The following is a 144,179-nucleotide window of genomic DNA, read 5'->3' as shown; positions in this document are numbered from 1 at the left end:
CAGATTTTCAGTACATAGGGTGTGAATTAGTGCGCACCAAATGTTTGATAAAATGTTAGCTCAGTTAAATGCAACATAGGCATTTTTAATAGCTTAGATAAATGCAATAGGAGCATTTTATAGCATACTTAGCCTTGCTACAACTTATATGGGACTACGGTCCCATGAGTGGGCTCCCATAGTAGCCTCTAGGTTCAGATAACCTAGCTCTAGGTTCAGATAACCTAGTAAAAAGCAAGATATGATAAACTAGCTATAAACAGTATTTTACTTTATCAGTGGCACTGTACTGGACTTCAGTTGTCCTTGGGTTGGGCTCCCACAGTCGTCCCTAGGTTTAGATAACCTAGTAGTCCTACTAGAATTGGGATTTGCAACCCCGAGTCTAGTTAGGGATGCGCGCACAGTAAGTACAGTTGTCGGGGTCATCAGCAGCATGATTAGTATTTTCATCTATTTATGATAAATAGTTTTCAAAGCTTCACAATTTAGTTATGTGATTGCAGTTCAGAATTTGCATCAGTTTAGCATTAGTTTAGTTAGTTGTTGCATCAGTTTAGTTCTATCTTGTTGATACTAGAAGATATTGCCATGATCAGCTTTTGATTTCTATGTTTTGTATGATAGTATGGCATGCCATGCTCCAACATGTTCAGTATATATTTCAAATAGCATGTTTTAAAAGCATAAATTGCATCGTATGCATGTTTTGTGAGGTAGATGGTTTCTTACTAAGCTCCCAAGCTTATAGATACTTCTTTTCCTTATACTGCAGATAAATGTAAAGGAAAGATGGATTAGCAGAGGCTGGAGGACAATGCAATGAAGATGTGTGTGGATAGGAACTTGGAATAAAGATCTTTGGAGAAACTAGCAACTTAAGAACTTAGTATTTCTTGTAGATTACTTTTCTGCACTTTTAGTTAATTAAGTGTCTTGAATTGCGATAGTTATGCTTAGATTACTGATTGTCATGATCTTAATTAGCTAGCCATGAGTAATGATAGGTCTAGTAGCTTTGTCTTTGCTTATAGAGTTGATATATATGATTTGAGCACGAAACAGTGCTGAAATCAGACTTCTGATACAAAATCAGAAACCCCAATCGATCAGCCAATCGATTGGAGGCTCCTCAATCGATCAGCCGATCGATTGGGCAGCTTGTTCCGCGAACAGTAAGCTCCTAGATCGATCAGCCGATCGATCCGGTAACGTTCTGTCGCGAACAGAAAGATCTGGAATCGATCACTGGATCGATTGGCCAGACTGGATCGATCAGTCGATCAATCAAGAAATTGCTCTCACGAACAGAGAGCTTCTGAATCGATCATTGGATCGATTGGAATAGCTGGATCGATCAGCCGATCGATCCATAAGTTCTTCCGTGCACAGTAGCACGCTGAATCGACCAGTGGATCGATCAGATGACTCCAATCGATCAGCCGATCGATTGGAGTGTCTGATTTCAGCTGGAAGGGTCTCATTTCAGTCTTTTGAGCAAATAGAAGTGTGGGTTCCTTCCCTAGTATATGTATGTCAACGGAGAGGTCTTTGAACCTAATCTTACAGGTCGTAATAGTCATTAATAGAGTAAGAATTTAATCAGTACAGTTTTCCGCACATTAAGAATAGTTTAGCAACAGCATAATGTAATCCCCGACCTTACAGCTTAGCCAGTAGAAGGCGGGGTGTTACAATTTATAACTCTCAATACATTGTATCATAATGAGGTTTAAGGGCATTTACACATTCAAAAGACTAGCCCGAACACATAGGATCCTACCATAGATCGATCCGATATAGTTTGAGCCATCAACTGATTTTGATCAAAATTGGCTGATGGACTTCGACTATCTGAAAAATGGAAATTTTAACACTATCACATAAAGAGAAGCTCAAGGATCTCAAATATAGTATAAGTCAATGATTATCATATAATTTTCATTTACATTGAGCTTACAACATCATTTATTGTGTCTGAATCATGTTTAAAAATTTGTAACTCTCAATATGTTGTATCATAATGAGATTTGAGGGCAATTACACATTCAGGAGACCAGCCCGAATACATAGGATTCGACCACATGTTGATCCAATGTAGTTTGGGTCATTAGTCAATTTTGATCAAAATAGGCTGATGGACTTCGGCTATCCGAAAAATGGAAATTTTAATACCATGACATAGAGGGAAGCTCAAGGATCTCAAATATGGTATAGGTCAGTGATTATCATATAATTTTTATTTATATTGAGCTTACGACATCATTTATTATGCCCAAATCATATTTAAAAATTCGTAACTCTCAATACGTTCTATCATAATGAGGTTTGAGGGCATTTACACATTTAGGAGACCAACCCGAACATATAGGATCTGACCATATATCAATCCGATATAGTTTGGGTCATTAATCGATTTTGACTAAAATCAGTTGATGGACTTTGACTATCCAAAAATTAAAAATTTTAACGCCATCACATAGAGGGAAGCTCAAGGATCTCAAATATGGTATGAATAAGTGATTATTATATAATTTTCATTTACATTGAGCTTATGACATCATTTATTGTTCTTGAATTGTGTTCAAAATTTCATAACTCTTAATACATTGTATTGTAATGAGGTTCAAGGGCATTTACACATTTAGGAGACCAGTCCGAACACATAGGATCCGACCACATCTCAATCCGATGTAGTTTGAGCCATCAGCTGATTTTAACCAAAACCGGCTGATAGACTTCGGCTATCGAAAAAATAAAAATTTTAACACCATCATATAGAGGGAAGCTAGAGGATCTTAAATATGGTATGGATCAGTGATTATCATATAATTTTCATTTACGTTGAGCTTACGACATCATTTATTATGCCTGAATCATGTTCAAAACTTTATAACTCTCAATCTGTTGTATCATAATGAGGTTCGGGAGCATTTACACATTCAGGAGAATAGTTTGAACACATAGAATCTGACCACATGTCAATCCGATGTAGTTTAGGTGTAAAGTCTAGTTCTTTTTAAAAAAAAGAGAGAGAAAATTCAAAGAGGGAGTATAATAATAAATTTTCTTTAGGAATAAGTAGGAATTTAAGGGGCTAAATCATTATTAGCCAATTAATGGACTTATGGGCTCGGCCAATTGATAATGAATGGGTTTAACCCTAGGATTTGCTTATAAGAGGGGGGGGGGGGCTTGAAAGGGGACAGCAAAAAAAAAAAGAAAGGGGAAAGAAAAGAGGGAGAGGTCTCGGTGGTAAGCAAGAAGAGGAGAGGAGACTCCAAACTTGGAAGGAAGAATGAGGACAAAAGAGCTTCCCATCGTTGTTGCCTTTGTCATCGCCACGCTAACGTCAAGCTTTCGAGCACAAAGGCACCTCTTAAACCCTTTTCTTTCTGAGCCTTTAAATCTATGTAGGAAGCAAGTTTTCGAGGGAGAATTGAGGGTTGAAAGCAGTAGGTTTTGAGGGATATCTGGAGTATACGCAACAAGTTTTTGAGGGGAGAATTGAGGGCTGAAAGCAGCAGGTTTTGTGGGATTTCTAGAGTATACACAGTAAGTTTTCAAGGGGAGAGTTGAGCTCTGAAAGCAACAAGTTTTGAGGGATATCTGGAGTATACGCAGCAGATTTTCGAGGGGAGAATTGAGGACTATAAGCAACGGATTTTTTTGAGAGTTTTCTGGGGTATATGCAACAAGTTTTTGAGGGGGAAATGAGGGTTGAAGGTAGCAGGGTTTGAGGGATATTTGAGGCCTACGCAGCAAGATTCGAGGGGGAAATGAGGGCTACAAGCAGCGAAGGCTTGGAGAATTGCTTGGGCTATTTGCAGCAGGATTTGAGAGATGTGGAAGTGGGTGTGGGGGTGTAGCAGATTTTGACGAAGGTTTAGTCACCCGATGATCAAGGAGGTTTAGGTGTAGGGATGTTTATGTGACTAAATATATTCATGTTTATTTAGCTTCATGTAGTTAATATGCAAGTTTGTTTGAACTTATGCATATTAATGGTATGAATGCTTATTTAGGTTTATGTAGTTAAGGCTATCTATGCTTCAAGAGCTACACGTAGTTAATGATATGCATGTTGGTTGAGCTTAATGTAGATTAATGGTATGAATACTTATTTAAGTTCATGTAGTTAATAATGTAGGGGATCGGTGGCCGGTTAGAAGGGGAGTTGGATAACTAGTTCACCCCCAATTCCCTTTCTTCTCTACAAGACGTTAGTGTGCAAACGGAAATACAAAAATTAAAATAATGAAAGCAATAAGTAAAAACACAAACGCTAACTCGATTCCTTTACGTGGTTCGAAGATTGCTTGCTCCTACTCTACAGCGTGTCCTTAAGGTGGACAAACCCTTAATCCTTCGGTGGATCAGCCCCGGGCAATCTCCGGCTAGAGCTTACTCCTTCTCGGTGGAGTACAACCTCTCACAAAACACTCTTCTTCTTTTATAAGATGGAGATTAAGAGTAGGAAGAAGAGTATGGCTTGGAAGCTTTGGACAATGATAAGGAGTGATTCAACAATAATCAGTAACCTCCTTCATGCCCCAAAGCTACCTATAAATAAGAGAAGAGAGTTGATCAACAAATCAACTCATCTCGGCACCAGTCGACTGGCACTTCTATCAATCGACTGGTGTTACCGTTGGAGGTAGCCAACGACTACTTCGTAGTGCCAACGGTTTGCTAACGGCTACTTACCAGTCGACTGGTCGCTGCTGGCTGAGCGAAAAAAAATACTTCTGTTCACTTCCAGTCGACTGTATAGTTGACTGGACCAGTCGACTACCACTTCCAGTAGTCGACCATACCAGTTGATTGTCACTTCCAGTAGTCGACTGATCCCGGTTACACACTCACACTCATCCTCTCCAGAGTCACCCTTGAAGCTCTCTTTCTCAACCTTTGTCCCTCAGATGCACCCGAGCCCGCGGCTCCTCTCCGTACCATCCTTCACATTGCCTTGAAGTTCGCTTCCTTTGACTTTATTCCATTGCTCCTCGTCTGCGGTCCCTCGGATGCACCATCCTTCACCGATCTCATGGACTCGAGCCATAGGATGAGCTTCCCAAGCTTAGCCACACCAAGCTCATCATGTGTGTTTCACCAAGTCTTGCATGACTCAAACACATATCAAACCAATATGAAACCTAACTTAAACTCTTTGACACACATATCAAAACAAAGATCGAACCCCGATCAATCCTAGGTCGATTGCACCAACAAACAATACCCATGCTTCAAGAGCTACATGTAGTTAATGACATGTGTGTTTGTTTGAACTTAGTGTGGATTAACGGTAGGAATGCTTATTTAGGTTTATGTAGTTAATGATATCCATGCTTAAAGAGCTACACATAGTAATGATATGTATGTTTATTTGAGCCTCATGTAGGTTAATGATATGAATGTTTAATTGGGCTTTATGTGGTCTAACAGAATATGTTAAGGTCATGGTGCATGGTTGCCTTAACGAAAATTATGTAAAAAAAAATAGTAATGATTAGTGTAAATTCTGTGAGGGCAAGGCCCCAGAGGGATCCCAATACCATATTCTCATATTTGGCCACGGCTAAGTGACGAGAGTTGCTAACGCCCCTCCGCCTGGTACCATAGTTATACAGATTGATTAATCGAATAAAGGATAAAGGATATATGATGTACCTCCACCCATGAATGATATATGATAAATGCAAAAGGATATTGCTCAATAATAGGATGGATTTAAAGAACACATGAAATGTTGTATGATGCTCAAGGTTTAATGTTTATGGTAGATGCTTACTCTCATGTTTATTTGTTCTTTGATGATAAATTTCATGTAGAGGTAGATTTAATGATGCATGCGACTATTTATGTAATTCTTGATATGGTGGTTAGGAGGTGCTAAGTTAGACTCACTAGGTTAGGTTTATGGCAGGTGAATAAACTGATGACGTTGGAAGCTCGGATCTTTGACCAGACTAGGCTGGACAGTACACTCCCGAGGACCTTACAATTCCGTAAATAAATAGTATTTATGATTTAGAGAGAATAAAATAGGACTACGTTCAGACTTTTGAAATGTTTGACTAGTTTAAACTTGCCTTTCTTTCTTCTTCTTTTTTTTTTTTGTATCAGTGATGGGTTGAATGTAGAGGCATTGTTTATTATTTGCAGTCGACTTGATTTTATTTCATTGGAATGTTATATGGTGCGTAGGATGGAAACAAAACTTAGGGTTGTTTCATTAGGCCATCAGCCGATTTACATTGAGCTTACGATATCATTTATTGTGCCTGAATCGTGTTCAAAAATGAATAAGTCAACTAATACATAGTCTCAGTCGAATCGATTAGTCTCTATGAACTTTAGAAAAAGAATCAATCAACTGATACAAAGTGTTTGTAGAATCAATTAGTCTTTGTTCACTTTATAAAATAAATCAATCGACTGATACATAGTGTCAGTTGAGTCGATTAGTCTCTATGCACCAAAGAAATTGAAACAATTGAATCGATTCGTCTCTATGCACCTCATAAATTGAATTAGTCGAATCGATCCTTGATGTCAGTCGAATCAAATCGTCTCTATACATGTCATGTACTCAATCAGTCTAATTGATCCCTTAAATTAGTCGAATTGAATTGTCTTTGTGCATCGCAAAAATTGAATCAGTCAAATCAATCCCTAAAATTAGTCAAATCGATTATTCTCTATTAAAATCAGGATCTAAAACAATCGACTAACTAGAAATGTTAGTCGAATCGATTCATGTCATAATAATTTTTAAAGTCAACTTGTGTATTTAAGCATCCATTTGACTGCTTGCACTAACTCCCGATTTTTTTTCTCCCTCCAAACCCTAAATGCTTTAGACCTTCTCCAACGATGGGACAAGGGACAAGATTAACATCAAACCTTTGATTGAGTATGATGGGATTAGCCTGCTCAACTTTGCCTTGGCTAGGATGAAGGAGGCCTACAATGGGACTATGGTGTGGGAATCTAACCATGACTATCACGTCGATCAGCTTAGTGATGTGGCTAAGGAGCACGCAGCTCCGACGGCCATAGATGATCATGACTCCTTGGAGGATCCAAACGATCGCTTGTAGGCAAATTTTGAGTCCATCAATATATGATTTGAGGAATTACATATGAATCATGAACGTGATATGACTACAGTGCGTACAAAGCTTGGGGATATTAGATGCAGACAAATTGATATTCAGATGAGCATAGCTTCATTGCATGACCTAGTGTGCTCATGGATGGTGGGTCATCCTCCTCCATCACTTCCTCCTAGCGTGATGTAACCGATGCTTCTGAGCATCCACCTATGGTGGCAAAAGGTGAATACGCTCCCCCTAGTGCCCTCGCCAACCCGTCCCAGGGCCAACACGTAGGAGATAAATCACGAGCGACTACTAGACTTTGGAATAGTGACTAGCACATAAAGGAGGCATTTACCTCGGCTTTGCCAAGATTTGAACTCCAGACCTCATGGTAGCAACACCTCATGCGCTAGCTACTAGACCGTCCCGAGGGGACTTCTGAGCATCCACCTATGGACTTAGAATAGGCGTTTCATGTTATGATTAATGTATTGATATGGGTTCTTCGAGTACTTTGTATGTTAACTTGTTCTTATTATGCCTTGTGAGGCACGTTTTGTATAACTATTATACTTGATGTTGATCTTTTATTTTAGATCCTTGATTCATGCTCTTTCTTAATATGTAAAATTTTTAATTTTTAGGGTCTCTAAAGTCATCAGTCGGTTTTGACTAAAATTGACTGATAAATCAAACGACATCGGATTGACATGGGATTAGTTTCTATGTGTTCGGATTGGTGTCTTGAATGTGAAAATGCTCATTAATATCATTATGATACATCGTATTAAGCGCAGTGATTTTTAAACATGATTCGGGCATGAAAAATGAGATTTTTTGACTCAATATAAATGAAATGTAAATGATAGTTACTTAAACACACCATATTTGAGATCCTTGATCTATTCTATTTCTTAATATTTAATATTTTAAATTTTTAGAGTCTCTAAAGTCCATCAACCGATTTTGACTAAAATCAACTAATGGATCAAACAACATTGGATCGACATGGGACCATATCCTATGTGCTCGGGCAAGTGTCCTAAATGTGAAAGTGCCCATTAATATCATTACGATACATCGTATTAAGAGTAATGATTTTTTAAACATGATTCAAGCACAAAAAATGGGGCTTTTTTACTCAATATAAATGAAATGTAGATGGTAATCACTAAAACACGCCATATTTGAGATCCTTAATCCATGATCTTTCTTAATATTTAAATTTTTTTAATTTTTAGGGTGTTTAAAGTCCATAAGCCGATTTTGATCTAAATCGACTAATAGACCAAACAACATCGGATCGACATGGGATTAGTTCTTATGTGCTCGGGTTAGTGTCCTGAATGTGAAAATGCCCATTAATATCATTATGATACATCATATTGAGTGCAACGATTTTTGAAATATGATTCAGGCATGAAAAATAAGGTTTTTTTTACTCAATATAAATAAAATGTAGATGATAATCACTTAAACACACTATATTTGAGATTCTTGATCCATGCTCTTTCTTAATATATGAAACTTATAATTTAATATATGCTAATTTGACTCATATGTAAAATCAGTCGACTGGTTGAGATGCAAATCCATTAAACACACCCATTCGACTGCTTTTGACCAAATGACATCGGATTAACATGACACCAAAAATAAACGCACTCGTTCCTATGCACTAAGACTGGTCTCTTGAATGTACCCATGCCATCAAACAACGTTGTGATACATCATATCGAGACCAACGATTTTTTAACAAATTTCTATCACAATAAATAACACAGCAACACAACAATTTACAATACAACTTTTTTGTACAATACTTTACACAATACAATACAAAAATAATTTAGAACATAACACAACAATTTATATCTCTACATAAACGAACATATGAATATAGAAATATAATGTAGACAACATTACATTAAGATATTTAAATGTATTTAGCAAAACATACATCTGAATATATTTTGTAAAATACACTTATATGTTCATTCATCACAATGATAGGCTTGTGTGCTAAATGCATACAAAAGTTGAGCACTATCATAAAAGAACATCAATACAAGAACACCATTACATATATCAACTTGCTGGAGGCATTCTACACGATCTTTTATTGTGGCCCAATTGTTTGCACCTACTACACTTGTTTTTAACCTTTCTCGTGTGTTTAGATGGGATTCTTGCCGTCTTCCAGGTTGCACAAGGCTACTAAGTGGTAAAACAATACATTCTTTGTCCACCTATTGGCCAATATTGTTTACTTCTACATGGAAAAATATGATCTATATAAATACTTTTTCAAGTTTCAAATAGGAAATAATGCTGACAATACTTATACGAATCCATGTTCCTATATAAACACACTGCTAGGGTGTGGGCAAGAAAGTCCTGAAATCTGAAACTCATAACAATCACATTTACAACATTCCTTGTCAACTTTATAGGATGATGATTAAGTTTGTACCTCAATTTCTGTTCTGGTATGTGGATGAACAATATAGTAACTAATTTTCTGTCTCCTAGTCTCAATCTCCTTCAGAGTAAATGACGTCAATACTCTTGCACAATTATCCACTTGCTCCCTATGGTTATAAAATTGAGCAACCTTCTTCCTTATGTTGTTTATTAGTGTTGTAATTGGGAGTTTTCGAGTTTTCTTGAACAATGCATTCATACTTTTAGAGCAATTCATCGTCAACATTGAGTACCTTCTGCCAGGGAAATGTGCATTTGCCCATTTTGTAGATTCTAGATTTTAAAGACATTTATAAGCATCTACATGTGTCTCTGACATAATTTGCATGATTCGATCAAATTGTGGAATTGTATTTGCTCTAGTTGTAGTCCAAAACAATCCTAATGTAGCTCTATCATGAGTATCAATAATCATATTACATGATAAGTGATGGCAACATAATCCATGGTAAGTAGTAGGTTAAACTTTACTAATTACAAATAATATTCTACGATGTCCATCAGATATAATTGTCATATTTGATGGATCAACTGCAATAAATATCTTTAAATGATTTAAAAACCACTCATATGCAGAGCCACACTCGACCTCGGCAATTACAAAATCAACTGGTAGAAGATTTCCATTACCATCTATTGTTGTGACCATCAATAATTCACTAGGGAACTTGCCCCTCAGGTGTGTTGCATCAATTCCAATTAATTTTCCAAAATAGGTTTGAAAAACTCTTCCACATGCACCAAAAGCCCAAAAACAACAATGGAATTTATCACAATTTTTTTTCAATGCAACGTATGTATCTGGGTCTCTATATTTTAGTTCACGAAATAATCTAGGAACATTACCATAATCCATATCGAAATCACCTACCACCTTATTTATAACTTTTATACATTCATAGTATGCCTTTCGATATGATATATTCAGACCAAATCGTGATTTCATCTCATTCTAAATGTTTATGGGTCTATAATCTTTTGATGCCACAAAATAGCTTTCAATCTGAGAAGCTATAAATGAAGATACGCATACAAGATGATCAGTTGTTGTCATACAAAGATCACACTGATGATGATCTAAATATTTTGTAATCATGAACTCAATATCTCTCTTTGCAATTATTGTCCATGTGTAATTTTTTTCATCGCAAATTGCTTTAACTCTATTCTTCCTTCTGTCCTTTATTTTGTATGTTAAGCGTTTGATCATAGCATATTTAGCAAGTGCTTCTTTAAAATATTTTTACGTTGTGTATACCTACAATAGGAATTTATATATGTTTATGTAAGTAATACTGAAATTTATTTGAGTTAACATAATAAAAGTTTAAAAAAATACACAATTACTTGACCAATAAAAAATTCCTCAACAGAGTCATCTACTTGTTCAATTAGTAATGGAAAAGGTCTTGTATTCATTTCATATGCATCTCCAGCTAATGGAAATTGCTCTTCAAGGTCGTTATATTCATTAGTGTTGATTGACTCATCTAATGAATAGTGCATATCATTTGCTAATAATTCATCCTCAGATACTTTCATTTGAATTTCCGCTTCCATTCTATTCTCATTATATTCTTGTTCAGTCCACGTATCCTTAAAAAGATCTTCCAATCTTGTACTCGTAAATATTGGGTCATCCTCAAAACTTAGGAGCTTGTTCACTCAAATTGAACATGTAATTAATAGTGTCTCTAGTATTGGCCACAATACTAGATGAAGTTGAATATGTTATATTGTCGGTACCCAAATTTATATTTGGAGTAATAGATTTATTTTGATTCTTTATTTGTGAATCTATAGATTGTATCATAACTATGAGCATCTCATTAAAAATTTGATCTTCCCTGCATTGATACAATCATAAATTAACTATATTACAAACAAAAATTCTATTAAGATTCTGAATATTTTAAAAAAATACATTAACCGAGTAAAGAAAGTCAATATATCATTAAAAGTGTATCTTACTAAAATTATACTATAAATCTTTTAGGATATATCCTTTAAGAAATAATTATATGTAAGATAAATCTAAAATTAGGGCTTTGATTTAAAGAGCTAAATAAAGATATCTAAAAATTGAAAATGTTATTCTTCCTACCATTTCATAATACTAATATATAAAAAAAGGAAAAAAGATAACTAAAATACAGTAGAAGACAATATATATTTCTAGATTGGTCACAGTGAAAAGTTTCATTCTCGATAGGATTTTAAATGTTACCGGTGCTTTGGAGTTTTTCTTGAATGCTTTTAATTGCCGGAACAGTACTGTCAAAAGTTTTGGAGTTGCCAGAACATTGATTTACACCAAATCAAAGCACACACTTCATTTATAAGGATGATTTGCACTATAGAAAGTTTTAATTTGAGCGTTGACCCAAATAAATAACATACCTCGCTCGACCGTTGTAATCAGAGATGGCGAGGAGGAAGGTTGTGTTTCACCTGTTAGAACTTCGATGGTCCAGAGAGGAGGGTCATTTGTCTTCGTTAAGTTTCTGCATCGTGCTGCAACGAAGGGAACACATTGAGTTGTTGAACTGTGTTGCATCGTGGTATTTAGATTTAGGTTTGACAAAGAAGATGCACCGTTGTCAATCATCGATGTCAGTTCGAACGCACATCAGGAAGAGAAATCAACCGTGGCATAAAGTTGTAACGTCGGAAACACGTTGAGTTGTTGCACCGTGTGTTTGACGAAGAAGATGAACCGTGCTGCACCATGATATTTAAATTTAGGTTTGACAAAGAAGATACATCATCGTCGATCGTCGGTGCTGGATAAGATGCACTTCAAGAAGATAAATTATGCATGGCTTGCATGCACGTGACAACCACGCTAAACAAGATTGGCAGCCACGAGGGAGAGGTTGATATCTCATACGTTATTTGGTATTTTAGAAGTTATGTACACAAAATAGATATTTTATAAATTTTATATACACGGTTAAGAAAAAAAACCGTTCTCTGGAAGAGGAGAATATTTTATAATTTTGTTAGGAAAAAAATTAGGCTTACTTTATCATTTATTAGTGGGCTAATTGCGATGACTCGTGGCCCAAGTAAAATTAACAGCGAGCATTATTTAATTATTTAATTATTATTTTACTATAATAATATTAATAATATTGCTTTCACACACATATCCACACGTCCACGCATCCACGCACGATATGATCCGGCATCCACTGCCAGTGGGATGGTAGGTTTATGTTATTTATTTATTTATTTATTTTTAAACAAGGACGAAGGACTGTAGTACCAATAACAAAAAGGCTGACGGATGCGATAATGTAAGAAAGGGCTCGTAGTTCCTTTTGTCCAAATTAATTTATTAATTCTGGATTGGTGGAGCTCATCCACCCATGCAAGCAAATCTTTATGTATGGGAATGCTGAACCGAGGGGTCGAAATGGTAGCCAATCAACAGAAAGGCGTGGACCCCATTGGGGTACGGAGCTTGCACGCCACCATGGATCCCTATGGTATATTCCCAGAATATCTCGTGGCTGTTGCCAGGCCGTCGGTGTAAATTCTCGAAGAAGCCCCTTTGTCCGCTTGGTCAGCGGAGGGGCATCCGCGTGATTTTGCTGCAGGAACAAATCTATCGGTCACTGCCATTCCACCGCGCCATTGCCTTGCGTGTCTACAAATCCCCGCATCCCACGCCCACCTCCTCTGACCTTCAGCTTCAAGCAATCCAACCGCCCAGCGCCTTAATTCCAAGGAGCGTCACGGAGGTTGTTCTGCCTGCGTTATTTTCCCTAAAAGAAGGGTGTCTCGGGTAAAGACATCAACTTTCCACTCGGGAACTGATCCATTTTCATCCTCTCCTCTTCTAGGTGATGCTTCGTATTTCTTTCTCTTCTCGTGTGATTGATTCTCGATAGTGTGATGAGATTTTGATCCTCATGTTGTATATTTTAAAGGGGTTTGATTCTGAATTGTGTGATGAAAATCATGTCGAGGAACCATTAGCCATATGTTAATTGGCTGCCGTTGTTCTATTACCTACCGAGTAGTTGTCTGAGAGTCGATCGTTGATGCTGTAGTTTGTGCAAAGTTATTGACTTTTTTTTTGTTGTTGATTCATCTTTCTCATCCGTGTTCCAGCGCAAGACATACTGAAATCAGGTCATGGGCTCAGCGAACGAAGTGAGTGAAAGGAGAAGAGAGATGCAAAACCAAAGGCCAGCGGGCGTTCGATTCCTTGAGCACATCAGTGCCACATCCTTTTCCTTCAAAACCTACCAAGCAATTGTGCTAGTCTTGACCTTCGTGGCCTACACATCTTACCACGCCACCAGGAAGACGACGAGCATCGTCAAGAGCGTCCTGGATCCGGAGACAACCCAGCTGGGCTTCTCCCACTGGCTAAGGTTTTACTTTAGTGGAGCAGAGGACAGACCAGGGCTTAAGAAAGGCTGGGCTCCATTTGACGCTCCGGACGGCACCGCCTTGCTCGGCCAGATCGATGTTGCTTTCCTAGCGAGCTATTCAGTCGGAATGTACTTTGCTGGGCATTTAGGCGACCGGTTTGACTTGAGAATCATCCTTACTTTTGGGATGGTAGGGACTGGAATTTTCACGTCGTTGTTTGGGGTTGGTTACTGGCTCAATTTGCACAGTTTCTATTATTTCCTCGTGGTTCAGATGCTAGCTGGTCTGTTCCAGTCCACCGGTTGGCCGTCGGTGGTTGCGGTGGTAGGGAATTGGTTCGGGAAGAAGAAGAGAGGGCTAATCATGGGCATCTGGAATGCGCACACCTCAATAGGCAATATAACTGGATCATTGATTGCTGCTGCTATGCTCGAGTATGGCTGGGGTTACTCCTTCGTGGTTCCTGGATTTTTCATCGCCTCTATTGGGTTGATGGTCTTCTTCTTCTTGCCTGTTAGTCCTGACAAAATGGGAGTTGAGAACGAGGAAACCCAGGAACCAGAATTCGCTGAAAAAGATAATATTGTCGAGCCTCTCTTAGAAGGTCACTTGATAGAGAAGGAAAGAGCAGTAGGCTTTCTTGAGGCATGGAGGATTCCCGGTGTTGCGCCATTTGCTCTTTGTCTATTCTTCTCCAAGTTGGTGGCCTATACCTTCCTTTATTGGCTTCCCTTTTACATCAGCCACACAGGTAGAACTTCATCCATATTTCTGAATTAAGTTTGATACTGACAAACTCATGCAACAGATATAAGTTGTGTAATATTTGATTAACATGATGAATTCAGTTTTTTTTGTAAAAATTTAAACTAATTTAATAAGTTTCGATGAATTCCAGTCTATGAGATAAAATCCAAAGTATGCAAGCATTGGATTGTCTCATCTTAGTGATTTGGTTATCTGCTCTAACTTCTAAAGCCATGAGTTTATGTTCATATGCAGCTGTCGATGGGAGATACTTGTCTGACTCAACGGCTGGGACACTGTCAACGCTGTTTGACGTTGGAGGTGTAGTAGGCGGCATCCTTGCAGGCCACATCTCTGATCGCCTGGATGCCAGAGCAATAACAGCAGCTAGTTTCATCTACTGTGCCATTCCTGCTCTCTTCTTCTACCGCCTCTACGGAAGCATTTCCTTGTGGTGGAATATCATTCTTATGTTTGTCTCCGGTATTTTTGTCAACGGCCCCTATGCACTTATAACAACAGCAGTATCAGCCGATTTGGGTACTCATAGCTCCCTGAATGGCAACTCCCGAGCATTGGCCACTGTAACTGCTATCATTGATGGGACTGGCTCAGTCGGTGCTGCTATTGGTCCTTTGTTAACCGGTTACATATCGACTAGGAGCTGGAACGCAGTGTTCACAATGTTGATGATAGCAGCTCTGGTTGCTGGGTTGCTTTTGACCAAACTGGTGGTAGCCGAATTGTCTGCTAAGATTGAGTCGGCTAAATCACAAACTAGTGGTAGGTCATCAAGGTCATCTGTTCCGGAGATACTTGTGTGACATTATTTTTTTTAGTATGGATATGCTATTCACAGGGCGAGGGGTGGTAAGCAAGAACACTTGAAATTTTTTGACAGAGGTAGACTCATTGCTTGACCCGTACCAAGAATGCTGGTGGCAGTGGCATTTGGTTGTTGAAAAATGCTTCCTGTAAATTATTATGGGTTTTCCCTCTCCAGTCTACAAGGCTATTGCATTGCGGGCTCACGGATTGCTTCAAATTCCTATAAATGTTGAGGTTCACTTCGAGGTTATTCCATTGCGGGCTCATGATTGGCTCGTACCATGAACACTAGTGACTGAAACATTTGATTGCTGAAAAATGCTTCCTATAAATTTTAAGGGTTTTCAGTGGGAAGCTTAGGAAAACATGATATTTTGGTCAAAAGAGTTTTTTTTTATTTTTATTTTGATAATTCAGTATTTAATTTTTAAGATCCAATTAATTCTAAAGGTAATCTCACGAAAATTTTTTTTATAGGTCATCAAAGTAATTTGAAAAATAAAGATGGATATTTTAATCAACAATTTGAGAGTTAACGACATTAAAAGGTAATGACATAGGAGGAAGGTATTTATCTTGATTATATTGAGATTCGAATCTTAAATTTTATGATATTAGGTGGACGTTAGAAGAAGAGATGTTCTTGTAACTTCGTCTAAGCGCCACAAAATGTACAATCCTTCTCAGCAACCTACTTTAAGTGGTCACGCATGGGAAGTCTCCTATGTGCAAGAAGTCAAACATGGAATACATGACACGGCTAAATATATGACTTCCTCACAGTTCAAGCCTATAGTTTCTTGGGAGTTGGCTGCCTGAAGTGATCATAGGCTCTATCGAACTCTTTTTCCCCTTGCCCAAACCAGCTAGCCAACATCTGTGCAACTGCTTCTGAGGAACCGGCTAAAGAAGCTAATCATCCTGTATCTGATCTGTAATACCTTCTTAACTAATGGGGAATAAGTATACTTGACTTGCCAGACTCAAATGCCCACGTTGCTCAAGTATATGTATGGCGTATATACTTAATCCACATAGCATCCTATTTTTCCTGAATGTGCCGTAGAACCTTAGCAGCGTTTTGTTCCATGCCTTTAGATCCCGCAGCCCCTGCCCATCTTTCTTTTTAGGTATGCACATGTCAGTCCAGGAGATAGGTAGGTACTTGGTAGTCCACATGAAGGCCTGCATATACTGTAACGGATGTCCATAATGTCATAGAACAATGGAAAAACAGAGGGCCAGAAGCATTTCACTCCCTATAGGACAAAGCTGATGAGTTGAATCTTCCCTGCATAAGACAATGTCTTCTTTGGCCAAGCATTGATTCTTCTAATGAGGGAATCCACGAGTGGGTTGTAATATGAGGTTCCGAGCTTTGCTAAAGCTAAGGGAACTCCCAAGCATCTGAAAGGCATATATACCTTCCTGTAATCCAATGACCTCCATTAGACTGCTCTTTATCTAATCAGTAGCATTTGTCATGTAGATGTGTGACTTGAGAGTGTTGACTTGCTAACCTACCATGGCACCAAACATATCCAGAGAGCTTGCCAAAAGTGCAACCGAAGGTCTATCTCCTCTTGAAAACAAGAGCAAGTCATCTTCATAAGGCAAGTGAATGATTTTCTGGCCAACACACTAGGGTGGAAGTGGAAGTTTGAATCTATTGTGAGATGATCCAGCTATCAAGAGAAGGACTTAATACAAATGACGAATAGATATGATGAAAGCGAATCACCCTGTCACAGCCCTTGAGCCCCTTTGAAGTAACCAAAATACCACAGCCAAAGAGAAGGTGGTTGTACTTACACACTTCATGATCCAAGAGCCAAATGGCACAGGGAACCAAAGAGAAAGGAGTACGTTCTATAGAAACCGTAGTGTATCGAGTCGAAAGTGTTTTACAAATCAACTTTGAGGGTGCAACGTGGTGAAAGTCTCTTTCTTGTAGAGTTTTTCTGCAATTCTAGAGCAAGATGTATGTTGATGGATGATGCGTGCTAACCGCAAGTGTAGGGTCATTGTCAAGTAGTAATTGATGTGTGTTTCATGCATACGCTTCCGGTATTATTTTGCATGTATTTATTTCATTGCGAGTATATTTTGGATACTTTCATCTCTTTTTCATTGCTTTTACTTTTTAAAATTTGGATAATTGCTCTTTATGTATTTTTATTGGCAGGACACGAATTCAAAACTTAATTGAAGTCAAAGAAGCCTCAGAGCATGCATTCTAGCATGGTGCTTGATCTGGTCATGTCCTTAGACACGACAGTGCACCACCTTTAGAGTTAGCCGAGCAATAGAGCATTTGGACCACTAGCACTAAACAAGGGCATGTTGCATGTGCTAGGGGCACGATCATGCTTGTTGTTGCTTGACGAAGGGAGATTCAACGGTCAATAGGGGCAAGCTATGCTTCCCAACGCGGTCGTATTCTTGTGGCAACACTCCCTTATTTTTATGGAAATTTAATATTTTAGAAATGTGTCTCCAACAACAACAACAACATCCAAGCCTTTTCCCACTAGGTGGGGTCGGCTGTATGAATCCTTTTACGCCATTGAGCTCTATCTCCTATTATATCATCATCTATATTTAAATAAATTTTATCTTGTTTTATTGTTGCTAATCAAGTCTTTTTTGGTCTTCCTCTTCCTCGTTTGATATGCATATTTATCATAGTTTCACATCGCCTAACTGGAGCATTTATTGGTCGTCTAAGTACATGTCTGTACCATCTTAAACGTGTCTCTCGGAGTTTTCCCTCAATAGATGCAACTCCGACTTTCTCTCTAACGCTCTCATTTCTTATTTTGTCCATCTTCGTATGTCCACACATCCACCTTAACATCCTCATCTCTGCAACTCCCATCTTCTGCTCGTGTGCTCGAGTCGTAGCCCAACATTCAGCTCCATATAACATAGCAGGTCTAACTGCGGTTTTATAGAACTTACCTTTAAGTTTAAGAGGTACTTTACGGTCACATAAAACACTCGACGCTCCCCTCCATTTCACCCATCCTACTTGTATTCTATGTAAGACATCTCTCTCAATCCCTCCATCATTTTGTAAAAATGATCCTAAATATTTAAATTGCTGAGCAACTCGTCCTCTCCTATCTTAACAATTGTTTCATTACTTCTAATATTGCTAAACTTAAATTCCATATATTCTGTTTTTAATCTACTAAGCTTAAAACTTTTCCCTTCTAGTGTTTCCCTCCAAGATTCTAGCTTAGCATTTACTCCTTCACGTGTCTCATCTGCAAACAACATGCACCACGGTACTGTGTCTTGAATGTGTGCAGTGAGTTCATCCATAATTAGTGTAAAAAGATAGAGACTTAGAGCTGATCCTTGATGTAACCCTATCTTTATTGGAAATGCTTCAGTTACTCCGCCTGAAGTATTTACTCTGGTCGTTACATCCTCGTACATATCCTTAATTAGTTCAATATATGTTACGCTAACACCTCTCTTTTCTAAAATTCGCCATATAATTTCTCTTGGGACTCTATCATACGTTTTTTCTAAGTCAATGAATACCATGTGTAGATCTTATTTTTGCTCCCGATATTTTTCAATTAATTGTCTAAGAAGATGTATAGCTTCTATTGTCGACCTTCCAGGCATAAACCCAAATTGATTTTTTGTCACTGTGGTCTCCTTCCTTAATCTTTTTTCTATTACTTTTTCCCAAAGTTTTATAGTATGACTCATTAGTTTAATACCTTTATAGTTTGCACAATTTTGTACGTCTCCCTTATTCTTATATAAGGGAACTAGAGTACTTATCCTCCATTGATTAGGCATTTTTTTCGTTTTCAATATCATGTTAATTAAATAATTTTGTAAGTCATTCAATACCTTGTTTCCCTAAGCACTTCCATACCTCTATCGGAATATCATCTGGTCCAACGGCTTTTCCATTGTGCCTCCAACTTTTTAGAAAAATTTGTTAGTTTTGATATCCTTGGAGGATACAAAGGAACCAAGGGGGCACTTGTTTAAAAGTATCGAGGAGTTCTCGAAAGAGACCTATCAAGGGTTTACCTATTACAAGTTACCCTAGGAGAAAGCCGTTTTCAAGGAGCTGTCGGAATTCACTTGCATGCTCAATATTTTGGTTAAGTCCCTTGCATGTTTACATTATCTTGCTTCACTTGATTAAATATGTGCTAAGTTATTTTTATTTTCGTTGTGCTACTTTGATTATTTTATTTTTGTAGTTATTTTTAGCTCGTAAAATTCATAATGTAATTCACCCCCTCTAGAGTCAAGTTTGATCTTACAAACTCCAAGCAAAAGGTAAGTCCAGTAAGCCAAGTAGACTTATAGGATTAGGCTTGTCCCTAAGGAAGTGAACCTTAGGCGGTGAAAGTCTTGGAGGAGTGAACTTCAAACAAGAGATAAGGTTAGTAGGTCAGGAACTTATAGGATTAGGCTTGTATGCTTTGCTTGTGTTTTGTATGTTATTTTGCAGGAACCTAAAGGTGAAAGCAAAATAGAAAGTCTTAGTGGATCAAGAAAAGTCTAGGTTTAGGTTTACTATTGTTTTCTGTATTACTATTATTGTTGTTGGCTAATATTGTATTGCAGGAAAAGTCTTAGTGGATCAGGCGATCAGACACTGAGCAAACAAAAGACCAAACATGTCTGGAGGATCATGTTTGGCAGGTAAGTTGAGGTATGCAACTGGAAGAGCGACAGTGAGGTTGGGTTCCTAAAGGGAACAACCTAAGGTCGTTGATCCAACTAAAGAAATCGGGAAGGTTTCCAAGTTGAGATCAAGACAGTCTACTGTCTTACTCATGCATTATGATATTATTGTGCTAACCTTTATGTTACAGGATGTTTTTGTTCTAACACTGTTTTGCAGGTCAGGCTTGATTGGTCAACCGAACCAGAGGATCGGTCGACCGAAACAGAAGTTATCAAAGCAATGTTTCAGATCAGACCGAAACAGACTGAGGCCGATCAAAGCTTGATCGGTCGACCGAACAATAAGATCGGTCGACCGAATAATAAGATCAGTCGACCGAACCTTGGTGACTCAGCATAGCCAGTGCATCAGACACGATCAGCAAGCAAAGGAAAGAAGGGCTGATCGGTCGACTGAACAAGAGGATCGGTCGACCGATCCAATCAACATTAAACGCGCATTAATTCAAGAATCTGGCATACTTCGACGAACAAGGTAAAAGCTTGTTCGGTCGACCGATAAAAGGGTTCGGTCGACCGAACCATTAAAGGCCAGTTAATGCAGAATTTACGAGCCAACGTCAGACTCCAGCTGTGGGTGATCGGAGCTAGTTCGGTCGACCTAACAGAGGGATCGGTCGACCGAACCTCAGTGCACCTATAAATTAAGGCTCGAGGTCAGAGGCTAAAAATAACTTTTACTGATAAAAAATTGTTGTTCTGCAAGCTGCTCGAAGCAACAAGTCTCCATCAATTTCTGCATTCGCACCGACCACAAGCTTCGACTTTCAAATTCATTTGTCGGTAAATTTATTATTGTTGCACTTAAATTATATAAGATAGTAGAGCTGTTACTATCTTATATCTCTTGTACTTGTACGATCTGCTTCTCTCCGAGGAGTTCGGAGAGAAGAGTTTTAGTGCTTTGCCCATCGGTGCGGTCAAGGACTTCGAGTAGGAGTCGAGCTAGGCTCCGAACGAAGTAAATCAACATGTCTCTCTCTTTACTTTCCGCTGCACATTTCTGATTTGAATTTGAAAAGAAAAGTTTTTTAAAGGTGCGATATTCCCCCCCCCCCCCCCCCTCTATCACTTCCAACGATCTATCAAGGACTTCCAGACTGATTGGCGAAACTTTGTTAGTATTTTATACTATCCACTCATATTTCATTCTTATTTGTGTTTGCGTAAAATCTGTAAGAGATTTCTCTGCCTCTGGAAAGAAGATACACATAGCGGACTTAAGCTTGAGTGTGTAGGCCTTGGACGTACTTATAGGATTGTTGCGCGTCAATAAAGTGGGGGTGAATATCGATTGTTCTTTTTTGTGCACTTTCGTTCATTATATCAAAGTCATTAGTATACAACAGAATATAAAATAATAAACAGACAGAAAAAAAAGACACACGAGATTTTTACTTGGTTCCCAACTCCCTAGAGTCAGTTTATCCAAGGCCTATGCACTCAGTGTGAGTCCATTAATGGTCTCTTTTCTGAAAGATTTTTTGAAGGTGGAGAAACATATCTTATAGTTTAGAATGCAAGTACAAATAGAATAATAAACTAGTACAACTTGTAATATGCAAACCAAACAAATAATGACGACTGATCCGGAAGTCCTGATCACAGTGCACTCCTCTTAGAGCTTCCCTGGTCGCAGAGCATCGCGTCGTATCTTTTATTTCAATCACTCGGAGTATGAGTAAATAAAGAATCAATATCTTGAACATAGAGCTTTCGTCTCTTTTTAGAGAGTTAGATTATATCCTTATTTGGATCAACTCTTATCTGGATGAAGTCATATTTGAATGAAGTCATGTCTGGATCAAACCTTATCTTTATCCACATCATCTAACTTATCCTTATCCTCATCCAAATTACAAAGATGAACGAGATCGTTTGCCACATTATCTTCCTTGTTAACATTTTACAACTCAACAAGCGGGACTGAACCCAATCGATCTACCAAATCGTTCGTTTGGTCTATTGAACCGATTTGGGTCTGGTTCAACCCGAGTCAAGTTTAGTTCACCCATTTATGTTTGGTTGCTCTCTATTTTGCTTCCAGCTCTAAGTTCTTGCAAAATAACCATACAAAAAACAGACAAAACAACCTAGCCTATATTTGTAAGTCTACCTAACCTACTAAACTTACCTTTTATTTGGAGGTCCATCCTGTAGGGTAATCGGTGGCTGGCTTGATGGGGGGTTGGATAGTTAGGTCACCCCCAAATCAATTTCTTCTCTACAAGGTTAGTGCACAAGCGGAATATACTAAAACTAAAACAATGAAAGCAAAGCAAGAGTACAAACGCTAACACGTTCGTTTACGTGGTTCGGAGATTGCTTGTTTCTACTCCACGACATGTCCTTGAGGTGGACGAACCCTTGATCCTTCGGTGGATCAACCCCCGGCAATCTCCTGCTAGAGCTTACTCCTTCTCGGTGGAGTACAACCTCTCACAAATCACGCTTCTTCTTTTACAAGATGGAGATAAGGAATAAGAAGAAGAGGATGATTTGGAAGCTTTGGGCAATGACTTAGGAGTTATTCAACAAGCATGAGTAACCTCCTTCATGCCCCAAAGCCCCTCTTTTATAAGTGGAGAGAATTGATCAACAAACCAACTCAACCCGACATCAGTCGACTGGTCTATGCACCAGTCGACTGATGTAGATGTTAGACACAACCAATGACTCTCTGCAGAAGTCATCTTCTGCTAATGGCTATGTACCAGTCGACTGGTCCCCTTAGTCGATGAGCACAGAAGCATTCTATGCTTTCTGTGAATTTGGACCAGTCAACTAGTACCTTACATTCACTCTCACTCATCCTCTCCGGAGTTGCCTTTGAAGCCCTCTTCCTCGACCTTCATCCCTCAGATGCACCTGAGCCTGTGGCTGCTCTCCGTGCCATCCTTCACGTTGCCTTGAAGTCTGCTTCCCTCGGCTCCACTCCATTGCTCCTTGTCCAGTGGTCCCTCGGATGTCTTCCACACCATCCTTCATCGACTAAAGGATCTGAGCCCTTGGATGAGCTTTCCAATCTTTGCCGCGTCGAGTTCCTCATGTGTTTCACCAAGTCTTGCAAGACTCAAACACATATGAAAGTCTAACTTAAACTCTTTGACACACACATCAAAACCATGATCATACCGATCAAACTTGGGTCGATTACACCAACACATCCTACAAGTCTAGCACCTAAGGGTAAATTCCTTAAGATCAAGTCATACTCTTGTAAGTCTACCTGACCTATTAGGCTTACCTTTTGCTTGAAAGTCTCTCCTCCAAGTCTACCACCTAAGGGTCAATCCCTTAGGATCAAGTTGCACCCTTGTAAGTCTACCCGACTTATTAGGTTTCATACTTGGACTGCATTAAAAAAAAAGGTAGATTCGCTACCTTAGCAGCCTCCCTAGTGCTGACCCCATAGATATGGAGGGAGGTAAATATAGGTACACGGGATATATTTGCATGGTGGGGTAAACCCTAGGTCGTCAATTCCTAAGAATTGACCTGGTCATTACGCCAGAGATGTCATGCACCCATCGTCTGCGCTATGCCCTGGGGGCGCTTGGACTACATCCAAGACTTTACAATATAAGGCTTACTCCTTAGGATATCCACTATCTAGCTTCACTAACTAGAGCTTCCATGACCTGACATCACTCACCAGGACTTTTATCGCCTGACTTCACTTATTAAGACCTAACTTCACTCACTAAGGTTTTCACCTTCTGGCTTCACTCATCATAGCCTAGTTTCACTCACTAAGACTTTTACCTCCTGGCTTCACTCACTAGGACCTAGCTTCACTCACTAAGACTTTCCCTTACCTAACTAGACATGACCTTGGGCTGGGTCAACAAGTCAGTTGCCCATTAACCCGGGTCATCGGGCAAGCCCCCAGAATCGGTGGGTTGCCGATTAACCATCGATTTTTTTTTTGTTTTTGCTTTTTTAAGGACCATTGTAATCATTGGTTAACCTGTGGTTCATAGCCATTGAGGGTGGGTGGGGTATTTTTTTAGGTATTTTTTTATTAAGATTATTTGACCATTTTTTTGATCAATAGACATGATTTAGTATCTGTTACTATCCAAACTCTATAAATAGGGAGTTCATTTCATCATTTTCACATACATCTTCTCTATACTCTCATTTTTAATTTCGCATTCTCTACATGTTTTCGACTCGAAGTCTCCATTTCTACATACTTTCATTTCTAATTTTCAACTACAATGGAAGGAGGTTGTGGAGGTTCATCATCTCGATCTCGGAGGGGAAAGAAACTAGTGCATGTGTACGAGGACCCCAACATTCAATCCACCTACAATGAGACCGAGCACCTTCCAATTTTGACACCCGAAACATAAGGATGCACCGATGTAATTACTTCTAAGGTTTGAAAACTTCCTTCTTTAACATCTTCTATTTTCACTAAACATTTTGAGAATGTCACTCTTCCGTTGGGAGAATTGTGTGCAAAATATAAGCACTGCAATGTTTCCTACAAATTCTAAGCCGATGGCGGTTATGGGTCATTGAAACAACAAGTAGAAATGAAGCACCCGACGGAATATGGACTCAACTATTCTCAAATATAATTATCTAGATTTTTTCAACTAGCAGTAGTACTAATTCTAATTTATTTTTATATTCTGATAATAAATTAAGAGAATAATTAGCTAAATTTATTTCTGTAGAATATATTTCTTTTAGTTTTGGATCCAAACGCACATTTGAAGATTTTTTGTAAAGAATCTGTTAATCTATGTGCTAAACGTATTCCTAGGACTATACTTACTCGTATGATTAAAAAATTAGTAAAATAAGGAAAAAAGAATATATAATTGATAAATTAAATAAATTAAATAATAAATTTTCTTTATGTTCTAATATTTGGAGTGATCATTGGCAAACACATTCGTATATGGGTGTACTTGTCATTGGATCGATAACTCTTAAAATCTCTAAAAAATATTGTTAGCTTATAGAGTTTTTAATGAATTGTATACTGCTCATAACATCGTACAATTATTATGTTTAATTTTAGAAAAATATGGATTAACTCATAAATTTTTTTAATATCATTAGATAATGCTAGTTCCAATACCGCTTATATAGAAAAACTAAAATTTGTTTGTCAACCTGTTATTGTTGGTTTATTTTTCCTATTCATTGTGTATATCATGTTTTAAATTTATGTGTTCAAGATGAATTAAAAATGTTAGAAAATCATATTAAACTAATTAGAACTAGAATTTCTTATTTATGGTTGCATCTATATATGATAAAACAATGAGATAAATTTTGTAAAACTAATGAAATGAGACCTAAAAAGTTTTCACGTGATGTACTAACACGCTGGAATTCTTACATGATTCATTTCAATATAAAGAATTATTATGTTTATTTTTTTGCACAAAATACTAATACTAATATATATTTATTTCACGACAATGAAATATCTGTAGTAATATTTGTAAAATTTTATAAGTATTTAATAATGCAACCGAACAACTTTCTAGTGTTTATTATACCACTACTTATTTAATTTTAGAAATTTTTTCTAGTATAGTATTAGTTTTAAATGAACATATTAATAATGAATCTTTATCTTCTTACAAAATTTATTAATTGCATTTGCTTTAGATCTTTGATTTAAATTAGAAGTTTTACAAGAAATGTCAAATTTGTATTATGACTCTTTAATTCCAATTAAAGATTCTTCTTCTCCCATCAAGTTAATATTATATATAATGTTAGAATTTTTTTTATATGATTTTTATAATCAATATTATGTAAAATATGGAGTACAACTAATATTTCTGAAACATACTAAACTACTAGTAGTAATTTAAAACTTACAAAAGCATAACTTTTATTAAAAGAATAGACAAAATATCCATGAGGATCCTCAAGCGCCACACGGGAACTTGAGAATTATTTTACGACTTATTTTGATTGTAGTGAAGCAAATAATGAAAATTTTGATATCCTAAAGTGGTAGTCACATAAGGCTCAAAGTTTTCCCGTCCTCTCCATGATCGCCAAAGAAATTTTAGCTTGTCTAGTGTCAACTATTGTTATGGAGCAGATGTTCAATGTCGGAGGTGACACATTAGATGAACAACAATCAACTTTGTCTCCCGACTCATGGAAAGCTCAAGTATTACTCGACGATTAGACCAAAGCCAAGAAAAGAATTCAAGGAATGAAACTTTTTGATGACGAAGTCAAAGAATTTGATACCAAAGAAACCAATTCAATGGAAACAGGAAATGGAAGTGAATAATGTCACTTTCAAATGTAAAAGGGTAAAAATATAAAAGAATTACGTGAGCTTTGATTCCCCTATACACTAGGGGCATATGTAGGTAACTTAAATAAGTGCAAGCCGTTTTTAAAAATAAATTTTAAGTTTTAAAATTTTTAATATAATGATCTTAATTCGTAGCGAACCGTGGTGAACCATAAACTGATGGTTTCTGAACAGTGAACTGGCAGTTCCGAACCGTGAATCGTAATCATCTTGGATAGTTACGGTTAAGGATCTACCTGTCAAGAACAGTCAAACCGGTAGTTCTGAACCGTCGAACCGTCAATTCTAAATCATGATCAAGTCTACGCATAACCTTTAGTTAAGACTTTCTTTGATAGTCATCTGAGCCTGACTAGACTTCTCCTTGCTAGTCAAGACTAGACTTCACTCACTTCCAAATATCAAGTCATGTTTGGATCAACCTTTGGCCAATTTGACCATACTTTGTTATATTGTCAAATATCGAAATCTAGAGGTTGACTGCTATTATCTGGTGTTCCTTGCATTAATAATCTCACCCTTTTTGATATTTGACAATTCCTTAGGTTTTGCACAAACAATAAGTTTTGAAAACATTTTACAAATTGATCCTGTCTGGAAGCTGAGAAAACGAACTTGCCGGTGTGACGTGTCTGGAAGGTTGACCGCATCCCCATGACCCGGTTGATGATCTGTCCGCTGCGTTGACCAAGTCATCTGAAGTCCTCCTCCGGTCAACTGTACCTGTATCCAGCGACCGAGTTCCCCCGGTCTCTGGTACCTCGGTGCTCGAGGCGAATCCCACAAATGTATGAGTAACCAGATAATAACAGAATAGTAGTAAAATAAACAGATACCGAGTACGAGAACGTACCCTGGCCCAGGGGGCGCCCTCGGATGGATGGATGAGCTAGTCGTGTCGCAATCGAGTCGTAGCGGCCCGGAACAATACAGCGGCTCACAGGCCGGCACACGGCACATAGGCCGGATAACAACAATGGTACGAAGAATGAAGTACAACGGCACGATGGCCGGATCCACATCGGCTCACAAGCCGAACATAATCTTGGCGCGAAGGCCTAAATACGCAAACCTGAGCCCGTCGTATGACGGCTGCTTGTAGGGTGATGACCGCTGGCTGCCGAAGACGCGAGCTGCCAAAGGCGCTGCGAGGAGGTGTAGCAGCGGAGATGTTGCTGTCAGCAACAAGGTAGGCTACATCCAGAGCCCTTCGCCGGCAGCAGTGGCGCTGGCCCTCGCAACATCTCGGCAGAGGAAGGGACAGAGGCTAAGATCGGAGTGGCGAAACCCGTGATGTGGGCGGCGGCAAGGAAAGGCCACGTGTGGGGAGCTTCAACCGGTGGCAGCGGCGGCGACGGCATCCGGAGGGGAATGATGGCGACGGCACAGCGCCTACGTCGCGAGGAGGAGGAGAGCAACGGAAGCAGTTGCCGGCGAAGGCCAGCGATGACCCCGGCAAACAGTGCGAGATGGAGAGGAGAGCTCCCCCTCCGTTTCTCTCTCTGGCGGCGAAAACTCCCCCAAAAACCCCTCTTCTCGAACACCAGCCGCCGCCCTTTCAAGCCCAACAACCCTAAAGGCCAAATGACAAAAATGCCCTCCCTTCTCTCCTTATTTCCCCCTCCGTTTCTCCCTATATCCGGATCACAAATATTTCTAAAAGATTCTAAGTGTTTTCAAAAAGCTTTAAATTTTTTCAAGCTTTTTTTCAAAGAATTTTTGAACTTTTTCAAAGCATAATTTTCAAAATAATTTTCAAGATTTTCAAAAGGAGTTTTCACATATTTGCAAAAAAAAAAACATATTGAAATGATTTTAAAAAATATGTTTGTTCTTTTAATAAGAACTCCCTCAAATTGACACATCCTTATGAATCCTTGTTAACCACAAGAAAAACTATCTATGTGTGTTAGGAGTTGATCCAAATTAAAAAAGTAGTTAACGTATATTTTTCAAAATAGTTGTCAAAGTATAATTTTTCAAAGTAAGTTTTCAAAAATATTTGTGAAGATATTTCAAGGATTTTTTAACAATTTCAAAAAAGTTTTATAAATAATTTTCAAAGCCTTTTCATGAATTTTTGAAACAATTTTCAAAAAATATTTTTTAAAACATTTAAAAGATTTTTCAAAGGTTAAATACTTAAAAAAACAAATTCTTTATTTTAAAATCATTTTCATTTGTTTTCAAAATAAATATTTCAACAGTATCTCCGTTTAATCTAACACACTCTGATTATTCGTGTTAACTACAAATAAATCTACCTAAGTATCTAAAGGTCTAGATGTTGATGCATGAATTCTAACTCTAAGTGTGGGTCAACAATCAATGTTTTCAAAGTATAGAATTTTTGGAAAAAAAAATTGTATGTATAGGTACATTCAACCAAGCATGAATTTCATTAAAACATTAATATGTTGAATCACTATTTTAAAAATAACTTTCTAGAAAATAATCTATATATTTTGAAAATATTTACAAAGTATTTTTAATTTGTTGGTCCTTGTCATCTCAACCATTCTAAGTGTCTTAATACAATCAAGCATGATATCCTTATGAGTTCTGTGAGATGTTTAATCAATTTTACTTAATTTATTTAGAATTTTGTAGATTATTTGACCTTGTATTAGATTTAGATTTAACCATCAGTCAGTTAAATACATATTCCATAACTTAGCTTCTAGACTATGGCGAGGTACAGAGACATTCTTGGGTATTGGAATAATGACCACTTCTAGACAAAGTCTTTTTAAAAAATTATACATTTAACTTATCTATTAAAAAACCTTGATCTAACTAGTATAGGATATGACGAGGTAGCTTCGGTTAGTTTACTAAGTTATGTAGACCAAGTGGAGTATGACTTACCCTCCTTGACTTCCTACATCAAACTTCCTTAATGTACTATCATCTAACCCTAATACCATATTGTGCAAATGTCAAGCCATCCTTTTCCTATCTAACCATTCTAAACTAAGCATGAAAGTAACCTATCATGAAGACATGCCATAAATAAGCATAAAATAATCATTTAAATTATGCATGTGCATGGTAAATATGCATGTGTCAATCAAGTCAAACAATTATTAATTAATTTCAAATAATGTATTAATTTGATACATTTCATGTGAATCCGTAAATGTGTCAACCCACTTTGACACATTTTAATTTTTATTAATTTAGTTGTTTCATTTGGTAAAATTTTATTAATTAGTTCTATAATTTAAGGTACTTGATTATAACTTGGTTTATGATTTTTAATTTTTTAATTTTATTTTTCAAAGTATTAATTTGTTTTCTTAATTGTGTAATGCTTTTGATTTTTATTAAGTTGTAGATTTAATTTGTTAAATTTTGTAGATTTTCTTCCTTAAATTTTGGTATTTAAATTTGGATTTATTATTCATTGTTTCATAATTAAATGGTACTTTATTATAATTGATTAAGTTTGAATTTCTAGCATTTAAATTTGAATTATTATAATTAAAATTTGAACTTTTATTTTCTAAATTTTTAATATTAAATTTTAAATTATTTATTGTTTCATAATTAAATGGTACTTTAATATAATTAATTAAATTTAAAGTTTTGGTATTAAAATTTGAATTAGTATTCTTAAAATTTATAGATTTAATTTCTGAGTTTTTAAGATTTAAATTCGTAAGATTAGAAATTATCAAATTATTAGAATTGTTATGATTAATTAATTCATTATTTAATTCAGTGTTATTAAATTTTTTAAAATTAGAATTAGAATTGTTTGATTTATCGATATTATTATTTAATAATTAATTTTCTAAATTTTTTGGATTAGAATTTGATAAATTATTTTTATAATTATATTAATTAATTAATTTATTATTTAAATCAAAATTATCTAAATTTTTAGAATTGTTCAAGTTATTTTTAGAATTATCTTCATTAATTAATTTATTATTTAATTCTTAATTGTATAAATTTTTAGGATTAAAATTTCAGTTGTTAGAATTATCTTGATCATTACTTAATTTATTTATCTAACTTTTGTTTATCTTGATTAAATATTAGATCAAGTTTCTTATTGATTTCTTTGAAATTTGGATTATTCTAATTATTAATTAAAATTTTCTTTGTTGGTTGAATTATTAGTATTTATTAAGTTAGATTTATCTTAATTTTTAATTATTTTTTTTCTTGGATTGTTGATTTATTAGTATTTATTATATTAGATTTTATCTTGTTTGTAATTTTATCTTTTGACTTCATAAAATTTAGATAATTATTGTTTGAATTTTTTAAAATTGTTATTAAGATTATAATTTATTCGATTAAAATATGAAATTTTATCTTTTGAATTTTTAAGATTTAATTTAGATTGTCATACCTTTTTTTCTTCAAACGGTATTTCATTTTTATATGTTTTTATCAAAAAGACATCTCATCTCCTATGAAATAACATAATTACCATTTAGTACTAAGACATCTCTCGTCTAAATTCTGAATTTGTTGAGTGAGTTGTAGAAGTTATGAAACTATAATTGCTACACAGTTATAGCAACTACAATTCCATAACTACTACATAGTTGAACAACTATGATTTTGTAAGAGTTGTCACACAATAGTAATAACTATAGTTTCGCAGCTATTACACTTGTAACAGCTATGATTTATATAACATGCTTTTTTTAAGATTAAAATTATTTGGAACCTTCAAAAAATATTTAAATAATATTTTTTTAGCCTGAAATTAAGTCATTATGAGTTCTATCCCATAATTAATTGTAGATCTTTGAACGAGTTTTGATTTTGATATATTATATATCCTGTAGTTCAATCCGAGACAAAAGTTATATATTTTTTTAAATTTAGAGTTTAATATTCATGTTATAGCAGGTATGAAACTATAACTACTACAATTATGTAATAGTTATAGTTTCGTAGTTGTTATAGCTAAGCTATAACGCAATTATAGCAGCTTAGGTTTCGTAGCTATTATAACATGAATATTAAATTTCAAATTTTGAGAGATCATAACTTTTGACTGGGTTGAATCATGAGATACACGATATATCAAATCGAATCTCGTTCAGAGATCTAGAACTAATAATGGGATGAAACTCATAACGACTCAATTTCATACTAAAAAAATATTGTTTAAATTCTTTTCAGAAGCTTCAAATAAGTTTAGTCTTAAATTTTTTTTTTATGTTGTACTAGTTACGAAATTGTAACTGCTACGGTTTGATAGCTACTACAATACATCCAATTAGTTTAAGATTTAGATGAGAGATATAAAATAAGAACACTTTTAGAGGACAATTATGTCATTTTATACAGAGGTAGGACACCATTTTGATAAAAAAAATCAAATTAGGGGACACCCTCCTTTGACAATTCGTTAAAAAAGGAGCATCCTTTTAACTTTTACTCTTAAATATTAGTTTGATGTAGAAGAACACCCGCAAAGCATAAGTGATATCTCAATATTGAAACTTAGATACTCACAAAGATAGTATAAGTGATATAACTATTGGATATAAGTGATGTGAATGGAGAAGAGGTGGAAGAGGAAATATGCTCCATTGTGAATGAGACTTTAGTCCCACATTGAGAGTTTTATGGCATGTTGGTTGGTTTATATTGATTCACATGTATTGAGGATGTGAACAAATGCATGGGGAGAGACTCTCTCTCACGGGTGGATGCGCAGGGGGTGCAAATCCAGGGTTTGGATTGGAAGAACCAACATTTTGCCACGTAATGGCCGGATGCATGCAGAATCAAAACGGTCGAGTGATAATAAGTGAAACGGTTGGCGTTTCATTGCTCGACGAGTAATGGTCATTAATCGACCATTAACGCCAGAAAAGACACAGAGAAAGCAGATTAACGCCAGAAAAGACACAGAGAAAGCAGCAGCTCTCCGCCAGTGTTCAATTGGGTGCCACTTAGTTCGTCGTGCCCGCCAGTGCTTGGTGGAACCACGGTCAACCATTGTATCATAGGAAATAGACAACCCCGAAGGTGGGGTGAATCTGTTTCAAGAAAATTGCGTCAGTCGCAGGCCTCAGTCGGCCTCTCTACTCGCCCAACCTATCTGCTCACCCAGTCTATCTTTCGCCAGACCTGTCTATCCGCCCCGTCTGCCTTTCGCTAGACCTGTCGAAATAATTCCCTGCTGACAGTCTGAGATTATCCGTTCAGGTCATCTCTATTGTAAATTAAATTTAAATTTTGTATAATTTTAAATTCAACTAAATTTCTAAAATTTTCGATAACAGATTATTTTATCCAACAATAACATCATCAACATGATTATAATCCACTTCTATCTAATCCTTATAGAAGATAAGTAAAGCAAATAGATTCAAACTTGAGCCTCTAGATATCATATTTTTTATATGAAATATATATTATTTTTTTGTTGTGTTTGGTGAGAGTGAGAATGTAATATTAAACATATAATGGTCGAAATATTTACATTTTAATTAATAATATATATATTTTTTATTTTTTTGCCGCCGTCTTAGAGCCGCGCCAAATGCCGGCGTTTTTTTAATTATTATTCAAAATAGAAACAAAGCCAACATTAAAAAAAACAAAAGGCTACAGTGGAGAAGGAAAGTCGTAGTGCGGCGTAGATTGAATCACATCGGACGGTTCAATTCCAGATTTTATTGACTCAGCTTGGGACAAATCATTGGACCCGATCCAGGAATTGCTTTACTAACCGTCTAACCCTTCCTCTCCTCCTGGCATCTTCCGCGGAGTTCCCGTTCGGAATCCTCGCACTCGCCTACTCCGCTATAATTTAAAAGCTGCCTCGCCGGCATCCGAATCAGTTCCAGTTTCTTCTGCAGGGATGGCCGTCGACGGCAACCGGGATGGGCCTGCGGTTCCTTTTCTGGAGGAGGAGATCGGCTCGTGTTCTTTATCTCGCCAAGTCCGCCCACCCCCGAACCACGCCAGGGACGTTCACATCTTGAGTTTGGCCTTCTTGTTCATCTTCTCCGCCTACGGGGCCGCCCAGAATTTGCAGAGCACCGTTAACACGGTAATCATCCCTTTTTCCGCTTCTCAATCGTTTCAGTTGTCCCCCTTTCCTGTGATATTCTTCAACGGATTTGAATTCATTTGGTTAGGAGGAAGATTTGGGGACGACCTCGTTGGGGATTCTCTACCTCTCATTCACTTTTTTCTCTGTGGTTGCTTCTCCGGTGGTCCGGGTCTTGGGGTCAAAGTTCGCGCTTGTTCTGGGCTCCACTGGCTACTTTCTATTCATAGCTTCCAACTTGAAACCTTCATGGTTTGCATTTTGTTCAAGTTACATGCTATTATTTTTCTATTTTTCTCCATTTTTATCAGGGTTTAGATGTTAGGAAAGTAAATTGTATCCCATGATTCTTACTCTAAATATGTTAGGAAAGTAAATTGTATTGCTGTAAATATAGTAACTGTCATATTAGAATTACTGAATTACAGGAGTAGAAAATCTGTACACTTGTATATATACTATGTCTTTGTTAATGAGAAAATCAAGACAGATTATTATCATCTTCTTATTTTATTTTACATAGTATCAGAGTAGTGATGATCTGCTCTATTTCTTACATGGCCAATGGATCAGATTCCAACCACCTTTATTCTCTACATCATTCTGATCATCCCGGAATGATTCTTGTTTCTAAATCTCTTGATGACGACAACTATTCAACTTGGCATAGAGCCATGACCATCTCTTTAAATGCAAAATCCAAATTTTGCATTGTTGATGGAACCCTCGAGGCACCATCTGCCAAAGACAAACCAGAGGATTACACAACATGGGAAAAAAAATGCAATGATATGATATTATCATGGATTCTTAATTATTTGATACCTGATATTGCAGATAGTGTTATTTTTTATGATACTGCTCATGAAGTTTGGGAAGATCTTCATAATCGCTTTTCTCAAAGCAATGCACCATGAATTTTCCAGATCGAGAAAGAGATTACTTGTGTTGCTCAAGATCAAATGACAGTTGCGTCTTATTATACGAAGTTAAAAAAATTGTGGGATGAGTTAGGATCCTACAATGATGCTATTTGCACCCGTGGAGTAAACAATAAAAGACGTAAGTTGATGCAATTCCTCATGGGATTGAATGAGTCTTATAGTGCTATTCGTGGTCAACTTCTTCTCATGAATCCATTACCTGATGTTTCACAAGCTTATTCTTCCATTAGTCAAGAAGAAAAACAACGAAATTTGGGTGCAAGACGGGAGACAATAGCTTCTGCCATGGTCGTTCAACCAGTAGCCCTTGTTGTTCCAGACAAATCTAGTCCTTCTCATCGCAATTTCAATAACTGCAAGCCCCTGCATTGTCCGTATTGTGATAGAGATCATCATACTAGAGAGACATGTTGGAAACTACATCGTTAACCACCTGAACATTCCAAGCATACAATGACCAAAAACAATCATTTCAAGCCCAATGACCAAAATAAATCTTCATTTAATAATATCAGAGAGACTCCAGTGACGCAACAACGTCAACCCATGATGACGGGTCTACAACAACTTTTGTCCATTTATAGAGCAATGGGGCATCTTAAATAGCTACTCCCAAGGCAAACAATGCCACTACTTCATGTTTGTCCTCACCTGAACTGATAATCCATAGTAGTGCCACATATCACATTCTTCTTCTCCAACTTCGCTTGTCAACAGTAAGGAGAACACTTCTTTACCACTGGTTGTTATGCCGCTCCAATTATCTCTATTGGAAATTTATCTTTGAGTCCTATTATTTATTTGAAGAATGTGCTTGGGGTGCCATCTTGTAAGGTGGATTTGATGTCGGTGAGTCGGGTCACAAGAGATTTAAATTGCTCAGTAACATTCTTTCCTTATTGGTGTATTTTGCAGGATTTGATGACGGGGAAGATAATTAGTTTTGGTAAACAACGAGATGGACTATATTACTTGATTGCAATGGCAACATATAAGTCACACCATCTTGTCTAATCTGCCCATACCATCAAAGCTTTCTCTTCAAAACACTACTATCTTGTGGCATTGACATCTAGGACACTTATCCTCTTTTAGATTAGACTTTATGGCCAAGACCTTGCTAAATTTCCCTTTGGAACCACATAATAATTGTGATGTTTGTGCTTCTACAGAACAAACAAGGCTTCTTTTTTCAACTAGTTCGATTTCTTCCATTAAACCGTTTGAATTAATCCATTGTGATATTTGGGGCTAGTTCAAAGTTCCTTCTCTTGCTGGTGCTATATATATATATATATATATATATATATATATATATAACACTATTGTGGATGATTTTTCTTGTTTTACTTGGGCCAAATTTATGCATCATAAAAATGAGACGAAAAAATCTCCTAACCAATTTTTTTCTCTTTTGTGAAAACCCAATTCAATACTCCTATAGCAAATATTCAGGTTGACAATTGAGGGGAGTTCTTTTCTATGCGAATTTTTTAAACAACAAGGAACCACTTACCAACATACTTGCGTTTACACACCTCAACCAAAATGGGGTGGTCGAGCGCAAACATAGACATATCCTTGCATCAACTTGAGCTTTTCGTTTTCAAGCTCTTCTCCTTTAGATTTTTGGCAGCATGTGTCTCCATATAATTAATAGGCTACCCACACCTATACTTTCTCACCAAACTCCATTTGAGAAACTCTATGGAAAAATTGCTACTTATTCCCACCTTAGAGTGTTTGGTTGTCTAACTTATGCAACTAATGTTCATGTTTCCCATAAGTTTGCTTCTCATGCCACCAAATGTGTTTTTCTTGGTTATCTTGTTGGTTAGAAAGCTTACAAATTATATGATATTGAAACTCATCAAGTCTTCACTAGTCGTGATGTTATTTTCCATGAGGATATTTTTCCCTATGAATTCATATCCTCAATCAGATGTTGTCATACCTGCTGCAATCCTAGATTCCTCTTTCGTTCAACCAACACTTGCAAAATACATCTCTGTTGATTCTGCTACTTCACCAATAGCCTCCTTATGTCGTTCTCAACAATCGCATGTTCCCCCTCGCGTGGCTATTTTTGTAATCAAGTAAGTTCTCCTGAATCAATGTCATCCTCTTCATCTTTTCCAAGTAAAGGTACAAGTTATCCTCTGTAATTTTATCTCTTATGATCGTTACTCATCACAACAAAGGTTTTTTTTGCTACTATTACTAATGATGTTGAGCCTACGTGTTATGACCAAGCTGCCTCCCAATCTCATTGCAAATAGCAATGCAATCTAAATTGGTTGCTTTAGAGGCCAACAATACATGGTCTCTCACACAATTTCATTCTAGAAACAGGTTATTGGTTGTCGTTGGGTATACAAAATCAAGCGTAAATCAGATGATTCCCTTGAACGCTATAAAACACGACTCGTAGCAAAAGGTTACACACAACTTGAAGGTGTTGATTATCATAATACTTTTCACCTATTGCTAAAATGGTTATAGTATGTTATTTATTAGCTTTGGCAGCAGTTCAAAATTGGTCTCTTTCTCAACTTGATATCCATAATACATTTCTTCATGGCGACCTTTTAGAAGAAATTTATATGGTTTTTCCTCTTGGTTTTCAACAACAAAGGGAGAATCTTGCGTGTCGCCTCAAGAAGTCCTTATATGGATTAAAACAAGCCTCTCGTCAATGGTTTGCCAAGTTTTCTACCGCTATTCAAGGCGCTGGTTTTGTTCAATCTAAAGCATATTACTCTTTGTTTACATTCAAACAAGGCAAATCATTTATTGTCTTATTGATCTATGTTGATGATATCTTCATAACTGGTAATGATCCAATTACCATAACTGTTCTTAAATCAAATGCATCATCTAGTTCACCTCTTATTAAGTTTACTATATACCAAATACTGAAGGAAGAATTGTTATAATCGAGCTCCCCTTGCCTCCCATTTTATAACCCTCCAAATGGTCATAGATAAACTCTAACAACTGCTCTGCATGTAGCCATAGATTAGCTTCAACAGCTGCTTTGCATTAATGTTTGATTGCTTTAAACCATCAGTTGTCTGCACAAAACTAGTCTTCGCTGGCTATTGTCTCTAGTTGACTTAAAACTTCCAGTTGACTCAGACACCATAGTCAACTCTTCTGGATAAGCCAGCAGGCTTAACTCTCATGCTATCTTGATGCAATTGAGCAATTCATCCTCATTAGTTCACTCAACCATTTCTCAATCGATTTTAATCCAAATAGTCAACTCACTCTATATAACTTACTGTTCCTCTTCAACAATATAATATTTAAATTCAAAATTAGTTCTAGTCGATTGACTTGGCTTATGTTGACTGTCCCGTTGATTCTGCTACTTTGTTTATTCAGAACAGAGCCTTAGTTGGCTACTCTGCCATTAATTGACTGACTTGGGTTTAGTTGACTTAACTTGGGATAAAAACTTTCTGGTTGTGAGCAATTTGCCTTCAGTTGACTTCCTAGTCAATTAACCATATTAGTTAAAGGTATGAGGCCACTAGTAGATTGAGTTATCAACCTCGTCCGCTAATACTTGTTGGACTTCCTTATTTACCAACACCTATTGCACTTCTCCTCTGCTAAATGTTCGCTAAACCTTGATCTACTCTGTCTTCATCCATCTGCCAAGACTGGTTGAACTTTCCTTTTCCACCATTTGGACTTTGTTCATTGCATCTGCAATGTCAATGTTAAGTAACCTCCACACTTAAGATACAACATCAGTAACAACAACAACAGACTAAGCCTAACTTAAATTCTTTGTCAAACACATCAAAATTATATGGGCGACTCGATCACTTAGCGCATGATTGCATTAATATGATCTTGTTCAATTTAACATAATGAATATTAGAAAAGAAGATGAATAAAGCTTATAATGGAATTCAAAGGGAAATATTGTGATAATATTACAAACATACTATTTTTTTTACATATGTTGGTGTGATGTTGTTATTAGTAAACTTGTTAGAGTACACCAAATGATTTTTTTCTTTATTATTGTCATTATTATTACAATTGTATATTTATATTAATGTCATCTCGAATTCCATAGTCTATATCTTTCTTACACTAACGTTAGATGAATTTATGTCACATTCAAGTTAAACTGCTTTAGTGATTTTTATTTGCAATCGATTTTGTTAATTAATTGGAGAACTTAAAGTTTGAATTGTGGAGAGAAGAAGTATAAGTTTGAATTGTGGAGAGAAAGAATTATAGACTTTACAACTAAGATTGAAATGTAAAACGTGGCTTCAACATCATGAAAGAAGTCTAACTATGATAGATAGATATGAAATTATTATAAAAGTTTATAATATATAATCTATTATTTAATAAAAAGTATATTAATGAAGATAACCATAATTCAATCAATGGAGTGTGCCATTGAAATAAAGAGAAACATCTACGGTGTTGTATCTTCAATATTTGTTCTTTGGGTTGAAAGAAAATTCATGAAAGAAGTCTAACTATGATAGATAGATATGAATTTATTATAAAACTTTATAATATAAAATCTATTATTTAATAACAAGTATATTAATGAAGATAACCATAATTCAATCAATGAAGTGTGCCATTGAAATAAAGAGAAACATCTACAGTGCTGTATCTTCAACATTTGTTCTTGGGGTTGTAAGAAAATTTAATACTACAATAAGTCATATTATGTGGGTCTTATGGTGTTGGGCATTTATGCAACTAAATATACAGGATGTAAATCTAACAAAGATGAGAATGCTATGGAGTAAAATAAAAAAAGTAATACTATCTAAGCAATTAGGCGTTGCTTAAATAGATTATGATAGAAACAAATTTTTTAAGATATCATGAACATATTTAAAGACGAACAATAAATTTTGTAGTTATATAAATTTAAGTTAATTAGAGTTGATGATGTTAGGTGTACAAGGAGACAAACAAAATTATAGTTAATTTAATTAAAATTGATTTAAGGGATTTGAATGTTGCAATGATATGTAGCCTTCTATAGGTCAATAAAGGTATAAATTTCATGTAGTTGACCCTTGACTAATTGTGACAAACATATGCATATTAACTATATAATGACATACAATTTAAAAGCTTATTTTGTGTTATCTTCTAAGAGTTGTTGTTGACCTTTGTAATGTTTTATATGTTAGTGCAATCGTGCCCTATGTGGTTGTGTTTGACCAAGGTGTCTAGTGTATTGGGCAAAGGGATTAAGTTAGGTTTGTTTGTGATTCTAATTTGTGTATGATGTCGTGTAGGGACTTAGTAGAGTGCACACTAAGCTCATAGAGCTTGACTTCGCATTAGCAAGTTACAATGGTTCGAAGGTTTATTAGAGATCGGAGAAGGATGTTATGAAACATTTGAGGAACCATAGGATGAGGAGCGTCTTGGCAGTTTGATGGAGTTGGAAGAGGTTGATGAGCTGAGGGCTTAGTGTATCTAAGGGACTAAGGATCTGAATAGCAATTCCCTTGTGGGTGAAGAAAAGTTGCAACAGATAAATTCTTGAGTGAGTTGTGAGAGCGAGTGACATTATTTGGATTTAGGTACTTGATTTGGATTTGAGTGACATATAATTTCATCGTAATCGATGGCCCAATCTACTAGAGGTTGATCCCAGTTGACTGGTATCTTGAGTCAATTAGGAATTCCACTTAGAATGGTCTACTCATGAATAAAATGTTATTGTTTGAAGTGGAATCGATTGTGTAGTCGTCTTACCAGGTTGAGTTGAGTTAACTGGACAATTGGCTGAATCCCTGGCACTAGTAGAAACAAGCCAGTTGATTAGGCAGAGAAAAGCTGCAAACATCAGATGATTTATGCGATAAGGTGGCTTATGCGAATAGCTGACTTAACACACCTATCAAGTCAACATAAGTTAATTTGAAGATCTGTTGCTAGATAAAAAGGCTGACGTGATTTGGAAAACAATTAACTGAAATGGTTGAATTGACTGGTCTGCTATAAACAGAAAAGTGAAGTTTGTTTGAACTTTGAAGACAATTTGGAGACTATAAATAGAGGAGGACCAAGGAGAGCTTGTAAGGTTGTTGACTAATGCTCAACTCCAACATTCTTGTGCCCTCATTGTTATAATTCTAGCCTCAATTATTGTTTGTTTGTTTTACTTGTTTTAGCTACTTTTCCTCATTGTGAGAAGACTCTTGTCAAGGGCTTCTTTACTTCTAGGAAGGAGAAAGTGGAACTCAGAAGAGACTCATCTCAAGAGTTATAGGCCATAGAGTAAAAACGGGGGTTTTGAACCACGTAAATCTCGCATATTAGCATTTCACTTTTATGGTTTGTATTTCTGCTGCAATTATTGTTATTTGATTGACCTTGCTAAGCACTAGTAAGAGTAAAGAGAGGTCAAATGCTTCACCCCCTTTGGCTATTCAACACGTCACAGATTGATCCTAACATTACATGCATCTCAGACAAAGTCCACACGTTTCAAATTTGATAACTAGTTTAATGAAAATTTTAAAATGTAATAATCCTATGTGACAGACCTAGAATTGCTGGTTATTCAAGCCATAATGGATGTGGCCCAAGGCAACCTATCCCATGCTCAGCACTAGCCTATGCTCAGCTATTGCTTGTTGTGTTAGGCTTGTTCACTAGGCTGAGTTATTTGTAATTAAAGAACTTAAAAAACACCTGTATGGAATTAAAAAATATCCCACAATGTTAATCTTTTATCTTGGTTGAAACTTAATGATGTATAATTTCTTATATGTATGACACCTCTTATCTTTTTGATTTGATCCCAATTGAATTCACTAAACTTTCATGGATTAATTCCAAAAGAAGGGAAGTATAGCTGGATCTGGCTCATTTCCAGTTATTTTTCTAGTGAATGTGAAGGAAAAGAATTTGTTGAAAAAAATAAAATAAAATACAATATTTTGATATGCTTAAATACAAAAGGATAACAATTATACCTTTCACTATTGAAGATATTGGAATGAGATATACTAGTAAAAATTTGAAATTGGATGAGGAATATGCAATGAGATTAGGGAAATGGAAATTTGTACTTGAAGAGGAACTAAGGATGAAGATGGATGATGAGAATTGGAAGTCGGAATCGGATGAGATGAGAAATCGAAGGGTGGGAAATTATAAGCAAATTCAATAATTTGTAAGGGTAAATTGGTCACTTGAGTAATCTTACGCTCAATGGCCATCGTACCTTTTGTGTTTTTAAATTTAAATTATTGTTAGTGTACATAGGTAATTTGTCATTGTTTAAAGTACTTGGACCCATGCTTGGGTCATACCTGACATGTGGATTGGGCTAAGCATGGTCCACATTTTGTCGTTGGGTCCCATGCACAATAGAGTTGGTTTGGCATGACATGTGGGCCAAGAGGCTTACACTTGGCACTGATCCACAAGCCTCATGGTACACCCCTAACTCAGATCAAGTAATGATGTTCATGTGCGGTGGTACTTTTGTATCAAGAATCAAACTTTAAAAAATTGTTTTAGCTCATGTTTCTTGAACCACAGAAAAAGTAAACAATTTTAGTTGATCCATTGGAAAATATTCTACCAAAAACTAACAGACCCGTTAAATCTCTAGTTCCTATGACCTTTTCTGATCTTTTTGCATAAAATAGGTACACAATGGTCCCAGCATCACTGTATCTAGGCTTTACTGCATCCATTATATGGGTTGGTCAGGTAGCTAGTTGTAGACTTTTAAGTTTTTTCTTCTTTATTCTGAAATGGAACCAACAGTCAGTCATGCTGTCAGGGAACATATCTTACATCAGCTGCTTTTAGCCATGCAGAAGACTGCCACTTGCATGAAGGAACTGTAATTGGTAACTTCAATGGAGAATTTTGGGGAGTGTTTGCTAGTCACCAGGTATTGTTAAGTTATTGGTTCCACCACTGAATGTGAGTACCTTCATTCTTAAAATGCTTCAAGGAATAGTTGTTTGCCTGCCGCCTATCATCAAAAGAAATTTGGTTCTTTTTTCCCAGCTTTTATCCTTTGTTTTTCTGAGATTCAATTTTAATATTTCTAAATAAAATACAGGTAATTGGAAACTTGTTTTCACTTGTACTGTTGCATGGTGGAAAGGTGAGTTACTGATATCAAACTCTTCAACCTCACATTTGTTGATGCCATCCAACTCATTTGGACATGTTTGTTTAGCAATGTTTCTTATTGGTATATGGCATTTGTACATGTATTTTTGATATATATTTGATATCTTGCCAACTAGTGGCTATTGATGCGATTGGTTACCGAGTTATGCAGTCTCCCAGATTTCCCATATTTGTATAATGAGACCAATAAGGCTGAACATATCTCCAAAGTTTGTAGTTCTTTTTGTGGGTATCAATAACTCAATATCATGTTATGATAATATCTATTATCATAGTCATCAAGACTGCTATTAAATGTCTTGACAGATATGCAATTATGAGATTGCTACAAAGATTTCGGTGGGGGTCACTCAACACTATTTGACCAATTAAGACATCAATTGGGAAATATCAATGGATGTTATTTATGATGTGTGCCTAAAAGTTTCATGCCTTGACCAAGGTTTAAAATTTTGAGCCGTGCTGGAGTTTCAGTTTATGGTTAAAACGATACCGTATTGTGCTGTGCCGATATAGTTTTAGTATTTTTTTTAAATATAAAATATATTAATTAAAAAATATTTTTATTAATATTTGATTATTATAAATGCTTACTATTAGGTTATATTTGAAATGTTGATTGTTGCGTTCAAGTTTTGATATTATCTCGTGAGATGTTGGATGCTAATTGAATGTTTTTCAATAAATGTTAAATGTAAAAATTTAAAATCTATATTTTTATTATTATTGTACATAATTAAATAGTCTTAATTACAATTTTATTGCAAAGATATCATGTACAAGAACTTGCATTTACAATGCTACTAAAGATTGATCTTCACTTTCAAGTTATTGTAGAGGCATCAAGTCTAAGAACTTGCATTTACAATGGTAATGAAGATTGATCATCAATTTCAAGTTTTATTGCGGAGACATCAAGTTTGAGACCTTGCATTTATAATGGTTAGGGTTTCGACATCTTTAAATATATTTTGATAATTTTAAGGTTTGATTATGTTATATTTATTTGTAAACTTTAAATTATTCATGGATAAATATAATTTTTATATTTTGAGAATATGTAAAAGTTGGCTAAATTTTCTATTGTATAATAAAATGATAAAGACAGACATATTGAATGTATTATATAATATATAATATATAATATACTGGTCATTATCCTTTTATATATATAATATACTAAATATGCCAGTCGTTATCCCTTTATCCTTTTATCATACAATAGAAAATTTAGCCAACTTTTACATATTCTCAAAATAAAAAATACATTAATCCATGAATATTTTAAAGTTTACAAATAAATATAACATAATTAATTATTAAAATTATCGATCCATGAATAATGACTTTAATCTTAATCTCTATTCACAAAAGTTAGAACATACAAAATCTTTTAAATACTACAATTTTTTTTATCTTATTTACAAAGTTTATATTTTAAATATTTTTTTTAAAAAATAATTAAGTTAAATTAAATTAATATTTTAAAATTAATATTGAGTAAAAGTTGATTTAGGGTTAATAGAGAAAAAGAAACTCTATTCTTAATCTTTTTGTCCATGTGTTTAAGGAGGAAAGGAACAAGAAAAGAAATTAATAGAGAGGAAAGGAAAAAAGAATTAAGGGGGAATAAAATTAACGGTTTAAAAAATTGCAATGGCCTTAAGTGTGGTAGCGTTGCCTCGCAGAGGCCTCGCAATCGAGCGAGCCTCATGCTGGTATGGGTGTTGTACCAGTCGGCTGGCGGAACAGTAAATTCTGCTTATATCGATTGGTACGGTATGATATTTTAAACACTTCCTTGGGCATCTTCACAACTTATGCTTAGATGAGAGATTGCTATATGGTTTTATCTAAATTCTATCTGCACTAGTGAAATTAAATGATTAAATCCATGTCAAGTTAATAACAGACATACAATTGAGCTTGTTGTAATGGGAAAATATATTAAGGTTATTCCTTTAAGTGCTCACCTTTACCTTATTATCATTTTACATTTACATCCCTGTTATTTGTATAATTACAAATAGGAGCAATTAGGTTCCTAAAACATCACCTCAAGCTGATTTAAAATTATTATAAAATGTATTTAGTTCTAGGATGGCAGGACCTCTTATAGGCTTATCAACGAAACTGTTAATTTATCGTTAGAGCTAAATAAACGAAGCACTTTTTCTTCTTGGACTACCTTTTGTCATTGATAAAATGGCAATCAATCTTTATATCTTTAATTCTCTCAAGAAATACTTGATTTCAAGAAATTTGTATGGTAGCTTGGTTCTATAATGCAACTTTATTGATGCATGAGACTAGGAGTATTACTCAACTAAATTGTCCATTGTTTTGCTACATGATTACTTTCTCGAAGATGTGTGCATGGTGTCTAGTCTTCATAAAGTGTTATAGTTAGCAATAAGATTAATTCAAAGTGTTTGATTATTTTAACCAAGCCTTATATTCTAAATCATCACTTCCAAAACTCTTAGAACAAATCACGATCAATTTAATTGGAAAATATACCTCAACATAGTTGTTAGGATCATAATACTCATTATTTATTTTAACAAATATGATATGATTTGGATATAAAATAAGGTATATCACTTATGTGAATTAACATTTTCTAAAGATCATAGGGATACAATTTGAGTAAATACATTTCAATCTGGATAATATTTAGATGTTTTTAGAAAAAGGAAAAAATACTTTATGGTAATTTAAGCCAAAATGAACTAAATGCAACCATTACGTTGATCCTAATTAATTGTTAATTAAATGCAAACCTTTATAAAATGAAGGAAAATGAATTTTTGCTGCACTATAAAAGTGGAGAGGTTAAGATGGTCAAATCTCAAAGTTGACAATATCATTATGGAGAGTGAAGCCCTAAAGTTTGTAAGAAGGGAGAAGTTGACTCCAATGATGATTGAGAATAATAATTATTGTCATATAAAAGCCATCTTCCCTTTTCTCTCTCATCTTCCTCTTATTCTCTTTAGATTTGTTTACATTGTCAAGATTCAAAATCAATAGAGAGGATGCAATCAACAATCACAACTAATACAAGTACTATTGGACAACACATTGCTTAAAAGAATTTGCCATTTTGTAATTTTGTGCATTAGCTTTCTTTGCAATATTAAATAGAACTAAGATAGATTTAAGGAATAATGAAATTAGAAGCTTATTGGTGTCATTCAATTTTCACCAATCCGGCTTGATCTCCTCTGTAGCTTATCTTCTTTATTCTCTTTCTAAATATGGTGAAGAATAGGGGGAGGGGGCGGAAGGGAGAAGGGTTGCTGCGCCCAACCACTAGAGGAACCAAGGCCACCAGCCGCAAACCAAAACTCGGGGCACTAGGCAGAAAAGAAATGGTCTGATCTATTCTCCTTGAACAGATTATTTGAGCAGGAGAATGCACTACAATTTATGTAGCAAACTACTAAATGAGTCACCCTTGAGATAGATGATGTGGACAACATTAAGCAGGTGGTGGGAGATAGCTTGATTGGACGGTTTGTTGGTTGCTTTCTGAGCTAGCGGGGCATTCATGCCATGGCAAAGCGGTGGAATGTAGAGTATGATGTTCAGGCTCATAAGACGATGTGGCTCATATTCAAATTCAAAAGTGCAGATGACTACGAGAAAGTTCTACATGGTGGTCCATACATTGCACTTGGATGCTTCCTATATCTGAAGCACTCACTGAAAGAATTCTTCTTTCAAAGGGAGGAGCTTCATTGTCTTATGGTTTGGGCGTAAATTTCAAATGTTTCACTAGAGTACTGGACGATTTGTGCGTTGAGCAAGCTTGCCTCATTGATTGGTCGATCATTATACACCGGCTAATTAACAAGAAAACAGGAGCATATAATTATGCCAAAGTTCTTATGGAAGTGGACATAACAAGCTGTCACCCCTACAACACTCCCTGGAGGCATGGAGGTAGATCTTCCCATCCACTATGAATCTAAATTCAAATTTTGTCTAACTTGTCAATGTATGGGGCACTATCACTCGCAATGTGACATCACAGGTGGTTAACAATCGGGGAAATGGTCTCAACAATTGATACCACAACCAGTGCCAACAGAGAATCCTATTCAGAACTTGGTGATATCGGATGGGGTTGACTTAGTCACTTCAAATGATCAGACATATGACGAAGAGACAAGTGCTGTAGAATCTCTACCCCCATGTGATGGGCATCAAGTCATTGAGGAGGGGGGTGGCGTTGATACACACCTTAGTGTCGAGCAGTGGTTCTAACCTTAATGATGATGGTGGGACGGGGATGTGGACTATTCAATTTCGAAGAAAGGGATCCCGTAAGCACAAGGTAGAGGGCATATAAATAGAGATTGATCAATCGCAACCTATGCAGATCACCATGGCTTTGCCAGTACAGGATGGGACACAACAAGCATACCCACGCATGACCAGAACAAAGGTACAACTGAACAAGAGGAGGGTGTCCAACATGATGAGGGTAACATGCAAGTACATCCAGGGATATCTACTAGGTGAGATGAGGTTATTACATTAGTGCACGGGGGGAAGAAGCAAGTCAATTCTCTACGGCCTAAGCTGTCTCAGGCTTGATGAAGATTGGCTCATGGAACATTCGAGGCCTTAACAAAGGCCTCAAGTAGAAAGGGGTAGAAGACCTCTTTCAGAACCATAAGCTGGGAGTGTTAGGTGTGTTAGAGACGAAACTTTGGTCTCAGGATTTCAAAAATTAAAGATGCAAAGGTTTCAACATCTCCAAGTGGCACAGAGGGACAACCCTAGAGGTAGAAGCCGGATTATCTTAGTTTGGGACGATCAAAAGGTCAATCTTGAGGTGTACGAATGACATGATCAATATGCATATTGCTTGGTGACTTACAAGATCTCTGGTGACTTACAAGGTCTCTCACTGGGTATTTGCAATCTCGTTTGTTTATGAGCAATTATCTTTAGTTGAACAGAAGACATTGTGGGAAGCGTTTCAAAACATAGCTATTGATATGGAATGCCCTTGTCTTGTATTGGGAGATTTTAACACGTTCCTCTCAATTGAAGACGTTGTGGTATTCTAGTGATGCAGTATAGCATAGCTGATTTTTAGACTTGTGTGTCCTCTGTGGGTTTGGAAGATCTAGCCTACACATGATTTAGGTATACATGGACAAATGGGCATATCAAGTTAGATAGGGCTTTGATCAATAATCCTTGGTTGGAGACCGAGCTAAGTAGTTTTGCAAATTTCATTCCACCAGGCTACCTATCTGATCACTTGGCTTGCATAGTGTCCCGTCCTAGATAGTGACAATCATTTTCCTAAGCTGCTCAAGTTTTTTATCATGCGGGCAAAGCATGATACTTTTCCACAACTCGTTGGAAGTAAATAGGAAGTGTACAATCAACGGATCTAGGACATTACTCAATTTCCTCTCGAGCGGATCTTAAAGATTTTGAAGGATGATCTTGGAGACAACTGAATGTAGAGCACTTTCAGCACATTACAGCAAGGGTGACTGCTGCACAACAGAGGCTAATTGAGGTTCAAGAGGTTGGTTTGTCCCTTGGTGCACTGCCCGACAATTACATAGAGCTACATCACTCGACAACTCATTTGAATGCTGTGGAACATAGCTTTTGTATGCAGCATGCAAAGTTGGGGCATTTCAAGCAGGTGGACCTTAATTCCTCTTATTTTCATGTGCTTGTAAAACAAACTAACAAGAGGAATGAGGTTACGGTTGTGAAGGTAGATGACAGTCTTATAGAGTCATTTTTGAGGTTGTTTAGGTCTTCAACGAGCATTTTCAAGATTTGCTAGGCATGCCCAGCAAACGATTGGTTTTCCCTTATGCATGTGTGCAGTTTGGACGGAAACTTGGGTCTGATTAGCAAGATCTGATGGTTCGCCTCCCAAAAGCCGGAGAAATTAAGGCTACCTCTTTGATATAGTGGACGCATCGGGCTTGGAAGACCGTATCGAAATTTTTCAAGCAGTCTTGGGACACTTTTGGGGTGGATTTTACTGCTGCAGTTCTAGAATTTTTCAATAGTAGTAAGCTACTTAAAAGATGGAACCATACTTTGATATCTCTTGTCCCGAAGTCAGCACATGCAACCAAAGTAATGAACTATAGGCCAATCTCCTGTCTACAAGGTTATTTCTAAGATCTTAGCGAGTAGAATGTCTGGTGTTATAGATCATCTCCTTCACCAATCTCAGGCTGCATTTGTGGAAGGTTGATTCATCACGGACAATATTCATTTGGCCTAGAAGTTACTTTGAAGATACAACAAGAAGCGGATTTCTCTGAGGTGCATCATGAAGATTGATTTTAAAAGACTTTTAACTCAATGCATTGGGATTTCCTATGTGAGGCCTTTATCGGGTTACACTTCCCGGATAGATGTATTGTGTGGATTATGGAATGTGTGACTACCATATCTTTCTCGGTAAACCATTAATGGGGGACATTTGAGCTTTTTTGAGGTTCTATAGGATTGAGATAGGGAGACCCTCTATTGCCATATCTTTTTGGTATTTGTGTGGAAATATTTGGGAGACAGATACAACAAAATACTAGCTATCATCGTTTTCACTACCACCCTCAGCGTGCCTGTCTCAAACTAGCTCACTTGGTAGATGATCTACTTCTTTTCACAGAGGTGATGTAGATTCAGTGGGTATATTAACTACATCTTTACAAGAGTTTAGTGCGCCATAAGGTCTTCAAATAAATAAACATAAGTCATGTATCTATCTGACAGGGGTTGATGATAGGATACGTATGTGGTTGCTTACTATTTCAGGGGAGGGTTCCATGTCGTTTAGGTATCTTGGGATTCCTATGGCTGCAGTGAGACTTCAAATTTCTGATTACATCCCCCTATTGGATTCGCTAGGTAGATGGATTGATGCTTGGCCTTGAAAAACTTTATCGTATGTGGGAAAGGCATAACTTATTACCTCTGTATTACAAGGAGTGGAGTGCTTCTAGCTATCTATCTTACCACTTCCTATAGGTATTATTGATCGTATCTACAACATATGCAAGTCTTTAGGGTTTAGTGGCTTGGGGTTTTGTGATCTGTGTGCTTGGAACTTAGCCCTCTTAGCTAGGTATCATGGCCGGTGCAAGCCAAGCAGGACACACTTTGGATAAAGTGGGTACATCACACTTACCTGAAGCACATTGATGCTTTCCTAGAAGGTTGCTCACACGAACTCCCCGCTGATCTAGTGGTTGCTCCAGATACGAGATCTTCTCCTTTCAACGGCTAGGGCACTATAGGCTGCTTGAAAGATGTTGGCATACTGGTTTTCTCAGGATGATGGTGTGACCTAGGCTTATGAATTCTTTAGGCACCCTAGTCCTAAGAAAGCATGGGCCCGTATAGTGTGGAAGACCTATGTTCAGCTGAGTCATGTAGCCACATTTTGGATGTTGGTACAACAACATTTTCCCACTAAAGATAGGCAGGAGTACTTGGAGGATCGACAATGCACCTTATGCTATGAGTAGTATCTGTTCTTTGGATACCCCCCTATTGCGGACCTTTGGAGGAGGATCAAAGATTGACTTCATATGCGATAGGTGATGTCCATATACAGGATACTACCTAGGAAGTCCGTTGTTGACAAAGGCTCACTTTGTCTTCTATGATTCACTATATTTGATGAGCGAGAAATAGTAGTTTCTTTGGGGAGGGATAGTTAGATATTGAGTAGATATTCAGGAGTGTACAAACACATGCATACCGATCACTAAGGGTAAACTCTGATATGATGCTGTATCTGACATAAGTAGCCCCAGAGATGAGGGACAATTGATTATGGCGATTGGGCTTGCCCAATCCTGGTTGTACATCTTTTTCTTTGGATTTAATATATTTTTATTTATCCAAAAAAGGAATAATGAAATTACTTTGTCTTATCTTGTGGCGACATGCTGAGCAAAATATCATCTACTTTGTTCATGCAATGTCATCTTTTGATATGGTGAGGAGATGCTAATGTTTAACAATGGGAAGGAGTAGATGGTTGTCATTGGAGCTTGAAGCATCAGCAATGGCACCAAAACGAGAGAAAGAAAAGGGCGACCAAGTTCTATCATCTTCTAACAAAAGTTTAACCACTTAAATGTGTTGTGTCAATCTCTTTTGGACTTCTTATTTATAATTTATGAGATATAATTATATATCTAATTAATTATCAACAGAATAATTCTTAACTAATTAATTTGGTTACACATTTTAATTAGGATCTTATCCAAATATTATCAACTAATTTACTTTTTGAATATTATCAAAAGTTTATAAACCTCATTAATAATTTTACAGCCTTATAAAATTATTCTAAAATTCTAAAATTGATTTATTTTTGACTCCAAATTAATTTATAAAACACTTGTAAAATTAATTTAAGTTGCAATTAAATTAAAATTAATTATTCTTAATTAATTTTTTAATTTGATTCCTCAAATTACATTTATTAACCATTAATTTCACAATTAATCTCTCTTGATATAATTGAACAAATCAACTCTTATTTATCCTACTTAAATTTTAATTAATCAACATAATTAACTTTTAATTACTTGATTAATTGATAAGAGTAAGTAATGCTTAATTATTTATTGCTCTTCCTTATGCTATATGCATTATGTGATAAAATAACACAGGCTCTTAAAGATAATGATAGTGTTCAATCATACTCTTTGATCTCACATGAAGATTCTCCTTATTCATTTAGATACATAAGACTTATTCACCTCTAGTAAGCCATCCAATCTATCCACTATTTGAAAAGTAGTGATTTCCATAAAGCTTTTTTGTAGCGTGGTTATTATACAATACAGTGCTCTTATCATTGTATCATACTCCTAAGACTTAAATCAGTGTGTGCCTAAGACACGTTGAAGTGTTTATATGATGCAATCATGACCCACTAAAAGGAATATCGACTTGAGAATCATTCTCAATTGAACTTCACTAAGTGTATACTTAATCCAAATGGTGATCGATCAAATTGATCGTATGATATAATTTTCCTTTTGTAGGGGTGATAAGTCTTGTGTTGATTACTTTCTCATCTTTATAGGATTTGCAATATACTTAATAGCAAATGTACATGCAACTTCTCAAGGGGTGAAACAAGCATCAATTATATTGGGCCTCTTATGAGATGACTAATAACTTGAAGTCTAAGAGGAGACCCCTGGTTCATGAAGATCAAATGGGTTTTCATGACAAGTCACATTCAATTAATTGTTCTTAACATAGCCACCCACATGCTTGTTACACATTACAATGTCTACAAATGTTATTTCGCTTGTGGTATCCAATAACTCTAACATAAGATGTCTTGATTATATAGTGAAGTCAATATTTATTAGTTGTGTTCTCAAGATCACTATGACCATAGATGATTTTTGACAATATCGTTGTATGCTTTAGGATTGTTCACATCTCTCTTTATTTATCACTAAAATAACTAAAACAATGACATGATGTTATGATCTTTTATTACAACCTATCAACTACACAAACTCAATGAGATTGACAAAATAAAGTGAATAATTTTATTGATAATGATACATTAGGGTGTGATCTAACCTATTTACATGGTGGAAATATTGGCTTAACCAAATTGAGAATAAAATAGCATTTATTGAAATGTTGAATTGATCAACGTATTTCTTTTCTTTTCTTTTATTGTTTTATACTTAATTGTTATTTTATAGTAGTTTAAAGACTTGAAAGTGTGCTTGATTGCAAGCACAATTGAGATTGATTGCGTCTTAGCATAAAGTTTGAAGGCAAGCTTCAATCTTGTTTCCAGTCCAAAGATACTCTAGTAAGAAATCTAGTGCTTAAGTAATTTAGGTGTAGCTAGAAATCATGAAGGATAGATTGCTCACTTTGGTACAGACCTACGAGTGAGCTAAGGAACATAATAAGGTGTTGCCTAATATTGGACGAGAGGTTGACCATCTCAAGCTTTAGGTCATTGGTTGGATTAATTGATGACTCAATATGACCTTGAAAATGACTTGGCTAAGCTCACTAGTCAGCGGCTAGGATTAATCTATCTAATTGCATATTACTTAAATATTTAGAAAATTAGAAAATTTAATTATATGAACTTTTTTAACATTTCATAAATATTAGATAGTCAAATGTTTTGGATAATAATGTGAACAATAAGCTAAAAGTTTAATTAGTTTGGAGCAAATATGTGAATTCAATTTCTTTGGATTAATAATAAAAATTATAAAATTAATGAGGGTAATTAGTCCTATAGTAAATGCACACACTTTGATTTTTAATGAGGGTATTAGTTTATAATATATAGTTAATTCTCAATACTAAATATTAGTTTAATTTTGAAGAAGTTAAATTGATCATGCATTATTTTCAACAATCTTAAAAATAATTACAACAATACTATAATATAATTACGTATTTCGAGAAATATAGATATCATTTGATATCTATGTTTTTTTTATAAATGTGAAATATTATATATACTTATTTTCAATAACTATCAATTGAAGTTTTACTTATCTATATTAAAATACCATATTTACAAATTTTAGAACTTTCTAAAAAAAATAAAAATGAAATTTGAATGCACAAATATGAAATCATTAATTTTGTATAGGTTTTATGTATATATATACAATGCAATTATCTCTATTAAAATACTTTTTAAGAAAAAATTAATAGGGAAAATAAATTGTTTTTTTATTGTTGGTTGTGATATCACAACAATTTTTTTTGGTGCTTCTATCCCTTCTGCTCTGCGATGGTATTCACCACCATTCAAGCAATCTAGATTTTGCGTCTAGTGAAAAAGGGCAAGGTCCTTGTCTACTCCTTTTATCATATTGTGTGGGCACGTTGCTGGAACAATATCTTTATGGTCAAAGACTGAAACTACAACACAACTCGAGATTTTGAACGTTGGTGTTGAGTGATATCAAGTTTTGGTGATTTATCAAAATGATACATTTCGACCATGGGTTTAAGTCAAATTGTGATTTCTATTTCCAAAGGCTTTAGTTCACTACCAATCTAAGTCATTTTTTATAACTATGGCTTAGACATAAGGGCTTAGGCATTAGGGGCATGGTTTAAAGTGCCGTACTGAGACGGTCAAAATGGGTGAAACATTTTGTTCCGCTTGGTGACTGGCACCTGCACGACCTCGGTACCATACCCGCAATGGCTGCGACGTGTTGCGCGACCATGTGGCCTTAGCGGAGAGGTCGCTCGACCTCACAACAGCAACAAAGGGGTCGCATAACCCTTCCATTACTGTTGCGGAGGCGTCGCGCTACCCTGCAGTCGCTGTAAAGGGGTCGCACGACCACCACAGTCATGCCGAAGGAGTCACGCAATCCCCGTAGCCATGGTTGAGGGGTCGCGCAACTTCGCGACAGCGTCAAAGTCGCACAAGCTCGCAAGTAGTGTTGGATTTCAGATTTTTTTAAAATTAAACTTAGGTTAATTATTTTAATCAACTTCTAGCTATGATAAATCTAATCTAAAGAAGCTTTATTAAACCCTAATAAAATTATCTAATTAATTTTATATTTCATTTATTTTAATATAAAATTATTTATTTATTTATCTATTTTCATATCTTTTCCTTTTTTAAAGATTATTTTTTTATATTGTTTATTTTTTAAAAAATATTAATGTTAAATATTTTATTTTTAATTAATATATTTTATATTTAAAAAATACCAAAATTATATCGGCACGACACGATATGGTACCGAAATCGTATCGTTCCGGTCCAGGACCGAAATCTCGGCACGGGTAATTTTAAACCTTGATTAGGGGTCAGTTTCCTTCAAAGGAAGGAAAAATGGAGGCATAGAAAAATTGAAAATTGAGTGGAGGTTAATAAAAAGAATCATCTTCCTTTTATTTGCATTCACTCATTTTTTAACTTTTTCATTCTTTGAAGGAAACTGACCCTAGATCTTAGTTAAATTGTAAGACAAACAAAGTTTCGTTATGTATACTCTTATATATAAGTATTTTTATTTGTCAACAAATAGAAGCATTTGATTTAATTATTGGAACTTCATATTGTTGTTTTAGATTCCATTGTACTTCGCAAATATTATAACTGAAACAAGTATACATTCTAGTTAAAGTGAACATGCATATTACATTAGCTTGTCGATTCACTTGCCATAGCATCTATCAAGTCGTGTCATATATGAATGTTAATGCTTTATTGAGCTCTATGCAAGACACACTAGTAATGATTACAAGTTTTTTTTTTTAATTCTAGTCACTAATATTCTTTAAGTTCTTGGCCATCTTTGAATATATTGATACCATTTCAACCTATGCTCTCTCATTTTATTATTAATTCCAGATACATCTAATTGTCCGTATATATTTGTATTTTTATTGTCCTTCAGGTACTCTGCAGATCTTTCTTACTATGCTCATCATTGCTATTTTAATTTTATATGTTGCTTCCTAACCATTAAACGTTTTGTTATCTAATATATACAAATTTTACCACATTCTTATAAAATTTTTCTTTTTAGTCTAAGGGCACACAGCAATTAAATAAGACTCCAAGAGCTCTCTCCATTTCAACCTTCATCAACATATCATAAATTCTTACTGGAGTTTCCTGCTTATATTAAATAGTCCTTTGGTCCTTTCTTATTATGTAAATTACATTTTATATACTTAGTTACAACCTCTATTAAACCTTTAGTTTCTAAAATTTCCTCCACTTCAGATTCTAAATTTAAGCTATTTATGTTCTCATCAATTATTAGTTATAGTTACTAGTATTTAGTAAAATGATTTACATCAACTGTAATTTCTATAACCAACACAATTCACCCACTTGTGCTAATACACCCATTTAGACTTGCAAAGCAACCTTTCTTATCTCTGCTTTTTTTGTCCAGTTTTTGGAACAAATTTTTTCATCTATTTTCTCTCCTTGTAAACCATCAAACTATTTTTCAAAAATTCTCTTCTATCTTTCTTTTTTTCTTCCAAGAAAATAGTGCTTAAGAAAAAAATATAAGGTGGTGTATCATTGGTATTTTATGAAAATATTGCTGATAAACTTATGCAATTTCAGATGAATCAACAAATCATAATGGATTATATTCATATGGTGGTGATCCACTTTGTGAATAAGTTGGCGCTAGATGGATTTGATATTTAAACGAATGTATCTCATTGGAAATGCTTTTTGTTTTTGTTTTACATGTACTTTGTTATCAGTCTTAGTAGTTTTTGTGTGCAAAAGTTATTAATCTGAAAATGTTATACGATTGATACTTTCACCTCTTCCTTAATTGGACATTGGTTGTTGGTTTTGGGTATATTCACTTTTGGTTATTTTTGGTGCAGGAAGGAGACAATCTCAGTCGCAAAAACTTATTATTCACTATCTTCCTTTGTTGCACAGTGCTAGGCATTGCACTTATGTGCTTTCTGTCGAAAAGAAATGACAAAGAAAGCAATTCTTCAGCATATTCATCCTTTGGATCTGTCTTGAAATATGTTATTTCCCCTCTACTTGACAAGCAAATGCTTCTGATCATTCCTCTTATTGTTTATTCTGGCTTACAACAAGCATTTGTGTGGTAATTAGTACACTTCCCTGTTATTATCATCAAACACACTATAATCTATTGTCGAAGCTACTAATACTGAACTTATTCATACTTTTTTCAGGGCTGAATTTACAAACAAAGTTGTGACGCCAGCATTAGGCATCTCTGGTGTTGGTGGCGCTATGGCTATCTATGGGGCTGCTGATGCCATAGTAAGTGCTTGGTTTTCAAGGCATAATTTTCTTTAAATTTATGGGGAATCAATTTATTATAACTAACAAATAGTTCTATTAAGTTTAGTCAATTTAAGTTACATGCGTGAGGATGAAGGGAGATGAAATTCAATTCTAGTTAACTTAATTAAAAGTGATCTAAAATATCTAAAATATTGTTAATGATATAGACTTGCACAGCTGTCAAGAAAGACAGAAAGACACAGACCTCAAGAAAGATACAAGACTAATGTAGTTGATACCATATAGTTGGGACGTTGGGACTAAGTACTACATGATGACTTTCTCTAGCCACCTACTGATGATTCCTTCCTTCACCTATAAGATGCACAATTCTCTAGAATTTGTCTTTCCACCTACCCTCAAGGCTTCAATTTATTGTTTAGAAAGAGTGTACTTATCTTCTCGGTTAATTAGGATCACTACTATCATTTGTTTGGGGGTAAAAAAAACATTCTTTGAGGCCTAAAGCCATGTAGTTTTTCTAGAATTGATCCCACTACCTACAAAGCTCTCTAGAATTTAGGCCAATTCTGGAAAACTACATTGCTTGTCAACACTGCAGTAATTGCCACCTTCCCCTTGCAAGAAGTGGAACCACCACCTCCCTTTAATCAAAGATTCACCAAGTCCTCCCCTTCAACTTTTGTATTATCAGCTTGTAGATCTTCATTACGTATACTTTCTCTTTTGCTCTCCTTTGAGATTTGCTCGGTTCCATCTATGCTGATTGAGACACGATGATACTTATTCAGTACCACACAATGGTACCTCTCCATGTCCTGTAGCACTACAAGACCATGCTGCCAATACAGTATCAGTTTCAGTCTGCTACGGAGAATATGTTTTGACCTTGCCGATAATTCTTGATCTACACAATAAACCATGGATAGCAGTAATTCTTTTTTTTTTCTAATAATTATACTCATCCATGTTAACATTCTTATCTTTTCTATCTTAAAATTTTGTACATATTTCCTTACAATCTAGCAATCTGATTAGTTGTTCGCCTAGAAGTGACGTATCATTTTGTTAATGGGTAACTGGGAATACTGCCTAGACAAAACATCTAACATTGTGTTATGACGATCATCTATGTGCTAAATTGTCATACTTATTTGTACTCTATCTTATCCCCTCTACTCTCTCTCCTCTTTCTATTTTTGCCTGATTTTGTCATCTCCTTTTCTATCTCCTCTTTTTTCACCTCATTCTATATCACTGATCCCCTGAACACTATTAAGCCCCATGGTCCATCTAGTGTGTCCAAATCGAACCCAGGATCCCATGTGATGTAGTTTCTTTTATGTGGTTAATGGATAAATTAACTTTTGGAATACAAATTGAGTTTCCTGAAAGTCTCCTCAGTACCCTCTTCCACTGTTTCTATAGGGTGTTTTTTGCTTGTCAGATATAATAAAAATATCCACATCATAGGCACAAAGATCCAATGGGATATTCCTTGCTCACCAAGATGCCCTTGTGGGAGGCCAAACACCATGTAAATGATGCCTACATAGCACATGAAGGCGATGCACAAACAGCTTATGAATATATTGATTTTATCTAAACTTGGTTCAAGATTTTGGCTATAGAAAATGGATCTCTTTATTTGTGATGTAGAAATATATATTCAGGTAAAGAAGCAACCTTGTGCAACATTTACAAGAAACAATGTGCAACCTTTATGTAGATCTACACCACTAGCTTTTAGGTGAAGAAAATAAGTGTCTAGTGTAACATTTTTTTACAACTTTGAAATACTATGCATGTGTAATACATTTGTTATTTTGCATAAAACCAAATGGTTCTCTTAGTTTTTTTATTTGGATTTTTTTAGTGTTCACTTGTCGCTGGAAAACTTACATCTGGTTTCTATTCTATCACTTTGCTTATGTATGGAGGAGCTTCTCTTCATATCATTGTCATCCTGTGGCTTCTTTTGGGATACAGGTTTATTTTCTGTACTAATTAGGTCATTTTTTTGTGTATCTAATTGTGGCTAGATATTGTGTTTTGTATGTCTGAATATTGATAATTTTCTGCTTATAACAGTCTAACAAGTGGAGTAGTTGGCTACATATATCCACTTTTAATGTCTATTTTTTGGGGCGTTGGAAATGGAGTGTTTAACACACAGCTAAGTGCTTTACTGGGTATACTCTATAAGCATGAGAAGGTATGATATGTTCTCTTAGCATATGTTTGGCTTGCCAAAATATATTTGTTTTTCTATATTATTTTTACATCGACTGCCAGAAAGCATTTTATTCTAAGCATCCTTTTGAGTCGAAATTTCTTTCTCACTAGTTACTTAGATATCCTCTTCGCTATGTTCTTGTTTGAGTGATATATTTTGAATTATATCAGCATTTTTGATGTTCCTTATAATACTCAGTAATCTTCATTCTACATACCAGTTATCTGTTAGCTATATACAAAAGACTACCTTCCTCTTCCTGAAAAATTCAAGGGAATGCAAATTTTCAATTCAAATGCTATGCTTCATATTTGGTTGTTTGACAATTTATATTTCGCAAACTATGCTGACTAAAGATGACAGAACCAGAAACAAAATCACACTTTGTGAAGAGTACAGAATTTCATTTAAAAGGAATACCTTACCTTTATGTTGTTGTATGGTTATGATTCATGATACCATTTCAACCCAAGCTTGACCAAGCACTATTCTCGAAATCATCACTTTAACGTCCTGTAAAGATTTGTGATATTCACTCAATATACTAAACTATTCTAACTTGCATGAAATTGACCAAAGAATCCAGATAAACTCACATGCATCTGGCCAAAAAATATCAAGATTTTGATGCTGCTGGAATGTTTGTGGGGTAAAATAATAGGCTAGGAAGTAGAACAGAAAACAAGCAATAAAAAAGTGTGCAGGGACAAGGCGGGGGAGGGGAAGAGGTGGATGAGGCTTCAGTTGGTTGTCGGTCGCTTTGAGGAGGTGGAGGAAGAGTACATGGTAGAGGAGGAGGTGGAGTCGGCAGAGGAGGAAGAGACAAATGAAGAAGTTTATATGGAGGTTGTAGACATCACCAATTCTAAAGAAGCCTACATATTTGTCCATCTTTGTAGGGTCTCAAAGGTTAACACAACACCAAGGAGATTGAAAGATTGTGTGGAAGATGGACCGAGAGGAGTCATGTTGGTGTCGATGTTGCAGCGTCTCAATACGGAAGTAGAATGACAAATTCTGGCCATGCTGATGTGCAAACCTTATAGAGGACATTATCATAAGTAGATAATTCATTTGCGGAAAATATTTGTAGACTAGGAGGACGATGACTCGTGTAAAATGCACAGTGGAGGGTGTCATTAGTGATCTCCTCGTACAGCTCAGACAAGGGGTCCCTAAAATAACACACAAAACTGGTGCGGGATGAGAGACAACCTAAGAACTGTTTGAGGATCCAAGGTGTAAATTCAATTCCGACATGAGTTTTATAAATGTAGGCATCTCTGGTCTACCTTGGATTGTTGTAAAACTTGGCATAGAGGTCCAAGTTCATGGTATGTGTGCAATAGACAATCCTATCTAAATGATAATGGTCGATGATGTGAACTACATCTTCAGCATACATGTGAAAGAAACTCACGAGAAGGAAATGTGAACTAATGATCTAGAAGACGTGAGTGTAAAAGAAATCGAGTTGAGAATGCACGAGAAGTCGAAGAAGAAATCCGATTTTGGGGGAATGATTCTAGGATTTTGGTTTCGCCTATTTAAACAAAATTACTACATTGATGTAAATTATTTAAAATTGTAAAATAAAGACATTGTTCGAGTTCATAGCCTCCATAGTTCATGATAGGGTTCGTATAAGAGACTCAGGTTAGGTCAATATAACAATTTTGAACAAAATTATTATATGTACCTAAATTATTAAAATTGCAAAACAAAGACATTGTATGAGCTTAGAGAGTTCAAGAGCAGAATAGGGTATAGTTTGATTTGAACAAAATTGCTATATAATCTAAATTGTTTAAAATTACAAAACAAAAGCATTAAACTGTGTCCAAAGGCTCGAAGGAGTACAACAGGAGTTTATATTATTGCTTGATTAGAATTGCATGATCACATAGCAAAACTAGGAATAACTTATTTACATCTCACATAAAATTTATGTTTGAACTTGATAATTGTATTGAGACACTTAGATATCAAGTGAGGGGTTATAGTGCTACTATTCATTCACAATGTTAGTTATAATGCATTATGTTGGATCATAAGTATCTATACACTAAGCATTAAATACTTTAGGGAACACGAATGTATATAGTGTATACTTGGCTCAAAGATCATAATTGATTTTTTTTTTTGAAATTACAATTTTCTATTTGAATGCATAGGCTTGCTGATTTCTAATCTAAGTTTTAAGTGGTGCACTTGAAAGTTGAACTTATTGAAACTTTTAACCCGTTTTCAATTTTGTATCAAGTTTGAAAATAAAATGATATTTTTTTTTATGAAAATCTATTTTTCAATGGTAAACATACTTGAAACTTTTTTTCAAAATTTTAAATTTTTAGAGATTTATATAATTTTTTGTGCATTTTTAAAACTTGATACTTTTGAGTAGTTAAGACCTAAGTCAAGTGAGATAGTTATTAATCAATTAGATCTTTGTTCAATTGACTGGGAGTCAACTGAAGTTCAGCATAAGCAGAAAGTTTAAAAATAGGACTATTAGAATTTTTTATCATTTCAACTTATGTTGTTCATTTAGATCCATATAAAGGATAAGAAAACATGTCTATTATCAATTTCATATGATGTATTATCATTTTGTACATCTTTTTAATGTGTATCAAAGGAGGAGAAAGGGAAGAGGCTTAAGTTAGAAACCTCATCTCGTGAGAAATCCCAACTCTAGAGGGGTGTTAAGTTTAGGTATAGGAGGAGCCTGGATTAGGTTTTATATTATTTGTAGATTTTTCTAACTTAAATGAATTGTTAAACATTAATACGGGGAAATTTTTAGTGCAATCATATCCTAAGTGGTCATGTTTGACCGTTGGCTTTAATGTCTTGGGCATAGGATATAAATTAGATTTACCTGTGTATCTAACATGTATATGAAGTTGTGCAGGGACTTAATAGAGTACACATGAAGCTTGCAGAGCTTGACTTGGTGCAACTAAGTTAGTTGAGGAGCATCGGTATGGCAACATTGATGTAGTTGGAATGAGGTGAATTATGCAGGTGAAAAGTGAAGGATGACACGTAGAATGAGCTGAGGATTTAATGCGTCTGAGGGACTTAAGTCCTAACAGGAGATGACTTCAATGGCAAAGTTAGACTACAAAGGTAAATTGTTAAGCAAGTTGTGTAAGTTGGGGGACTTGTAACTTGTGTTAAGGTTGCTCTTGATATAGGCGAAGACTCTACCATTAGAATGATCATAGTTGACAATCTAAAAGGTGTTCTCAGTTGATTGGCGTGTTGAGTCAACTAAGCAATCAACTTAGAATGAATAAAATATTTTTGTTCATGGTTGAGTTGACTAGATAATTGATTGGGTTGGATTCAATCAGCTTGGCAGTCGACTCGTTTCTTGGATCGTTGATCTGACACATAGGTTGCAACGATTAAATTGTTAGTGATTTCCATAAAATAGAAAAGAATGGAAGGGATAAGGAACCAGAACATTTGTGTCCGTTCAATTGTGTACCTTCTTGTATTGGTGTCTTTTGACGTTTAAACAAAAGGTTGTGATCCAAAAGAGATGTCAACACTATAAAACTCCATTATGCACAAGCACTCCATCAACTTCATAACAAAAACATTTCCTCTCAATGTTACTTGTTTTTTCAAAGTGAAGGGGAGCCTTGGCGCAACGGTAAAGTTGTTGTCATGTGACCAAAAGGTCACGGGTTTGAATCCTGGAAATAGCCTCTTGCAAAAAGCAGGGTAAGGCTGCGTACAATGGATCCTTCCCGGGGACCCCGCATGGCGGGAGCTTCGTGCACCGGGTCGTTTTTTTTTTGTTACTTGTTTTTCAAAGTGTTGTGTGTATGTTGTTATACTGCAATAACAATATACAAACATTGAATTGTCGAATTTGAATAAATCCAAGGTACTTAGGGTTGTTTTCAAGCTTGCACTTTGGAAACAAGGAACCCATTGTATCCTTGAGGAATATTTGCTTAGTTCGAGTTCATCACCGTAGTGAGAGCAAATAGTTTATTAAGGAAAGCGAGTATATGTGCCTTGGATTTGTTCTCTAATTTATTTAAGGATTTATGGAGTTCCTCGACGGCAATAGTTCCTTAAAAAGAGCAGAATTGAAGAAGTAAAATTCTGCAACAATTGACAGCAGCAACAAAATTCTTTGTAACTTTGTTGTGGATTTTGTCAAGTTGGAAAGGTTCGATGGAGAACTTTCGGCATTGGCTAAAGAAATTGCATCTTACTCATTCTCTAAATGTAGTATATATTCTTACCACACCGAAATTGGCAGAAAAAGAAAATGAAACTGTGGCACAAACAAGGGCTAAACAAAAAATGGAATCAAGACGATTATTTGTGCAAGGGGCATATTTGCAATGCAATGAACGATGTTTTGTTTGACTAATACTACAACAAGGAAACAACAAAAGAAATATGAGACTCACCTGAAGCTAAGTATCAATCTGAAGATGCTATAAGTAAGAAATTTCTAGTTTCTAAATTTTTTCAATATTGCATGGTCGACACTAGAAAAATTATTGAGCAATTTCTTGAAGTCAGACACATTTATAATCAATTTGCATAACATGGAATGCGTGTGGATGAATCTATTGTTGTGTCTTCGATGATTGATAAACTTCTTAATTCATGGAAAGATTATAAAAATAATCTCAAGCATAAAAGGAGGACTTGTCTGTAGAAGAATTGGTTAGCCATCTTTGTATTGAGCAAAATTTTCATGCTAATAATCCGGAGGAACAGTCCTCTAAGGTGCTTATGGTGGAGTAAGTCAAAAATCCAAGGAGCAATAATAATGGCAACTCCTCTATAAATAAAAAGAGGAAAGTTGATGACAACAAACAGAACTCCAGAAACCAAAAGAGAGAAGGCAATTGCCATCATTGTGGTAAACCAGGGCACTACAAAAGAAAATATCGTTGTTGGATCCCGTGGTTGTTTTGATGTGATCAACCAAGTTTAAGTTAGATCCTGTTTGTTTTTGATCCCTGTGTCTAAGTGTGCAGGAGCTTAGGAGCGCAGGAAGTCGAGCGGAAGACGCAGCTAGCGAGAAGGACGGCATGGGAAGGGAGCCGACGAGCTCGGTCCGTTCGAAGGACGAGAGAACTGCGGAAGAGTACACCGGTGGGCGAGAAGAACGTGCACGACGTTCGAGGGACGTAAAGCCGGGACGGAAGACTGCTCGAGGAGAAGGCCGGAAATTGGATTCGGGTGAGCCCTATTTCGGTTGGCTGGAATCACCCAAACGCGTGAAGCTTCAGAAGTCAAAACAAAGGAGAAAGCAAGCTGGAAATGAAGCTCAAGGCGCCTTCATCAAGTATTGGAGGCGCCTCCACCTGGGAGGCGCCTTCATGCTTGTTTGAGGCGCCTAAGCCCTAGTCAAAACGACCGTTGTCGACTGGATAGAGTTCTATCCATTCACCCGAGCTGAGGCGCCTTGGACCTCAGTTGGAGGCGCCTTCGACCTACGAGATAGACTTTCCAGGGGCTATAAAAGGACCCCTGGATCTAGGAATGAAACATCAATCAAGCATTCAATTCTGTATTCATTTCTAGCAATAGTTCTGAGCTTCTAGTGTGTAAAAGGCTTCTCCGCCTTCAGAGAATGGAATCTTTCAGAGTTTTTTCTACTGCCTTGGATTAACAACTTTCTTGGTTGTAACCAAGTAAATTGCTGAGTCTTTTTCTTTTAGTTTACTTTATTATTGTTGCATTTTTTGAGTTGAAAGTCTTGAGGAGGGTATACACTTTTATTATGCAGGCAATTCACCCCCCTCTTGCCGGCCCCGCTACACCAACAAGTGATATCAGAGCCCGACAATCTCAGAAGGACTAACTGTTGACTGAAGCACAAAGATCAAGACAATGGCTGGTGCGAACATTCATCCCCCGAAGTTCGACGGAGACTTCTCTACATGGAAACACAAAATGGAGGTATTTTTCAAAACAGAGTTTGATATTCTTCTTATTATGAAATATGATTTTGCAGCACCTAAAGACAAGGAAGAATACAACTGGATGAAGGAGCAAACAGATTTTGTGGCCAACGGAAAGACGGAATTCCACCTATTCAGCGTTCTGCCGTCCCAGGAGGTAAGTCGGATCGGAAACTACGACTCCGCCAAAGACCTCTGGGAAAAATTCCTGGAGCTTCATGAAGGTACCTCAAAAGCAAAATTGGCAAGACGGGACATCCTCCGGACTCAGCTAACGAACCTCCAGATGAATACTGGTGAGAAGGTAGCGCAACTTCAAGCGAGGATCAAGGAGCTAATAACTCAACTCAACAACCTCGGAGAATCGGTAACGAACCAAGACTCGATCCGATACGCGCTCAATGCCTTCCCCAGAACTCCTGAATGAGCGTCCTTAGTAGATGCTTACTACATGTCTAAGGACTTTGAGGTAAGTAGTTTAGTAAGTTTATTTTCTACTTTCGAACTTCACGAGTCTCGACTTGCAGAGCCTAAACAAGTAGAGAAGTCGAACCTCAACATTGCCCTACAAACCGAAAAGGACGATCCCGACTCCGAACCTTCGATCGACGAAACCGAAGCGGCGCTATTGGTAAGATGTTTCAATAAATTTCTTAAAACTAATAAATTTCCATCACAGCCGAGAAAGAATCAGCGCAACAGAAGAACGGTCCGGTGTTACAACTGTAATGAAGAAGGGCACATCAAGGATGACTGCCCAAGAAAAAGGACAAGGAAAAGTCTCGAAGACCGACACCCTCTAAACACAAGAGTTTGAAGGTTACATGGGATGAATCTTCATCCTCGGAATCTGAAGTCGAAACCTTCTCGGGAGTAGCACTGATGGCCAACCATCTTTTTGAAGAAACCAGCTCGGAGATGAGCATAGATGAAGGGGGAGGATCATCAGAAGAAGAAAGCTGCGATGAAGGGGGAGCATCACCAAGTGAGGTAAGTAAGGTACATGCTCTCAACCCTTCTCAGTCATTTGAATTTATCAAAGTGCTTACAAAAGATCTAGCGAAATTAGAAAAAGAAAATGTTGAATTGAAATTAAAATTAGCGAAGACATGTCCACTATAAATGTATGATATTTTAAAATTAGAAAATGAGAAATTGAAAAATTTTAAAATAATCATGCATGCTTAATTAAATTTCCAAAATCAGGACTTAGAGTTTATGGAGAATTAAATTGGTATATTAGAAAGCATTAGGGACAACTTAGAAAAGTTCCTAGAAACTATGTACCCCTAAGTTCTTAATTAATCTAGTAGGAAGGAACCTTTACTGGTTCCAAAATCTTTTCTAGACTAAATTTTTTAAAGCTTTCAACAAGAAAAATTAAACATTAAACTTTCTTTATGAGACTTTGTCTAAGGAAGTGGTTGTTGCTCTAATAACCAAGAAGGCCTAGTGCCTCGCCACGACCTGGAAGTCAAAATATTGGAATAAAAATGTTTAATTAACTTTCTGATAAAGCATTACAATTAGGATTAAATAATGATTTAAAAAGTTTTTTTTTAAAAAAATATTTTTTCTTTTTGGAAATTCATTAAAAAATATTTTTTTTTAAACTTAGAAAATTCTTAAAAGAGTTTCTTTGTTAAACTTAGAAATTTTCTACTTTAAATTGTTTTTAGCTGGAAATGTTTTGTACCTCGTTTTTTTTTACTGTGATCAAAGGGGGAGAAATAGGTATAAGTTAAGTTTAGAGGGAATTAAAACAACCTTTGGTTAATTTTTTTTTTAGTGCTTTTAGAACTAAATTTTATGTTGCAATTTAGTTTAATTGCAAATTTAGACTTTAAATGTTAGTTTTGTAATTTCTTTAAATTACTATTTGTCTGTTTTTACCTTAACTTAAACTTGGGTTGATGCACATAAAAAAGGAGGAGATTGTTGGACCCTGTGGTTGTTTTGATGTGATCAACCAAGTTTAAGTTAGGTCATGTTTGTTTTTGATCCCTGTGTCTAAGTGTGCAGGAGCTTAGGAGTGTAGGAAATCGAGCGGAAGACGCAGCTTGCGAGAAGGACGGCACGGGAAGGAAGCCCAACGGGCTCGGTGCGTCCGAAGGACGAGAGAGTTGCGGAAAAGTACACCAGTGGGTGAGAAGAACGTGCGCGACGTTCGAGGGACGTAAAGCCGAGACGGAAGACTGCTCGAGGAGAAGGTCGGAAATTGGGTTCGGGTGAGCCCTATTTCGGTTGGCCGGAATCACCCAAACACGTGAAGCTTCAGAAGTCAAAACAAAGGAGAAAGCAAGCTGGAAATGAAGCTCAAGGTGCCTTCATCAAGTATTGGAGGCGCCTCCACCCAAATCAAATCCTCTGTCCCCAATATCACCTGTCCCCGTGTCCCACTCATCGCCCCAGCCCACCGTCGGCGACTTCCGGTCGCCTCCCCGATCAACACTATAACCTTTAGGGAAGGTGAACCCAAGGGGGTCGCCATCGATACGATTGGCGTCGGAATCCGACCGGATCTGAGCAAACTTTCCTCTACCGTCGATCTAAGCCCCTGCTTAGATCCGGTCGGATTCCGACGCCGATCGTGCCGATGGTGACCTCCTTGGGTTCACCTTCCCTAAGGTTATAGTGTTGATCGGGGCGACGACCGGAGGTTGCTGGCGGTGGGCTGGGACGATATGTGGGACACGGGGACAGAGAGATTTGGGGACAGAGGATTTGAACTCGCCTCCACCTTGGAGGCGCCTTCATGCTTGTTTGAGGCGCCTCAGCCTTGGTCAAAATGACCGTTGTCGACCGGATAGAGTTCTATCCATTCACCCAAGTTGAGGCGCCTTGGATCTCAGTTGGAGGCGCCTTCGACCTACGAGATAGACTTTCCAGGGGCTATTAAAGGACTCCTGGACCTAGGAATGAAACATCAATCAAACATTCAACTCTGTATTCATTTCTAGCAATAGTTCTGAGCTTCTAGTGTGTAAAAGGCTTCTCCGTCTTCAGAGAAGGAGATCTTTCAGAGCTTTTTCTACTGCCTTGGATTAACAACCTTCTTGGTTGTAACCAAGTAAATTGCTAAGTCTTTTTCTTTTAGTTTACTTTATTACTGTTGCATTTTTTGAGTTGAAAGTCTTGAGGAGGGTATACTCTTTTATTGTGCAGGCAATTCACCCCCCTCTTGCCGGCTCCGCTGCACCAACAATCGTATCCTGAAGAAACAAAATCAGGCGGGAAGGCCTGAATATGTGACAATGATCATAGAAGCATGTTTGGTTGAGGATTCCCAAGATTGGTGGTTTGCGGTGCTACAATGCACATTTGTATCAATCGAAACCAATTCTCTACCTATTCACCAATAGAAGAAGAGATAATTATTTATATGGGGAACCACTCTAAGACAACTGTTAAAGGAATTCATATTGTCAAATTGGAGTTCACTTTAGGGAAGACACTTATGTTGACTAATGTGTATCATGTTCTTGAAGTTGGGAGGAGCCTTGTTTCTGGAAGCATACTTAGCAAGTGTGGCTTCAAAATTCTCATTGAATCTGTTTTAGTAATTATTCTTATATTTGTTGGCAAAAGATTTGTGTATGATGGAATGTTCAACATGAATATAAATAAAACTATAATTTCTGCTTATATATGACTCATTTAATTTGAGGCATTTTAGTCTAGGACATGTTAATTCTAGAAAAATACATGACATGAGTAATCTGGGTTTAATACCAAAATATAAGGATGATATGCTAGAAAAATGCAAAGTGTGCATGCAAAAATAAAATAACTAAAACTCCATTTCCTAGTATAAAAAGAACTAGTTTTATATTGGAATTAATACATACTGATGTATGTGATTTACATACTACGCCTATTATGGGAGGACAATGTTATTTTGTTACATGTTATGTTTATTTAATGAGGACTAAGGATGAAGTATTGGATAAACTTAAAATTTATAAGGCTGAAGTAGTAAATCTATGTAATTCTAAGATTAAATGTCTTAGAAGTGATAGAGGAGGTGAATATCACTTTCCTAAATATTATGAAGATATGGGCATTGTGCATAAAATATCTTCTACTTATACTCTTCAACAAAATCGAATGGTAGAAAGGAATAACAGAAATCTATCTTATTGAAATGGTGAATACTATATTGAGTAATTCACAACTAAGTAAGGATTAGTGGGGTGAAGCGATAATGACTGCATGTCACATTCTAATTGTGTTCCTTCTAAAGGAAACAAAGTTATCCCATAAGAATTATGGAAGAAACGCAAGCCTAATCTATCTTACTTACAAGTTTGGGTTTGTCGATCTATTGTCAGACTTCCTAAACCAAAAGTGAGGAACTGAGGAGAGAAGGGCATTGAGTGTATCTTTTTGGGTTATACTGAGCATAGTAAGACGTATAGGTTCTTTGTTATTGAATCCAATAATTCTATTATGTCAATGTGAATCACGTGATGCTATATTTTATGAGAACATATTTTCTACTATACCTATAGCCTTAGATTCTGAAGTTCCTCATGATTTTACTACTAGTGTACCAATAGTCGGTAATGATACCATTGTTCATGCAAATGTTGATGTTGATCCTCTTGAATTAAGGAAAAGTAAAAGAGCTCGAAGGGATAAATTCTTTGGACCTGACTTCGTTATGCATCTTTAGGAGGGCACTAGGGATTCAAATGTAAAACAAATAACCATATATGATTCAATGGAATCTGATCCCAAAACATCTGAAGAAGCAATGAAGTCTAGGGATGTTGCATTATGGAAAAAAGCAATTAATGATGAGATGAAGTCTATTAGGAGCAATAAAACGTGGAAATTGGTTGATCTTTCACATGACTTAAAACAGATCGGTTGTAAATGGATCTCTAAAAAGAAGATGAAGATTGATGGAACTATAGACAAGTTCAAGACAAGGTTAGTAGCAAAGAGCTTTAAACAAAAGGAAGGCCTAGACTATTTTAATACCTATGCATCCGTTCCTAGGTTTGCTACTATTAGAGCCCTGATTGCATTAGCATCAATTTATCATTTTGAGTTACATCAAATGGATGTAAAAACAACTTTTCTTAATGGAAAACTAGATAGGAGATCTATATGGAACAACCGTAAGTGTTCATTATGCCTATACAAGAGCACAAAGTGTGTAAATTGGTTAACTTATTATATGAACTTAAACACGCTCCTAAACAATGACATGAAAATTTTAATCAAGTGATAGTTACTAATGGATTTAAAATCCATGAATGCGAGAAATGTGTATAGTAAGTTTAACAATAAAAAAGGTGTTATTATTTGTCTTCATGTGGATGACATGTTGATTTTTAGAACTGATATGATTAGTGTAAATGACACTAAATCATTATTATCATCCTGTTTCAATATGAAAGATTTGGGTCAAGCAAACATGATCTTGGGCATAAAGATCTTGAGGAACTTGTTCTTTCACAATCTCACTACATTGAAAAAGTATTGAGAAAGCCATTTTGATTGTAAGATAGTTACAATACTTTTTGATTCTAGTATTAAACTATTTCCTAAAATGGGAAGGGCAGTTAACCAATTTGAATGTACTAGGGTTATCAGTTCCCTGATGTATGCAATGATATTGACTAGATGCGATATTGCATTTGCAGTTGGAAAATTGAGTAGGTATACTCGTAATCCTAGTCAATTGCATTGGAATGCAATTTATTGATTATTGAAGTACTTAAGACACACTATGGATTATGGTATACGTTATCTTGGATATCCTCAAGTTTTAGAAGGATATCTTGGATATCCTCTAGATGTTGGTTGGATATCTGATTTAGAAGATCATTCATCTACAAGTGGATGTTTATTTAGAATTGGAGGAGCCATATTTTGGGGTTTCAAAAAGCAAACTTGTATTATTGATTCCACAATGACATTCGCGCTTATAGCTCTTGCTTCGTGTGCTAAGGAAACAAAATGGTTGAGAAACCTGTTAATGAAAGTTCCTTTTTGGCCGAAACCAATGCCTCTAGTTGCTATACATTGTGACAGTGAGGCTACACTATCAAAGACATATAACAATATTTACAATGGAAAGTCGAGGCATATCGAATTGAGACATAGTTTATTTAGACAATGGATATATGAATATGTCATAATTATAAACTATCTGAAGTTAAGTCTTAACTTGGATGACCCTTTGACAAAAGGTCTTGCAAGGGATCTAGTTTTGAGAACATCAAAGGAGATAAGACTAAAGCAACTTACTGATTATCAATAGTAGAAACTCGATCCAACTTTGGATGATTTTCAAATCTTGGGTTCAATGAGCAAAGTATACTATTTTGATGGTTAAAGCACTTAATTTGTCTCAAGGGAATTGCTTGGTTCACGTAATGAAATGGTTAGGAAAAACTTATAAGCTTTGAATGGAGTTATAAAGGGCAATCCTTTGGAATACTTAGTTACGTGAGTATTCTTTATAACATCCACCTATGTGAATATTGGAAATGGTGCTGTCTCTAGTGTGTTCTGGCTAACTGCATAAATATTCATGAAAAATCAGGATAGCAAGACATAAGGCCAATCTACGTGTTGCTAATTTGAATACCGAGGATAAGGAAAGTCTATGTGTAATGTGTGAGATCGCTCCGGTTGATTGGATATGATCGTTGGTTCAAAGCTAGACTACCGGTCACCTTGGTTAGCATTTGAGAGGTCTTCATTATGTAAAGGTTTAAATCCATTGGATACCGTTATTTATGCATAAGACTTGTCACTTGATAATTGCAAGTTTTCAAAAATTCAGTTTTATGGAAATGGTGGAAGCTTGTTGGTGATTTCCATAAAATGGAAAAGAATGGAAGGCATAAAGAACCAGAACAATTGTGTCAGTTCAATTGTGTCCCTTTATGTATTAGTGTCTTTTGATGTTTGAACGAAAGGTTGTGATCCAAAAGACGTGTCTTATCATAGAGAATGATTTGAATAGTATAAAACTCTATTATGCACAAACACTCCATCATCTTTATAACAAAAATCTATCCTCTCAAAGTTGCTTCTCAAAGTGTTGTTTGTATATTGTTATATTGCAGTAACAAAATACAAACATTCAATCATTGAGTTTGAATAAATCCAAGGTATTCGGGGTTGTTTTGAAGCATGCACTTTGGAAATAACATTATTAAGAAATCCATGTATCCTGGAGGGATATTTGCTTAGTCCGAGCATATCATCGTGGTGGGAGCAAATAGTTTCTTAAGGAAAGTGAGTGTATGCGCCTTGGATATGTTCTCTAATTTATTGATAAGATTTATAGAGTTTCTCGACGGCGGCAATTCCTTGACAAGAGCATAATTGAAGAAGCAAAATCATGTAACAATCGACAGTAACAACAATAGTATCCTGACATAAGCAGAGGCAACCTAGGAGCTATAATGGTTCAATTAACTAAAGCTAGATCGTCGACTGAAGTAGTTGTTGGCTTGGAGAGCATTCGATTGATGACAAGCAAAGTCTACTTAGAGATTTGTTAGCTGATTGAAGTGTATAGCAATCACAAAAACACTCAAGTAGAAATGTAGTCACTCAACTATTTGGTGACAAAACAAAAAAGTGAAGCTAAAGACAACTTGGAGGCTATAAAAGGAGGACTAAGAAGAGTCTGCAAAAGCTGGCAAATTCATGCTTATTTCTTAATCTCTTGTACTCTTTTGTTGTATTCATAGTTTTAGTCTTTGAAGTTGTCATTTATTCTCATTTTATTAGAAGTCTCTTGTAAAACTTTGTTCATCTCTGGAAGGATCCGAGAAGGAGAAACCTAGTGGGCATTTAGGAGTGGTTCATCAAAACATCATAGGATATATAGTAGGAACCAGGGATTCCAAATTACATAACCGATTATTATGTTGGCATTTGTGTTTTTCATGTTTTTTACTTTCCTCTACACTAGCCATGATTAACTGACCTTGCTAAAGCATTAGCAAGAGTAAAAATCATAAATTGCAGTTCAAACACTATTTAACCTCTAGCCAAGTGGACCATCATCCTACAGGAACAACATAACCCCTTAAAATCCTAAACCATAAAATGCATCAAACTTGCCACTAACATTTGATTTACTAGTCACGGTGCTCCTTGTAGCTTAGTTTTGTTGAGAGCTTGAGTGAATCTCATTGGGTGATATCTCATGGTCGGTGGCAGGAATTGGCATAATGTTACATACAGGCAACAAGAACACAACAGTTTGAGTGGAAGTGGTTTTTGATGATAGACAATGATGACCAGGTTACGCAATCTGCCAGTAGGGCTTTTGTTCCATTTTTTTTAGTAGAATGGGTGAGAGTGCAGCAGTTTAGTAGGTTATGGATGAAAATCTTCCAATATTTGTATCAATATCTGTGCTGCTGATGATAGAAATGCTGTAGGGAACATCTTTTGCACATAGTTCATGGAGCATAAGTTGATTTACGTTTCTTTCCGTGACTTGTGGGTCGCAGACTACATCATGATGGATTGTGTGTTGGGTATCTTGTTATTTTAATTTTCTTCCAAATTTGTGTGTTTGGTATTCTGGTTATTTTAATTTTCTTCCAGATTTGAATACAACATTCTTGAATATTACTGTTGCCTACCAAATACTGAAACTTTGTGGGAAACTATCAACAGGAAGCGGCATTTGCACAACTGAAGCTGTGGCAAAGTGCTGCAATTGCTCTCATCTTTTTCTTGAGTCCATACTTGACGTTAGAGGCGATGCTGATAGGTTTGCTAGTTACCCTCTCTATAGCGCTGCTTGCATTCTTTTATACCACTCTACGTACAGATGGAAGCTAGCTTCGTTCTTGTTTCATGATGTGGCCCAATGGATTTGTTCAAAACTACGTCATTATCAAGTTTCTACTCAGTTTTCATGATAAATTGTTGATTGTAAAAGATACACTACCTGTAATTGTATATGATTATGTTGGTACTAAGGGATCAATTTCTGATGGGTGCATGTTTTAGGAAAAATTATCTCTTTCACCTCTTATAGTTAATTTGACATTGATTATAAATTGATCTTATGATTTATCTCTTTTTATAAAATCTGAAAGAATGAAGTTTGAAATGAACGTAATCATTTTAATTGCAATAATGATTCTATTGGTACTGATTTATTTATTGTTGGGGTGCATTTTGACTTTCAGAGACTCCTGCTGATGGAAGACTTAGGAATTTATACGGTACTTATCGGAATCTTAATCTTATGCCAAATAAGTTTTACTGGATCTCATAACTTACAAAATATATAAAAGTTTAAATAAGTCGAACATTTTAAATTGCATAAATAGAGTGAATGTTTGTAAATAAATTATGCTAAAAGTTAAAAATATATCTCCCAACTGAAATATCTCTAACTATGCGAACCATGTAAGTTTATATAAATTTAGGAAAAATAAAATGTATTAAATAAAAAAACTTAATTATTATTATAATTAAATAGTATCCCACATAAAAAATAATAATAAAATACTACATTTATAATTTTTTTTTGTTCAAAATATTCTTTTGTTCTTCTTCTTTTTTTTTTATTTCAAATACTAGGTATTTAGATATAACAACCTAATTATTTGTGGGATAGATAATTTGATTATATATTTTGCCCACCAAATAAATTGGGAAGTATTGGGAAGTGTTCGTGATTGTCCGTTTAGAGAAGTCGGTGTCTTCAGGCTTGTCATTTTATTGGAGGAAAAATGTCCTCTGATACTATGCTATGTAGTTGATATTTAAGTCTTAGATGTTTAGTTAACTATTGGAGTGCTTGATCGCTACACGAATTTCTCGGAGGCCTCTTTTGTTCTTAGTTGATCTAATGGTTGGAATAATTTTGGTCAAAGTAGCTCTAAAGTTAAGAATAATTTTTGTCAAAATTATTCTAAAATGAAACAATTTGGATCAAAGTAAACTTCAACGTAGAGTGCCTTCGAAAGTACTACATGGTTATTAAAATCATTAATTGATAAGCTAAATTATCACACCCTTAGTTATCATTATCATCAAAAACACCCTATTTTTTTAAAACATATACATATATATAGGGTGTTTTTGATGATAATGACAACTAAGGGCGTGACAATTTAACTTAATTAATGATTTTAATAACCATGTAGTACTTCGTTAAACTTAATGGACATACAATATAAAGAAATAACTAATCATTAAGCTCGGCTCAAGGCATAGGCCATTAAGATCTATACCTAGGGCCCTCAAAAAATTAAGGTCCATTATTAATTAAAAATAAATAAATATATTTAATATCTAATATTTGCATTTAAAAGATATACTGTGCAATCCCAAGCTGCATTATGCACGCATGCATGCATATTTTATTTTAATTTGACTTACTTCGATTTCCGTTCTAGTTGCATATTTTACTTTATTTTACTTTAATTTGACTTGCTTCGATTTCCGTTCTAGTGTTCTTTAGATTTTGCTTCAGATTCTGTATTGATTTCAATGCAACGATTTTACTTGATTTTATTTTATTTCAATTTTCACTGTGCTCTTCAATTAATTCCACAACTGTATTTAAATACATATTAATTATAATTATTATATTCTCTAATCCTAAAGTTATAATATAACTATATAAGATCTTAAATATAATTTCTTTTCTTTCGTCTCATTTTATAATTAGTTGAACATTTACTCGTTCTCTCATTAATGTTATATGTATTTTTTCCTTTTTCATCATTGGTTCTCTAAGAAGACATCCTTCTTCTATTTTACTCGATAATATATATGTTTTTAAAAATTATGGAAGGAATGGACTATGAACTCAAACCTAAATTATTAACAATTGCATCAGAATTTTTTTTTATATATTTGTGTCGATAATAGTCAAACTTTGAAATATCATGAAATTAAAATTACATGACATGAATTTTTAAATCTAGTTTATTTTTAAAAATAAATCCGGGCCCCAAGTTTGAATAAAAAATTAAGAATAAAGAAAAATTTAATGTTTAAAAAAATATTATTAAAGATTAATTTTTTTTTTGCCTAGGGCTTCGTGGAACTTTGAGACGGCCCTGCTAATCATTTACTAGAAATCATAAAGACATACCGGAATAGAATTTCATTAGTCAACCGATGAATATAATTTACTAGGAGAACATACATACACACACAAAATACCCCTCAGGGTAATGGTGCAGCGGGAGATGCATTCTTCGATAAATTAACGAACGGGAGACATATTCTTCGATGAATTAACGATTTTTTTAATAAACAGTTGTAATATTAGGTTGATGGGTTGTTCGTTGAGAACTCTTTTTGATTTTTCTTAATAGTCGATGGAAAAATTTCGTAGGTCAGGCCAATTATCCCAGATTAGTCAATAGAAGTTGAATATATGATGCTAACTAAAAAAATATGCATATGCATAATCATAAATAAATTAAGAGATAAAAGCACTTAAGATTTCCCAGTCTTCTCCTTGAATAAAAAATTTCTAATGGCTATATGCCTTTAAAATGATAGACAATCACAATTGCAACTCCACCTAATGGTAAACATTTTAATTCTTAATTCTTTTTCATCGAAGTATGTCCGTTATATATATATATATATATATATATATATATATATACATAGAGCTTATGCTACGGTGCTTCTCTTGCGGTTCCGTGCGATGAAGGCGTCGTGGCGATTCCACGTCACCCGCGTGAGAGGTAAGTTGCGTAAAAGGTGAGAGAAAAAAAAATCGCGCAACCCTCATTCCTCTCCTCTTCCTCTCCCAAGCCCTAGCAGAAGCGCCGCTCAACCATTCACACATTGCCTCTCTCGCCCCGAGCCCCTCTCCTCTCGCTCTCCACGAGCCCTAATGGAAGTGCTGCTCAACCCTTCGCACATCGCCTCTCTTGCCGCTAGCTCTCACTCGCCTGCCGCGGGCTCTCCCTTCGCACATCGCCTTTCTCGTCGCGAGCTCTCCCTCACCAGTTGAGAGCTCTCCTTTCACACATCGCCTCTCTCCCCTGCGTCGAGCCCTCTCCTGCTGCGACCTCTCCCTTGCCACCTGCGAGCTCTCCCTTCGTACATCGCCTCTCTCGCCGTAAGCATAAACACTCTGTCGTGATTAGCCACTGATCTCTATTCTCGCCTATGCGAGCTCTCCCTACGCTGCGATCAACCCTCAACACCAAACATCACAGCTGGCAGTCTCTTGCCCGAAATTTTTTTTAGGGTTTTCGCCGGTAAAAGCTCCCTTTTTCTATTTAATGTTGATTTTTGAACTGTTCCCAACAAATAATGAAGTCGTTAATGATGTGAATGGATATTCTGACCAATGCCGCATATTTACTCCTATACTTCATCGCATTTCTCAGCAAATGAAGTCATTAATGATGTGAATGGGTATTCTGACCAATGTAGTGTCTTTGATTGAGAATGGGAAACCGGAGCTTTACTTATAGCTGATATAAGGACCTTTACCTTCTAATGCCTAAGTAAAATCCCAAGCAACCATGCATTGTCCTAATTAATAATTAGCCACCATGATCTAAGAAATTTGAGTAGTTATAGCCTACCTGAGTAATTCTAACATGGTGCATATTTACTACATTATACTGGAATTTATTAACTTTCAGATGTTTGAACATAGCCTTATGCACTACTTTAGTATTTCTTTCATAAGAATTTGTTTCTGTATATTAAAATCATTTCTGTTTTATTCTGTTATTATACTTTAGATAACTGTTAGAGTTTAGTGTCTTTGTCAAGTTAATTGGAACAAATTTTATTTATTTTTCTATTGTTAAATATAATACGAGGGCGCCCAGAAATGGAAGAAAATAGAGTTGATGATCAAGAATTCATTCCCCAAGTTACAGATGATCGAAAGCTAAAAATTGGAATGGAATTGCAAGTCTTCTACAATAATGCCAACTGTATATCTTAGTTTGAAAAATCAATTTAGGAGTCTTGTGTTGTAACTCTTATTTGCATTTTGGTTTTGGTTTTATTGCAAGGATGATAACCTTTGTAAAGTAATTCGATAAAAAGATAAAAAGAAATGAGCGACTCTTCCTCTAGTCGCTCCTGTTAACATAGTGAATGACCAATTAGTTTGCCCATATTGCTTTCTCTCTCTTTATCTTTAAAATTGTCTTCTTCTCTGATCCATTGCAGTATGTTTGCCGACTCTTGTAGGAGGCTGAGAATTATGAAGGGTTCAAATGCAATTGGAATCGGTAAAGGTAGTCAAGATTTCTTTGAAGAATATCCTGATTTATTATTTGTATGCTAATGTGTTTAATGGTGTTTGTAAATGTGTTGCAGCTCCAAAGGCCATGGAGAAGTCCAGGACCAAGAACTAAGAGCAAGATGTTGTTGAATCCCTGAAAGAAGAAGAAGAAGAAGAAGAGAAATCAAAGCCAGAATTTGTAATGTTCTTCTAGTTTCTATCTTGACTATGAATGAAATAGTTGTAATATACTACTAGTCTGTTCATCGTATTCCTAATGTTATTGATCCATTAGAGTTCACTTTTGAATGGAAATAGTGGTTTTACACTTGAGGACCAAAGTTCGAAATCCAGTACAAGGGGATGTATATATAGATCATGGTTGCAACACTCGTCTGAATGTCCAGTATCTCACCTTCTCTTTGTGAGCAAATCCTAGTTCATATGCATGCTTGATTTCTTAGCATCACTCACACCTTTGCGAACCTTCCACGTACTCGAGGCTGGTTCTCCGCAAGAACCTTCCTACAAGCGTACTGGGAAGCACCAAAATATATATATTACAACGTTTTCAGTTGTAGCTTACAAGAGAATGAACTCGATCTATCCATTGTTCTTTGAACATAAACGTGGTAAATGTGTGTTATCTTTCTGACTCGAGTCAATCTCATAAAGTGATGATTGAATTTCCTTCAAGAAGGCTTTACAACACCCGCCGGAAGTTAGTTAGCAGTGGACATTTTGAAGGCAGCTGAAGACAGATAATTTGTCTTCAATTTTTTTAAAAAAAATATTTACGGTGCTATTTCTTGTAATTTTGAACTCAATTTTGGTTGTCCGTTAAGGCCTAAATCCCATATTTATTTGTACAAGCAAATAATTGTACAACAAATGGTAGTATCAACATATAATTATTCCATTAGTTAATTATTGTTCTAAATTTCCAAATATTAGCAAAGGTTTATAAAGAAGATTTATCTTTCATCTATCCATTATTATTATTATTATTATTTATTTATTTATTTAGTTATGTGAAACATTGTGTACATTTATCATTTCAAACGTTACAAAATTTTATTATGAAGTTTGACATCGTGCATAAATGCTATTAGAACCTATGCAGATTCATCATTTTGGAACAAGCCATCAACAACATTATTAAGCCATCAACAACATTATTGCTTGGTTTAGGTTCAGCAATGGATCATCATTCTGTTCTATGTACAAGGATATCAGTTAATAATTTACAGAGAATAAATGAAAAGGTAAAAATAGAGGGGAATACAATTAAAACACTTGAGAATAAATTAGATGGATCTGTGAAACCTAGCTCATTAGAAGCTGGGTGGAATACAATACAAAGGTGTTCCACTTGACTTGTCTGCAAGCTGGACGGAATGCGAACAGAATCTTCGAAATCATATGCGTAATGTTGAAATTCAGCAAACAAAAATGAATCTAAGTTTTTATTGAAGGAATGTCTTATAACCACTGCATCAACCAACCCTTGTCTTTGCAGTAGAACCCAATGGCCAATGATGGATCGATCGCACGATTTATGCCTCAAGTGAGCTACTTGAGAGGGAAAAGGTACGTGTTCAAAAATGCAAGTGGATGAAACAAAATACCTGCAGTGGTATGAAGAGCAATCAGCTTCCTGGTCATCCATCTTGATATCAACAGCCTAGTTTAACAGCAGTTATTTAGTGTCTTTGACAAGATAGATCGAACACAAGCAACTTTCCGATTTCAAGAAAGAGAACAAGATATCATATTTCTGTTCAAGATGACAAAAATTTGAAAAAAAAGTATATGTTTTTAAGCTATCAAGGAACCATAGTGGCTTAATTAGCGACTTGTATGTTTCTAAGAATCATATTTCTGAGTTAATGAAGAGACTGTAAGTAAGAAGTGTAAGAAATCATTTCTTCCATTCAACATCTTGTATACAATGACACATGACAGATTCCTCAGAACAGTATGAAAGCAAATTAGTAGGGCAATTGGTTTTTAGTAAACATGATAATTGCTCATGAACTGAGAACGATTGAAAAGAAAAGAAAATATGCATTGATAAATTTTATACCGAAAATATGCATTGATAAATTTTATACCGACTGAACTTCATGAGGGTCCAAGTAGAGTGCCTTCTCATCTTGCACACCAACAGTATAGGTTGAGGCACCAGGTTTACCACCTAAGATGCCGAGGCATTGTGGAAATGCAAACGTTTCCCACAGCAAAGGAATATACCTGCAAAAATATGGCACATACTAAGAGCAGCTGGGAAGATACTCAAGGAGATAAACACCCCAAATATCAAACAAAAAACAATTATAGAAGATTTGAAAAACAAATGCAAACATGATCTAAGAAAGTAACACTGCCACCGTGCCGCCTAGAAGCCAGACTAAAACCATGATAAATGGATCTTAACTGTATTTGAAGTAAGACTAAGTATACGCAAAACTGACCCAAGCTACATTCACCATCCAGGTGCCCTGATTTGCAAAGGGAAAATATATGATTCCTCAGAAGTCACTCGTCATATTTGAAGTCCAGATATGGCGCATATAATATCATGGACGCAAAGAGTCCATAGCCATATAGTTAGACTAATATTTTGAATAAAGGAGCATAACCAAAAACTATACATAATATCATTAATATCTAGAACATATGAAAATGTTTTATTGTATCATTAATTTTTTTTTTCTGGACAAGTTCAAATCTTCACAGTGGGAAAAGATAAATCAAAAGTATCACCCTTGATACACTAGAGAAATGCTATATTCAAATTTACCTGGGGTTGATTTTTTCTAAACCAAGAACCAAAGGCACCAGAAGTAGTATAGGTGCCCAATCTTGTTGCCCTTTGTTAAAATCATGACAAAGTCTAGCAGCAACCTCAATGCAAACAACTGGAGCTCCACCTTGTTCCCCATCTTTATCACCTGAAACAATATATAGAACCATGGGAAACCTTTGTTTGCGTTTTTCATGATCATATTCTTCTTTGCTAGTGTTGATAATCATTTCCCATGTTCGACACATAGCATAAGGAGCCAACCAGGACCCAGCAACCAAACCATAAGCCTTCCCAGCTTCAAGAAGATTGTGTATTGAAAAAGCGCACGAGCTAGAATCACCAAAAAGATGTAGAATTTCAAGATACCAAAGATCGTATGGCTGCAAATCAACATTAAATCATTATAAACGTTCAGCCAGAAAATTTTGAAGTTTCCTCACTAGATTGGAAAATACATTTGTTCAGGACAAAAGAATAGATTTTACAAGAGGCAACACAGATTTTACCCTAGTTCGGCGGAGAGAAATGCCCTAGTGTCGAGGAAGATCAGCTGCGAGAGAACGCGACGAGGGGTCTCGCGGCGAGAGAGGAACGCGACGAGGAGAGGAGGGCGGCTCTGCTTCGCGACGAGCTTCGGCGAGAGAGGGAGGTGCCTCTGCGTCGCGAGGAGGAGAGGAGGGCGGCTCTGTTTCGCGACAAGCTTCGACGAGAGAGGGAGGCGGCTCTGCTTCGCGACGAGGAGAGGAGGGCGCTCTGTTTCGCGACGAGCTTCGGCGAGAGAGGGAGGCGGCTCTGCTTCACGACGAGGAGAGGAGGGCGGCTCTGCTTGCGACGAGCTTCGGCGAGAGAGGAGGGGATTCGTAGAGGGAGGAGAGGCGCGACACAAGGAGAGGGAGGAAGCAGAAAAATCGCGGCGCCTCTTGTGCTAGGGTTAGCGTAGAGGAAGGAAGGAGAAACAGGCGCCACGATTTTTTTTTTTTTTTTTTGAAGGCTTTGACATGCTAGGGTTATTCTCGCGATGATGTGGAATTTGCCATGTCAGCTCTGCGCAGGTTATCTTGCCAGCTCGGATGAAGCGAATGGGCTGCGCCGCAGCAAAACCGCACAGGAGCACCGCAGCATACGATCTCTGTATATATATATATATATATATATATATATATCAAAACATGTCCGTTAATATGCAATATAATTGGATTTTAGTAAATATACTAACTTGGATGATGAATAAGAGATTATCCGGTTGCTTCAAATGAATCCCAAACGAATAGGATAGAGATGAAGTTCCAATTTCTTAGATGGGCGGAGTGGGGTGTGGTTAATTGATAAATTCTCAGATGATTCAGTTAGACTTAGAACTACACCTATTCAATTATCTTCCAACCCAACTGCCGATTCATTGTTTGTAGTTGTGATCTGCTGACATCTCTAAATTTAAGTCGTAGCAAACCAATCAAATATTTTAGAAGAATAATAATTTTAAACTCTGAAGCCTCAACTCAAACCCCTTTGGCGATGAGCCTGTATCATCACATTTGTTGAAATTTTTGCCTACAAATTTGAAATGTGTGTGAAGTTGTCCAGATCTACCTAATATATATATATATATATATATATATATATATATATATATATATATATATATATATATATATATATATATATATATATATATATATGTATCAATTAACTTGGCATGTCCAAGGTGACTGATGATTTGATGACTCAAAATGTATAGAGATCGAAGATGGATGACATAGTCATCCAAGAGACCATAGGAGGAGCATTGGAGTACAATCAAGGCAAGGAGGTAAACTACATTAGAGTACAACCAAGGCAAGGAGGTAAACTATCTGATCCTGTCTGAAAATGTGAAATTGAAAAGTTAGGAGGTGGTGGCTTCACTAACCGGAAGTGGGCTTCGCTCCTCTTTGTAAAACAAACGGTGTTAGTGCCGGGCCAGAGAAGGGGTCTCTAGCGTTGACCCTCCGACGCTCAAGTCAGTCACTGGAATGTGAAGAAAAGTGGAGCAATAGTAGTAACAGTAAAACTCAAGAATAACGCGTACCTCTGCTGGTGATGAACCTCATTTATATAGAGCTCTGGTGGGTAGCGTGTGCGCTTCTCGAGACATGGACGCGCTCTCCCATATGTCCCATGAAAGGGCCTTGTCAAGAAAGTACCTTTGATACCATACTTTAACAGGGCATGCATATCCCTAATGTGACAGTAGAAGCTTCAGCCGTATGACTAGCTTCTGGGCCCGCTGCTGGGCCGAGCGAGGTAGTCGTTCGGCCGGGACTCCTTCTCTTTGTCAGCTTCCCCCGTTCAGACTAGCTACACGGTCTTCGTCGACGTCTTGCTACTCCGTTTTGAGCATCAACTATCTTGCGTATCATCCCAAGCCAGAATGGGGGGTTAGCTTGAAACCATCACCTGCTAGTCGGGGCCTGACATCCCGACCGACCATGGCAATTGTCCTCCGTTCAGCCCTTTGACACCTGGATGTTGACCACCTTGACTTTGACCTCCACCCTGCAGTTGACCTTATGCCAGGTAGGCCTCCCTCCATCGCCACATCACTACCTAAGTGAAGATGTGAAAGATAACATCAAGAGCGAGCTAAGGGCTCGGTGCAATTCAAGGAATTTGAAAGGCAATATCAAACAATATGAGATTCATTTTGTTGCTAAAGGATTCACTGAAGGAGAATATTGACTATAAGGAGATTTTCTCTTCTATTTTAATGAAAGACACTTCTAGAGTAATTATGGTACTCATAGCTCATTATGATTTAGAATTTCACCAAATGAATGTAAAGACTATATTTTCAATGAAGAAATAGATGAGACTATATACATAATGCAATCGGAGAACATTGAGTCTAAAAACTATGAGTACCTAATATGTAGATTAAATAACTCTATTTATGGTTTAAAGCAAAAATCCTATCGGTGATACTGGGAATTTGATTAGGTGATTACTTCATTTAGTTTCAAGAAGAATTTCGTTGATCAATGTATAAATCTCAAGTTCAGTGGGAGCAAATTCATTATAATTGTTCTATATATGAATGATATTTTATTGGCAAACAATAGCTTTGTTTCATGAAACCAAGCTATTTTTATTTGGTTATTTTGAAATAAAGAATCTTAGTGATGCATCTTTTGTATTGAGCATACAGATTTATCATAATTGTTCAAGTAGTATATTTGAACTATCAAAAAAGACCTATATTGAAAATATGTTCAATAGGTATTGATCCGGCGATAAGAACAGGGGACCCTCGTTGTAAGAGGTCAACGCCACGTGGAAGTCAAAGAGCCGGGCGGCCCATCGGAGAAGGTCGGACCAGCTAGGCCGACCGGAGAAAGGGGGCTGACCGACCGGGCGGCCGACCGGTGCTTAGCCGATGGCACAAGGCACCCCTATGGAAGTCGAGGTTCCGACGCTCATTGAACAAGATCGTGGGCCGAGCGGACGGCACGCTCGGCCAAAGGCATGAAACATACTGCTAACGGTCACTACAAAACACATTACCAAAAACTTTCCAAGTGAACCATCAGATGTGGCCGGTCGGATGGAAGTCGGACGTGGGCCGGTCGGGTTCCCGGCAGGAGTTCGGAGAAACAGACAAAGGACATCTTCTGACAACTGACATGCTTCGTGATATGGTTATACTCCAAATCACGCGACAGGGGGTTCCGCTGTCCCATCGAGGACATGCTTGGATGGGTCAGGTAAGCTCATTGACAAGCCCTTACTGGGGTATGGGCCACGGACACGTGTACACCTCGGTGTGTGTGCACTTGCTTCTCCGCTGCCCTATATAAAGGCCTCCATCCTTCACCGGAGGTACGCATTCTGATTTTTCGAGAGCCAATTGGCACTGCTTGCTTGTCTGACTTGAGCGTCGGAGGGTCGTCGCCGGGAACCCCTTCCCGGCCCGACTTCTGTGCAGGTTCGCCGGAGCTTCGAGCCACCAGTCGAAGATCCACGTCAGCAGTCGGAAAGCGCCCCGTGCCCAGCGTCCGCTGATTCAGCATTCGGACAGGATCAAATTGGCGCCGTATGTGGGAACGCTCCTGCATCCGAACGGAAACAATGGACGAGGTTGGACGACAACACACGGTGACGCTTTCGACGGAGGAACTCGACGCTCTGATCGAGATAAGGGCCGCCACGCTTGTGGAGCAAAAACAGAAAGCAACAGCCGAGCGGCCGGAGAAGCAAGCAACGTCAGCAGTTGGAAAGCGCCCCGTGCCCAGCGTCCGCTGATTCAGCAAGATCAAATCCGAATGCTGAATCAGCGGACGCTGGGCACGGGGCGCTTTCCGACTGCTGACGTGGATCTTCGACTGGTGGCTCGAAGCTCCGGCGAACCTGCACAGAAGTCGGGCCGGGAAGGGGTTCCCGGCGACGACCCTCCGACGCTCAAGTCAGGCAAGTGATCCGGCGATAAGAACAGGGGACCCTCGTTATAAGGGGTCAATGCCACGTGGAAGTCAAAGAGCCGGGCGACCCATCGGAGAAGGTCGGACCAGCTAGGCTGACCGGAGAAAGGGGGCTGACCGACCGGGCGGCCGACCGGTGCTTAGCCGATGGCACAAGGCACCCCTATGGAAGTCGAGGTTCCGACGCTCATTGAACAAGATCGTGGGCCGAGCGGACGACACGCTCGGCCGAAGGCATGAAACATACTGCTAACGGTTGCCACAAAACACATTACCAAAAACTTTCCAAGTGAACCATCAGATGTGGCCGGTCGGATGGAAGTCAGACGTGGGTCGGTCGGGTTCCCGGCAGGAGTTCGGAGAAACAGACAAAGGACATCTTCTGACAACTGACATGCTTCGTGATATGGTTATACTCCAAATCACGCGACAGGGGGTTTCGCTGTCCCATCGAGGACATGCTGGGACTGTAGCAGTATGGGTCAGGTAAGCTCATTGACAAGCCCTTACTGGGGTATGGGCCACGGACACGTGTACACCTCGGTGTGTGTGCACTTGCTTCTCCGCTGCCCTATTTAAAGGCCTTCATCCTTCACCGGAGGTACGCATTCTGATTTTTCGAGAGCCACTTGCCACTGCTTGCTTGCCTGACTTGAACGTCGGAGGGTCGTCGCCGGGAACCCCTTCCCGGCCCGACTTCTGTGCAGGTTCGCCGGAGCTTCGAGCCACCAGTCGAAGATCCACGTCAGCAGTCGGAAAGCGCCCCGTGCCCAGCGTCCGCTGATTCAGCATTCGGACAGGATCAGGTATAATATACAAACTTGTGCACTTAGTGATACACTTGGTGTAAAAGGTAACAAATATAGTTGGTAGCAATGCCCACAATTTGAACTTGAAATAAAAGAGATGAAGAAATTCCCTTGTGCTTCAACGGTAAGGAGTCTTCTGTATACTCAAATGTATGCATCCGGATATAGAGTATATAATAGGAATGTTGGACAAATAGTTAAGTAACCCAAGACTAGATTATGAGAAAGCTGTAAAAAGGGTCATGTGATATTAATAAAGAACAAAGACTTTCATGTTCACGTATCAAAGATCTAGTCATTTGGAAGTGATTGGATATTTAGACTTCAACTTTGCTAGATGATTGGAGAGTAGCAATTCCACTTCAAGCTATGTCTTTATGATACTTGAAGGAGCTATATCATGGAAGAGTATGAAAGAGTTACTCATAGCTACTTTCACCATGAAGCAAAATTCATAGCATGCTATGGTCATCCAATCAAGGGATATGACTTAGAATTTTATTATAGGATTGTAGATTGTTGATGGTATTAAGAGACAATTGAGAATCAATTATGATAATAAAGTTGTTGAGTTATATTCCAAGAACAACCACAGCTTATCGAAGTCTAAATATATCGACATCAAGTTTTTGGTAGTGAAAGAAAGAATTCAGAATGATTAACTATCAATTGAGCATATTAATACAGATTTTATGATAGTAGATCTACTCACAAAGGGCTTGCAGCCAAAAGTGTGGCATAAGCATGTGGATAGTATGGGGTTCTTCTTTTGAACGAAGTACCCATTTAGTGGGAGTCAATATTGGTATTTTATGCTTCAAATTGATTGACACATGTATATTTTGGTTTATTGTACATAAGTTCAAAGATTTATGTGTATATTTTGTTTTATTGGTGCAATCAATCTCTAGTCAAAATTGACCAAACTTAAGTTGAGTTTTGATATCTGAGCAATATAAATTGATGACTGATCAAAATTCTCTAGGTAGAGATTCTTGGTCAAGGGTGACCAAGGTTGGTTTGATCTTTGAGCGAGACAAGTGAAAGGGGAGATTGTTAGAGAGGGTGATTGTTGATGCAATCAACCTCCATGGTTGAGAGAGAAGTCCAAGTGGATCATGGTTGACTGAACACTTAGCAGTCAAAAGTTCAACAAGAAGTTGACAAGTGGAGAAGTCCAAGTGGATTATGGTTGATTGGACTCTCGGCGATTGGATCTCCAATACGGACTTGGTAAGGACAAGTTCGAGTGGATTTTAGAGGATCAGACACTTAACACAAGATGAGTGAAGTCCAAGTGTATCATGGAGGATCAGACACTTGGCATGTAGTGGAAGTTCTAATATGTTATAGAGGATCGGTGTCACGCCCCAGAGGAGTCCCTGTCCGAGAAACTTTCAACAGCATCTCCCCTGTACGGTGGACAATCTGAAACTTTTCTACATCTCACAAATACCTCAGCCACAGGCGGCTGGAATAATAACAACAAAATAAAACATCACCACGCAGTTATATATAATCTATTCAGTCTCTGGCTGTCACAACCACGCAGTTAAGATAATTAAACAGTAAAATACTACTCTGACTCGAAATCCACCCTACTCCACTACACTCGTAAAGCTCAAATCCGACGAACTCACCTATTCTGCCATCCAAGCAGGCATGTAGTAGAATAAAAACCAAATCCAAATCCATCGATATAATAAAATTTATACCATATCCATAAGTAAATAAATCCAGAACATAACAAGTTCAAACAGTCTAGAACAGAAAAGGGAACCAAACGAAAAACCAATCACATCCTCGAGGTCTGCAGGGACCAGCAACTGGAACTCTCTCCTGACAGCATCAACCTGAAAATATCAACAATGGAGGCGGGGTGAGTCCAACACTCAGCAGGTACAATTGATATGCAAAGTAAAGAAACAACACCTAGCACTAATCATGCGTACAGTCTCCTGATAAGAAAGATAAAAATGCATCTGAAGTAAACAGGAGAATGCTGTACTAACCAGGTCCTGAGTATAAGGTCAAACAGTCCGAGTGGTATAGGAATCCTGTATGCATGTCAAATATAGGTATCCAAACAATATGCAGCATATAAATGCAGCAAGCACAAACACAAGCAATAAATGCATCATGCATATGATGCCAATGATGCGTCCTGGTCACCCCTGACGCCAGTCGATCATCTCACACACAATAGTGAGGCCGAGTGGGTAGGGTTGTGACAATCTCTGTCGTCACTACTCCTGATGAGTGACCGAGTGGACGGGATGCTGTCGGAGTACACCTATCCTCCTACCCCAAATCATAAATGGGGGAGCGCAATGCTCTCAACCGGTGTACACGATGACGTGGAGGAATCCCTGCCGGATAACACGTTGTGTCACACTACCCATGAGCGGACCAACGGTGCCTAACAGAATCCCTGCTGCAACACACTCTGCCTGAATCGACCACTAACCCATGAGTGGTGGTGTGTGCAGATCCATGTAACTGGCGATGTGCTCAACAATAATGGAGCGGACTATCGCACAGCATGCAATCATGCAAATGATGCATGGCAATAACCATATAAACATCCTGACCTAATCCATATATATAGAAAAGTGCACCCTAGGTCAACGAATCATATCAAATCAAAGGTACACAGAAGGTATAAAAACCTAGGTCCTGAACATGGTGAAGCATGGTATATCACTACCCCCTATAAGCATGTATAAACAGGTAAAATATACATGAGATGCAAAACAATCAATCAATCAAGCACGTACCAAGATTTGGGTAGTGATTAACCGAAACAGATAAGAAACACAATTGATGCAATATGTTAATTTCATTACTAAGCATATCAAAGACAAAAAGTCAAAAGTACCCGCCTCCAATAGGAAATGTCAAATCTGGTCCGAACACGACGTCGAGATACTCGTCTCGCGTCAAGGTCCTGTGATACCAACAGAGATATATTTTATTTAGCTAAAATTCCAATGAATTGCTAAATAAAATTCCCAACACAACTTAGGACAAAACCCTAAGTCATAATCATTAACCTACCTAATTAAACACATATAATTTAGTTACTCAACCTGTATCAAATAACTAAATCAAACTCTTAATTCAATTAGGAAAAACCCTAATTATCGATTAACCTTAATTAATCATCAATTAACTTGTCCACATCAAAACCTAAATTCATAAACATTAAACAAGAACCTTACCTTTCATGCTCTCTAGGTTCTGTCTGTATCGCCAACACCTGTAATTATTCCAGCCAACATAAGGATTCTAGTGAAGTTAAAATGATCACACAAGAGATCGAATCCACACTTACCCCTAAGTGTCTACTGACGACTCAACAACCCAAAATTTCCGGTAGCCAGAACCAATAAACAGCAACACTCAGCTAATGCTCACGGCAACCGGTGCTAGGGCTGAGGCTTAGTCGACAAGGGCAGAAATCACTAAGCAGTGGCGTCGGCACTGAACAGAGGTGCGGAGGGTCGTGAGCACAGGGAGAAGAGGAAGTCGGGTGTCGGCCTGACCTAGAGCGGAGGAATTCGCGGCGGTGCAGGCTGTGGCTAGGGCACGAACATCAGAAGGGAACTCGGACTGCCGGCGGTGGAAGGAATTCGGCTAGGGCAAAGTGGCGGCGGCTGTGGCCCAAATCTAGGGCAGAGGGCGTCAGGAAGGAGTTTGCTAGGGCACCGGGGTGTGAGGCAGTGCTCCGTGCGTCGCCGGCGGTAGTGCTCCGTGCGTCGACGACGGCTAGGGCACCAAGGAGATCACTCGGCTACGGAGAGGGAGAAAGGAAGTGCCGACTTCCCTTAGTCCGGGCCTTATGCACGCGAGGGAGAGGAGGAAGGAACCGCCAAAGGGTGGTTAGGGCGTGGGAGCGGCGTCGGGCGCTCGGGGAGAGGGAAAAGAATCGGCGAGGAAGAAATAAGAGAAAATAAAGAAAAATAAAAGAGAATAAAAGAAAAGGAAATGTAAATATAAACATTTCCTTGCTTAAACGGGGTAACCTAAACAGGCTTTTCCGGAACCCCATTTTATCCCCGTAAACTCGTCCTTACGAACTCCGAAAAATTCCTGAAAAATGTCCAAAAATTTCGAAAAATTCCCTTATTCATATTCGCCTATTTTCGGTATTTTATATTCTCCCCCACTTATAAAAATTTGGTCCCCAAATTTCGTTATCTACCATCAGCAAGTACTAACAACAGATATAGAGTATAAATGCTGAACGGTAAATAAATCACATACCTCAAGTGAAAAGATGGGGATATCGAACTCTGATCGTATCCTCGAGCTCCCAAGTAGCCTCCTCGTCCGAATGATGCTGCCATCCGACTTTAACCAGCCGGATAGTCTTGTTCCGCAACTGACGCTCTTTCCGGTCGAGAATCCGTACCGAAACCTCCTCATACGTAATGTCAGGCTGAACTGGAACTGGAATATCTGCCAGCACATGTGTCGGATCAGGCACGTATCTACTCAGCATCGATACATGAAATACATCGTGCACGCCTGACAGGGACGGTGGTAGTGTCAGTCGGTAAGCTACTGCTCCGATCCTCTCCAAGATCTCGAAAGGACCAATGTACCGCGGAGCTAGCTTACCTCTGAGGCCAAATCTCTTCACCCCTTTCGTGGGTGAAACTCGTAGAAATACATGGTCGCCAACAGAGAACTCTAGTGGTCTGCGTCTCCGATCAGCATAACTCTTCTGACGATCCTGCGCCTCTGACATCCTCCGTCTGATAGTACGGACCAACTCTGCATCCTGCTGAACTCTATGAGGTCCCAACAACTGAGCCTCTCCAACCTCATCCCAAAGGACAGGTGTCCGACAAGGTCTACCATACAACACCTCAAACGGTGTCATCTGGATAGCCGAATGGAAGCTGTTGTTGTAGGCAAACTCTACCAACGACAGATGGTCCTCCCAACTGCCTCCGAAATCCATAACATATGACCTCAGCAGGTCCTCTAAAGTCTGAATGGTCCGCTCTGACTGTCCATCTATCTGTGGATGGAAAGCTGTACTGAAACGGAGCTGTGTGCCCAAGGCCTGCTGCAGACTCTGCCAGAAACGAGACGTGAACCGTGGATCTCTATCCGAAATGATACTCAAAGGAACACCATGTAGTCTGATAATCTCTCGGCAATACAGATCTGCCAATCGATCCAGGGAATCAATCTTCCGAATCGCTAAGAAATGCGCGGATTTGGTTAATCGATCTACGATTACCCAAATCGCGTCATGGCCTCGTCATGTCCTCGGCAGCCCTACCACAAAGTCCATGGTAATGTGATCCCACTTCCACTCAGGAATAGGAATCCGCTGAAGTAATCCTGCAGGTCTCTGGTGCTCAGCCTTCACCTGCTGACAAACAAGACATCTAGCTACGAAATCCGCGATGTCTTTCTTCATACCGTTCCACCAATAGGAACGTCTCAAGTCTCGATACATACGGGTCCCGCCTGGATGGATCGCAAATCGAGAACGGTGTGCCTCCTGAAGTAGCTCCTGTAAGACCGGATGAGACTGAGGTACGCATAATCTGCCTCGGAAGTATATGATACCCTCCTCGTCTCGTGTAAACTCGGTCTGCTGCCCGGAAGCTATCTGACTGCCAATGAACTGCAAATGCTGATCACCAGCCTGGGCCTCTCGGATCCTCGTCCTGATCGACGACTGAGCAACCATGGTAACAAGAATACCCTGCTCTGTCGGTCCCTGCTCCTCAAGGTCTAACTCAGAAAAACTCTGAATCAAATCCGTAACCACATTAGCTTTCCCCGGGTGGTAGCTAATGGTACAATCGTAGTCCTTCAGGAACTCCATCCATCTCCTCTGTCGGAGATTAAGCTCCTTCTGAGTGAAAATGTATTTGAGACTCTTATGATCAGTGAGAATCTCAAATGTGATACCGTATAAATGATGACGCCAAAGCTTCAGAGCAAAGATGATGGCAGCTAACTCCAAGTCATGAACTGGGTAGTTCTTCTCATGCTCCTTCAGCTGACGAGAAGCATAAGAGACTACTCTGTCGTGCTGCATCAGAACAGTGCCCAAACCCTGTAGAGACGCGTCGGTGTAAAGTACAAATCCATCCTCTCCAAAAGGTAAAACCAAACCGGAGCCGACACTAATCTCCGCTTCAGAAAGTCGATCTCGCAATCCTCGGACCATATGAACTTCACGCCTTTCCGGTAAGACGTCAGCGGCATAGCAATACGCGAGAAGCCCTCGACAAAACGTCGGTAATATCCGCCAATCCTGCGGATCTCTCGAATCGACTTTACGCTCCCAACCGGTGACCTCGATCTTCGAGGATCAATGAAATACCTCTGCTAGAAACCACGTGTCCCGAAACCCAGCGAGGATAGCGAATGCACTTGCTGAACTTCGTCAGGTGATGTCGTCAAGAATCTCCAAGATCGCATGCGAAGATGTGCATGCTCCTCCTCGGAGCGAGTAGACCAATATGTCATCAATGAAAACGATAACAAACCGATCCAGATACTCCGAAATATGCGGTTCATCAAGTCCATAAACACTGAGCATTGGTAAGCCCAAATGGCATTACCAAAAACTCATAATGACCGTATCTGGTACGGAAAGCTGTCTTCTGGATATCAAAATCTCTGACTCTCAACTGATGATATCCGGATCGCAGATCAATCTTAGAATACACTGATGTACCTCTGAGCTGATCAAACAAATCCTCGATCCGCGGTAATGGATATTTATTTTTGATGGTAACTGCATTCAGCTGCCTGTAGTCAATACACAACCTCATAGTACCATCCTTTTTCTTGACAAACAGAACTGGAGAACCCCATGGTGAAACACTAGGGCGAATAAATCCCCTGTCTAAAAGCTCCTGGAGTTGAACCTTCAGCTCATTCAACTCTTTCGGTGCCATATGATACGGAGCTTTCGATGTCGGCACGGTTCCCGGAATCAGCTCAATAGCGAACTCCACTGGCCTTCTGGGAGGCAAACCTGGCAGCTCCTCTGGAAATACATCTGGGTACTCCCGGACAACAGGAACGTCGGAGAGCCGCGAACTACTACTGTCCTCAGTACTGATCAACGATAACAGAAAACCATGACATCCGTGAGACAGCAGCTTCTGCGCCTGAATCGCCGAAATAATCGAGATACCGTCGTCTCTGATGCCAGTGAAACTCCACGAGGGTTGGTTCGGAGGTTGGAAGGTGACCACCCTCGTCTGGCAATCAACAGTAGCATGATATATTGACAGCCAATCCATGCCAAGTATGACATCAAACTCGACCATCTCCAATACTAGAAGATCTACCGTAAGTATCATGTTGCCAAAGTCTAATGGGCAACCTCTGATCTCCTGGGTGACATCTAAAGTATCACCGGATGGTAGGGAGACAGTCAATCGCCGCAACCTAATAGTAGGTAATCTACCAATCTCTCGCATAAAGGTACGGGATATAAAAGAGTGCGAACTACCAGTATCAATCAAAATATCAGCAGTAAATGCATAAATGGAAATCGTACCGCGGAAAACGGATCCGTCGGCCCGCTGAGCATCCTCTCTGGTAATCGCATGAACACGACCAGTCTCTGGCGGAGGAGGAGGTGGTAATGCTGCCACTGAGGCGCTGCTGGACTATGTGCCAGATAAGACTGAGAGGATGGTGACTGATACTGTGCAGCTGGCTGGGACTGAGTCTGATACTGCCCCTGAGTCGGATAATAAGGTCCTGGAGCAAAACTCTGGGGTGCTACAGAAGCACTGGAGTACTCCTGTCCAAGCATGCCAAATGCTGCTGCGGAGGGAGCTGCTCCCTGCTGACGCTGTGAAGATTGGGCTTTCTGCCCTCCTCGATATGCCCCTGACTGACTAGACTGTCCCCTCTGACCTGACCCTCCGGAAGCCGTGTGCTGAGCCTTCAGCTGACAATCTCGGCTCTGGTGCCTCGGCAGTTTGCAATAAAAGCAAACTGACTGTCCCAGAGAGCAAGCTGGGGTGAGGTGATCTCTGGATCCACATCTGAAACAATAAGTATCATCGGAAGGTGGTTGCCGGTTCTGCTGAGAAAACCGGGAACGTCCTGAAGAAGATTTCTGAGGCCTACGAGACGCCCCAGAAGTACCCTGACCTGACTGTCTGCGACTACTCTGAGGCTGTCCTGTCGCCTGAGTCTGCTGGACCTGCCCTGATGTCTGACCCGTATGCTTTCTTTTCCTGTCCGGATATGCTGTCTGCCGAGCTAACTCTATCATCAAAGCTCGATTCAATGCATCAGAGTAAGATGAAATCCCTAATCCGGCAAGCTGTACATGCAGATAACCATCCAATCCCTGTATAAACTGCATCATGCGAGTTCTGTCCTCCGCAACTAACTCTGGACAAAACTGAGCCAACCGGAGGAATTCAGTATTATACTCGGTCACTGAGCGATTATTCTGCCTCAGACTCATAAAATCCTGTCGGCGAGCCATCTGATAGGACAGTGGAAAGAAACGGCTCTCAAAAGCCTCTCTGAACCTGGTCCATGTGACGTTGCGCTCACCAATAATAGAACGCTGAGTAACCCACCAGGCATTAGCTTCATCCCGTAAATGGTAAGCAGCCAGCTCTGCTTTCTCCCACTCGGAGCAAGCCATATAGAAGAAAGTCTGCTCCATAGTCTCTATCCATGACAGAGCCATACTCGGATCGAGATCTCCGCGGAAAAGAGTGAAACGAGTCTTCATCGACTCAGCCAGTGCTGGAATCCTAGCTCGTGCAGCGACAATATCAGTGAGCTGTGTCGGGACGGCTGCAGGAACTGGCGGAAACACTGGAGCTGATACTACAGGTGGTACCGCGGAATAAACCGGAGGAGGAACTCCCGGTGCTGCTGTATATACCGGAGCATAAGCCGTCGGTGGTACTGCCTGGGGAACAAAAGTGGTGGCAGCTGGAGGTACGGTAGGTAATGGTACCGGATATGGTGCAGCTGCTGCTACTGTAGGCACTGGGGGCACAGGTGCCACTGGTGTCGGGTACACTGTAGGTCCAAGTGGTGGTGGTGCCAAGTATGTCGTAGGCTGCTCTGGAGCAAATGTCGGGTACGCCAATGGTACACCTGATGATACCGTAAATACGGTAGGAGTGGATACCGTCGGTGTGGCCAAAGTAGGTATCTCTACAGGAGCTATCGGGATTTGAGAGCCCGATGCTCCCGTTGCATCCTGAGTCTGTCCCTGACTGACAGGCTCACTAACAGTGGGCATCTCTGGCATATCCAGAGATCCCGTGGTCCTCGCACGTGGTCGTCCAGCACCACGTCTCGCAGCAATACGAGTAGATCGTCTCATATCTGTTAAATTAAATTACAGCTATCAATACCAATATAACAAACATAAAATAACAACATACCTATTTGCCGTCTGGAGATGTTCCGTCGCAGTCCAGTCCCCAATTTGACCTCAAAATTCCGAACGTACATATCGCCGGAAATCCAAATAAATCCGAAACGGAAATCTGAAACATAACCATATCGAAAATCCGAAAATGCCCAGTTTGACTCGCAAACCTGGCTAACCCAAATATCCAGAATACCAACAACAGGTATCCGAAAATCTCCAGAACACCAAAAGCAGGTATCATAACCCGCTCTGATACCAAATAAATTGGTATCAGATAAATCCCGAAAATCCAAAATACGAAACAAAAGATCGTAAAACTGTGCTCTGATACCACTAAATTGTCACGCCCCAGAGGAGTCCCTGTCCGAGAAAATTTCGGCAGCATCTCCCTTGTACGGTGGACAATCTGAAACTTTTCTACATCTCACAAATACCTCAGCCACAGGCGGCTGGAATAATAACAACAAAATAAAACATCACCACGCAGTTATATATAATCTATTCAGTCTCTGGCTGTCACAACCACGCAGTTAAGATAATTAAACAGTAAAATACTACTCTGACTCGAAATCCACCCTACTCCACTACACTCGTAAAGCTCAAATCCGACAAACTCACCTCTTCTGCCATCCAGGCAGGCATGTAGTAGAATAAAAACCAAATCCAAATCCATCGATATAATAAAATCTATACCATGTCCATAAGTAAATAAATCCAGAACATAACAAGTTCAAACAGTCTAGAACAGAAAAGGGAACCAAACGAAAAACCAATCACATCCTCGAGGTCTGCAGGGACCAGCAACTGGAACTCTCTCCTGACAGCATCAACCTGAAAATATCAACAATGGAGGCGGGGTGAGTCCAACACTCAGCAGGTACAATTGATATGCAAAGTAAAGAAACAACACCTATCACTAATCATGCGTACAGTCTCCTGATAAGAAAGATAAAAATGCATCTGAAGTAAACAAGAGAATGCTGTACTAACTAGGTCCTGAGTATAAGGTCAAACAGTCCGAGTGGTATAGGAATCCTGTATGCATGTCAAATATAGGTATCCAAACAATATGCAGCATATAAATGCAGCAAGCACAAACACAAGCAATAAATGCATCATGCATATGATGCCAATGATGCGTCCTGGTCACCCCTGACGCCAGTCGATCATCTCACACACAATAGTGAGGCCGAGTGGGTAGGGCTGTGACAACCGTGCACTCTGTCGTCACTACTCCTGATGAGTGACCGAGTGGACGGGATGTTGTCGGAGTACACCTATCCTCCTACCCCAAATCATAAATGGGGGAGCGCAATGCTCTCAACCGGTATACACGATGACGGGGAGGAATCCCTGCCGGATAACACATTGTGTCACACTACCCATGAGCGGACCAACGGTGCCTAACAGAGTCCCTGCTGCAACACACTCTGCCTGAATCGACCACTAACCCATGAGTGGTGGTGTGTGCAGATCCATGTAACTGGCGATGTGCTCAACAATAATGGAGCGGACTATCGCACAGCATGCAATCATGCAAATGATGCATGGCAATAACCATATAAACATCCTGACCTAATCCATATATATAGAAAAGTGCACCATAGGTCAACGAATCATATCAAATCAAAGGTACACAGAAGGTATAAAAACCTAGGTCCTGAACATGGTGAAGCATGGTATATCACTACCCCCTATAAGCATGTATAAACAGGTAAAATATACATGAGATGCAAAACAATCAATCAATCAAGCACGTACTAAGATTTGGGTAGTGATTAACCGAAACAGATAAGAAACACAATTGATGCAATATGTTAATTTCATTACTAAACATATCAAAGACAAAAAGTCAAAAGTACCCGCCTCCAATAGGAAATGTCAAATTTGGTCCGAACACGACGTCGAGATACTCGTCTCGCGTCAAGGTCCTGTGATACCAACAGAGATATATTTTATTTAGCTAAAATTCCAATGAATTGCTAAATAAAATTCCCAACACAACTTAGGACAAAACCCTAAGTCATAATCATTAACCTACCTAATTAAACACATATAATTTAGTTACTCAACCTGTATCAAATAACTAAATCAAACTCTTAATTCAATTAGGAAAAACCCTAATTATCGATTAACCTTAATTAATCATCAATTAACTTGTCCACATCAAAACCTAAATCCATAAACATTAAACAAGAACCTTACCTTTCATGCTCTCTAGGTTTTGTCTGTATCGCCAACACCTGCAATTATTCCAGCCAACATAAGGATTCTAGTGAAGTTAAAATGATCACACAAGAGATCGAATCCACACTTACCCCTAAGTGTCTACTGACGACTCTCAACAACCCAAAATTTCCGGCAGCCAGAACCAATAAACAGCAACACTCAGCTAATGCTCACGGCAACCGGTGCTAGGGCTGAGGCTTAGTCGGCAAGGGCAGAAATCACTAAGCAATGGCGTCGGCACTGAACAGAGGTGCGGCGGGTCGTGAGCACAGGGAGAAGAGGAAGTCGGGTGTCGGCCTGACCTAGAGCGGAGGAATTCGCGGCAGTGCAGGCTGTGGCTAGGGCACGAACATCAGAAGGGAACTCGGACTGCCGGCGGTGGAAGGAATTCGGCTAGGGCAAAGTGGCGGCGGCTGTGGCCCAAATCTAGGGCAGAGGGCGTCAGGAAGGAGTTTGCTAGGGCACCGGGGTGTGAGGCAGTGCTCCGTGCGTCGCCGGCGGTAGTGCTCCGTGCGTCGACGACGGCTAGGGCACGAAGGAGATCACTCGGCTACGGAGAGGGAGAAAGGAAGTGCCGGCTTCCCTTAGTCCGGGCCTTATGCACGCGAGGGAGAGGAGGAAGGAACCGCCGAAGGGTGGTTAGGGCGTGGGAGCGGCGTCGGGCGCTCGGGGAGAGGGAAAAGAATCGGCGAGGAAGAAATAAGAGAAAATAAAGAAAAATAAAAGAGAATAAAAGAAAAGGAAATGTAAATATAAACATTTCCTCGCTTAAACGGGGTAACCTAAACAGGCTTTTCCGGAACCCCATTTTATCCCCGTAAACTCGTCCGTACGAACTCCGAAAAATTCTCGAAAAATGTCCAAAAATTCCGAAAAATTCCCTTATTCATATTCGCCTATTTTCGGTATTTTACAATAGGATGTTAGGAAAGTGTGGGAAGTCCTAATAGGTTATAGAAGACCAAATGTTCGACATATGTACGGAAGTTCTAATAGGTCACGGAGAATCGGATGTTAGACATGAGATGAGAAGTCCAAAGACATCAATGAGGACCAAACGCTTGACAATGATAAAGTCCCAAGAGGTCAAGGTTGATTGGGTGCTTGGTATGGGACGGAAAGTCCAAACAAGTCAAGGAGTATCAAATCTTGAGAAGGAAAATCCTGATAGGTTAATGTTGACCAAATGTTAAGTGGGTTAAGTCTTACAGGTCAAAGATGATTGAATGTTCAGAGGGAGAAATCTTTGTAGGTTAAGGTTAATCAAATATTAAGAAAAGTAAGGTTTCAACCTTACGAAGGCTGAAACATAGGTATTAGTAAACTGTTATAGAATAACAATTGACTGATGGAGTTTAAGGGGGGAGGGGTTATGGGAGTTTAGTGTGTGAGTAATTGACTGTTGGGTGCGAGTTGAGAGGTGCACTAGATTGATGACACTATGGAGCGAATATAAAGTTTAGAACTTGATTGATCATCATTAGTAGATTGATGGAGAAGAGAAATCAATTGATATCATTGTTCGAGCAAATAGAAAGTTTAGAACTTGATTGTTTGGGCATTAGTCGATTGATGGTAATAAGCAATCGACTATTATGATCAAAGTTGAACTAGAAAGAGTCGTTCTACAGGTAAAATGATTGAATTCAACAGAGTAATCAATTGATGGATGCTATCAATCGACTATTTGGCGGAAATCAGTCCCGACCTAAAGATTATAAAGGAAGGTTTTGTGGAGGATTTCATAGCCAATTCTTGAAGATTTTGAAGAGTAAGTGTTGCTGCATTCTAGACCTTTAAGAAGCAATCCGAAGCAATCAAACAATGAGCAAAGATTACTTGTGTAAATTGTTGTTTACATTGTATTTCATTTTTCTTTCTATCTTTGTATTTTGTTTGTATTCCTTGTGTATGAATAGGTTTGTAAGAGATTGATCCACCTTCGAAAGGTGTCTAGCAAGGAGAAAGATAGTGGTGATACCGCTAGGACTATAGTTCATGGAGAAAGTATTGAGGGTTCGAAACCACATAAAATCGAGGTGTCTCTATGCTGATATTTTCTCTTATGTTTTATGTTATGTTTTTCATTGTGTATTTACCTTCATAGACAAGAACACAATTGAACAAATCAATCATATAAAAATCATGAATCGCTATTCACCCTCTCTAGTAATGTCAACAGTCTCAATAGTTTTGACAACTCTGAAATAATGATATCATGATTTACTATTGTTGTTTAATATATGATACTTGTAAATATGATTTCGAACCTTTTTAGGACATATATAGTAATTATGGTTTACTATTATTGTTTAACATATAGTGCTTGTAAATATGATATTAAACTTTTGGGTCATAAAATGAACCAGTTGAAAATTGACATGTACAAATCACATTTCACTTAATTTTCATGATACACTTATAGTATTGTGATTACTATTAAGCCTTATTGAAAGTATGATAACAAAGACCTCTTTAGTTATGTACTAATGAAATTAATAGATTAGATTTTTATAAGGGATGTTTTTACCATTCAATGGCATTATTAAGATTAACTAAAGAATTTGGCTGAGTGTTATGTGTAGAATCAAATTGACGAATACACCCAATAAAGTGATCCCCGTGTGTTATGTGTTAAGGTTATAATAAAAGGGGTTTGTGATTACTAATAATCTTAATAAAGTGATCTAATTGATGTTTAATCGTGGGCATAATTGACAGATATAGATTTTGTGGGTAGAAACCTGGTATCATTATCAATGATGGTTCAATAATGAAAATGAGTCTAAAGGTATATATTGGTTGTGGTCCCCTATGGCTAAGGGGTTGGAACTTCTTCTCATCCCATCGAAAATAAGATTATTGCAGTCATCGCTCTAATTCCTTCAAAAGATCATTCTGCCCCGAAGGTGATTGTTCTTGATCTTCAAATTGCTCCAGCAATAACAAACAATTGCAATGCCTCTCGATTTAGGTTAGGTTTTTATAGTAGTTCATTACTTTCATTTTTTTTTTTTCATTAGATTGTTTTGCATATTAATGATAAAATCTAGTTTTTGAATTGTATGAATTTTTACAAATTCATGTACGTTGTACAATTCCTATTATAGAAATACTTTTAGTAGCATGATCGGAAAATACCTCAAAGGATGGACCCCACAAGAGAGATGTGAGTTGAGTGACCTATATAAAGGAACATGGGTAGATGCCAACTTAGGTAGACTTGACTCTAAATGTGGTCGCTATTAGGGTGTCAGTTGATTGGTGATTGAGAAACTTAATGCCCCAAGTGTTTCAGGGCTTATTGATTGATGAGTCAATTGGTTTAGGAGACCAGTGGACTAGTGGCTGACGAATTCAATACTTTTTTAACGTAATCGTTAATTTTAAGATTCAATCAACTTATGATTTAAGCTAAATTGTCAACAAGTAGAATCTTTGCTAGTCGACTACCCAATCTAGTGACCTAAGAACAAAATATTATATAATTGACTGAGTAATTAACACAAGATTGATCAATTGATTGATATTAGGTCTAGTCAACTAATGCTATAGAGATCGATTCAAATAAAGCAAATATGGAAGGAGCAATGATAGGATTCATATAAGATACCACAGATTAGAAACATCATAAAAAATTGGTATTCACCCCACTATCTTACCAATCATCAATCAAACATACTACAACAAATGGTATCAGAGCGAAGTCATACTCAAAGAACTAGCAACTAACAAAGCAAATGACTAGAGATAGATTCTAGATTTTAATGCTAGAGGGCAACTTCAGTTCATGGGAATGCAAGATGACATTATTCTTGTCACCGAACATCAACATGGTGATAGCTATAGTAGAAGGGTATGCTCTTCTTGTTGATGAAAATAATAATATATTATTTTTATCTAAGTTTATGGTGGCAAAAGGCGAATATATGACATGTACATCAACTTGGATGAAATTTTTATCCAAATTAATGAAGAAATAAAAAGATGTGGTGAATGACACAAAAGCTTAATTACACTAGAACAAGCCTTATTTAAGCAAGTGACAAACACGATCAAGAAATACACGACTACTAGGGAGCTATGGAGAAAGTCAGTCATACATGAAGGTTCATTGGAGGTGAAGCTTGCATGAAGGTATCTCCTAGAAACAAAAATGAACTCATTTATCATGCACCCAAGGTATAAAGAAATTTGTCATGAATTGACAGTATCGACAAGCAAATATTGGACAAGGACCTCATCTGGAATGTCCTAAACGCTTTTTTGAAGACACAATATCGGAGTTTAGTTGTGAACAACTACTACATCGCTCAAGACCTAAATGTAAGTAATCTAGATGAGTTTGTTTTGGAATTAAAATTACATGATTCTAGGGACCCCAATGAGGAGAAGGGGAAAGCCTACGTTTATCATCACCTAACACTTGTCTGTAAAGAAAAGGAGAAAAAGGAAAGAGCGTTGTCCTAAGATTTCAAAGAGTACACCTTGGAGGAGGACAGCAAGGCAAATCTTACATGATTAGGTAAGAAAAAAAATTAAAAAATAAATTAAAGATTGAATAAGAATGACCTAAAAGAGTGCCAGCTGAAGCAAAAGAAGAAGAAGAATAAAAAAAAAGAAGAGTCCACCACTAAAATTGTCAAAAGGAAAAGAACAAATGTCCAAAATTGAAAAGGAAAAAAGAAAAGGAGGCAACCACATCCAAAAGGTCAAAGAAGGAACACCCAGACATGAACATGAAGGACACTTGGGATGATCCTAACTTTTTTCATAAGTCAACCATAAGATGTTTTTTGTGCTCCAAACAAAATCTACAATTTTTTTCCATCCAAAGACAAAGCGGAGGCCATTTACACAACAAGCTAAGGATTTATGGTGATTGAGGATGGAGCTTCTTCCTCATTCAAAAGAAGAAAAGGAGACATCACATCAAGGGGGAGCCTATTATGAATTAGCCGATATAATAAGTGAGGTAAACTTCTCAACCTATATGAAGTTGAATTAAAAGATATGGTAAGTTTGCTAAATAGGTCATTAGATAAGTATGTAAATACAAATAAAATTTTTGAAAAAGGAAATTACTTCTTTAGAAGGAAAAATTAGTTCCATCACCCCTTGTAATGATTTGCATAAAGTTAAGATAAAAGAACTAGAATTAGAGTAGATAACTTAGCAGTAGTTTTGGAGAAATTTACCATAGTTTCGAAGTATTTGAATATGATGATTTAAACTCAAAAAATAAACTTTAACAAAAATAGTTTTATAAGGGATTAAAGAAAGAAAAATCATATCATTGTCTTATAGCTAGAGGACAAACTAAGACTATGATCATTGCTAGGAAATGGGTGCCTAAAGGATATTTAGTTAATATCTGGTTGGACCCAACTTGTTTTAGGTGCCAAAATAACTTCTTAACCATTAGAAGACCTTTTTAGGGCCTGCCATACTAGAATCAACTCATAAAAGTTTAAAAGGCTCACTTACCATGTTGGTTTCCACTATTTTCGAAACCATTTCTTAATTTTTGAATTTTTTTGGTTCCTATTGCAAAGTTTTTAAAACATACTTTGGGAAATTGATATAAATATTTTTAGTCATTTCCATGTTTGTACCAAAACTACATTTTGAAAAGGATTATCATGAAAAATGATTTTTCATAAATTTATATGCATAAACTTTTCTATAAAATTTAAAAAAAAAATAATCTAATTTTTAAAGTTTGGTATAGAATTAGACTTCTAGACAACAATTGATTGTTGTGAGACCAAAAAATTAGTTGACGTTTATTAGTAAACTGATCAACTGACAGAATTTAAAATTATTTTTAAATTCGTGGTGTTGTTTATACTTATGTTTGGAACCAAAGTCTAGTGACTATTCTTAGATTGTTCATCTAATATTCTTTTGAAGAATGGCAAAGGGGGAGAAATGTAAGGGGTTAAATTAACCTTTATTCTCCAATTGCATATCTTTTAAAAGAAAATTATATTTCAAGGGGGAGCTTAGGTGAAGAGGGATTTTGATCATGTTTCTTAAACTCTCCTTATATTCTATTTTTATATGCTCAACCTAAACATATTATCAATCATCAAAAGGGAGAGATCATTAGAACTTTCATCAGTTTTTGCAATTGTGCAAATAATCATTTTGATGAATATGACAAAGAGTTTAAGTTTAGCTTGCTACTATATCTAATATGCGTGTGAAGTTTGTAGGATTGTGTTTATACTAAAGGGGAATGAATAATGTAAACAATTTTTACGAGTTGATAGTTTAACAAATAAATAAACAATTAGAACATGTAGTGGAAATAAGATTAACAAGAACAACTTAACTAAGCAAAATAAGTTTTATAACCAAATATAAACATGTAAGATCAAACTAACACTTGACCTAATAATATGCCAAGACTCAAGTTAATAAAATATATAGATTATAAACAATCTCCTTTCCAGAAAGTTTTTGGAGGTGAAGAAAGTCTTCAACAAGAATCTAGATTTAAGCACAAATAATAATAAAAGTATGACAACACAAAACTAATAGAAATTACAAGCCTAGGTTGTCAGTTGATCTTTAAAGAGCATGAGCACAATGCGTCAACACACAAATGAAAAAACAAAAGCACTTAAAAGAAGTATTCAAAGCAGTGAATGATGGAAAACAAATGCCTCGAGCATCCTTTTGTAGAACCCAGTCAAACGTGGACCAAACACTCTTCCAGTCGATTGGAAGCCTTTCCGATCACTAGGAGTATACTGATTTGGCTATAAAATTTATCCACTTTGACATTGGATCAGCATAGCTCCACAGACTTTGATTGCTTGGACTCTCGTGGGGCATCTAGAGCATGGTCAAACTGTAAGACCAGATTTGAGAATAAAAAGGAGGTGGGGAGGGGGGTGTGGGGGAGGTTGAATATCACACACTAAAAATTTTCTTTTCTTTTTTAAAATCTAAGACATAGATACACAGTGGAAAAACTAAAGAAAGAAGACTAGGGCGGTTACTTGGTTAATAGTTCAGTGATTATTACACCAAGGCTCACAATCCCTTGGACCATTTTCGAATGGAAAAATCACTAATATTCTCCTCTCCAAAAAACTTTCGGAGGAGGAAAGCGCACAAAATATGATGGAGATAGTAACAAGCTATTATTCCTTTTAATGGAAATGCAAGTAAAAAAAATTCGAACAACTTAAAAATAGAGCTTCGTCGTAGGCTGTCAGAGAGTCTCTCGGCGTAGAAATAGCAATACTTGCATGAATAGAATAACGGAGAAAGAGGGCGTTGCGCCACTTAGATTGAAGTATTGAGCCTAAGATCTTGAGTCTTCTTTTATAAGCTTCATTCGGTCGAATGGATACTAATCAACTGAAACTTTCAAGTCGACTGAATCTCTTATTAGTCGATTGGTCCCTCTTCTTTCCTTGCTTTCTCTAATCTGATCGATCGCACTAAATTCTCTTGTTCGACCAACTGACACTTGTCCAGGCGACTTGATCCGATCTGTACTTTCCAAAGTTGTTCAGTCGACTGATCCTCCTACTCAGATGAATGTACCTTGTTTCCATTTTAGACTTGATCGTAATCTAGTTGTGCTTATCTTCTTAGGATTAGCCAACTAAACCTCCCTGTTCGTTCGATTGAACCCTTCGTTCAATCCAAACTTTATTTTTCTATAAAACAAAGTTAGGACAATAATAATAATAATAATAATAATAATAATAATAATAATAATAATAATAATAATAGACATACAAAATAGAGTTATAGATATATAATTATGCATGAATCGACCTTGACAGTTAAGACTATTTGATCTCGACCTAGAAACCTCCATTGGTTTCTTCAGTCGGATCAACGCCTAAGATTGTCTCAACTAGGACGCGTCCTCACTACCTTTCGGAATGTAAGACCTCTCTAAGACTTACCTTACCTGCCAATATTTAGTCTAATTGACCTATTTGAATTTTTTGCTTAGTGTCTGATAGACCGCTAGAACTTTCCTTACTTGACGTCTAACTCATATGAGACCTATGCACCTGGTAGGGTTTTTCAAATGGATGTGAAGATGGATTTCCTAATCAATGTTTTCATTAGGTAAGAAGTATTTATTGAGCAACCATCTAGATTTAAAAATTTTGAATTTTCAAACCATGTTTACAAGCTTAAGAAAGCTTTGTATAGGTGGAAATAAACACCTCAAACATAGTATAAAAGGCTCCCACCCTTTATAATATTCAAAGGTTTTAGGAGAGGACAAATAAATCTTACTTTGTTCCTAAAGTCAAATGATAAAAATATTTTTAGTCCCCAAGTGTATGTTAATGAAATCATTTTTGGGTTAACAAATTAAAATATCTTTAATTAGTTCATCAATAATATGAAAGGTAATTTTGAGATGAGTCTAGTAGAAGAATTAACCTTCTTTGTAGGACTTCAAATCAAACAAAAACTAAAGAAGGAACTCATGTCCATCAAATAAAGTATGTCAAAGAACTTTTAAAGAAATTTGGAATGGAAAGCATGGAAGAATTATTTACTCTAGTGGCTACTATATAAAAATGGATAATGGCCATGAAAGTAAGCTAATAGACCTTGAACATTTTAGAAGCGTCATTGGGAGTTTGATTTACCTAACCACGATTGGATATTTTATTTATAAAGTATGTGTGTGAGATATCAATCCCGCGTTATAAAATCTCATTTGGTTGTTATTAAAGGAATTTTGAGATATCTTAGATGTCATCTTACTGTAGGTTTTGATATCCAATGATTAAGACATTTGATTTATTTGGATATTCGATTTATGATTATGCGGCAAATTAAATTAGAAGAACATTGGTAGTGGATGTTAATTTCTTAGATCCTTCCTAGTGAATTGGAGTACTTGCAAACAACATTGTTTTGCTTAATCCTCAATCAAGGTTGAATATGTGGCCATGGGAGTGGACCAGACCCGGACCTTTAATGTAAATTATGAGACAAGTGCTTAGGGCCCATAAATTTTAGGGGCACCATATATATATATATATATATATATATATATATTACTGTGCACGTTGCGCAGCATATCACAACTCTCATATATATATATATATATATGAGAGTTGTGATATGCTGCGTAACGCTACTGTGCACGTTGCGCAGATATCAACTTGCTCTTTTTTTTAATTATTTTATTTTAAAGATTTTGATTTCTTTATATAAAATCTTAATACATAAATATATCCCCTAAACACATTACAATACTATGTACATACTTAAATTTATTTTATTTTTAATTTTTCTTTAAACTAAATACTATAATCCAATTAGGAAGCCTAAATCCTATAGGTAAAATTTTAAAAAAGAAAATTAGTTTAAAAACTATAATCCAATTGGAAAGCCTGAACCCTAGAGAATAAATCTTAAAAAATATTTTAATTATTTTTTAATTCAAAATTTTAAAAAAAAAAACAAAGAAATTTTGAATTAAAAAAATCAATATTTCCTTATATAAATCCCTAATACATTAATATATCCCCTCAACATATTACAATACTCCGTAAATACTTAAATTTATTTCATTTTTAAATTTTCTTTTAACTAAATACTATAATCCAATTGGAAAACCTGAACCCTAGAGGTAAAATTTTTTTAAAAAAAATAGCTTAAAAATTATCACCCAATTAGAAAGCCCAAATTGGAAAACCTGAACCCTAGAGGTAAATTTTTTTAAAAAAAAATAGCTTAAAAATTATCACCCAATTAGAAAGCCCAAACTCTACAAATAAAATTTTAAAAAATGTATTTTAATTCAAAATTAAAAAAAATAAAAAAAAAACAATGAAATCTGATTTACTGCGCAACGCGCTCAGTTCGCAACTGTGCACGTCGTGCAGTAGATTATATATATATATATATATATATATATATATATATATATATATATACTATTTATTTATTTATTTATTTTTTCTCGCCCTATACGCTCTTGCTTCTCCTCTCTGTATACCACATCTTGTTCGCCCCTCTGCAACGGCAGAAGTGTTGCAAGCCGCCTCCGTCGTTTCGCCATCAGCTCTACCTCTACGGCTCTGTGTCACTGCTATTGCTCCCATCAATGACTCAACGACTGCTGATTCACCTTCTTTCGCTCACCTTGACGGCTTGTCCTCCCCCTCCCCCATTGTTGTTGTTTGCCTCCATCAAATTTAAAGATTCCAACGATGATAAGCGATCTGAATTGCATTTACTTAATTGCTCGCACTATTCTTGATTATCTCCTCTCCTACTTCTTAGATTGGTGAGTTGTGTTCTTGCTAAATCTTGGTCTATGCTTGGAAGTAATTTTTTCAGAGCCCTAAAATTTTCCATTTTGTTCATTTCAAGGTTCCTTTTTAATTTTCCTTTTTGGTGTTGCTATTGGAAAAGGAAGACAGGTTGCTGGCTGCCAAAACATAAGAAAAATGGCAAATATAAATACTATTCATGAATGGTTTGATTTGCAAATCATTTGATGAAAATTACTATCTTCATCACATGTAAATTAACAATTTTCATAATCAATATATAGGAATTGAATTTTCAGTGGCATCTTGCTTGTTTTTCTGCGTTTCCAACTTAACAATATATGTAAAACCTTGCATCTCGACTCTAGTAGTTTTGATACATTGTGCATCCAGTTGTTCTCTTCAATGTCTCTTTTACCTTATCTTTTATAAATTAGGGCTTGAGATTGGAGAGTATGTGTAGATTTTAAAGACAATGGAAGGGAAAGAGGAAGATACAATAATATGTTCTATTTATGTTCTCTTGAGAAGGCACTTTACTTCTCTAGTTCTCTGAATCTACTATCACTTCTTTTCTTTTTTTGCTTCTTTACTAGTTGAATGGGGGTGCTCGAAGAATATGATTAACTCGCCATAGTTTTTAAGATTAGATAAAAATTTGAGTATGATTTGGCAGGATGGTATTTACACATATTATGATTTGGTGAATTTTTCATGCATTTAGATGTTAGAATTATTTTAATCAATGAACTGTTGTTGCAAATTAATATTTAGGTTTTTAGCAAACATGTTTCCTATAAGAAAACAATTGTCTGGAGCAGAAAAAGGAAGAAAAAGCAAAAGGAAGAAGCTTTAATTCAAAGCCAAGTAAGAAGTCTTAATAAGTATTTTACTAACAACCAAAGAGCAGAGCAAACGGAAGTAGCTGAACAACTGAATTAGGATGACACTGATAATAAGTTGAATGATCAGAAACATAGTGAATTGAATGAACTTCAAAATGAAGACAAAAAACAATCTGAAAATGATAAAGTTGAAGTCAATATGCCCGAAAATAACAGTGATGAAGATATAAATCAAGAGATCTTGTTTCCTTTAAATGTTGATGATCCAGGAAATTGGGACAAAATGTAAAATATTAGGGATTTTCTAGTTGAAAGATGTCCTAGAAAAGATGATGATATTTTGTTTCCTCTTGACAACACCGACATACACTTCAATATATCACATTATAAGAGGCAATTTGCAAATGATGAGAAAGTGACAGAAGATGGCTAGTGTATTCTATTTCTATGGACAAGATCTTTTGTTTCTATTGCAAGTTATTCAAGACTCAAAAACCACAATGAAACTTGATCATCTAGCTGACGAAGGATACAAAGATTGGAAGAATATCAGTCGATGTCTCAGTCTTCATGAAACTAGTAAAGATCATATTGATTGCATGACTAGTTGGATTGAACTAGAAAGAAGACTTCGAAAGAAAAAGACAATTGATGAAAATATACAAGTAGCAATTAACAAAGAGAGAGAACATTGGGAACAAGTATTGAAGAGAATAATTGCAGTTATGTAAAGAATTGCAAAAAATAACTTGGCTCTTCGGGGAGATAATGAGAAGTTTTGTGTTGAAAATAATGAAATCTTTTTACAGCTAATTGAAATGATTGCTGAATTTGATCCAATAATGGAAGAGCACCTTCGGCGTGTTCAAGAAAGACAAATTCATTACATTTATCTTGGACCTAAAATCCAAGATGAATTGATACAGATGTTGACGGCTGAAGTAAGAAGTTCAATTGTTGCAAAAATTAAACATGCAAAATATTTCACTGTCATACTTGATTGCACTCCAGATGTAAGTCACGAGGAGCAGATGTCCCTTGTAATTAGATGTGTGGATGATTTAGAAAATGCAATAGCGGTTGAAGAATTTTGGATTGGATTTTTGAAAGTTAATGAAACTTCAGGACTTGGGCTTTTTACATAGCTTAAAAATATTTTGAACAATCTCGAACTTGACATTGATAATATAAGAGGTCAAGGATATGACAATGGATCTAATATGAAAGAAAAACATAAGGGTGTATAGAGTAGATTACTTGAAATTAATCCTAGAGCTTTCTACACTCCATGTGAATGTCACAGTCATAATCTCACATTATGTGATATGGTGAAATGTTGCCCTAAAGCAATGTCCTTTTTTGGTGTAATACAACGCATATATTCGTTATTCTCTTCTTCTACCAAGCGGTGACAAATCTTCAAAGATCATGTGCAAGGCCTTACAGTCAAGCCACTATCACAAACATGATGGGAAAACCATGTTGAAAGCGTGAAGCCCAAAAAAGATTAAACTTCGAAAATACGAAATGCTTGAATTGATTTGGCAAACATTTCTAATGACTAAAAAAAAAAGAGTGAAGCTGAGGGTTTGACATCATTTTAACTTGAGAATTTTGAGTTCGTGTCTGGAATGATAATTTGGTATAAGTAGTTATATGATATTAACATTGTTAGTAAGTTTTCTCTAAGCAGAAAATATGGATATTAATATTGCTATTAGACAATTAAAAGGACTTATTTCTTCTCTCCAAGAGTTTAGAGAATCTGGATTTGATCAAGCATTAATTGAAGTTGAACATATTGCAAGTGAAATGGGAATTGAACTTATTTTTCGAGAAAAACGCATCATTCAAAGAAAGAGACAAATTGATGAGATCAATAGTGAAGAGGTAACCCAGTCTCCACTTATTTTCGAGTTAATTACTTCCTATTTATAATTGATCAAGCTCTTTCTTCACTTCAAACTCGATTTGAACAATTTCAAAAATATGAAGAAAAATTTGGATTTTTATTTAGTTTAGAGAGATTGAAGTCTATTGATGATGATAGTCTCTTACACTCATGTGCCAATCTTCAAGAGTCTTTAACACATGATGGATACTCTAATATTGATGGATCATATTTATATTTAGAACTAAAGTTGTTAAGACACTCATTACCAAGAGAATCAAAAAGAGCGATTGATCTGCTGAATTATTTGAAGAAAATGGATAGTTGTTATCCAAATGCTTATATTGCTTATCGAATTTTGCCGACTATACTAGTTACAGTTGCATTTGCTGAAAGAAGTTTTTCCAAGTTGAAATTGATCAAAACTTATCTCCGATCAACTATGTCGCAAGAAAGACTAAATGACTTGGCTATGCTATCTATCAAGAAAAAAGTGGTTGAGAAAGTTGATTATGCTAACTTAATCAATACTTTCGCTTCTAAAATTGTGAGGCAAGCAATATTCAAGCGACATACATTGGTTTGGAAGATGAATTTTATATTTTGTTTGGATCATTTTGACTTTATTAATATTTACTTATGACATATTGTTTTGGATGATATATTTTTTTATCTTTTATTTCTAGAATTAAAAATGTTATTGTCACGCCCCAGAGGAGTCCCTGTCTGAGAAAATTTCGGCAGCATCTCCCCTGTACGGTGGACAATCTGAAACTTTTCTACATCCTCACATACCTCAGCCACAGGCGGCTGGAATAATAAAAACAATAAAAATACAATCACACATTCCACGCAGTTTATATAACAAGTAAACAGAAAGATAATACTCTGACTCGAAATCAACCCTACTCCACTACACTCGTAAAACTCAAATCCGATGAACTCACCTCTTCTGCCGTCCAGGCAGGCATGTAGTAGAATAAATCCAAATCCAAATCCAAATCCATACAATGTCCATAAGTAAAATAATCCAAAACATAACAAGTTCAAAACAGTCTAGAACAGAAAAGAAACCAAAAGAAAACCAATCATATCCTCGAGATCTGCAAGGACCAGCAACTGGAACTCTCTCCTGATAGCATCAACCTGAAAATATCAACAATGGAGGCGGGGTGAGTCCAACACTCAGCAGGTACAATTGATATACAAAGTAGGGAAATAACACCTGGCACTAATCATGCGTACATTCTCCTGATATAAGAAAGATAAAAATGTGCATCTGAAGTAAACAGGAGAGAAACTGTACTAACCAGGACCTGAGTATAAGGACAAACAGTCCGAGTGGTATAGGAATCCTGTATGCATGTCAAACATAGATATCCAAACAATATGCAGCATATAAATGCAGCAAGCACAAACACAAGCAATAAATGCATCATGCATATGATGCCAATGATGCGTCCTGGTCACCCCTGACGCCAGTCGATCATCTCACACACAATAGTGAGGCCGAGTGGGTAGGGCTGTGACAACCGTGCACTCTGTCGTCACTACGCCTGATGAGTGACCGAGTGGACGGGATGCTGTCGGAGTACACCTATCCTTCTACCCCAAATCATAAATGGGGGAGCGCAATGCTCTCATCTCCCGGTACACAGTGACGGGGAGGAATCCCTGCCAGTCACACTACCCATGAGCGGACCAACGGTGCCTAACAGAGTCCCTGCTGCAACACACTCTGCCTGAATCGACCACTAACCCATGAGTGGTGGTGTGTGCAGATCCATGTAACTGGCGATGTGCTCAACAATAATGGAGCGGACTATCGCACAGCATGCTATCATGCAAATGGTGCATGGCACTAACCACAAGAATATCCTGACCTAATCCACATATATATAAAAATGCATCATAGGTCAACGAATCCAAAACAATCCAAAGGTATACAGAAGGTATAAAACCTAGGTCCTGAACATGGTCAAGCATGGCATATCACTACCCCTATAAGCATGTATAGACAGGTAAAGTATACATGGGATGCAAAACAAATCAATCAATCAAACATGTACCAAGATTTGGGTAGTGATTAACCGAAACAGATAAGAAACACAATTGATGCAATATGTTAATTTCATTACTAAGCATATCAAAGACAAAAAGTCAAAAGTACCCGCCTCCGAAAATAGAAAGGTCCAATCCGGTCCGAACACGACGTCGAGATACCCGTCTCGCGTCAAAGTCCTGAAATACCAATACACAGATATTTTATTTAGCAAAAATTCAAATGAATTGCTAAATAAAATTCTCAACACAATTTAGGGCAAAACCCTGAGTCATAATCATCAACCTACCTAATTTAACACATATAATTTAGTTACTCAACATATATTAAATAACTAAATCAAACTACTCACTCATTTAGGAAAACCCTAATTATTGATCAACCTTAACTGATAATCAATTAACTTATCCACATCAAGACCTAAATCCACAAACGTTATACCCAAAAAAACCTTACCTTTCACTGATCTCCTGGTTCAATCTGTATCACCAACTCCTGCAACCATTCTAACCAACATCTATAACGAAAATAAAAACCCTAAACCTTACCTAAATTTCCAATCCCAGTGACTGCGGGTGAGAGGTTGCTTGGCTGCTGGAATTTGATCAGAGTCGAAGGCAGAATCTAGGGCACAAGTGCAGCACAGTGAGCATAGAGGAATATCTAAGCCCAAATCATAACTGAGATCAACACTCACCTTCAAGGTCACCACATAGCAACGAAATGCTCTCCAAGATCGCAGCTAGGGCAGAGGAAAGATTGGCCGGAGCTAGGGCACGGGGTGGCCGGCAGTGGCGCCGGCTCTGTCCGGTGCGGCGACGACACTCTGCAAAGGAAGAGGCGTCGGCAGTGTGGCTCAAATCCACCGCACAGTGGTCGGCGTTCGCTCTAGGGCACGGCTGGGCGGAGGGGAAGTGGGGTTCGGCTCGGTAGAGAAGAAAAGGAAAGGGGTGTGCGGCGGTGGAGAATCGGCTGTCGCTGCACTTCTTCGTGCGGGAAGAAATAACTCGGCCGGCGGCAGCGTCGGTAGAGAAGAAGATGATCGGAGAAGAGAGGCGTCGGCGCCGGTTAGGGCAAGGGAAGAAGTCGGGCGCGCGGTTGGTTTCAGCGTCGGGTGCACGGGAAAGAAATAAGAGAAAAAGAAAAAGAAAATAGAAAAGAAAAATAAATCTTTTCCTCATTAAAACAGGGTAACCTAAATAGGCTTTTCCGGATCCCGTTTTTATCCCCGTCAACTCGTCCGTACGAGCTCCGAAAAATTCCCGAAAAATGTCCAAAAATTCCGGAAAATTCCCTTATTCATATTCGCCTATTTCCGGTATTTTACAGTTATATTTTCATTGTTTGGAAAATATATGAATGTCAAACTTTGAGGACACCATTTTTTGTACTCGCCTTAGGCCCCAAAATCACATGTCCGGCACTGGAGTGGACTTAACTATAAGAAACTCAAGAACTAAGCATCTTGAAATGAAGCAATGAAACATCATTTCATTAGAGAATGTAAGAGGAGACATAGTGTTCAACTATGTTAAATTAAAGTGAAATTTTATTGGCATTTTTTTGAAGCCTCTATCTAAAGTGGAATTTACCACGATTAGGAGAGAGGTTGAGATGTGCTTTATTGGGTAGGTTTATGGATATAGAGAAGCACGGTCACATAGAGTTGATTAGGACGATATCTTTAGTATATACATCTCACAAAAAATTATAGGATAATTTGATTTTTTTTTTTTATTGATACATCTAGACACCCTGTGAGATATTAAGGAGATGCGTTTAGTTCATAATGCTTATGATGCATTACTTTGAACCAAAATATCATCTCAAAATATGAATCATTAAGTTGATCAATCATGAAAAAAAACTTATGCATAATTAATATATACATAGTCCAAAGGACATAGTTGGAAATTTAAAAAAAATATATAAAAACAACAGTAACAATAACAATCAAGCCATGTCCCACTAGGTAGGGTCAACTATATGGATCATTTTATGTCAATGAACTCTATCTTCTACTATATCATCATCTATACTTAAATAAATTTTATCTTATTTTATTGTTGCTAACCAAGTCATTTTCGGTCTTCCTTTTTCTCGTTTGATATGTGTGTTTATCATAGTTTCACATCGCCTAACTAGAGCATTTATTGATCGTCTAAGTACATGCCCGTACCATCTTAAACGTTTCTCTCGAAGTTTTCCCTCAATAAATGCAACTCTGACTTTCTCTCTAATGTTCTCATTTCTTATTTTATCCATTCTCATATATCCATACATCCACCTTAACATCCTCATCCCTGTAACTCTCATCTTCTACTCATGTGCTCGAGTTATAGTCCAACATTCAGCTCCATATAACATAACAAGTCTAACTGCAGCTTAATAGAATTTTCTTTTAAGTTTTAAAGGTACTTTACAATCACATAAAACATCCGATGCTTTCCTCCATTTCAACCATCCTACTCATAGTTTGCAAAATCGCGATCCGGATCGTAGGATCGTACGATTCTATGATTCGGAAACCTAAAATCGATCCAGGATCGTGCAAAATCGAGTTTTGTAGTAGGATCGCAGCAGGATCAGTAGGGTCGGAACAGAATCAGTAGGATCGGAGCAGGATCAGAGCAGAATCAGAGCAGAATCAGAGCAGGATCGGTGGAAGTTTTGAGAGGTCATAACTTTTGACTCGGATTAAACCACGGGGCCTATAATATATCAAATCAAAGCTCGTTCAGAGATCTTTAATAAATTTCAAAGTATATCCTTAACCACTCTATTTCAAACCCAAAAAATATCATTTAAATCCTTTTCAGATGTCTAGAAGATTTTATCTTTTTTTTATTATTTTTTTTCATCTTATTAGGGTTTTAAATTATTTAAACATATATTTAACTATTTTTGAGTTAGTTTTTTATCAATAATATTCGGTCATTTCTTTTCCCCAAAATAATGAGTTTTGAATGTCTATTATCTAGTATTGTGTGACGTCAACTAGTCTTTAGAAGATTATTTCCGACGTTCATATTTGAATCAAAGGATTCAATAGCTTCTGTTATATACGTTAGGTGCTTTGTTGGCCTGTAAATTGAATTATCTTATAAAGTAAGGAAATATTTATGACATTGAATGTATTATTATTATTGTATTAATAGAAATTTTATATTTTTTCATTTTATGTTATGAAAATATAAATATTATTACTATAAGAGAATGATAGTTGAAGTACAAGTTAATTTAAATTTGTACATGTAGTAATGTAATTTGAGGTGTTGAGTGCAAATGATTGCATATATATACAAAATTAGTTATTTATTTATATGTAAATGAGTTTTTTAGGTATTTTTTCAAATTATTAATCACGTATGATAATATTTTAAGGGTTTTTGGTAGGATCGTACGATTCGATCCTGACCGATCCGATTCTAACCCTAAATCGATTCTGCGTAGGATCACGATTCTAGAAACTATGATCCTACTTGTATTCTATGTAAGACATTTCTCTCAATCCCTCCATTATTTTATAAAAATGATCCTAAATATCTAAAGCTCTCGGTTCCGGGTAACTCGTCATCTCTTATTTTACAATTATCTCATTATATCTAATATTACTAAACTTAAATTTCATATATTCTGTTTTTATTCTACTAAGCATAAAACTTTTCTCTTCTAGTATTTCCTGTCAAGATTCTAATTTAGCATTTACTCTTTCATGTGTTTCATCTACCAAAAGAATATCATCTGCAAACAATATGCATCATAGTACCGTGTCTTGAATGTGTGTAGTGAGTTTGTCCATAATTAGTGCAAAAAGATAGGGACTTAGAGCTGATCTTTGATGTAACTATATCTTTATTGGAAATGCTTCAATGACTCCGCTAGAAATATTTACTCTAGTCGTTACATCCTCATACATATCCTTAATTAGTTCAATATATGTTACGCTAATACCTCTCTTTTTTAGAATTCTCCATGTAACTTCTCTTGAGACTCTATCATAAGATTTTTTTCTAAGTCAATAAATACCATGTATAGATCTTGTTTTTGCTCACGATATTTTTCAATTAATTATCTAAGAATATGTATAGCTTCTATTGTCGACCTTTTAAGCATGAACCCAAATTAAATTTTAGTCATCGTGATATCCTTTCTTAATCTTTTTTATATTAATTTTTTCAAAAATTTTATGGCATAACTCATTAGTTGAATACCCCTATAGTTTGTACAATTTTGTACATCTCTCTTGTTCTTATATAAGGGAACTAAAGTACTATTAGGAAGATAAATTTTAAATGAAATCTTCAAATGGTACAAAATTGAGCACTATTAAAGTTTTTTAGTTTTTAACTTTATGTCAATTTTTAAAAATTAAAAGGCCCTTTGTAGAATATGTTAAGTAGAATATGTTCATGAACATAATTTTTCAAAAATGTATAAAATTTCTATAACATTTCAGAATTTTGATTGAAAACATTACGAATTTAGTTATTAGTAGACAAATTCATGTTTTCTCAATCGACTGTTTGATTTACTATTGATCAAATTTTACCAAGTGACTAACACCATGCTAGGCAATGAAGACACAACAGGTCGAGGACTAAATGCTAGGCAAATGAAGTCCTAAAAGCACGAGAAAACTTCTTACAACAACAACAACAACAACCAAGCCTTTTCCTACTAGATAGGGTCGGCTGTATGAATCCTTTTACGCCATTGAGCTCTATCTCCTATTATATCATTATCTATATTCAAATCTATGTTCTAAAATTCGCTAGGCGCTAGTCGGGCGGCAGACCAGTGCCTAGCGCCTAGGCGGGGACTAGGCGCCGCTAGGCGGATTCCTCGGTATCCCTTGTTTCATGTGGACTGTGGACAATGTTATATGTAAATCTAAATATTGTCTTAAACAATTTCATAGCAATGAAGATCTAACTATGTATGCTGAAATAAATACATACTTTCCGATACCAAAAAATGAACATGCAGTAAGTTATCATAATCATATACTAAACAGTAGAACATTGGAAAATAATAGCAATAGTTCAATTCAAGATTACAATGCATTGTGAACTAGTAACCACTAAGCAAAATATAATTGTTAAATAACATAAATCATGTCTTAACAAAATGAGTTCAAAATTGGGAAAACTAATAATATCTCTACTCATATTTATTCTGCTTCTTCTTCTCCATAATTTTCAATAACTTGTTCTTCATCGGACACAAACTCAATATCATTATTGTGATCCTCGTCTTCTTCTTCGGATTCAAAATCATCTTTATGGAGTTCTCTCACTCTGGAGCTTCTTCGGGGTTGTAGATTTTCATCTGCTCCACTTGCTTCATCAACCATTTGCCAAGTGAGCCCGGAACCTAGTTCAACTTCATCATCTTCCCCACCATCCACAATCCAACCTTGTGCATTTGAAGCATCTTTTGCAAGAAGGACATCAACATTTCTTTCTTTTTCTCTTTTTTGTTTGTTCAACAATCTAGCATTAAATTGGACAAATACTAGATTGTTCAACCTGTTGGCATCCAACCTATTTCTTTTCTTTGTGTGAATCTAAAAAAAACAGAGAAACTAAATACTATAGTCAGTACCTGAATATAAAGTATAGACGTTAAAAATTATAACTAATTTAATTAAAGAGTAGACTGAAAGTTTAAAACTTACTCCTTCAAATGTACTCCAATTTCTTTCACACCCCGATGAACTTGTAGTTAATGAAAGTATCCTCAATGCCACCCTTAGCAAGTTAGGTGTGTGAGCACCGTATGTACTCCACCATGCACATGGATCAAATGTATCATCATTTTTTTCACATGCTTTTGCTGCCAATGTTTTTCCAAATAACCCAGTCTTATTTCTATACTTTGGAAATTCCTTGTTAATAATTGTATCTTGTAAATCTAACTCATTGGCATGCAAAGTTTCCATGCATTCAAAAATCCCCATCGCGACCTCCTCATAAAGAGCAATCGAACTATCTTTGTAGTAAAAATAAGGATTCAACAAAAATGCAGTGGTATGCAATGATGTATCAAGTCTATCCTTCATTTTTGACTCAATAATGACTATGATAGGCTGATAATTTGATTCCACGTTATTCAGAGCTACCTTGATATCTTCTTTAGCTTGAAGAAGCTCCCCATATAGAAACCCCATCGATGGCTTTTTATCTTCATCTACCAATCGAAGAACTCTTACCAAAGGAGCAAATATTTTCAAACAAAGTGTTACACCATTCCAAAAACTCATGCTCATCACTGTGGAGTAAGCCATTTTTCCTTTGTTTGTTTTTGACCATTTACATTTCTCCCACATATCACTTGTAAACATGGCCCTTAAACTAATTTTTTTTTCAATCAAACTTTGCAATGTGAGGAAATTTGATGCAAACCTGGTAACTCCTGGTCGAACTATGTCTCTCTTCTTCGTGAAACTTCTCATCAATGATAAAGTCTTATGGTGAGCATAGATGAAAATGGTAAAAGCCTTGGACTGCTCAATCACCTTTTTATATCGTGGAAGTTTGCCAATACTTTCAAGCATGAGATTAATAGTGTGAGTTGCACATGAACTCCAAAAGATCCCGGGTCGTTTTTCTCTCATCAATTTAGCTGCAGCCATATTGTTGGTGGCATTGTCTGTAACAATCTGAATAATATTCTGAGCTCCTACTTGTTCAACACACTTGTCAACATACTCAAAAATAAGTTCAGCTGTATGTGCCTCCTCTGAAGACTCCTTAGACTCTAAAAATATAGTACCCTCCTTGCAATTAACACACAAATTTAAGATGCTTCTTCTTTTTCTATCACTCCATGCATCTGTCATGATCGAGCATCCATTCTTTGCCCATTCTTCTTCATGTTTCTTCAGCAATTGTTTTGTTCTTTCAACTTCGGCTTTCAATAGTGGATCCCTAAGTTGATATTGAGTTGGAGGCTTGAATCCTGGTCCAAATTGACCCACTGCCTCCATTAGTTGCTTGAAGCTATCATTATCAACAGCATTGAATGAGATTCCATTTTCATAAACCCATCTCCCAACATATTGTTGAACTTGTTGAGTTCTCTCTTTGAAAAGAGCCCCATTTATATTTTTTTACCGAAGTACTTTACTTCCACTGGAGCCTGCATTTTCTGGAGCAATTGCTGATGCATATCTATCCATGGGGCCAAGTGGAAGAGGTTTTTTAACTCCATCCATCCCTTCAATTTCAAGACCTTCTTCTTCATCTACGGAAATAGCCACCTCTGCTCTACAACTTTGTTCTTCCATTATTTTGTTCTTCTTTCTGTTCCTCCCTTCTAAAATAGCCTGTTTGCACTTATTTTTGTCTTCTTGAGATGCTTTTCGACAACCAGATACATTTCCAAGTATATTTCCAATGTGCTCCTTTATCCTATACACTCCTCCTGACATTGCTTTTCCACATAACTTACATTTAATTTTGTCGAGGTTCTTAGAATCAATCAATATCCCAAACTCCCATCCGATATCATTTGACTTTCTTCTAAGAATCCCGGATTCGGGTTGAGTGACAGATGCTGTCGAAGATGTATTGCTTGTCATTGATAACAGTCTAACAGATAATCTGAAAAAATAATATATAACAAGACATAATCACATAACATATTAACATGATAATAAAATTTAATTATACCATACAGACATACAATATAAAATATTTCAATAACATTAAGTCATTAATAAGTCTGAGAATATTTTTTTATATATCTTAATTTAATTAATAAAATTTATTCGATATTTGTTTAAATAAATTAAATTTTAAATATATTTTTTATATTTTTAAATCTGTTTTATACTTTTATAAATTAATAATATTTATTGGAATCTTTTAAATTTTAATTTATTTTTCATATTTTTAAAACTGATTTATATAAATTAATAATATTTATTAGAATTTTTAAAATTTTAATGTATTTTCCATATTTTTAAAACTGATTTATAATTTATATAAATTATTAAATTAATAATATTTATTAGAATTTTTAAAATTTTAATATAATTTTAATATTTATAAATCCGATTAATATAAATTAATAATATATAAAATTTATAAATATGATTTATATAAAACATAAATTAATAATATGTATTATATTTATTAAATTTAAAATATTTTTTATATTTTTTATTTTTTAAATCTGATAAATGATAATATTTATTATAATTTTTAAATCTGTTAATATATAAATTAATATTTAATATTATTTATTTAAAAAAATTAAGTATATTATTTATATATTTAAATCTGATTACATAAGTTATAAAATTAATAATGGAATCTTAATTATATATATAATTTTATATATTCAAAATTCTTTTATAAAAATTAATACAATTTATTATAAAAAAATATATTTAAAATATATTTAATTGGGATGATATTTTTATTAGGTTTTACGAACCAACCTATTATTGAATTTGAAATTATCCCCGTTAGGAATTGTTTTAATTTAATAAATCTAAAAAAAAACAAAAAACAAAAACAAAAAACGTCGTCCCCCTCTCGCGACTCGCACGACGGCGCGGACGCCACCGGCCGCCACCGGCGCCTCGCGGGAGACCTCCGACGCCGCCGGAAGCTCCGCCGGACGTGTCCGGCGCGTCCGGCGAAGTTCGACATTGCTTCCAGCGGCGCTGGAAGCGTCGCGGAAAGCTTCCAGTGCCGCTGGAAGCTTCACGAGATGCTGCCGGACGCGTCCTACGACGCTTCCGGCGGCTGCGGACGCGTCCGGCGTCGCCGGAGACTGCGCGACGACAGTTAACAACTTAACGAAAAAACTTACCGGAGCCCGGAGCGACGAAGCCTTGGAAGCGGCGCACCGCGAAACAGCGACGATGAGGACGAAACAGCAAATTTGGAAGACGAAGCGGCGCACGGCGAAGATGTAAACAGCAAATTTGGAACAAAATATTAAACGTTTAAAACCTAAATTACTCGGTCGAGGCCCGCCGAGGCCCGATGAGTTCCGCCGAGGCCCGCCGCGGGCCGCCTAGGGCCGCCGAGAGCCGCCTAGGCGGCCCAACCGCCTAGGGCACCCGCGTTGGAGGTTTCCGGCGCGGCAGCATGCCGCGCAGCGCCTAGGCGGCCGCCTAACCCGAGATTTCGAACACTAATTCAAATAAATTTTATCTTATTTTATTGTTGCTAACCAAGTCTTTTTTGGTCTTCCTCTTCCTCGTTTGATATGCATGTTTATCATAGTTTTACATCGCCTAACTGAAGTATTTATTAGTCGTCTAAGTACATGTCCGTACCATCTTAAACGTGTCTCTCAAAGTTTTCCCTCAATAGATGCAACTCTGACTTTCTCTCTAATGCTTTCATTTCTTATTTTTCCATGTTCGTATGTCCACATATCCACCTTAACATCCTCATCTCTGCAGCTCTCATCTTCTGCTCATGTGCTCGAGTCATAGTCCAACATTCAGCTCCATATAACATAGCAGGTCTAACTGTGGTTTTATAGAACTTACATTTAAGTTTAAGAGGTACTTTACGGTAACATAAAACACTCGACGCTCCCCTCCATTTCACTCATCCTGCTTATATTCTATGTAAGACATCTCTCTCAATCCCTCCATCATTTTGTAAAAATGATCCTAAATATTTAAATTTCTCAGTTCCGGGCAACTCGTCCTCTCCTATCTTAACAATTGTTTCATTACTTCTAATATTGCTAAACTTAAATTTCATATATTCTGTCTTTAATCTACTAAGCTTAAAACATTTCCCTTGTAATGTTTCCCTCCAAGATTCTAGCTTAGCATTTACTCCTTCACGTGTCTCATCTACTAAAATAATATCATATGCAAACAACATGCACCATGGTACTGTGTCTTGAATGTGCGCAGTGAGTTCGTCCATAATTAGTATAAAAAGATAAGAACTTAGAGCTGATCCTTGATGTAACCCTATCTTTATTGGAAATGCTTCAGTTACTCCGCTTGAAGTCTTTACTCTAGTCGTTACATCTTCATACATATCCCTAATTAGTTCAATATATGTTACGTAACACCTCTCTTTTCTAAAATTCTCCATATAATTTCTCTTGGACTCTATCATAAGCTTTTTCTAAGTCAATGAATATCATGTGTAGATCTTATTTTTGCTCCTGATATTTTCCAATTAATTGTCTAAGATGTATAACTTTTATTGTCGACCTTTCAGGCATGAACCCAAATTGATTTTCTGTCACTGTGGTCTCCTTCCTTAATTTTTTTTCTATTACTTTTTCCCAAAGTTTCATAATATGACTCATTAGTTTAATACCCCTATAGTTTGCACAATTTTGTACGTCTCCCTTATTCTTATATAAGGGAACTAAAGTACTTATCCTTCATTGATCAGATATTTTTTTGTTTTCAATATTATGTTAAATAATTTTGTAAGTCATTCAGTACCTTATTTCCCTAAGCACTTTCATACCTCTATCGGAATATCATCTGGTCCAACAGCTTTTCCATTGTGCATCTCATTTAAAGTTTGTTTTACTTCTGAAGTTTGAATTCTACGATAAAAATTAAAATTTCTATGCTCATTTGACCTAATTAAATTACCTAAGTTAAGTTGGTCACCTAAACTTTCATTAAAAAGTTGATGAAAATACCTCTTCCACCGCTCTTTTATTTCTTCATTGTTTACTAATACCCTATTGTTGGAGCAATCCCAATGGTCCGCGAGACCATGTGTTTTGGTGTTTGGGCAAAGGGTTTAAGTTAGGTTTACCCTCGTTATTTGATATGTGTACTTGAGTTGTGCAGGACTGCAGGTGACACATTTGACTCAGGTTGACGGCTTCGGGTCCGATGAAGGATGGCATTGAGGACAAGCCGCGGGCTTGAATGCATCTGAGGGATCGTGGACAAGGCAGCAAGGACAAGGGCCGAGGGAAGCGACTTCGAGGCATACGCGAAGGATGGCATTGGAGACAAGCCGCGAGCTTGGATGCATCCGAGGGACGAGAGCCAAAGGAAGTAGGCTTGAAGGCAAGAGGTCAAAGCTGCAAAGAAGAGTCAAGTGAGTCGTGAGGGTCCGAGTACGAGTGAAATGTACTCGGGATGGGAAACCCTAAGTTTAGGGTTGTACCAGTCGACTGGTACTGGGACCAGTCGACTGGTGGTGAGCACAGAAGCATTCTGTGCCCGAAATGGCTGGGATCAGTCGACTGGTCATGGGACCAGTCGACTGATAGATAGCCGTTGGAGTGCCGTTGGGCTGGCACCAGTCGACTGGTGCATGGACCAGTCGACTGGTAACGGGCAAATCAGCAAGGCTGATTTCCCCAAGCTCTATAAGAAGGAGCTTGGGATGGCCGGCCAAGGCGACGAAATTAGTGGTGGGTAACCTCTAATTAGTAGTCAACTAGTGCCCTAGCAATCCAAGTGCTCTTGATCGAGTTGTGGTGAGGTTTCTCCATCGACAAGGAGGATTGTGCTAGCCGGAGTTTCCGGGGATTAATCCACCGACGGATTGAGGGATCGTCCACCTTACGGACAGCCGTGGAGTAGGAGCAAGTTATCTCCGAACCACGTAAACGAACGTGTTAGCTTGGTTTGCCATTTCTTATTCTTGTCTTAAGCTTTCTTTGTATTATTATTTATAGTTAGTATTAGATTTCCGCTGCGCATACTAACAATAGTGTAGAAAGCAAGGATTTGGGGGTGCCGTCTATCCAACCCCCCTTCAAGCCGGCCACCGATCCTCCAACAAGTGGTATCAGAGCAAGGCCGCTCTCCGTCGGACTAACCGCCGAGGAAGCATAAGATGGCCGGGTTTATTGTCCCTCCAAAATTTGAAGGAGGAAGCCTTGGGGACATCTCATTTTGGATGATGAAGATGGAAGTCTTCTTCGACACGGATTGGGACACAATGATGGTCGTCGAAGAACCATTTGAAGTCCCTAAAGACAAGAAAGGAAAGAAGCTCCAATCACGACATTGGACGGAAGAGCAAATCACACGGGCAAAGGCAAATTCAAAGGTAATATCTATTTTGATTGATATTTTGCCTAATCATGTGATAAATGGTGTAGGTGAGTATAAGAACGCCCACGAGTTGTGGAGCAAGGTGAAGATGGTTCTACAAGAAGAACCTAAACCTACACAAGAAAAAGAAGAACCCAAGGAGATGGGTTTAATTGCTCAAGTTGAGGAGGAGCAAACGGAAGTTAACTCATGCTCAACTTCTGAGGAGGAGAAGGAGGATGAAGAAGCATCGTTAACATCCTCAAGGGTTGAAGAAGAATCCAAGACGGAGGAAGAAGAAATCTTGGAGGTCAACCTAGTGAGCACCTCCACCGAAGCAAAATCAAAAGCTCACATTGTGTGCTTCGGGTGCAATGAAAGGGGACACTACAAGAGTAGGTGTCCATTGGGTAAGAAGAAGGTAACTCCTAAACCCAATCAAGTTATTTTGAATACTAACATGGGTTGTAGGAATGAAGAAGCACAAAGGAGGAGAATGTGCATTACATGCTTCACGTGTGGGGAGAAGGGACACTACCACACCAAATGCCCCAAGAAGGGGGAAATCAAGAAGCTTGCGCATCTAAAGAAGTGGGAGAAGAAGAAGAAGAGCTCAAATCAAGGGGGAGCTTCAAGGGTAAGGGAGGTATACCCTAACTTGAAGGTTAATTCAAATTCTTATACTCCCATGCATGCTAGAAATAATTACAATTATTTACCCATGCATAATTTCGGATTTAAATATCATGATATGAATAGGGTAATTGTAGATCATAACCCTAGGAGACCAATTCATGATAAATATAGAAATGGTAGACCTAAGGAGAACCAAGGCATTAATCCCAAGAAGGGGAGACATATGCCTAGAAAGGGTAGGTCTAGGAATGTCCAAGGTGGACATGTTGACTCTAGGTTTAGGAACCTAGAAAGGGAGAACCAAGCTTTGAAGGCAAAGCTTGATGGTTTGGAACAATTCCTTAAGAGATTCACTATTGGATCTAAGGGATTAAACATGGTGTTGGGTAGTCAAAAACCCAACAATGATAGATCGGGTTTGGGATACCGATCTAGTCCCTCCATGGCCAAGGAGAGATCATATGCTAGGGTGGCAAATGATCATGGCAAGGGAGAGACCTCCAAGGCTAAGGGAAAGTCTTATGCTAGGGTTGCATATGACTATAGCAAGGAGAAGTCAATAAATGGTAAGGGAAAGCCATTTAAAGGTAAGGAGAAATTAACCAAGGACAAGGTGTCCAAGGTTAAGAAAGTTAGGTTTGTAGGCCAAGTGTCACCGGGGGTGGAGCGATGCGGCCTAGCCTTTGTGGATGAGTCACCTAGGGAGGTGACTAATGTAAAGAGCTCTAGGGGGAGCTCCAAGAGTCAATTTGGGACCCATGGCCAATGGATCTCAGGTGGGTACTACTTGGGAGTCTAGAGGAGCCATGGAGTGTGCCAAAAGGTTTGGAGATGGATTTGAGTCTCAAACCTAGGGATTTGGCACACATGGTTTGTGTTTCATGCAAGAAATATGACATTTGGGGTCATATTGCATGATAATTGGTTTTGGATGTATAGATGTCATATAAACCAATACTAGGGATGCATTGTGGGTTGGTATGGGCAAATACATCAAGAGGAAGTCAAAACTAGGACTTTAGGTCAAGGTTCAATTGAACCATTTAGCTAGTTTTGGATTTTGTGTCAATCTTGGGATTGGTGATAGATACATTTTATAATGTATTTTTCCCAAGTAGACACTGGTACAATAGACCTCTCCACAAAATTTGGGAATTTTTGGAGGTCTAGGGAATTACTGGTGCATTTCTGAAGTTGGCCTGAAAAGGCTGATTTTTTCAGAAAAAGGGTACCAGTCGACTGGTGCAGATACCAGTCGACTGGTAACAGTGTTTTTCGACACAGAATGTTTCTGTAAGGTTCTGTCGAAGGGGGCAGTCGACTGGCACTTGGGGCAGTCGACTGATACCAGTCTGAAACTGTTTTCAGCATTGGTATGTGACCATGTCAACTCGATTAGATGTATGGGATCCAAGGGGGATTAATACATGAGTTTAGGGTCAGTTAGATAATAAGGTTTCAACAATTGGGATATTGTTGGAGAACTTTTTGGATGTTAGGCAAAGGGGGAGAAGTAAGGTTTAGTTGGGAAAACCTTTGGTGCCTTTGCGTAGGGGGAGCCTTGTGATAGGTTCTTAAAAAGCCCGTTGTAAAAATCCTAGCTCATTGGGGAGCATAGGTGTAGGGGGAGCCTTGGGATAGGTTCCAATACATGATTCATTCGGCGGTTGCCAAGTGTGTAGCCTTGGCAACGTAAGTCCATTCGGCGGTTGCCAAGTGTGTAGCCTTGGTAACGTAAGTCCATTCGGCGGAGTAAGTCCAAGTGTGTAGCCTTGGCATCGTAAGTCCATTTGTTTTTAGCATGTTTATTTGCTATATGTTTTCCCTAACTTAAACGTATTGCCAAACACCAAAAAGGGGGAGATTGTTGGAGCAATCCCAATGGTCCGCGGGACCATGTGTTTTGGTGTTTGGGCAAAGGGTTTAAGTTAGGTTTACCCTCGTTATTTGATATGTGTACTTGAGTTGTGCAGGACTGCAGGTGACACATTTGACTCAGGTTGACGGCTTCGGGTCCGATGAAGGATGGCATTGAGGACAAGCCGCGGGCTTGAATGCATCTGAGGGATCGTGGACAAGGCAGCAAGGACAAGGGCCGAGGGAAGCGACTTCGAGGCATACGCGAAGGATGGCATTGGAGACAAGCCGCGAGCTTGGATGCATCCGAGGGACGAGAGCCAAAGGAAGTAGGCTTGAAGGCAAGAGGTCAAGGCTGCAAAGAAGAGTCAAGTGAGTCGTGAGGGTCCGAGTGCGAGTGAAATGTACTCGGGATGGGAAACCCTAAGTTTAGGGTTGTACCAGTCGACTGGTGGTGAGCACAGAAGCATTCTGTGCCCGAAATGGCTGGGATCAGTCGACTGGTCATGAGACCAGTCGACTGATAGATAGCCGGAGTCGTTGGGCTGGCACCAGTCGACAGGTAACGGGCAAATCAGCAAGGCTGATTTCCCCAAGCTCTATAAGAAGGAGCTTGGGATGGCCGACCAAGGCGACGAAATTAGTGGTGGGTAACCTCTAATTAGTAGTCAACTAGTGCCCTAGCAATCCAAGTGCTCTTGATCGAGTTGTGGTGAGGTTTCTCCACCGACAAGGAGGATTGTGCTAGCCGGAGTTTCCGGGGATTAATCCACCGACGGATTGAGGGATCGTCCACCTTACGGACAGCCGTGGAGTAGGAGCAAGTTATCTCCGAACCACGTAAACGAACGTGTTAGCTTGGTTTGCCATTTCTTATTCTTGTCTTAAGCTTTCTTTGTATTATTATTTATAGTTAGTATTAGATTTCCGCTGCGCATACTAACAATAGTGTAGAAAGCAAGGATTTGGGGGTGCCGTCTATCCAACCCCCCTTCAAGCCGGCCACCGATCCTCCAACACCTATTACATTCATCTTTAATACATTTTATTTGGCTAAGATCTCTTATTTTTCTTTCTCTCACTTTAGTTATTCTAAAAATGTCTCTTTCCCCTTCTTTTGTATCCAATTTTTGATATAACCGTTCAAAAGTTTCATTTTTTGCTTCACTCACTACGTTCTTAGCTTCTTTCTTGCCTATTGTATATTTTTTAAAGTTTTCCTCGTTCTTACAAATATATAATTCTTTATAAGTTATTTGTTTTTCCTTCACTTTCTCTTGTACTTTCTCATTCCACCACCAAGATTCTTTACTTAGTGGTGCATGTCCTTTTGACTCACAGAGTACACTCTTAGCTATTATTTTCAACTTTGATACCATCTTATCACATGTTGTATTAGAGTCGTCGTATATTTCACCTAATGCTTGTACTTCTACATCCTCTTTAAATATATATTGCTTCCCATCCTTTAACTTCCACCACTTAATTCTAGGAATTGTAAATATTTTCTTTCTATTGATACTATGTTTAGTACGTATATCCAACACTACTACCCTATGTTGGATAATTAAGATTTTTCCAGGGATAACTTTGCAATCTTTATAAATCTTTCTATCCTTCTTCCTAACTATAAGAAAGTCAATTTGCGATTTATTATTCTCACTTTTGAATGTGACTAAGTGTTCTTCTCTTTTCTTAAAAAACGTATTAGCTAATATAAGGTCATATGCTATCACAAAATCTAATATAGTTTTCCCTTCCTCATTCCTCGTTCCAAACTCATAACTCTCATGTACTCTCTCATATTCCTCATTTTTCACTCCAATATGTCCATTTAAATCACCTCCTATTAAAATCATTTCATTTGGTGGAATATTTTATAATATTTCATCTAAGTCCTCCCAAAATCTTGATTTGGTAGCTTCATCAAATCCTACTTGTGGTGCATATACGCTAATTATGTTCATAGTTTCTTTCACCACTATTATCTTAAGGGATATAATTCTATCCCCTTTTCTAACTACCTCTACAACTTCATCCTTTAACAAACTATCTACAATAATACTCACTCCATTTCTTGTTTTACTCTTTCCAGTGTACCATAACTTAAAACCCGAGTTCTCTATCATCTTTACCTTCTCACCTGTCCATTTTGTCTCTTGTACACACAAAATACTAATTTTTCTCCTAATCATCATATCAACTACCTCCATTGATTTACTAGTGAGAGTTCCTATGTTCCATATTCCAAATCTTAGATTATTAGTTTTCCTATCATATTTGTTCTTATCTAACCTATGGTGTGAGAACTCTTGCCTATTTAATACTACACCCAAGTTCTCATGGAGATGTAGCGATTCTTGTTGAGACGTTACAGTCGGACCCTATAACACGAACTCTTGCATATTTATCACTACACCCGAGTTCTGGAGATGTAGCGGTCCTTGCTGAGACGTTACAGTCGGACCCTGCAACGCGTTCATTTCGGGGAGCAATCTAGTATTAACACAATAGTTTAATGGATTCATTTATTGAATATTTACCATAGTTTGACGCTGGCTGGCAACCTAACGCAACTCTCCTCTTTTATCTGGGCTTGGACCGGCCATGACCGGTCATCATGGGCGGAGTTTCTTAGGTGAAGTCCAAGATGAAATCTAGGAAGCATGAAGAAGTATTTTTGGCAAGATGAAGTCCAAGAAGCATGAAAAAGTTTCTTAGCAAGATGAAAACTTGGAGGCACAAGGTGTCTCGAAGGTATGAAAACCTTCTTAACAAGTAAAGGTAAGTCCTAAGTAAGTTTGTAACTTAGAAGGAAAGGAAAAGATAGACATGGACTAAGAAGTCAATTCAGATGACCAGTAGACAAGTGTATAAATATCAATCGATTAGTCTAGGCTTAACCAGAACATGAGATATTTTGTTTAGAACATTCTGAATTCGAGTAAAGAACTCAATTGATGAGTTATTATTAGTCAACTAGTAAAACCTCAAACCTAATACCACAATTCATAAGGTATTCAATTCATAGTATTTTGACTTACCAAAGTAGTTGGCTGATCGAGGAGCGGTCGATTGAAATAGTGAATTACTCAAAGGAAAAGATGGAAGTAAAGTTGTTTATCTGACAGTGCTTGTAAACGACTTGATCTTTTCCAATTACTATTAAAGCAATCGACTAGTATTGATAAGCAATTTGCAACACAGATGCAAACAATAAAGAGTTGTTGGTCTAATTTGACAGTAATCATCATCAACAACCGAAGCAGTCGACTGGTGGCCTTTGTGCAATCAACTAATGTTGACCAGTTTTGTAAAACAGTAATTGAACTCAATGCAAATAAAAGATGATTTAAAGGCATATTCATATATTTGTTATCTTTCCTCTCGCATGCTCAATTCTTGTAATCTCTCATTTCTTCTCTTCTTTGTACTTCAATTATCTATCATTGTAAGAGGAATTTGCAAGAGGGTTTCACCACCTTTTGTTGTTGAGCAATACAAAGAACAATCTGAGGTGACTTCGAGGGATGATCTAGCTTACGGATCAAGACCGTGGAGTAGTGTCCTTGAGAGTATTGCATAACCATGTAAAATCTTTTCTATATTTGTTGTTTTTCATTCTTGTGTTAAATTATTATTTTTTGTTGCATCCACCGCATAACTAACATTGTAGACGAGAATGAAATTAAAACAGCGCACTAAAAGTTTGTTCGCCCCACCCCAGCCATTTATAGGTCCTAACAGTAAAAACAATAATTAGGGAAGAAAGCTTAAGGTAACAACACCATTTTAATACTTTTCAACATGGGAAATTCCTTTGACGATAATAAAAATAAAGAGCACCCTTTTATATTTTACCCTAATAAATTTGAATTAGTTAATAAGTAATTGATTAATTCCTTCATGCAATCATGCCTCTCAATTCCATTATGCATGCATCTCATTAGTTCCGATCGTGAATGTATGTGTTTATATTATTACATGTATTTGTTCCATTGCATGAGCATACTTGGCATATATTCATTACCTTTAAATTGTTTTCATCTATTTTTTGTCCGGAGATTTACTTTTTACATATTTTTACAGGACGCGAACTTAGACTTTGAAAACTACTCGAATCCTAATTGATCTCTATCATCTGCAAAGTGTGGCTTATACAACCTACTTCTAAGATGGAAATAATTGGTGATATTACACTTTTATGAGCAAATGCATTCTTTAATAGAGAACCATGGTAATTGATGCTATGGATGAGTCTTACCCAACCAATCTCTTGTCATTTTAATATTGTCTTTGTAAAGAAGATTACCATGGCAATCCTCTTGTCAATAATTTAACATTCTTAATTCTCACTGAAAAATAAGACTAAATAGGGAGAGAATCTACCCATGTTTTTTGAAGTTTTAACCATGCTTAGACACAATTTAATATCCATTTGACAATGTCACTATCAAATGGTCATTGATTGAAATTACTCCAGTCATGACGATTTAGTGTCTAGCACATGAGGTGTTACTATCATGAGGTCTGAGATTCGAATCTCGACAAAATCGAGATAAATATCTCCCTTATGTACTAGTCACCATACTTAGACACAATTTAATATCCTTTTGACAATGTCACTATCAAATGGTCATTGATTGAAATTACTCCAGTCAGGACGATTTAGTGTCTAGCACATGAGGTGTTACTATCATGAGGTCTGAGATTCGAATCTCGACAAAATCGAGATAAATATCTCCCTTATGTACTAGTTAGTATTCCAAATGCTAATAACCGCTCGTGATTTAGCTCCTCCGTGTTCGTCCTAGGATGGGTTGACAGGGGCGCTGAGGACGAGCGTATTCGCCTTTTGCCATCATTATAGAAATTACTTGAAAAAAAGAAGATGCTTGAATCTACCACCTCAAGTTACCATCTAAAGGGTCAAATTAATACACACAGCAAAATCACCACCATAAAATGAAAAACTACACACAGCAACTCCATTCGAACCACAATGATAAACACAAACACCCACTGAAAAAAAAACAAAGATCAATATAATCTGACTTAGCCTTAAAGATACATCACGAAAAAAAAACAATTTATATGGTATGATAACAAAAGCAAATAGAAGTCTAAATAAGTCTTTCCTCATTGTGTACAAAAACTCTCCTAATATTCCTCTATTTAAAATTGATGGAGAATATCTGACATCAAATGCTCCTTGGGCACCAATATTCTCTTGAAAATAAGACAATAGCAAATAGAATTTAATTATTTCAAAATTAAGAAATCAAATTCTGAGGTTTTAGTCTCAAGAATCTCCCTTTCATCTTTTACCAAAAGAAAAATCACTTAAGTTGCTCAATAATGTACCAACAAACACACCCAAAAGCATCAAATCTTTCTCAAAAAAAAAAAACTGGGAAAAATTCATCACTCATACCTTAAATGACCATGCAACTATGAATTGATTATCACTACAAGAGGAGAATCTCCCTTTTCAACTTTAAATGATCTGGATATGCTCTTAAACTTGGTGCTTATTTCAACAGAGTATGTACCATGATATCCTCTAAACTTGAATTCACCTGAAGCATCAATCTTGCCATCGGCATTAGATAACCACTCATTCTTCAGAGCAAGGAACCGTTTACCAGCTTCATTTATGTCTCCTTCTGCATTAACTAAATGAGAATGATCCCTGCAAGTGAACAGTTCCCAGAAACTCCAAAGCATGACTCCTTCAATAGCAGGATGTGCAAAGGCTTCTCGAAGAACAACCTCCAAGTCATCTGCTCGAACATGTTCATTTACTGCAGAGACATCTAATTCAGTCAACCATATCGGGAGACCTAATACAGCCAACTTGTCCAGTGCATCACATATGATTTCTCCAACTGGGTGACTAATGTGACATTGTATACCAATCCCCCCTACAGGTGCACCAGATTTCTGTAAATCAAGTATTTGATCAATCAACCTTTCAGGTGTCGACTTTGGATCACATCCATCTTCCACATTGTAATCATTAACATAGAGCACAGCAGATGGATCAAGATGATGGGCTTCACGAAACATGTATGCTCTGATATCTTTTCCAAGTCTATCTTGGAAGAATGATCCATGGAGCATCTCATTGTTAACATCATAATGCTTAAACATCCCTCTATACCTGGTTAGTAACCCTTTAAGGCGGTTCTGGACAGCTTTCATCAGCTCAATATTGCTCAATGATCTTAGCCATGGCTGGACAGCATCCTCTACCTCCCAAAAAACACAGTGGCCCCTTGTCTGTTTTCCATGTTTTTGACAGAAATCCAACAACTCATCTGCATCTTTATAATTGAAATGTCCTCTCTGTGGCTCTGTATGGTACCATTTCAATTCATTCCCAAATACAGCCCAATTAAAGTTCTTCAAAAAGAAATCAACAAATTCCTCATTCTCAATGTTCGATCTACTAATACAAGCCCCAATAGGAAAGCTGTTCTCAATTTGATGAATCTTTAGAGATGCACCAGAAAGATCTTCATGAAATCCTATAAATTTAAGGACAATATCCTGCTTCCTTATCTGCACATCAATGTATGAAGAACTATAAACAAAAAATGTCTTTCCAATACAATACTAGAATTAGAATATGGAATTAAAAGGTATACAAAATAAAATTGTAAATTGTAGCATGCTAGAAATTGGTATAAGTACCTTGTCAGCTTTTTCCTTAAGAATTTTATATCTTGTCTTCCTATTAACAGGAAGTATCTGTGCTTCTGACATCATCAAGTCAACACCTGATGGGGGTCCTTGAGCATGAACTACTACTTTGGATGGTTTTTTCTCAACCCTGAATGATCCTCTAATCTTGTACCATCTATCATTATTTGCCTCCACTTGTCCCCCATTAACCCACTGATTGTCTATATTAAGTGCTATATTCACATTCTGAGGACCACTTGCTCCTGAACCTAGACGAACCCAAGCAACAACTTGGTAAGTAATATGTAACTTAATCCTGTTTGTTATTATCTGGGAAGGGCCCATCCATGTTTCTGTGCGATTTGTTGTCAGGATATATCTCTTGTTTTGTGGCTGATAAAAACTGAGAGAATACTCCACTGGCGAGAAGCTCTGTGGATGAGTACAAATGCTCAGCTTGCATGAGCCTAGAGGATTCCATTGGTTAAGACCATCAGTGAGACTGACGTTTCTGATTACATTAGCATCCTCTGAATCAACCTGCAAGACAGCATGTATCCTCAAAAATAAATCAACATCTTGTCTATAACCTCCCACTCAGTCATGCTTGTACGTCATTTCAGGATAACAAACACCAAATGAAACTAGTACTCATAGCAGGGATTTGAGCAAAAGAACATGACAGAACTGAGAGTGAAAAGAATAACAAAATTGTTATGATGCTGGCAAAGACCGAAGGTCCTTATTAATTAACCAAGCATTTTCAAGAAATAGAAAATTAACAGACAGTAAAAAAAACAAGTTAGATGGACTCAGTGGTCGAGTTATACCAACCTCAGTAATAGGTGGAACTGAACTTCCAGCTTTTATTGGTCGCCTCACAACTATACTATCGACGAGTATATCAATACCTGGATTTGGCCCTTCTATAAATAGAATGGCTCTTGAAGCAACACCATTCAAAAGAAATTTCCCCTGCAATTGTACCCACTCCTTGTCTGATGCCTGAGTTCTTTTCAAGCAATGTTTATTCTTAGGAAAAATGTAATCACTTGTGCTTTTTCTTCAAAAGTAAATCATTCAAATTTATCGTAGTGTGAATGTGCCAAGGAATAACAAAATACAAAGGTGAGAGAAATCTTACTTAGCAATGCCAACGTACTGTTCCCGACCATTTGGAGACTGAACCCATAGAGTCAATTGAACATCAGCATTATTAGTATGCCCGAATATCTGAACTAGAGCTGTAACTTCATATGTGCGCTTTCTGACAAATCTTCCAGTTATCTCTTGCTCAATCCCATTCCATTTATGGCTTCTCTCAGTAGCTGCAACAAAAAACTTCCCTTTGACAGGAAGTATTTTTCCATTGCAAAGAGAACTGCATAAGGTAATCTTGCATCCTCTTCCTGACCAATTATTTAATCCATCTTCAAACTGTGGATTATGTACTATATGTTCATCATTATTTGAAATATCTTCATCATTACTTGAAACCCGATATGTAATGACTTCCTGTCATTATATGGAGAACTAATCAAGGAAAGACATTTTTGAATCAAAAAACAAAGAAACCATGGCATAACAAATGAAGCAGATGGTAAGCAATAGGCAACCATTTGAATATATACTAGAGTATAATTGACTTGTCCAATTTATGTCTCTAATTAATTAACATTTAATTATTCTTACAAAATTTATTTGATTCCATTTGAATTTAATTTGAGCAATGGGATCAAAGTTTAAATCTCATTCTGTAGTAGAGTACTGATCTCCATTCCACAATTTAGGGGTGGTGCCATGCTGGCACCAGCAAGCTTAGAAGTATTCAATTTCAGATGAACTTTATTTTGTTGCCTTGCTTTCATTAAAATTTAAGTCTATAGAAAATAATAAAAAAATCATTTGAATTAGAATTTTAGAGCAATAACTCAATTTATTAAGCATCTCAACTACATTTCAACTGAGGTTAAAGTATCATTCCAAAGCAAAGTTTTGGTGGCTAGCTGGAAGGGTACAATTTTGGCACTATGTTGTGATGACACTCTGCGTGCTTTAATTTATCAGAGTGTCCTAAGTGCTTCAAATATCAAAGTTCCCTAAGATGAATTTTGATATATTTTACTCTTTCAATACTCTTTGACTTAGTTTATATTTGATCAAAGACAAATTTGGTAAAGAAACTAAAAGTGAAACAACCGAAATGATAATTATATTTCAGTTTTCCAAGTAGAAAAGAAAAAAAAAATTACCTCACAAACAATAGCCACAGAATCTATGAGAATGTCAATACCAGGATCAGGCCCTTCCAAATAGAAAACTACTCGTCTTGGCTTGCTTGTTAGTGAAAAAGAACCTTCCAATTTCTTCCAGCAATCTTGAGAGACCACGATCCTGAAACAGCCCAATGGATCTCATAATTGTTAGGAGAAAAAGGATATATACTAATAAAAACCTAGTTCCTTTAACCTGTATAAAATGGAATACCTCTCAATAAACACATAGCTAAGAGAAGAATCATTCTCTAATTTCAATGTTGCTTGAACTCCTGTTGTTCCATGGAGATCTCCATGAACAGCAACAAACACTGTTACATTATACTTTAAACCAGCAGCAACCTTATCAGTGATATCTTGCTCTAGACCTTGCCAATTCTCACTTCTCCGCATCACAACAGCATAATTATCCCCAGATAGAGGTTTCACTCCATTCAAAAAATTAGAATTTCCTGATGTGACATAAGCTTGGCAACAATTGGGATGCCATGACTCAAGACCATTTAAGAAGTCATGGTTGGATACAATGTTCGGTGAACTAGTCATTCCAACTTTCTGCTATAAAAGAACTCGCAGATGTCATTCTATATGAACAATCCATATAAATATTTCAGAGAAATGCATCTTGATTAATGAAAACAATAGGACAGAAGTAGTATCTTGATCAAATCTCTCTTTTATGGCACTAGTGCTTCAATGGGTATAGTGCCTATCGCTTGGAAATTCCTTCTAAGATTTTGGTAGAATCTCTCATCTACACTAGATAGAGGAAAATTGGAATCTTTCTCTAAGCAAGTACTATGTCACAACACTTGAGTGGTGAAGCTGGGGTTCTGCTCCATCCATAATCAATGCTTTTAGTGAGCCTAGAGGAGAGATGTAATTGGGAATACATCATGGGCTCAATCTGAGGCAAATATTAATGAATAAGAAGCAAGGTCATGACCTTCAAGTTGCTCTAGAATAGACAACGGTGATCTACAATAATCCTTAGACCTAGTAATAGTTTGGAGCATAGTTTAAAATTTCAAACCATATTAAAGTTTTGGTTTATGACCTAAACGATATAATTTTGGTATCGTACCAATACAGTTTCAATACAGGATGATAAATTCCGCCTGTGCCACCCAGTATGACACGAAATTTTAAACCATGGTTTGGAGCAAGTCTTCTTAATATTGTTAGCAGTGTGGGGCTGGTGGGAGACATGGGAATGTTATTTGTATTATAGTACAAGGGAGAGAGGGTAGATTAGAAGAATAGGAAGGGTTTAAAATAGAGCAAGAACTAGATATCTTTGTTGGTTGTGCAGTAATTGCTAAAATATACAAGGTACACTTAAAATTTGTTAGGGAGGGGGCCATGAATACAGCGGTAGTGACTGGTTCCACAACAACTAGCTTCACTATGGTGAAAAGCTGCTCATTAAGTATTGTTGACATCTAGGAGCAAAGGGTGACTATGTAAAGAGCATTGGGGGTCTCATCATAAGTCTCTCTCTTCAACTCTATCAATGTTTAGGATACCATAGGTGGCATGCAATCATCAACTTGCCAGACATAATAAGAATGGTATTGCGGAAGGCGAAAGTATGTTAAGGAGGCAATTATTAAAGCGAACACTTCTCAAGATACCAAGGATCTTCATGGGTCTGGTGAATAGGGTGGTCCCCTCATTCTCCATAAAAGGAGTGCTTGGCTTCCTCTATTGTTCAATCTACTAGGGTATTGAAATCCCTAGCGACCTTGTCTCCAATAATGCCAACAATGTCATTCAATATGACAAGCATTGACAAAGTGATTCTCTCGAAAGCATTTAATGCATCTATTTCACAAGAATTTCCACACATTAAATGTTAGTGGTACTTGAGAAGTTCCACCTTACTAAAAGATTAGAATTGATTTGGTGGTAAGTCTGTAGTGGTGTAACAGTAGTGGTGCTACAGAACCTTTCTAGTGTTGTGGAAGGTAAAGGTATGTTAAGAAGGCAATTCTTACACTGGGCATTTCTCAAAGCACCAAGGATCTGCATGGGTTTAGTAGATAGGGTGATCGCCTCATTCTCTATAAAAAGAATGCTTGATTTTCTCTATTGTTCAATATTCTTCCAGTTATTAAGATATTGAAATTCCTAGTGACCTCATCTCCAACAATGGTGCTGCAACACCTCTATTAGCAAGATTTCATTTAATTTGATTTGGTGGCAAGTTTATAGTTTGTATGACTAAATGTAGCAACACTTCTTTAGAGCAATTATACTAGAAATTGCAGTTTAAGCTAGTGGGAAAGTTAGGTTCCCTCGACGCTAGCTTTATTGTGCACAAATAGTGGGGAGGTTGAACTTAAAAATTCAAAGTTAGCAACATTTTGAAACTTCCATTAATAAACTTAGATCATTCATCACTAAAGCACAATGTATTAGATGGCCTAATACAATAGATTAGGAAATAGTTTGTGAGAAGTTTTAAGATTTAAGAGTTTATTTTCCAAGACTTTGGAAAACAAGCATTGTAATTTTAGGAGTCGAAAATCATGGTATCTTTTAGGTCAATAAAAATATCTTTTAATTTAGAGAGGCTTATTGGGATTATTGTGTTTCCCAATTAATGATATTTTTATTCAAAATTAATTGGTATTGATTCAATAAACCTAGCATGTCCCTATGTATTACTCAGTTTTTAGTTAATAAATTTTTTCTTCCATTATGTAAGGTTTTTTCCTATGTGTGAGGTTCTTTATGTCCTTATGAGATAGTTTATCTCTTTCATCAATTTTGTCTCAATTTTTTGCATGATTTAAGGGTTCAATTTAGTGTTGCATCAATTTGGTATTAAAGAGTCATCATGTTGTGTCAATTTGATATCTGGGTGTTATTGTGCTTTATCAATTTGAAATCAGAGTCAAGTTTATCTTGTACCAAATTAGAATCAGAGTGTTCTTATAATATATCAATTTGGTATCAAAGTATTCTTGTATTACATCAATTTAGTATCAACATCTTGCCTCTCCATTTGTTGGAATGATACTACACTTTTGTCATAGTCACCTATAGCTAACATCCTTAAGTCCAACAAGAAGGGCAATAGTCATTCAACAATTGCCAAAAAAAAAAAAGGCGAAGCATTCTCCCCTGGGCCTCCGCCACGGGGGTGGTTATACAGGATGTAGGGATTTATGTCCCACCAGCCCTGAGGTTTGACCCCTCGATCTGAAGTGGCAAACCTTCATCCAATTACCACCTCAGCTACTTTGGTTTTATACAGGATGCAAGGATTTACGTCTCGTGGGGGCCAATAGTCATTCAATAATGATGTCATTAGACGTGATTTGGTCAACCACCACATGTCCCAGTGGAATGGCTTGGCGTCAGCCTAGGTTGAAGCAAGAGAAACTTTCATATATAATCGAAAAATTAACTCTGATTGACTATTACAGATGAAACCAAAATCCAGGACATATAGAAGTTATATATACAGAAATGCTAATGTACATTAGTTTAATGGGTATTGTAGGGTTAGAAACCTAGGAGTAATGGTATTCCATGGATTAGAAAGTTGCTTGGAAATTGTTTCCTAAATCTTTCTTTCACGATAAGCAAAATTGATCTATTTACTAGTTAAGGATAGACATACAATTATTTTGTTAAGCTTAATCTACACAAATGGAGTAGACACTAAAGCTTATTGCTATCGCTTATTGAGATAAGGACAATTTCAAACCACCTTCCATATGATTATTTTTTATGACGAACAATTGATGATTGCATGTTCAACAAAATGCAGAAAAGACGACACAGTACTGAAAATATACTTCCTAAAAAGAGTCGGATCATAAATCATAGTGGCACCTAGTCAACTCTCAATTAGCCTATTTAGCTACATTCTTAATCATGTTTGACACCCCAATGAGTGCATCGTAGAAAATTTCCAATATTCATGGATTGGATAAATTTAGTCTCTTTTATTCAAGATAGTGGAGTAAAGAGGAAGAATTAAAACAACATTAAAATGATATGCCAACAACATGGAAGTAATCATAGCTAAGCAACATATTATCAAGTTCCCAAGCTACACCGAACCTGAAAAAAAATGTACCTATTGGATGAAGCAAATGAATGTTGAATCAAAGAAAAAGGCCATTTGGAGAAATGAGAACTATAAGTGAATACACAAACTGAAAAAGACTTAGATTTGCAGTTTTTGCATAGAAAGAGATGTACCTCACAAGCAATAGCTACAGAATCTATGAGCAAGTCAATACCAGGATTAGGCCCTTCCAAGTAGAAAACTACTCGCCTTGGGTTGCTTGTTAGTAAGAAGGAACCTTCTAACTTCCTCCAGCAATCTTGAGAGACCAAGATCCTGAAACATCCTAATATGAATCTACATAATTCTCAGGAGAAAAAATATATATAGGCAGAAAATTAACTAGTTCCTTAGTACTGTATAAAATGGACTACCTCTCAATAAAAACATAGCTAACTGAAGAATCTAAGTTCTCTATTCTCAATGTTGCTTGAACTCCACTTGCTCCATGGAAATCTCCATGAACAGAAACAAACACTGTTACAATATACTTTACTCCAGCAATGACTTTATCAGTGATATCTTGCTCCAGACCTTGCCAATTCTCGCTCCTTTGCATGACAACAGCATAATTACTCCCGGATAGAGGTTTCACTCCATTCACAAAATTAGAATTTTCTGATGCAACATAAGACTGACAACAATTGGAATGCCAGGACTCAAGCCCATTTGAGAAGTCATGGTTTGAAACAATGTTTGATGATTGGCCAGGACTCATTCTGACTTTCTGCTAGAAAAACTTGCAGATGTTATTCTATAGGAGGAGTGATCCATATAAGAATTTCAGATAAATGCATCTTGGATTAAAAAAAAAAAGAAGGAAAAAAGCAGGGTAGAAGTAGTATTGTGATGATACTAGAGATGAATTGCAGTAAAAGTAAATTGAAATGTTTCTATTTCATGAATTTGTAAAGTATAATCTAAAGTAACAAATCTAAATATTCAAGTTCCTTATATAAATGAGTGCTGATCATACTTTAACCAGGGAAATAGGAGGCTAATATCAGAACAATTTCATGTTTTCTAACCATTGATTGTTCAAGCCGTAAAATCCCAATCACCATAAAATCCCATCTAAACAACATAAGAATAAAAGAACTGGAAAAAAAAGGAAAACGGAAGCTGGATATTACCTGTTCAGAACCAGAAGGGAGGGAATCTTCTAATTCCTATATGAGGTGTCAGAATTTAGAAACAAAAAATGTCTGAAGCGATATGAAACATAAAGGGGAATATCGAACAATAAACACCTGGGAGCCGTTTGCGTGAAAGCTGCTACCGCCAGGTTGCGGATTGGCCGACGCCTCTGTAATCTCCTATGAGGAAAATCATGATAAAAAAAAGTGAATTAATGAATTAAAGCAGGGATATTTTACTCACGATCGGATTTGGTGAAGATTTGAGGTTGGAAGGCGAGGAGCTTCTCTCGGGTCGGCAACAGAAGGCAGTGAGACACATGGAAATGTGATTTTTGTTTTTTCCTTGAGCTTCTGCTGAGACCTCCAACTGATCGCCAACCATTCTTCGCTTCTGCTCGTATTCCTTTGCTTTGAAGGAAACGAATTGGCAAAATGCCAACAACGTCCTCCAGTTTTAATTTTCTGACATGGACCCCTTACCTATTTGATTTTCCCAAATCAACCCTCCACCGTCCCACCCTGCAGTTTCACTATACTAAACTAGACTGAACCGTGTAAATACATTTAAAAAACACATTTAAAAACACTAAATTTATAAGGAACCCTCACTGGCATACTTACATTTAAAAAACACATAGACTCTTTCCACATTTAAACTTTTTCTTTATCCATTCAAAAAAAATTATTATTTTCAATTTACATTATCAAATTTAATGTGAGACATAGGATATATTAAGGAAGCTTGCAAGGGTATATTAATTTTGACTTAAAGTGATTCAAATAAAATTAATTAATAGACATAGAAAACTCTAAATAATTTGAAATCAAAACTAATATACTTTTACAATTCTTCTTAATATATCTATGTCCTCATATTTAAATTTAATCGTGTAAATTAAAAGCAGTATTGAATTTTTGAACTGTTGGTGTAATCAACTTTTAATAGTTCGATGTTTGACAATATACTAATGTCTGGTCGGATTTGACCAAGAGTTATCCAAACAGGACCTGATATTTAGAAGTGAAAAGTCTAGTCAGGTCAATGTTGACTAGATGACTAGCAAAGAGAAATCCAGTCAGGTTAAAGGCTGACCCGATAACTAGCAAGGCGATTCTAATAAGGCCAAGGATGATTGAATAACTATCAAGGGAAAGACCTAACAGGTTAGTGAGAAGTGGATGTTAGACAAAAGTCTAGTCAAGTCAAGGATGACTGGATGACTAGCAAGGGAAAGACCTAGTAGGTTAGTGAGAACCAGATGTTAGACAAAAGTCTAGTTAGGTCAAGGGTGGCTAGATGACTTATAAAAAAAAAGACCTAATAGGTTAGTGAGAACTGGATGTTAAGCAAAAGTCCAAGCAAATCAAGGTGATTGAATGCTTGGCAAAGGAAAATTCTAGGGAAGTGAACCCTAGATGCTTAGTCCTGAAGGAGTGAACTCTAAGCAAAAGGTAAGTCTAGTAAATTAGGTAGACTTACAGAAGTAGGCTAGGTTACTTGTTTGTATTTGTATGTTTATCTTACAAAAACTTGGAGTTGGAAGCAAGACTGGAAAAGCAAAAAGACACAAACTAGAAATAGCCAGACCAAGCCCAGAAGGTGGTCAGAATCTGAGCACCCGGAAGGGGCTTCAGGCTTCCAAACTGGACTTGACTCCAGACACCTGAATTTATTCCAAACGTCCAGATATGTTCTAAGTGTCTGGATGGTCCAAACTAAGCCAAAGAGGATTAATTCAGCAAATGATGTGGCACAAGATCCAGGTGCCAAGGGCTAATCCAAGCGCCCGAAGTTTGATAAATTTGTGATGGAGTCGGATCTGATGACGTCGAGCTAGGGGCACCTAGGAGGCCTTCCAAGCGCCTGAAATAAGTCTTTATAAGTCCCTTTGAACAAAGCCTTCAAGGCAATACTTCTTCTACTACTCACACTCCATGTGCTCAGATGCAGAGAAGACTCACGAATAAAGGCTATGACGTAAAGCTCTACAACTGAGGAAGCTCCAAGAGGGTTGTGCTACACTCAAGACTTCTAGATCAGCACAAGGTTTGGTTTGCTTATATTTTATACGCTCATATTTAATTCTTATTTTTATTTGCGTATAATTTGTAAGTGGCTTCTATGCCTCTAGAAAAGTTCCAGAAAGGGGAAGATCTAGTGGATGAGTCCCTTCCGTACTTAAGCCTTAGACATACTGTCCTTGAGAGTTGGAAACCAAGTAAAATCCGTGTGCCTTTATTTCTTTGTCTTTTAATTATTATTCTATTTTTTGTTGTATACTAACTCTGATAGAAAGAACTAACGAACAATAAAATCAAGAAGAGCGACGAATCAATATTCACCCCCGCCCATCGATCGCACAGATCCTACACGAACTTGCAAAGACTTGATAAAATTTGTCATAAACTCATTATACGGCACAGGACAATGATATTCGTTGATCAACACTACTAATGGATAAAAGTTGACAACAAAATATTGTTGGATCGAAAGCGCTAGAGGGGAGGTGAATAGCGCTCGTGACTTTCACTTTCATTTCGGAAAACTTTTGAGTAAACATAGCGGAAAAGTAAACAATGCAAATGCAAACACCAAGGATTTTTTACTTAGTTCGGAGTCTGGGGCGACTCCTACTCCAAGGCCCATGCTCGTTGAGCGTTTACTTTGGACAATCAATATAAGTTCGCAAGAGTACAATTTTATAGTATAGCAATTAAGTACAGTAAGAAAATATACCAACAACTTTAAGAATAGGAAATTCGAAG

General features: G+C 37.1%; 5 protein-coding genes and 1 pseudogene across 10 annotated transcripts; 4 read left to right on the top strand and 2 right to left on the bottom strand.

Annotated features, from left to right (window-relative positions):
* Positions 1-13,257: 13,257 nt before the first annotated feature.
* Positions 13,258-15,951, top strand: LOC122038408 (putative glycerol-3-phosphate transporter 1). The gene is made up of 3 exons (XM_042598150.1): positions 13,258-13,435; positions 13,707-14,724; positions 14,976-15,951. Exons 2-3 carry the CDS (start codon positions 13,731-13,733, stop codon positions 15,542-15,544), a joined length of 1,563 nt encoding a protein of 520 aa, XP_042454084.1. The 5' UTR covers positions 13,258-13,435; positions 13,707-13,730; the 3' UTR covers positions 15,545-15,951.
* Positions 15,952-33,266: 17,315 nt separating this feature from the next.
* LOC122038407 (UNC93-like protein 3) lies at positions 33,267-73,773 on the top strand. Of its 2 annotated transcripts, XR_006127863.1 has the most exons (11): positions 33,267-33,616; positions 33,705-33,868; positions 42,228-42,291; positions 42,365-42,478; positions 42,653-42,697; positions 56,137-56,372; positions 56,464-56,554; positions 58,416-58,528; positions 58,631-58,754; positions 61,690-61,907; positions 73,385-73,515. XR_006127863.1 is itself a non-coding variant. In XM_042598149.1 (10 exons), the coding sequence occupies exons 1-10, from the start codon at positions 33,425-33,427 to the stop codon at positions 73,550-73,552; spliced, it is 1,311 nt and encodes a 436-aa protein (XP_042454083.1). In that variant the 5' UTR covers positions 33,268-33,424; the 3' UTR covers positions 73,553-73,773. The 2 variants fall into 2 exon arrangements, 1 of the variants encoding a protein (XP_042454083.1); XM_042598149.1 differs by lacking the exon at positions 61,690-61,907 and having other exon boundaries at positions 33,268-33,616; positions 73,385-73,773.
* Positions 73,774-79,103: 5,330 nt separating this feature from the next.
* On the bottom strand, positions 79,104-107,715 carry LOC122006731. The gene is made up of 5 exons (XM_042562337.1): positions 107,653-107,715; positions 81,284-81,679; positions 80,749-81,134; positions 80,060-80,198; positions 79,104-79,629 (listed from the first exon to the last, which is right to left on the bottom strand). Exons 1-5 carry the CDS (start codon positions 107,713-107,715, stop codon positions 79,153-79,155), a joined length of 1,461 nt encoding a protein of 486 aa, XP_042418271.1. The 3' UTR covers positions 79,104-79,152.
* Positions 107,716-109,199: 1,484 nt separating this feature from the next.
* On the top strand, positions 109,200-109,919 carry LOC122006724. Its single transcript, XM_042562324.1, has 2 exons — positions 109,200-109,475; positions 109,584-109,919. The coding sequence occupies exons 1-2, from the start codon at positions 109,200-109,202 to the stop codon at positions 109,917-109,919; spliced, it is 612 nt and encodes a 203-aa protein (XP_042418258.1).
* A 553-nt stretch (positions 109,920-110,472) lies between these two features.
* Positions 110,473-111,130, top strand: LOC122006712 (annotated as a pseudogene).
* A 21,411-nt stretch (positions 111,131-132,541) lies between these two features.
* Positions 132,542-141,827, bottom strand: LOC122038406 (endo-1,4-beta-xylanase 1-like). 5 transcript variants are annotated; one of them, XM_042598143.1, is made up of 11 exons: positions 141,655-141,827; positions 141,525-141,590; positions 141,408-141,443; positions 140,649-141,001; positions 140,409-140,550; positions 136,402-136,748; positions 136,167-136,308; positions 135,059-135,429; positions 134,749-134,926; positions 133,924-134,454; positions 132,542-133,791 (listed from the first exon to the last, which is right to left on the bottom strand). In XM_042598143.1, the coding sequence occupies exons 1-11, from the start codon at positions 141,793-141,795 to the stop codon at positions 132,679-132,681; spliced, it is 3,420 nt and encodes a 1,139-aa protein (XP_042454077.1). In that variant the 5' UTR covers positions 141,796-141,827; the 3' UTR covers positions 132,542-132,678. The 5 variants fall into 5 exon arrangements, with proteins under 5 accessions (XP_042454077.1, XP_042454078.1, XP_042454079.1 ...); XM_042598144.1 differs by having other exon boundaries at positions 136,402-136,745; XM_042598145.1 differs by having other exon boundaries at positions 141,525-141,587.
* Between the last annotated feature and the right edge of the window lie 2,352 nt (positions 141,828-144,179).

Source organism: Zingiber officinale, chromosome 1A (assembly GCF_018446385.1).
Source record: "Zingiber officinale cultivar Zhangliang chromosome 1A, Zo_v1.1, whole genome shotgun sequence".
NCBI classification, from domain to species: Eukaryota; Viridiplantae; Streptophyta; class Magnoliopsida; order Zingiberales; family Zingiberaceae; genus Zingiber; species Zingiber officinale.
Note: the sequence above shows the minus strand (reverse complement) of the source record. Positions and strands in the feature narration are given on the sequence as shown.

Bases quoted from the DNA above. Each gene is read 5' to 3' on its own strand.
- LOC122038408 (XM_042598150.1), top strand. From the start codon at position 13,731: ATGGGCTCAGCGAACGAAGTGAGTGAAAGGAGAAGAGAGATGCAAAAC. The intron at 14,725-14,975 runs GTAGAACTTCAT...GTTCATATGCAG, and splicing joins CTTTTACATCAGCCACACAG to CTGTCGATGGGAGATACTTG.
- LOC122038407 (XM_042598149.1), top strand. From the start codon at position 33,425: ATGGCCGTCGACGGCAACCGGGATGGGCCTGCGGTTCCTTTTCTGGAG. The intron at 33,869-42,227 runs GTTTGCATTTTG...TGCATAAAATAG, and splicing joins TCCAACTTGAAACCTTCATG to GTACACAATGGTCCCAGCAT. The intron at 42,479-42,652 runs GTATTGTTAAGT...AATAAAATACAG, and splicing joins GAGTGTTTGCTAGTCACCAG to GTAATTGGAAACTTGTTTTC.
- LOC122006731 (XM_042562337.1), bottom strand. From the start codon at position 107,715: ATGGCGAAACGACGGAGGCGGCTTGCAACACTTCTGCCGTTGCAGAGG. The intron at 81,135-81,283 runs GCATTTCTCTCC...GTTGATTTGCAG, and splicing joins TGATCTTCCTCGACACTAGG to CCATACGATCTTTGGTATCT. The intron at 80,199-80,748 runs GTAAATTTGAAT...ATATTTTTGCAG, and splicing joins TTAGAAAAAATCAACCCCAG to GTATATTCCTTTGCTGTGGG.
- LOC122006724 (XM_042562324.1), top strand. From the start codon at position 109,200: ATGGCTAGTGTATTCTATTTCTATGGACAAGATCTTTTGTTTCTATTG. The intron at 109,476-109,583 runs GTATTGAAGAGA...ATCTTTTTACAG, and splicing joins AGAGAGAACATTGGGAACAA to CTAATTGAAATGATTGCTGA.
- LOC122038406 (XM_042598143.1), bottom strand. From the start codon at position 141,795: ATGGTTGGCGATCAGTTGGAGGTCTCAGCAGAAGCTCAAGGAAAAAAC. The intron at 140,551-140,648 runs GTAGTCCATTTT...AGGATGTTTCAG, and splicing joins AGCTATGTTTTTATTGAGAG to GATCTTGGTCTCTCAAGATT. The intron at 134,927-135,058 runs GTAAGATTTCTC...TTGCTTGAAAAG, and splicing joins CAGTACGTTGGCATTGCTAA to AACTCAGGCATCAGACAAGG.